The following is a 144,179-nucleotide window of genomic DNA, read 5'->3' as shown; positions in this document are numbered from 1 at the left end:
TCATCTAAACTATATTTTTTTTAATAAAAGCTATGATTGAGAAAAATATTTTGGTTTTATTTCCTTCTATTTTCGAACCTGCCCCCCAGTTATGCACATCTGCCCCAGAAATGCCTTATACCCCCTATTTGCCACTGTGCCCCATGGTATGCCTTTTAACCCTCTAAATGCCACTGTGCCCCATGATATGGCTTTTAACCCTATATGCCACTGTGCCTCATGATATGCCTTTTGACCCCCTATGTGCCATTCTGCCTCCAGAAATGCCTTATACCCCTATATGCCACTCTGGCATTTAGAGGGTTAAAAGGCATATTATAGGGAAGAGTGTGATATAGGGAGGTTTAAGGCATTCAGGAGGCAGAGTGGCGTATAGAGGGTTAAAAAGGCATTTCTGGAGTGGCATTAAGGGGGTTAAATGGCATTTCACAGAGCACTCTGCCTCCAGAAATGCCTTATGTCCCCCATTTAACACTCCCCCGGCCCCCCCCAAACTTACCGGTGCTTCTGACTTCCCTATCATGTAGCCGGGGCAGCGTGTAGATCCCACGCACTTACGCTGCAGCCGGAAGGAGGCGTTGCTAGCAGCGGGGGTTGTCTACGTCCATCGCGCAGACCTTCCCCGACTGTCAGAGATCAGAGTTCCCCGCACCGGTGCGGGGAACTCTGATCTCTGACAGCCGGGGAGGTCTGCGCGATGGACGCAGACAACCCCCGCTGCTAGCCACTCCTCCTTCCTGCTGCAGCGGAAGTTGTCTACGCGAATCGCGTAGACATCTACACGCTGCCCCAGCTACACACCGGGGACTCAGAAGTACCGGTAAGTGGGGCGGGGGGGGGGGGACAGGAGGATCTGGATCTTAGTCGTCTCATAGTCAGACCTATTTGAGCATTTGCTCTGAAAAAAACCTCGTCTTATAATCGAGCAAATACGGTATATATATATATATTTTGCCGGTAGTAAGGGACATTAAATTTGTTTGGAGATGCCTGGACTTTTTGTGATACTCTTTATTATTGAAAGGCAGAAAGCTGCAAAATACACATCTACAGGTAGCAAGCATACAATGGCACAGGATTTTCTTTCTTTGGTATTTCTGCTTTGTAGCAATGCTGTCGTACATAAGTGTTTAACATGGATTGGCAACGGATCAGTGAGATATGTATCTCTGATTCCACTATACACATACTGTGTATGTAAGAACCCTCTTAGGCTTTAATATTGACCAAACCATACATAGTTCTATACAGTAAACAAACCTGTATAAAAAATAGTGTTTATAGATTAAAATAAAAAATATATATTTATTAGAAACTCATCCGATGTGTGTACCAATGAAGCAAGCATCTTAACATAATTTTATCTAAATATGCACGATTATTTCTATGCATTAAATTATCATTTACTGTTAAATTGTGGATTGTTCTTGATTGATTCAGGTAGCCTTTGTAAGGGTGGTGGGAGCAGAAAGCCAATTCTTCGTGACATGATTAAATATTTGAGTTTCCAGATATAAAATAATCCCTTTCCTTTAAAATAAATATCTTCAAAACAATTACACCAAATGAAAAAACAAAGCGCACAGGCTGAGAACCTGACACCATGGCAAACCATGGAGACAGGGAACTGAAGTTCCTCATGTAGGAAAACAAGGCTCTCAGTAACAATATTGAGGTAAAAGTATAACATATTATATATACTTATACAAGTAGATATCACAAAGGGTAACAAATACCCAGTGGCATGTTCTGGTTTAGAAAAGCAGGTCCAGGGGGCAGCAGCCCTTCTACCACAGATTTGGGTCTCTGTAGGTGCACTGTTGAAAGATCTGGTCTCCTCAGCCTTTTTACATATAAAAGGTTGTGCTTTGTCAGCACAGCCTCCATTGCTAATTTCCACCAGGCACCAAGAGCCCTAAAAAAGCCGTAGTATTTGAATATGAGATCATATGCTAGCGATCAGCGGAAAAGGACAACATCGCAAAATGGGTGGCTGATGGCGCTGCCCTGGCTTAGTCCTAGATCATTGCTGAAGGTAAATATTAGACTTCGTCTTCGGGCGAACATGAAAACGAACACGAAGAGTGCGTTTTCGTGTTCGTTCCGAAGACACGCCGAAGAGAAGACAGCGGCAGTAAAACGTAGGCAAAGATGAAGACACACACCACGAAGATCTTCGTGATCGTCTTCGTCTACCATTCCCCCCCCCCTTCTAACTTACCTTGTCATCGCGGCAGTTCCCGGAAGTGGAAATCCGCAGGTTCGCCGTCACGGGTTACAGGGCAGTGCAAATGAGCCTATTGGTCGCCTACAGGGACCTCCTCTGGCATCAACCAATTGGTTGATGCCAGAGGAAGACCCTGCAGGTGACCAATAGGCTCACTCCCACGGTCTTTGTAAGTTAACCCCTGACAGCGAACCTATGGATTTCCAGTGGCATCTGCAGGGTAAGTTGCAGTATTGGGGTTTTAAAACCCCAATGCTGCAACTTACCCGGCACATCCCACTGGTCTCCCTCCCTGTTCAATTAGTTAAATGTCCGTACGAGCGACTTTATTAGTCGCTCGTACGGACATTTAACCCGGCACAGACTAACTAATTGAACAGGGAGGGAGACCAGTGGGATGTGCCGGGTAAATTGCAGCATTGAGGTTTTAAAACCCCAATGCTGCAACTTACCCTGCAGATGCCACTGGTCTCCCTCCCTGTTCAATTAGTTAAATGTCTGTCGAGCAACTTTATTGGTCGCTCGTACGGACATTTAACTAATTGAACAGGGAAGGAGACCAGTGGGATGTGCCGGGTAAGTTACGGCACCAGGAGTTTAACAGTCTGTACGAGCGACCCTATTGGTCGCCAGCAGGGGGCTCCCTGCTGACGACCAATAGAGTTGCTCATACGTACATTTAAACTCCTGGCGCCAGAGCTGCATTAACCCCGTATTAACCCCTTAACCAGGAAAACGAAGAAAAACCGAACACGAAGAATGTCCACGAATATTCGCCCGAAAAGAAGACAGGAACAGGCGAATATTCGCGGAATACGAAGATTTTTTCCCCCCCAAAGACGAGCACGAAGACGAACACGAAGAGCCCCCTGGTGCCCAAGTCTAGTAAATATATCACTGCAAACACCTTCAAACAAGCAAACCAGCATTCATGGTAACTTCCCAGTTGTGCTACCCAGTATGCCCAGTATGAGTGGACCTGAACCATACAAGGTTGCACTAGCCACACAGAGGGATTTGGCTACTCACTTATGGGAATCATAAAGGTATCGAGTGAGCTGAAAAAAGTAGAAAATTAATAGAGTTAGATAGCAGATCTCATAAGTTCTGTAATAAGCCATGTCCTGTAGAAACAAACAATGCATGGCCTTGATTTCTGCAAGCACATACAAGCTGACAAACTTTATGGGTTTGCAGCAGCACAATTTCACAAGTTAGATTTAAGTTCAGTTTGTATATTGACTACTGACAATTTGCAGGCTTCCCAACAGCCCCAGAGGACAGTACTGATGTTTGGTAGTTGTCCCAGTGCCCGCTTTTGCCAGCAGTAGGGAGCATGGACTGGTAGGGGGATGCCTGGACATTTTGTGTTACTCTTATTATTGAAAGGCAGAAGGTTGTAAAATAAATGTTTAGAGGTAGCGAGCATGCAAGGCCACAGGACTTTCTTTCCTTGATATTTCTCCACTGCGGCAATGATGTCATACATAAGTGCTTAACATGGATTGGCAAGGGATCAGAGAGATATAAGATGCCTTTCTGCTTCCACTAGAACTGCAGGATATGGAAGAGAGGGGTTGTTGAGCAGCTGGATACCAAAAGATTCTGGTCTCATTCGCAGCTGCACCTCTGGAAACTTTATTGGTATTTAACTGATCTCAAATTAAGAAATGTTTTGCAAAAGCTGGAGACATTTGACTTTGTCATAGTCTGAATTATTGCACGGCTCCCTGAAGCCTTATATGAACCTTTACTCTTTTAATAACCATGAAAAAACAGCAGAAAATTTAAATTCACAAATTTCACATGTACCCTTTATCCTTATATTAAGATGACACAATTTGCTATAGTTATCAAAATTAAATCAGACACTCAACACACCCTAAAAGTCTGGTTTTTATTCTTATGAGTCATTTCAGTACCATATTTGAATTTAAAAAAATTTAACTTTAAACAGTTATAATGCTTTCTTTTGTTCTTTATTCTGTAAGCATAATCTTTCCAAAGATTTCTCATTTTCAGTTACCTGTTCTATGGATGCCCTAAAGCAGTTTGAATGCAGAACGCAGACAATGAATTGTGTGCTTTGTTCCTGCACAAAGTAGCTCTATTTTTGAATAAATATTTTATCCTGCTATAAGAGATAGGTTTGAGTAGCACAGTTCACAGAAGTTATATATATATTTCATAGGAATCCAACAATATTGAACAATACAAACCTTTTTTACTTGCTTTTGGTATTTCCATTGGCAAAATGCAGGCAATATTTCTGTTCCCGGTCACTTTAGTTCATTGTACATAACTTTATCATATGTTATTATACAGAATTAATATTACAAGTGCTTTGTTTGGCCACTTTGTAGAATACAAAGAGATATTGTGTTATCTCAGCAAATAGTATACCACCTAAAGCTAAATATTAACCACTAAGCCAATTAAGCTATACTGTTATAATTGTGTTTGAATTCTTGTCCATTCTGAACTCAGCTGTTGAAGAATTCACCTAAATAAAATCAACTTCAATCCTTATGGGACGGTAAGCTGACCCTGAACTCCAATATCAAACTTAATAGGACTGCATTATTTAGTGACCAACATGGACAGACTCACAAGACAAGACTCAACAGACAGACTCACACATGATGACTGACTGGCACGGACAACAAACTTAACCCTCATAAACCAACTCAACAATCAACTTGACAGCGATTGAGTGTAACTTGATAGTAGTTGAGTTGAAGTCAACATCAGTTCAACCCATGTTGACAGGGGATTCAAAATCCCCAACTCAAAAGCACTTAACTCTCCCAGTTTGCATAGTCAAGTGCACTTGGATGCTTTTGATCTACCAGCACAGCCGACAGCAGAGACATAAGTCTAACTATCATAACTATGAAGGTAAAAAAAGAATTGTATATTGTTTGACATAGCTGATGTTAAATGATAATAAGGTAATAAGCATAGTAAAACAGATTCATCAAGATAGAATGTTCTTGTTTTGTTTGACACACCCTGCCAAACTTTTATTAAAAGCTACATGTCCACTTTATTCCAAGCAACCTCATGTATTCTAGATTTTTGAGTTAACACATTATATTAATTTTTTTGTATTTATTCATTGATTCATGTATTTCTGCTTTCCATCCATTGCCATGTAGGTCCACTTTTGTTACACTTCTCTTCATATTCACTTGAAAATTTCACCAAATGTAGCTGTTGGACCAAATATCTCAAATGCTAAATTAGATTATATTTTCACACAATAGCCCCTTGCTTTAATACATTCTATATATAAAATGGGGTTATACATTACTGTATTGAGGGAAGGAAATGATTGGTGACCTTGTTAAATGTGAAATGGCAGAACTATAGTTTATTTTATGTAGTTTCTATATTTAAAGTATTGCCCTTTACGTGAACTCATATGAAATACCTCTGCAGTTTTGTATTGTTTAAATGGTAGGAAATTATAAAATAGGATACGAAATTAGGAATAAGACCCGTCAGTCCTATATTTTGTACATATCCAAGGACCCAATATTCAGTATGTAAAAGTGAGCCTATACAGAGATACCAGGTAAAATACTTGATGCTATTGCAGTAAAATATGTTAATATTTTTTTTAAATATGTAAATGATTAAAAACTAAGTTCACCCTATGTAGTAAAGTCTCATTAGGCTACCAGGCTGCTATTCAAAATATGTGTACCTGGTTTTACACAACTTGTGTGCTGGTGCTATGATCTAACTAGCAGAGAGTGCTTTCTTTTTTACTGCCTGGCAAGGTTGATTTTGTTGCTCAGCTATTAAAAGGCAGCCATACCCAGAATATAATTTCAGAGATAACATCAACCCCTTCTCTCTTTTTAAGAACCACTGCTTAATTGTTTTCCTGAAGACTACTTTCTCTCTTCTTTCAGGCTGTACCACAAGTGCACACAAGTGCAGAGACACTGTGGAGTGCATTCACAAAGCACCAAAACATTCTTACCTAGCAGCTGAGGTCGGGATGGATCTCAGCCATAAGCTGCCCATGCAGCTACTATAAAGACTACAATGTCCTTTTATTAAAAGGGTCCATGCTTAGGTTACGTGCAGAGTGTTTCACTTAGAAATACTCTTCAAGTCTAAATGGCCCTATTCTTTAGGGAAATGCAAACTATTCAAATTAAAACAGAGACTCAACTTACCTATTCCACATAAAATACCACGGAACACATGAAGCTTTGGATGCCTAGGATGAGCCTAGCATAAATGTGATCAACAAAAAACAAAAACTGCAATTTACTGTTATTACTAACTTCTGGCAGTGGCAGCACTAACAAATCAGGTTATTTTTTTTGTCATAGATATTGAGTAACAGTACTAATTTGCTCCTTTAACCGAGAGTTCCACAGAAATGTGTCAATGGTGTTCCACACAATGCTAAGGCCCTCGAGCAAGCTGTCTTGAGACCTCTCCTCCATGTATGTATACTGTTTTGGATTTACATGGCTGTATCTTGGAAAATGTCATTGAATATCTGTGAAAGTGGTGTTTAGTTATGCACAATTTTGTCAGTTTGTTTTAAATAAGCAACTGCTATGATAACATCTTCTTCATGCTTAGTCTTAAGAAATTGCAGATGTCATTAGCTTTAAGTTCAGTTACCATGGCAATTAACCAAACAACACTATGTCATAGATGTAGTTACCTCATATAATAGGTTGCGGTTATTTATCTATAGGCACAGGTGTTTGTAAGCAATAAACCCCCCTTTATTTACTCAAAGAACACCATACAGTTACAAAACTATGAAGGTTAGTTGTAGGTGCATAAAAATTTTAAACTAAGTAATTCAAACATACAAGTGCTAACTAGATAGTTTAACACCGCTGTATTATAGCTGAAAAAATGTATCTCTGTTATTCAATTCTATTTCAACATCAACTCAACTGTTTTTAGATCCAAGTGAAAATTACAGAATTGAAGAAAGCAGTACTTTTCTTTTTTAAGGCAAGCAAGGGAGAGGGGAACATGTTACATAACTTCCTCCACATTTCAATTTGTGCTTGCACTGTTCAAAAAGGTATTTATGTGGTTTGCCTCTTCCTAGGTTGGGCTCTAATGAATCTAACCAGAGTGCAATGCGCAAGCTGCGTACCACTGCACTGGAAATTATGCCATGAAAAGCTGAATGTCTAGCCAGTTAGAAGTTCCTTCAAATTCCTGCTGACAGAGACTTGGTAGAAAATGAATCTGAAAACCTTTTTCCTAATAGATGAGACATATTCATTGAAAAAAGCCATATATTGTTCTATTAGGAAAAAAAATCCCTGGTTTCAATTACATATTAGTCCACAGTGATGAATTCCTGTGGATATATTCATGAAGAAATTGGCATATCTTGCTCTAGGTAAATAATACATATTTCTGTAAATACTAATTGTAAAGTTATAAAATAGAAGAGTATAAAGGTATATCTGTTCAAAATTGAACGATTATTGCCTTTGAGGCTTATTTGAGGCTCTATTACAATGAAGTATATGAATTTATAAAATGTTAAAATTACCAATAGACAAACATTAGCAATATGAACAAACTCAACACACAGGTACATAGGGAGAAGAGGCTTCTCCTCTTGCAATCTTACAATATATTAGGCGGATGAAATGAAATAGAAGATAAGGCACTTCTTGGGAAACCATGTTTTGATTGTAGCAAAGGCCATTTGCAGAAGTCAGTGGCCTGTAGGTCTCCAAGGTTTTAGCAACAGATGTTCTTTTCCAAAAAAGCATGTTGTGGAGTACTTAAAGGATAGATTGTATGCTTTTCTGGACAGTTGTGTTTTAGTGAACTATTAATTTGCAATATGTAGTATAGAGTATGGCAGACCAATGTAAGCATGTGCAATATGGGTATGGACATGTGCATGGGAAGTAGAAATAACTGTTTATGATTATAACCAAGCCTGGGGCAGAGAGAAAAAAGCAGCTAGGAGCTAGGAGCAGCCGGATTGGAAGCCGCCTCTGGCGCCAGGAGCGGGCTGGGCAGGGGGACAATTGCCCCCCAGGCCAGCCGAAATCTAATCTAAACAGCCACTGCGTGCTGATGCGGCAGGCACTACTTTAATTCTTTTTTTTATTATTTAATAATTTAAATTAAAAAAAAAAAGTATTAAAGTAGCGCCAGCCGGCTGCCGTGTGCGATGGCCGCCTAGTGATGGGAGCAGCGTGAGGGGTGAAAGCTCCGCCCCCTCACACGGACCTTTCACCCCTCACGCTGCTCCCATCACTATGCGGCCATCAGATTGCTGGAAATTTAATCTAAACGGCCGCTGCGTGCTGATGCCGCTGGCCGGAGCTACTTTAATACTTTATTTATTTATTTTTAATATGGCAAGCCGATCCGGCATATTAAATAAATAAAAAAAGGATTAAAGTGGTCTGGCTGGCGGGATCAGCACGCACCGGCCGTTTAGATTAAATTTCCAGCAATCTGATGGCCGCCTAGGGATGATGAGACTGAGAGCAGGGTGAGGGGTGAAAGCTCCTCCCCCTCGCACTCAGACTGCTGGAGCACCATAGAAAATGGCAGTCTGCAGCTACCAGAGGACGGAGGACAAGATGAAAAAGCCCCAAAGTGGAAGGTCAGTAAACAAATTTTTTTCCCCTACAAACTGTATAGAAATGAGCCCCTCCCAGTGTCACCCCTGTCCCCATTCAGCTCCCCAGTGTCACCTCTGTCCCCATTCAGGAGGCAGAGTGCCCCATGATATGCCTTTTAACCCCCTTTATGCCACTCTGCCTCTATAAATGCCTTTTAACCCCTATATACCACTCTGTCTCTATAAATGCCTTTTAACCTCCTATATGCCACTCTGCCTCCAGAAATGCCTTATACCCCCTTATATGCCAATCTGTCCCATGATATGCATTTTAACCCCTATATGTCAGAGTGGCGTATAGGGGTATAAGGCATTTCTGGAGGCAGAGAGGCATATTGGGGCTAAAAAAGCATATCAGGGGACAGAGTTGCAAGCCTGGGGCAGATGTGCATAACTGGGGGGGGCAGGTTGGCGAATAAAAGGAAATAAAAACAAAAAAACAAAAATGTAGATAGAAGGGGGGGGTAGGGAGAGGGTAGATAGCCTGAGAAGGGGGGGAGAGGGGGTAGATGGTGTGAGAGGAGGGTAGATTGGGTTGGGGGGGCCCTTAACAGATTCTCGCACCGGGGCCCTGAGGTTTCTAGTTGCGCCCATGGAGTCAGGTGTTTAAATTTTAATTGTGAGGGTAGTAGGAGCCAGGGGGTGGACTGCTACAGTGGAGCAGCATGCAAAGAACAATGGCATAAAATATTAGTCTGACAGTATTCGGAAGGGATTGGATTGACTAATGGCAGGAGGCGTAGTAGGGATAAATCACAAGGGTATTAATTAGTATTTGAGTTGTATCTTTTTTATGAAATGGATATACTTGAGTACCCAAACTTGGGCTTTTGGGTAGATTGTGAAATACTATAATACAGATATGAAGGGAAGATTACCAATAGCTCAGTCTTTCATAGTATGCCATCCAGGATGGAATTCAGAGAGGAAGTTTATGAGATGAGTTAGTAGAATGGGTTGGAGGTCAGGAGTGTAAAGGTATATTGGTGTGTAGCAGGGGGAGATAGGAGGGTAGAGTGATGTAAGATTTAGGGTTGGTTTCTGTCAGATGAGAGGAATAGCATCAGGTTTCAGGTGGGATGGGGCTTTTTCAGAGAGATGTAATATAAGGATTTGGGTAGATCTCAAAAAGATATCAACAAGAAAGTAGGGTAAAGAAAAAAGTAGGGCAGGCAGTGAGTTTTTACCATGATCCATGTAAAACATACAGGCCTCAATTATTTAAATTTTTTGTATATGACATTTACATTAGAATGGGTAAACTTTAGAAAAATTCTAGTGTTTACCATTGTATTTAAGAGTATATACATTAGGAAAAGGCTGTGGTAATGCAATGCATGGGAACATTCAAACTAAACTAAAGAAACAAAGAATCAAAGCCAGAACTGCAATCTCTGGATATGTTTATATGAGGAGGGGGTATTGGCACTTGCAGTAGTATGATACACTTCTGTTTAGTTTAAAGTAGCTAGTAAGGATTAGAAAAGAATACTTTAACTTTCCTTTATGTTCTGCGTACATACTTTAAAAAAAAAAAAAAACCCTATGTTTCAGTGTTCTTAATTTATTAAGCCCATGCAGGGCCGGCCCGACAATGGAGCCGAGTGGGGCAACCACTCCAGGCGGCACTTTTGAAGGGGCGGCACTTTGCCACCCGAAGCCCTTTTTTTTTTTAAAGCGAAAGAGAGAGAAAGGCGCCCCTCTCTCTCTCCTCTGCGGCGAGTCTTCCTGTTCGGTTTCCGAGACCGAACAGGGAGACTCGCCGCAGGACTGCTGAAAGGTAAGTACAAGGGGGGGGGGGGCGGCAGGGATGGAGGGAGAGGAAGGGTAGATAAGGGGGGGGGGCAGCATTTTAAAATTCGCCCCAGGTGGCATTTTGCCCATGCTTGTTTAAAACCAAAGAAGAAAAAAAATCAATCATTAAATTATCCTGAACATAGAAACAATCTTTAAGTATATGTATAACAATTGTACATAGTGGGTGATTAATGGCATTCATGGCAGAAATTAGACATATTAATCAGCAGGATACAAGTGAATTAGGCAAAGGCGACGGAGCTGTCTAAACAGTTTCATTAACCTTTCACCAAAATGTAAGATTATGTTGCCTCTAGCAGCCTACAGATAAATGGATAATGTTATACTTATTCCTGTATGACGTGTGCACAAGTTAATTTTTTTTTTCTTTTAAATTGGTCTTAGCCCATCCGACAGACTGTACAGTACAGTAATTTACTGTATAGCTGCAAGACAGGTTTGACTGAACAGAAGTTCAGCTTAGGATAAAGAAAGAGGCAGAACTGGAACATGTAGCTTTCCACACAGGGAGATATATCCTCAAGTGCACTCGGGCAGACTGACTTCATTAGTCAGCTATGTTGGAAAATATAGTAATTTACATGCCTGTTTGACAGAATTCTGAATAGGATCATGTCCTTAGATGCACCCCTCTTTCTATAGATGTTATCACTTATAGGAGAGGTTAGTGTTAACAGGAGGGGCTTTCTAAATACATTTTTGTCAGAAACATTATTCAATGTCAGATGTGGACTGCTGTTTTTTTTTAACATTACTATAATCATTGTGTACACTTCTGCTTAATAATGACCAACATATCCTTTCCTATTACTACGTTATTTGTATCTTATGTATTTTCATTCTGCATTACCATGTAACTTCTAACTCTATATAGTGTCTTGCTTATATTGAATATTACATTGTGAATCATCTGCCACAAATCCCATATATCTGGAAAATCATTTTATGTAGTTCTCTTGGAAAACATTGCATTTTTAGGAAATGTAATAGTTGAAAGAAAATCTTACTATTGGTCTAATGTTATTACTTTTTAGCTTTTTAGGATTGGCATTTCCTTTCTTTATGATATGCCATGTTTCCACCTACTGTCATGTGTCATGATATCTGGCAGTTGTGATTTTTTAAGAAACATACAAATGTTTATTTTAACCAATGTTTCCATTAAAATGTGATGCACATTTATTTTTGCATAGTGTAACATTCATTTTACTTTTCCTCATGGTTTCATGTGGTATGTGTCATTTGCATAGGTACACAGTACATTAGAATTATCTGGTCATGTGTCATTCAAATGTATATCTGGAATGTAATTTTCGTTAAGGACAGTCTTATCAAATGTCAGCCTGCGCAGATTCCCAAATATCTTCCTCTCCTATGTCAGTTTCTCAAACTTCCCTCTCTAGGTCAACTCTGACAGTTCAGACCATTCCATCCTTGAGTTTGTTAATTTACACAGTATTTCTGTCTGCAGACAGTTCCAAGCAATACTACAACTGAGCCAACCATTGAGCATTATTCTTTTTATTATTATTAGTATTATTATCTTTTATTTATTTAGTGCCAACAGTTTACGCAGCGCTTAATACAATACATATATTAAAGGGGTATGACAAGACAAGAATTGACAGACTAAGACAAACTGATACATTAGGTGGAGAGAGCCCTGCTCACAAGATTACAATCTTGAGAAGAATTTGCATGTTGGGGACCATTATAAAAGTATAGAACACAATGTTCTATACTTCAGAACATTCCATAGGGCAATAGATAAACAGCAAAATGTACTGAACAAGGCAGACATAGATTTAAACAGATAATCCCTGAATGGTTTGCAAATCTATGCATGACCTGAAAGAAGGTAATGACGTAGAGAGGGTCAAAACATAAAAATGGCTTAAAGCATAAGAATTTGTAACTGTGGACTTGTCATCGTCTCTCCATTGCCAAACCCATATTAGTGAGTGAATGTAACTTGGTAGACACAAAAGCACAATAATGACTAATGTATGTGTATTTGATTGACAGTTTTACAGCTTTACGAATATTAGCTAATGATAGCATATGGTATTGTTCATTATCAAAAGATTTACTGCATTAGACAAACTTTATAAGGTCAACTGCTGGTTAGATTTTTTTTCCGTCACCTTAAACAAGCACCTTTTTATCTTCTTTAAAAATTGACATTATCTTTAAATAGATCTATAAACATATAGGCATTTAAACGGCACCAGATATTTAATTTCTCTTTTGTGTTTTACTTGGTGACTAAGAGGATGTTGAAGAGTGTGCGGAGATTAGCAACAACATTTTCCAACAATTTATATAAAGATGACGGATATGCAGACTCTGTTAATAAAAAATGGTTTGATAAAGGTAAACATAAGGACAATGATTCACTCAGGATCTCTAAAACAGATTGGATAGACCAGTACACTACATAAGAAACACTGTCTTTTCTGAAAAGTGACATTTTCCCAATATAATATATAAAAATGATATTGCCTTTGTCTATAATAAGGTTACATGTTTTATTAAACTATACAAAGTTATGTTTAAAAGCGGCCAATGTAATATTTCCCAAATCGCTTTTATGTAATGAGAAAATAATTGCTGAACATATAAAATAACATTATGTGTGTAAGTAAACTCTTATTTCTTGATGAATTTGTTAAACTGCTTATCTGCCAGAAAAACTTTTGTTTTGGAATTCCGGACACCCCTTGTGCATTCAGTGTGTTAACCCTTTAAGGACAATGGGCGGTCCCTAAACCCATTGAAAACATTGAAATACATGTACGGGCTTTGTCATTAAGGGGTTAATATAAGTGGTATCCATTATGATAAGAAGCTAGGCAACTGCAATTATGTCCCTGGATTTTTGTCACCTATAAAAAACTTGACCAGGAAAGCAAAAAAATATTATTTTTGTTATTAAACATTTCAGATAATTTTTAATTACATATTCATTCTTACATTACTCGCCTCACCTGGCCCTTTAGTTCATGAGTGAAAACAGGTTGAATTTGAAATTTTGTTTCCAAGTTTTATTGGGTATTGCTGTAAAGTCATGGTCCAGTGAGCTACCAGGCCCTGTTACCTCTGCTTATCAAACAAGTTAAAGCAATGGGATACTGAAACTCCATGCATGCAAGCAAGCAACCAAGAAAGGAGACGAAGACCATTTTCCTTGGACTTGAAGCCCCACAGGCATATCCAACTCTGCACCTCTTTGTCTCTGCACCTTCTCAAAAATTAATTCTCCATCATACGGTTGTATAGAATCCTTTATAAACCTAAGTGGGGAAAAAATAATGTAGGTTATAAAAGACATTGGGGTCCTAGCAGCTGGTGTGATCTTAAACTAGTCTGATAAACAATGTAAATAATCAATCATTATTCCCAGGTCCTTTTTTTTTTTTTTTTTTTAATTATACCACATATGCCTTGAATAATCCTGTAATATAAAAGTTCAGACTGACTTCTACTTTCAGAATAATATCACATTATTTTAATTTATTTTCTATTCACATATTGAAGATAATGTTCTGTTTTTATTTGTTTGTATTTCTCTAAAACTGGATTATGTCATGTACAGAATTCACACCTATGCCTAATTTTTCCATGTAACTATTAAATGCCTTAATGCTTTTTTTTTTTTTTTTTACATTTTCCTAAAAACAATGATTTCATCCATTACTGGACAATATAAAGAAAAGAATCCTGTGTAACCGAGCACACAATTCAACAGTAATGTTCTGCACAGTAGAAAAGCTGCTTGCACTAATTATCAAACCGATATATTAAATCATTATGGAAACTGGTTACTGTATTAAACCTTATCTACCACATAAAGCCACATCACTTTAGGTTATGTGACAAACCCTGTAACATGAGGGCCATACATGTCACATTTAGGGGTCCTAAGCACAGTCCTCTAGGGCAATCAGAGTCGGGAACACCAGCTTGTTGCAAAACAGCGCTTTATTTTAACGCAAACCCCAAAACCAAATCATAAAAAGAAACACCTACCTCTCAATTGGAGACCTCTCTAACTGTACGACGCTGGCCCAGACTGACCAGCCTAATCACCCACTAACTCAACCTCCCAGCCAGACCCAGCTACGCCAGGCTCTGGAAAACCTCCCCCAGACAGCACACAAAATGTCCAGGCAGGTATTGCCTCACTTGGCTCAGGGATGGTCTTCTTCGGGGCCTCTCCTTGCCCTGGGAGCTCAGGGAAACCTCCTCTTCCCCCAACAGTCTCTCTGAGTATCAGGCTTCAGGGGTTTTTAATGCCCAGCACCTGTGCCTGACACCGGCCCCATAGGAATCCCGGACCGGATCCTGCAGACTTCTAGCCTCCTGGAAAAGCCGGCATTAAATTTCCACAGAAAGGGGGAACGGAGCATTGGCCCACCCTGCTCTCCAATTTCTCCACCCCAGGGACCCATATGTATAATCTGCATAGCAGCTGTACCCAGGTGCCATGCCAATCAACTCCCTAGGGTTCACAGTCTCACACTAAGAAAAACAGAATTGTTGTGTATATACACATTGTGGGGTTTTTTTTAACAAGGGGGGCCAGACTTAAATTACCTGACTGAAATAGTAGCTTTTAGTCATAGATTGAATACCATTGTATATTTTTGAAGTAAAACATTTTTCGGGAGCCTTCATTAATTGTTCACATTGATATTGGGTATCATGCCAGCTGAGATTGAGGGACAACTCACAGAAAGTTGAGGAGGTGGCAGTCAAGTCCAACTAAACTAAGCAGGTGAGTTGTCAAAGATCTTTATTAAACTCGATAGGCCTTTCAAACTTGACATCCAATTTAACCACCAGACTCCAACAATTACTATACTGGCAGTCCTTCAAGACTGTTCACAGACTTGAGCATCAGCACAACAGCAGTCAACTTTAACTTAGTGACTGAGAGAGAGAGACATTGCAAATATATATAAATATATACAGCATGATTTCGGATTTTCCAAATACACTGTTCCATAACTAACAAAAAACATATGTTCTGTTGCAAAGAAACAACTAGAAATGAAGTAATAACCTCAACTGAACTGGTGACTAGAGTAGCAAAAACAATTTAAACTATGTTCAAGCAAATTTAATTTCACAAGCTTATGAAACCAAAATGTTCCAAACATTACAGGAAGATGGATTACTTGGCTTAATAAATGAATAGTAAGTGATACACTCTGCAAATTCTATGTGATGAGGTCTTATCTCATACACTGAATATATCAGGCTGTAGACCTTCTTAAACTATTGTTTAACTACATATCAAATAGAAGAATAAAAAGTATTCCCATCTTCAGTGTGCTGTGCTATCCTTGCACATGTAACCTACATTAGAGTTGCATCGTAAGCCATTTGATAAACTGAGTATAACCACCACGACCAAATTAAAATGCAGGTCAAATTAAATATACATGTTGTTCTTTGTTTTTTTCCATTTTGTGTATAAAAACTTAATTAATCATAGTTAATCCTATCCAGCAATTGTATCCAAGGATATTTTAATCTTTGTTGTGGTTACAATGCAAAACAGTAATGAGGCATGGTGAGTTTGGCAGGGACTTGATTAAGTTTGAGTCAGCACAAATCCAGAGGATTCCCGCATTAGCAGTATATTTGGTCTTTTGCCTTGTTCACAAGTAACATACTCGGGATCAGAAGTGACCTTTTTCAACAATTTATTGAAATTTTAAATGTTACCAAAATATTAAGCATAAACTACATTTTCAGATGTGTTTAGTCAAAGAACATTACTGCATAGCCCCAAAGTGGTCTAGCACTCTCAAATCACCCAGTAACCACGCAACAACAACCAAACAACCAGGCACTCCAACATATCACTGCCAGCTGCTAAAATTGCTTTCAGCAGGCAGGTGCTCACATAAAACTCCATAAGCTCTTGTCATAAGTCGCCATCAGCCTCCTCCTAGGACTTGACTCCCATTGATCTTGACAGTCTTTACTGTTCTCACCTCCTCAGAGAGCTGGCCACCGAAAACCCCACAACCACGGCCCCTCCTTACATCTCCCACCGTGGGGCTATACCCCTCATCCTGGGCAGTGCTTGCTCAAAACCTGCCTCTAACCCCAAATTAAAAATGTCTTTTTTTTAGCAGCCAACACCCAAGCTGGCCTAGGAATTATCTCTGAACAAACGTAAACAACATCCTTAAATTAATAACACCTAGCTATATCTTGCCTTATGGTATATGAACCCTATTTATTGTTACCCCCTCATGCATAACCAAAATCATGAAAAGTTAACCACCCCACACAGATAACAGCATTCTGGATACATCTGGACAAACCATAACCCTCTTGTAACAACAGCAGATAGCACCTATTGCTGTAAACCTTAAGCCATGGCAACATCCTTGTTAAACTCATCTGTCACAGCCCTAACCTTCTTGAAGCACTTAACTGCAAAATATGCTCTCCCCACATTTGGAGCATTCATACTGGAATCGGCAAAAAACATACCATCAACATTAGAGAGCCAACCATACCCCTTCTTGACACCAGTCGCTGTTCTAGAGCTCAAAGCAGTGGCAACTCCTGAAATGGCTGGTGTACTAGGGATCATCAGCAAGAGCCACGAACCCCCATGGTGCATATCAAACCTCATGCCTGGATGCACCGCCATTTCCTGCCTAAACTGCAGATTATATGTGAACAAGCACTGACCTTTTTTAAAAAAAATCTGCTCACCTCTACTAAAATCATATGCATCACGATTTATTATAAGGGCTTTTTTTACAGCAGGCATTAGACAACCACTAATATTTGCCAGGGGGAGCAGGAAAGGAAGGGTAGGATCAACCGTATAAAGGGTTCATGATTAAAGAATGCTTGGTCACTAGAACAAGAGTGCCAGGACAACTGAGCAACGGTAATTGGTTAGCATAGGCATATTGTTATTCGCATTGTGTTTGATGTTGATTGTTGGATTCCCACATGACTCCACGATGGGATGTGAAATCCTGTGACCAGGATTGGCTGGCAGCCGATGGCAGTGCATCAGTCACATAAAGGGTTGGCAGAGGACTGGGAACTGCAGGCCTGACAGTGTGATAGTTTGGGCTCTGCTAATTATGTGTTCATTAAATACATGCGCATTAAAAAACCGAACAATGAAAAAAGCACATGAACTTTGTTTATCACCTTAAATCACCCTGTCTTTACATTTTCCATGCCGCTATCTGGTTTGTAAGTGCTTTGGCATCAACACCTTTCACAATGATTAAATATATGTCTGCAGCGTGTAATGTATTGAGTGGATTGTGGCATTTGCTGCTTTTGTTACATGTTCCATGCAGGTACAAAGCTATACAAATAAAGATATGCATACTTCAAAGGAATGGCCACTTAATTGAATCAGAGCTTGGGTGAAATGGTGCCTTAAAGTCTGGATTGTTCACAGAAACAAAGGTGTTTTTTTGAGGAATTCATTACAGATATTTAGCATGAGTCCAAAGCATGTGTCTAGGCATGGTTAACCTTTTTGATAATGTACTGCAGTTTGTTACAGTTAGCTATTATCATGCTATATAAAGTTTTAAACTTGAATAAAAAGGGGACCAGACAAAAGATGGACGTAAGAAAAAAAATTAAATGTAATCCTTATTAATAATAATAACATATATATGAGCTATCTCTTATTTCTTAGCAAGTTGTATATCCTGTTCCATAACGTTACTAGAAATAATAGGACGTAACTGGACACTTGTAGTAAAAATGAACCAGCTGTATCTTTCGTACTTTAGTTGGTGGGCTTGAAGTATCAAGAAAAGTGTAAGGCTATTTATTATTTTTCTGTATTCTAACCTAAGGAGCTTGTAGTAATTTTTTGTACTACAATCCACAATTTCCTCTTATATTTATCAAAATACAGATTACTTATATGTGTTCAGGAACCCAGAGAAATGCACTTTTAATTATGCATCACACTTGATTTACAAAATTTAATGAGGCTTCTACTTGTATTTAATTTTTTTCTTTTGTTCTTTTAGACAGTCCTTTAGCAAATGTTTCCCCCTTAACAATTATTAAGTGATATTGCAAGCCATATGTGACCTATGTATGGTTAAATCTAAAATATAGTTTTGGAATCCAAAACAAAATATCAAACTGATTTTTCTAGGATTAATTAGGTACCACTTTATATTTTTTTCTGTTCTATAATTGCTTTAAGAGGCACATATCCCAGTTTCATAAATGCCTATGTTGTGGCTTTTTAGAGACAGGAGTTCCTTAATACCATTCTACAAGAAATGGAATTGTATGGACCAATCCAGTAGATCCACAAAATATTTATGCATCCAAAATCTAATTTGGAAGCTGCATAAGGATTCATTGAAGACTTTAATATGGAATTAGATTTTTATTACAATCATAAATAGACTTTTCTCTCCGTTGATGGACTTGGGTTTCTTAAACACAATTTGGGGATGCATGTATCTTTAAGAAAGAATACATTTAATAGAAACACAGAATTTGATGTCAGATAAGAATCATTCAGCCCATTTAGTCTCCCTGATGAAAGATTCAGTCCTTGGTTTTGTCTAAGATTCAGTGTAGCTTTATGCTTATCCCATGCATGTTTAAATTCTGTAGCCTCTACAACTTCTGATGAAATATTTATGTCCATGAACACTTTCAAAATTCTTTGTATCACTGTGAGTGATCTGAAAGGAGTGGGCTTGCATTTTAGTTTTTGTGGCAGTGGCTTGATATGCTTTTTTAACCCTACATTTCTTCAAACCCTACACAATGATTTGATGTATTAAGAACTTGTCTTAATACATCAAAATACATCTATTCTTAGAAATCGAATAGACTAAAATGCTAACCAAGCATAGTCTGTCCATTTAGGTTTTAGGATGTGTATCTAGTTATGAAATCATTTAACCAACTCAGTGGCAGCATAACTTCTGCTAATAAGTGACAAAATCACCAATTCCTTTCAACCTATACCCTGGTTTACAAGAAGTCGCAATCTCTCTTACCTCTCATTTACAATCAATACGTTGGGGAATCTGCCAGTGGCATCCTCTGTCGCCCGTGATTCACCTCCACAAAGTTTCTTGATGGCAATCCACAAGTGAAACAAGCGTGATTAGTTAGCGACCTCTGAAGACGCCGTCACCCTTATTGTCACTGGACAATAATATTGTCATTATCATCTACTGTATTATTTTACCAATACGTGTATTTGATGATGTTTATATCATGGTGTTTATATATATATATATATATATGTATTAAGTATGCATTACATTATTATGATCTGTAAGGGATGTTTTTTAATTCATTTAGGTCATTTTAGCTTTTTCATATAAGATTTTTGTTTTGTTTTAAGTATTTTCTTGAGCGTTAGTTCTCAGTTACAAATTATATATATATATATATATATATATATATATATATATATATATACACTGCTCTAAATAATAAAGGGAACTCTTAAACAACACAATGTAACTCGAAGTCAATCACACTCAGGAAGCAACACTGATGGACAATCAATTTCACATGCTGTTGTGCAAATGGAACAGACAACAGGTGGAAATTATAGGCAATTAGCAAGACACCCCCAATAAAGGAGTGGTTCTGCAGGTGGTGACCACAGACCACTTCTCAGTTCCTATTCTTCCTGGCTGATTTTTTGGTCACTTTTGAATGCTGGCGGTGCTTTCACTCTAGTGGTAGCATGAGACGGAGTCTACAACCCACACAAGTGGCTCAGGTAGTGCAGCTCATCCAGGATGGCACATCAATGCGAGCTGTGGCAAGAAGGTTTGCTGTGTCTGTCAGCGTAGTGTCCAGAGCATGGAGGCGCTACCAGGAGACAGGCCAGTACATCAGGAGACGTGGAGGAGGCTGTAGGAAGGCAACAACCCAGCAACAGGACCGCTACCTCCGCCTTTGTGCAAGGAGGAGCAGGAGGAGCACTGCCAGAGCCCTGCACAATGACCTCCAGCAGGCCACAAATGTGCATGTGTCCACACAAACGGTCAGAAACAGACTCCATGAGGGTGGTATGAGGGTCCGACGTCCACAGCCCAACACCGTGCAGGACGTTTGGCATTTGCCAGAGAACACCAGGATTGGCATATTCGCCACTGGCGCCCTGTGCTCTTCACAGATGAAAGCAGGTTCACACTGAGCACATGTGACAGACGTGACAGAGTCTGGAGACGCCGTGGAGCTGCCTGCAACATCCTCCAGCATGACCGGTTTGGCAGTGGGTCAGTAATGGTGTGGGGTGGCATTTCTTTGGGGGGCTGCACAGCCCTCGATGTGCTTGCCAGAGGTAGCCTGACTGCCATTAGGTACCGAGATGAGATCCTCAGACCCCTTGTGAGACCATATGCTGGTGTGGTTGGCCCTGGGTTCCTCCTAATGCAAGACAATGCTAGACCTCATGTGGCTGGAGTGTGTCAGCAGTTCAGGCATTGATGCTATGGACTGGCCCGCCCGTTCCCCAGACCTGAATCCGATTGAGAACATCTGGGACATCATGTCTCGCTCCATCCACCAACGCCACGTTGCACCACAGACTGTCCAGGAGTTGCTTTAGTCCAGGTCTGGGAGGACATCCCCCAGGAGACCATCCGCAACCTCATCAGGAGCATGCCCCAGGGAGGTCATACGGGGACGTGGAAGCCCCACACACACTACTGAGCCTCATTGTGACTTGTTTTAAGGACATTACATCAAAGTTGGATCAGCCTGTAGTGTTGTTTTCCATTTTGATTTTGAGTGTGACTCCATATCCAGACCTCCATGGGTTGATAAATTTGATTTCCATTGGGAATTTTTTTTTTTTTAAAACAATTTATTCAAAAGAGGATGTTGCACACGGAAAGTACAAAACACAAATGGAGATAAGGGCAAACCAAATCAGAGCATACAGAAACAATAAGTATGCGAAATTAACATATGAGTCCTGAGATGTACATACCGATAATCAGGATGACAGAAGAAACATAAATAATAAGAAAAACCATGTGAGAGGAGTCAAAATAAAAGGCACGGAATATCAGTAGCCCTTATGACTAGCAAGTGAGCAGAAGTTAGAATCGCAGCACGCCACCACAGACTCTCACACAACCGACACGCGAATACAAGGAAACCCTTGAATCGGAGAGGACCCCTTTAGCGTTTGAAGGCAGAACCAACTGGTGGAGCGAAATGTGTTATGCAGGGGCATTTTAATAGAGTCATCCATAACAGCAATAAAGGAAGACCATTTCTGGAAGAAAGACCTAGCCTTGACTTCTCTATGCAGAGCGGCTTCCAGCCAGTCTAATCGGAAAATGCAATGGAGGCGGCCTACAGCCATGTCAAGAAGTGGCGGGGAAGGTAATATCCATTGGGCCAGTATGGCTTTCTTACTAACAGCTGACATAGTGATAAGAATGGTCCTGTCCCTAGCCGAAAAAGGCCTAGCGTCGGAAGGCGGCAAGATACCAAAAAGGGCCCATTCCGCTGTCAAATGAAAAGTAATTTTTAAAATGGTAACTATATATTTATGAATGTCATTCCAGAAAGTCACAATGTGAGGGCAGGTCCAAAGGTTATGATAAAGATCAGCATCAGGTGCCGCACATTTAAAACAGTTAGAGCTATCACCCAACCGGGCCATTACATAAAGCTTCGGGGTCATATATGCTCGGTGGAGAAGTTTCAGAAACATTTCACTATAGGAACGTGAAACGAGGAGCCTAGAATTTAGCACCGTAACGTCAACCAGGGCATCTAGTTCTATGTCCGGAAGATCTTGTTTCCAAGTGGGTAAGCCCTGCCTAATGGATCCCCAGGTAATAAGAGGACGGAGTTGCCCATAGAGAATAGACATAGAGAGGGATCTGGAGGAGGTACATAGGGTTATATTGTCGAGCGGATTGTTGTGATCCCTGTGCGACAGTGTAGCTAAGATACTGACAACAAAGCTGCGAAGCTGCAAGTAATGTAACGGGTGAACAGAAACTGAGGAGAACTTCTCACAAAACTGTTGCCATGTAAGTACACTAGATGTAGCGGGGGAAACTAAGTCAACAACAAGACGACCACCCATACACTCCAGTCGTTTAAAAATAGGAGCGGATTTGCCCTGGTGGAACCCGAGGATCCAGTGAGAAATTTTGTGTGATTTTGTTGTCAGCACATTCAACTATGTAAAGACGAAAGTATGTCATACGATTAGTTAATTCATTCAGATCTAGGATGTGTAATCTTAGTGTTCCCTTTATTATTTTGAGCGGTGTATATATGCACATATTTCCCTCCACTAATATTGGCACCCTTGGTAAAAATGCCCCTGAAACAGGTATTCACAGGTGAACAATTTCCCCTTTCCTAGTCACCCAGGTGTAGTAAAAAATGTAAAATATCAATGGGAATAGATTTCAAATATTTAATTTTCAGTATATTTAACTTTCTAAACCTATTAACATTTGCAATAGTTTGCAATGCTTTTTCACAGTCTTGTTTTCTCATATTTACCAAGGGTGCCAATATTAGTGGAGGGCACTATATATATATATATATATATATATATATGTATATATATATATATACATACACATACAGGACCGGATTAACATAGGGGCTGATGGTGCTGCAGCTCCAGGCCCCTACATTAAAATAGGCCCAGTCAGGACCGGACTGCGGAAGTCTGCGAGCGGCACATACATCTTCAGTTCAGGTAAGGGGGTGGGGGAGGCTGTATGAGTGAGTGAGTGAGTGAATTAATGAGTATCTGTGAAGGAGTGAATTAATGTTTGTAAATGAGTATATGAGTATCTGAATGAGGGAATTAGTAAGTATCAATGTATGAATGAATATCTGAATGAGTGAATGAGTATCTGTGAATTAGTGAATGAATATTTGTGAACAAGTGAATGAATATGTGTGTGTGATAGCATGGATGTGTAAGTAGGGGGGCATGCAACAGGCAGGCTGTTTTTGTGGCAAAGATGCCACAGGCAGGCGGTTTTGGTGGTAAAGATGCCACAGGCAGGCTGTTTTGGGGGCAAGTCCTATTCTTCCAATCTGGGTCCTAGGCAAGTCTGGTTGCCAGATCTGATTTGATACTAAAGGTGGGGTTGGCTGGCATAAATACACAATGTGGGACTGGCTGGGGGCAATACGCAAGTGTGTGGGGGCATTAATTCACAAGCGGTTGCTGGCTGGGGCATCACATAAATCATTACTAAAGTGGGGCTGTCTGGTGGGATGAATATACAATGTGGGGCTGGCTGGGGGCATATATACACAATGGGGGCTCTCTGGAGTGCACAAATACACGTGGGGGCTGGCGGCATCAATACACAAGAGGGCCAGCTGCGGCCATCACATAAATCAATACCAAAGGGAGGTGCAGCCTGGGGCATACATACACATAGAGCTGGCTGGGGCAATACACAAGGGGCAAGAACACAAACGACATAAGCAGCATGGAAACCGTCCAGATGTGGGTGTCAGTGTGGTAGAGCTTGTTCTGGTCTGTGTGTTTTTGTGTCGGTGTGGCAGAGCCTGTCCTGGTGTGTGTGTGTGTGTGTGTGTGTGTGTGTGTGTTTGGGTGTCGGTGTGGCAGGGCCTGTCCTGGTGTGTGTGTGTTTGGTTGTCTCTGTGGCAAAGCCTGTCCTGGTGTGTGTGTTTGGGTGTCAGAGCCTGTTTTTTAGTGTACTGATGTACTCCCACTCCCATCACATAAGATTCTATCTTATACTATCTGCCGAGCACTGATGTTCTCTTTATCCAGTACACATGGATGTCGAGGAGTTAAGATTCTGTCCATTCTGTCTATTTTATTTATTTCCAAAAAAGGCCCACCAAAGTCCTCAGCACCAGGCCCATGATGCTCTTAATCCGACCATATATATATATATATATATATATATATATATATATATATATATATATATATATATATATATATATATAAGCTTTTGTAGCAGCAGTTTGATATCCATTTTCAATAATACCCTAAGTTATTTCAAACCCATACCCAGCTACATGATTTTGAGTTAAGAACATGCATTAGTAAATAAGGGCTTAAAGTTTGCCACAGAAAACAGGGTTAACATGTTATTTCTTCATAAGTTATTTACAAGGAAAACTTTGTGTAGCACACGTCTCATGAAAGCTTGCTTTCAATGCAAAATTCACACTATAGTCTGTGGATTCTGACGGTGTTTACAGAAATCACCACATTACAGAAAATCAAATCAATCAACACAGAAAGCAACAAGCACTAGAACATTCTGGAAAAGATTAATGCATGCTTTATGTACAATAGTAACGTATTCCCAATAGCTTTCTGCTGAAATTCATAAATAGCAATCACAAAGCCCTCAAGCCATGTCATGTAGGTAAAATGCCATCCTGTAATGACAAGAATAGAAATTATTGATTGGTTGCATTTAAGTGCATACAAATATACCCAACTATCAGCCGTGAATAGTTTTATGTCTAAAGCATTGCATTTTCTTTCTCAGTTTTGCAAGGAAAGTGTAGCATCACTTTGCACAATCAAGCTGTAGATAATGAAAGGAAATAAAACCAGGCGAATCAATATGAGAAGTGAGTCATAAATGTCAATGTTCTTTCTACATAATGAGTCCAAATAAATAAAAATTTATAAATAATGCACCAACAAATGTACTTCGGAAACAACAAATAATACACAATAAAATATATAAATTTTTACCAATCCATAGAACATCATAAGTAACGTTATTACAATCCATAAAACTGTTTAACATTTTAGTGAACTATGCTGCAATAAAACAAAAGACATTATATTCATTAACAAAACTGTACTTTGTAAACTCTTAAAAAAATGTGTATACTTTAGAACTTCACAATTGTAGAAGCATGGAGTATTTGACAATACAAGCCAACTGTGTGATCCTCAATATATATATCTTGGCCGATTAAAAAACAACATGATTTGTAACACTACATTTTATAAGTTAGGGTGGGTAAAGGCGATGGAAAACCCTTCCACTAAAATTTAGGGGTATGTAGAAGCATTATTAAACACTCATCTACAGACACCAGACAAGCTAGAAGGCTTGTTGTTCCCTCAGAAATCTCATGGTGCTGCCACAACCACAAGGGATTCTGGGTAGACATCCCAGGGCTCCCTGCCGCCATAGTCAGGGCTGTTTGGGCTAATGTGGCAATGAACAGGGTAACCAACAGGCATAAAGACATTGCATGGATGGCCATTCAGTGAGGCCTCCCCCTAAGGACATGTATGCATGCCAGGGGGCTGTGCAGATATAGACACTGCCCACAGTGCATTGTGGAGGAGGAGACTTCCCTTCACTTGTTCTGGCAGTGCTCGTTTGCACAGGCTTTGTTCAGAGCCCTAGAGCTGGATCTCAAGGACTCTATCGAGAGAAAGTACCTGTCCTACCACTCTGTACTTTACAGACTTTTTCCAGGAACACACACAGAGAGCGCCATTGAAGATGCTTGGCGTCTCATGTGCTAAAAGACGCTCTATGGTTTGCCAGGAACCGCCTAGTGTTGAGGAGAGAGCAGGTCACAGTTCGTGACTGCCGCAGGCTGATCCACAGCCTGCTGAGAGACTACTCTCTCAAGGACAGTCTATATAAGTCGACATCTGGAGAATAATCCAGTTTTGACATGTTATACAACCTGGCAGGGAGGCATCAGCCAAGAAATTTACTTAATTTTGGTGTTTCAGCCACAGCTATTGTTAACAGGTGTACAAAAACAAGCATATAGTCATGCCATCTCCATGGATAAACAGTGGCAGTAGAATGAGTTGTACCGAAGAGCTCAGGAACTTATAGTAGCTGTAGACCCAGTGTTGGGATTCAGCCGGTTCTTTCATTTAGCCCTGCTGCTGGCAAACAGCAGGGTGAGGATTCAGATCCCCCGCAGCGCTGCAGGGAATCTGGATCCCTCTCTGGCAGCCGGTGGGCGTCTGTGCGATGCAAACAACCCCGCACTGCCGGCACTTCCGCCGAGGCTTCTATTAGGTATAGAAGACCCGGCGGAAGTCCCGGATAGCAGTGGAGGTTGTGTGCACACGTAGTGCAAACGTTCACCGGCTGCCCCCACTTGACACCAAGGAGTCTGGAGTACAGGGGGCAAGTCTAGGGATGCATCGGTAAGTTGAGAGGTGACATATAGTGGGAGGGCTATAAGGCATATCAAGGGGGAAGACTGGCAAAAGGGGGGGTATAAGGCATATCTGGGGGGCAGAGTGGCAAGCCGTGGGACAGATCTGCATAATTGGGGGGCAGGTTGGCAAGTAACATAGTAACATAGTAACATAGTAACATAGTTCATAAGGTTGAAAAAAAGACCAAAGTCCATCAAGTTCAACCTATATACATATTGTGTCCCTACTGTGTTGATCCAGAGGAAGGCAAAAAACCCTTATGAAGCAGATGCCAATTGCCCCATACCAGGGGGAAAATTTCTTCCCGACTCCAAATATGGCAATCAGAATAAATCCCTGGATCAACGTTCTGTCCCTATTAATCTAATATCCATAACTTGTAATATTATTGCTTTCAAGAAACACGTCCAGGCTCCTTTTGAACTCTTTTATTGAGTTTACCATCACCACTTCCTCTGGCAGAGAGTTCCATAATCTCACCGCTCTTACTGTAAAGAACCCCCGTCTGTGCTGGTGTAGAAACCTTCTTTCCTCCAGCCGTAGAGGATGTCCCCTTGTTATAGATACAGTCCTGGGTATAAATAGGTCCTGGGAGTGATCTCTGTACTGTCCCCTTATATATTTATACATAGTTATTAAGTCCCCCCTAAGCCGTCTTTTTTCCAAACTAAATAACCCCAATTCTGATAATCTTTCTGGGTACTGTAGTCCTCCCATTCCCCTTATTACTCTGGTTGCCCGTCTTTGAACCCTCTCCAGCTCCACTATATCTTTCTTGTACACTGGTGCCCAGTACTGTACACAGTATTCCATGTGTGGTCTGACTAGTGACTTGTACAGGGGTAGAATTATTTCCTTGTCGTGGGCATCTATGCCCCTTTTGATGCACCCCATGATTTTATTTGCCTTAGCAGCAGCTGCCTGACACTGGTCGCTACAGGTAAATTTACTGTTAACTAAAACTCCTAAGTCCTTTTCCATGTCAGTCGTCCCCAGTGTTTTCCCATTTAATACATATTCCCAGCCTGGATTTTTCTTCCCCATGTGCATAACCTTACATTTATCTGTGTTGAACCTCATCTGCCACATCCCAGCCCAAGCCTCCAACCTATGCAGATCCATTTGTAATCGTGCGCTGTCCTCTATTGTGTTAACCACGTTACAGAGCTTAGTATCGTCTGCAAAGATTGATACTTTACTATGCAATCCCTCTACAAGGTCATTAATAAATATATTAAAAAGAATAGGACCCAAAACTGACCCCTGTGGTACCCCACTAGCAACAGTCACCCACTCAGAGTATGTACCATTAATAACCACCCTCTGTTTCCTATCACTGAGCCAGTTACTTACCCACATACACACATTCTCCCCCAGCCCAAGCATTCTCATTTTATGTACGAGCCTTTTATGTGGCACCGTATCAAATGCTTTGGAAAAATCAAGATATACGACATCCAGCGATTCACCCTGATCCAGTCTTGAGCTCACCTCCTCATAAAAGCTGATCAGGTTAGTTTGACAGGACCGATCCCTTGTAAACCCATGCTGATATGGAGTCATACACTTATTTTCATTGAGATACTCCAAAATAGCATCTCTTAGGAAACCCTCAAACAGTTTACACACAACAGAAGTTAAACTAACAGGCCTATAATTCCCCGGGTCACTTTTTGTCCCCTTTTTGAATATTGGCACAACATTTGCTATGCGCCAGTCCTGGGGAACAGACCCTGTCACTATAGAGTCCTTGAATATTAGAAATAGGGGTCTGTCTATTACATTACTTAACTCCCTTAGAACGCGGGGTGAATGCCATCTGGACCTGGTGATTTGTCTATTTTGATTTTTTTTTAGGCGGCACTGCACTTCTTCCTGGGTTAGACAGGCGACATGTACTGGGGCATTTATCTCATCCTGCTGTATATTACCTGGCATTTCATTTTCCTCTGTGAATACAGCAGAGAAGAATATATTTAATAGATTAGCTTTTTCCTGATCCCCGTCTATAACTTCTCCCTCATTACTTTTTAAGGGGCCAACGCTTTCATTGTTAACCTTTTTACTATTTATATAGTTAAAGAACATTTTGGGGTTTGTTTTACTCTCTTTGGCAATGAGTCTTTCTGTCTCCAATTTTGCTGCTTTTATCTGATTTTTACATATTTTATTTTTTTCCCGATAGCTTTTTAGTGCTTCCTCACTGCCTTCCTGTTTTAGTAGCTTAAATGCCTTTTTTTTGCCATTTATTGCCCCCTTTACATTTTTATTTATCCACATTGGTTTTCTCTTGTTCCTGACTCTTTTATTCCCATACGGTATGTACCTTTCACAGTGAGAATTTAAGATATTCTTAAAAATCTCCCATTGAGCGTCTGTACTCTTGTTTTTGAGGACATTTTCCCAATTTACAGTGTTAAGGGCTTCTCTTAGTTGATCAAACTTTGCCCTCCTAAAGTGCATAGTTCTTGTGGCTCCTCTAAGAGTTCCCTTATTGAAGGACAAGTTATAATGCATCATATTGTGATCACTATTTCCTAGATGTCCCCTGACCTGCACATTAGTTACTCTGTCAGGTCTGTTGGTTAATATTAAGTCCAGTAGGGCGCCCCCTCTGGTCGGGTCCTGTACCATTTGGGACAGATAATTATCCTTACTTATAGTCAGAAACCGGTTTCCTTTATGAGATTCACAGGTCTCGGTTTCCCAGTTTATGTCGGGATAGTTAAAGTCCCCCATAATAACCACCTCATTGTGATTAGCTGCCTTGTTTATTTGCTTTAATAATTGATCTTCTGCTGCTTCCATTATATTTGGTGGCTTATAGCAAACCCCGATCAGTATTTTATTATTTTTCTTTCCATATATTTCTACCCATAATGACTCCACATTATCATTTCCCTCACATATATTCTCCCGCAGTGTGGCCTTTAGGCTGGACTTTACATAAAGGCAAACTCCTCCCCCTTTTCGTTTTTTCCGATCCTTCCTGAATAGACTATACCCCTGTATGTTAACCGCCCAGTCATAGCTATCATCCAACCATGTCTCTGTTATACCCACTATGTCATAATTTTCTTCAGACATTATTAACTCCAGTTCGTCAGTTTTATTGGTCAGACTTCTGGCATTAGTAAGCATACAATTTAGAGGTGTATGGTTTTTTTCCCTATGAAGCCTATCCCTATTAACTATTCTAACCCCTCCCTCTGCTCCACCCCCAGGTACATTTATAAGCCCCAGCTCTCTATCTACACTATCTTACCCTTCTATATTGTAGTTTCCCTCCCCCCCTTTCCCTAGTTTAAACACTCCTCCACCCTTCTGACCATCTTCTCCCCAAGCACAGCTGCACCCTCCCCATTGAGGTGCAGCCCGTCCCTACCGTAGAGCCTGTATCCGACAGAGAAGTCGGCCCAGTTCTCCATGAACCCAAACCCCTCCTTCCTACACCAGCTTCTGAGCCACTTGTTTAGCTCCCTAATCTCCCGCTGCCTCTCTGGTGTGGCACGTGGTACAGGTAATATTTCAGAAAATACTACCTTGGAGGTCCTTGCCTTAAGCTTGCTACCTAAGTCCCTGAAATCATTTTTAAGGACACTCCGCCTCCCTCTCACTTTGTCATTGGTGCCAATGTGCACCATGACTGCTGGGTCTTCTCCAGCCCCTCCCAGTAATCTGTCAACCCGATCCGCGATGTGCCGAACTCGAGCGCCAGGCAGACAACACACTGTTCGGCGATCCCGGTCTTTGTGACAGATCGCCCTGTCTGTCCCCCTAATAATTGAGTCCCCCACTACCAGCACCTGTCTGGCCTGCCCTGCGCTCCTCCTTCCCTCCTTACTGGAGCAGACACCCCTCTGGTGGTCAGAGGCAGTGACTTGCTGCAGTACTGCTAACTCTGAACTAACATCCCCCTCATCTGCCAACCGGGCAAACTTGTTGGGGTGTGCTAGATCAGGACTAGCCTCCCTGGCGCTTTTCCCCCTACCCCGCCTTCTAACTGTAACCCAGCTAGCTGCCTGACTGTCCTGTACCTCCATCCAACTATCCTCCCCCACCTCTACCTGCGAGAGAGCTTGCTCAGTGAGCAGCAGACTCCTCTCCAAGTTGTCAATAGATCTCAGTGTTGCCAGTTGCTCCTCTAGACTCAGGATTTGTGCTTCCAAATGAGCAACCCGCACACATCTCGCACAGCAATATGCACCCTCGAAGCGCTGCTCAAGGATTGCATACATTGAGCAAGATGTACACCTGACCGCATTGTCAAACATGGAGGACATCTTGGCAATGGGGATAGCTCCAATAACTGGCAAAAACAGACAGTAAGGCGCAAAATATATATAAATATATTATATGCAATCACAAGGATTTATACTTTACCCTCCTTCTTGCTTTTTAACTCCTTCTTTGCTTGTAACTCCTCACTTAGAGATGTCACTTAGGAGATTCGCCCCAGCTCAGGATTCGCTTGTGTGTCCAAGCTAAATGCAACTGCAAAAGCCAAGCAGAACTCACAGAGCAGGTTACTTAATTAGCAACACACCTGAAATAGCCCTTACCCTTTTTTTTTTTGCTTTTTTCAACAAAACTTTACACTGAACACAACACAAACAAACACAGTGCTCCCCCTTGCAATAGTAATGAATATACTCTCCTTCTTTGCTTGTAACTCCTCACTTAGAGATGTCACTTAGGAGATTCGCCCCAGCTCAGGATTCGCTTGTGTGTCCAAGCTAAATGCAACTGCAAAAGCCAAGCAGAACTCATAGAGCAGGTTACTTAATTAGCAACACACCTGAAATAGCCCTTACCCTTTTTTTTTTTTGCTTTTTTCAACAAAACTTTACACTGAACACAACACAAACAAACACAGTGCTCCCCCTTGCAATAGTAATGAATATACTCTCCTTCTTTGCTTGTAACTCCTCACTTAGAGATGTCACTTAGGAGATTCGCCCCAGCTCAGGATTCGCTTGTGTGTCCAAGCTAAATGCAACTGCAAAAGCCAAGCAGAACTCACAGACACAAGTAAAAGGAAATAAAAACAAAAAGTGCATTTTTCCCAATTAAATCTGAAAAAATAGTTTACATGTGAATTAATATCTACTAGTAAAACTTTTTTCTTATAGGATAGCCTTATATTCAGGCTTTTTCTTTTTTTCTATATTAATATTTAAATTTTGGGGGGTCGCCTTATAAGCATATCGAGCAAACACGGTATGTTCATATATACAAAATATAAGAATTTGTGGGGGAAGGGGTTCATTTCTATTTAATAGTTAGAGAAAATTTGATTCAGTCTGTGACTCCTTGAGCACAGTTTAAATTATTTAAGGTGTTGCTGTGCTATTTTCTAACACTTTTCTTTACTAGACATGTTAAGTTTATATTAGTATTTACTTCATTAGATTTTTTCCCTAGAGTGTCTTTCAGATTCACTATAATGTGACATTTGTTTATATGTTAGTCTATTGATATCGTCTATTGTGCTTACAGTGCACTAATTGGTACTTAACATAGTTTATAATTTTTGTTTTAATGATTCATGTTTTAGTACTTTTCTTATTTTGATCTTGCTGTTTTCCTTTTTTAAACTGGTTTAGGGTTCAGTGAGGGAAAATTATAGGCTTTGGGATGTATTATAACCTCAGGTAATTTTATAAAACAGACTATTGCTGAGTAGTCAGAATTATTAAGTGTTCCTGGGGTATTTCTTTGGCACAAGGAAGGTTGTATGCATAATTTACCATTTCCCCTATGTAGTTTCTTCAATACAAGTGAAATAACTTTTGTGACCAACTGTTATGTATCAAGTTCTTTCCAGGAATACAAGTGGACATTCTAGATGGGACATTTTGTGTTATGCTCACTCCATTTCCTGTCTTGGTCAGTAATTAAGGCATTCATTGACAGTAGGTTTACCTGCCTTCACAAGATACTACAAAGATGCTTTCAGAATAGAAACTTGTAAAGGGCATTATAGTATCAAAGCCCAGTTGGCTCATTTGCTCCTGCAGAAGTTAACACTTATGATAGTTGCCAATGATTTGATCTGGAAAGTCCTGACACATATTCTGAGCTATGCCTTGAGTCCATGAACTGCTTCCCCTTGCACTGTCATAATTGGGCATTAAGCATGCACAAAATGTGCTGAAATAATGCAATACATGGGCAAAATATGACATGGCATCACAACACCTCCATGTTATATGGCAAAAGACATGGCTAGTCAGGGGAAATTATGTATTTACTTTTGGGGCTGTCACAGAGCCGTGTTTAATGCAGGCTATGGCAGCTGTGCTGAGCCGGCACAAACTCTATAGCATAAATAGATTTCCTTTGTAACCGGTCCATTATTCAGCAGGACACTGGGAGGTTTGATCACCCAAGAGGGCAATCTACCCCTTGATTTTGTAGCAAGGGCACTACCTAGTCCTGCCTAGGTCATAATTCATCACTGGTCAGGGCAATTACCAACTGGTCTTTACACAGGGCTAGGCACCCAGTTCAAGTTCTCAAGATTGATGGTGTACACACAATTGTGTCCTGGCAAGAACTATGGAGCTATAGTGGTTTGAGCTTCTGTTTATGGCCTGCTAAGTAATTGGTCATTCTGGTACCTTTTATGATGTCATAGAGAATATTAAGTTGTGGATGCATCTACATTTTCCACTGATTACAAAACCAGCTTTTGCTGCATTTAAGAGAAAGACATTAATGTCAAGAGTTTCTTCACATTTTTTATTAGTTCACAACAGTAATAACAACTTGCCTTTTTAATATGTGACTTTGTTAAAAGAAACCTTTCTGAGAGCAAAATACATTTTATGAAACCGTCAGCACTGTTGCTATCAACATATTATAGTAGGCACATTTACTCACTTAACCTTACATGTTTCTAAGTAAGAAGTAAATTGCAGATTTTTAAACTGAATTTCAAGTATATAAATACTAGGAATGCAGACAGAAATGTCAAAAAAATCCATTACTGGAACCCCTACTGATAAACATGAAAGTTAATATACATCCACAGAGTTTCTGCTTTCGTCAAAAATTCAGACTAACTGTGAAGCTGCCTGTCATGTCTCATTACTTTTCTAACAGTTGTTCTCATAAAATACATATTGCATTACTAGTTTATCATTAAAGTGTCAGTAAATCCGGCATACATTACAATAGTATAGTTGGAACTCATGGTAAACAAAACTTTCTGTCCTAATTGAAAGAGAAGTGTAAAATGTGCTATGACATGGGAAAGATGATTTTGAAACATTCTTTTATAACCCATTTTCCCATGTTTTCCCTGTATTCTGAGTAGATAATTCATCTAATTACAGCCACCCATCTTCTGGCCCTTCATGCACTTAATGCCACAATCAACCTTCAAGGATTTCAAATACTAAGTTATGACAACAATCTAGAACCACAAATATTTAGGTGTAGAGTAAAATCTCTGACAGCATGATTTCAATAAATGTATTACAGCAATGAATACAATCAGGATCACTGGTGTATATTGTTGTCAGCCATACAAATCAGCTTCCCATGGTGTTCTTGTTTGCGGTGGCAGACATAGAAATGCTACTAGGCATCATCCTAAATGAGGAATTACGCATGAAGCTCCATATCACAGCACTGACATGTATCCAAGAAATGTTTTGTTATAAACCATCAGGGTTACATGAACATGAATCATACCTCTGGTGCACACTAGTTAGGAGCAGGATTTATAACCAAAAAGCTGCTTCATTCCTGTTACTGATCAAAGAGTCTTCAGGAGGTCTCATACCACCAGAAAGAAAAAAATGAATATTGCATCCAGATCTGCAATCCATGGAATGTGACTAATATGGAGCTCTGTCTATTACATACCACATTAATCAGGGGCGTGCCTAGAGTTTTGGCACCTGGGGCGGATCCTGTATATGGCACCCCCTCAACACACACACACACTTTAAAACCGCATCGCTTCAAAAATTGACAGGGGTACAGCATAACTGTTATCATTATATACTGAGGCAGACATTGACGGGGGTACAGCATAACTGTTATCATTATATACTGAGGCAGACATTGACGGGGATACAGCCTAACTGTTATAGTTATATACTGAGGCAGACATTGACGGGGATACAGCATAACTGTTATCGTTATATATTGAGGCAAACATTGACGGTGGTATAGGATAACTGTTATCATTATATACTGAGGCAAACATTGACGGTGGTACAGGACAACTGTTATCATTATATACTGAGGCACGCACTGATGATGGTGCAGCATAACACCTATCACTATATACTGAGGCACACATTGACGGTGGTACAGCGTAATCCCTATCACTACACATTGAGCCCGACATTGACAATAATGCAGCATAACCCCTATCACTAAGCCAAACATTGATGTGGTGTAGGCCTACCACTTCAGTGTCTGGCTTAGTATATAGTAGGGTTGCACCGAAATTAAAAATCTGTACTGAAACCCAAAATTCAGCATTCAGCTAAAACTGAAAATGACCCCCCCACACACCTTAAAAAAAACAACACACTTTTATTAAAAGTAACACACCAAAATTGGACAAAAAAATTCAATAACGATATGATTGTTACCAGCAATCACAATCCTATCATGCCCAGGCATACCCAGATTCAAGCATGTACTGGCTGACTTAGCTAACAGCAATCACATTCCTATCATGCCCAGGTCCCAGCATGGAGACCAGGAACACTCCACAAGAGCTGCAGTTTTGGAGATGCTCTGACCCAGTCGCCATCACTATTTTTCCTGCTTCTAACACATCAAATTTGAAGATGGACTGTTCACTTGTTGTCTAATATATTCCACCCAGTGATGGGTGCCATGATAACAAAATTATCAGTGTTATTCACTTCATCTGTCAGTGGTCATAATGTTATGGCTGATCGTTGTATATATATATAGAGAGAGAAACATGAGATGTCAAATAAATATTTTATTAGGTGACACTGCAGCATACAATTATTTAATTAATTATTTATCACCTAAAGGTTAAATTTAGTGTTGGCTTTTATACGTTTAAATGATTTCCTGGCTCAATTAGTATTGGGCACAGTTTGGCTAACCAACTTTCCTAACTGAACCCCATAAATCACTTATTAGTATAGTATAGTTATTATTAGTATAGTTTTGGTAGACTTCTATTTTGTCTCTCATACTTTCATATTTAGTATCACAAATTATACTCCTTTAATGCCAATCTTAAAAGACTATAATTACTAGCTCTCATTCCCTTTTTAGATAATGACATTTTACTGGGTTTCCTCAATGTGCCTGGCACTGAAACATTTCCTTAAAAATAGAAAATGTATTATGTATTCCAACCAAACCCTTGACTACATGCAATGCAGATTCAGTACATTGTTCACCTTATTATTTTTTAAGATGTCGGTCCTATCATCTTGTACTGGCTGGATGTTTATACAGATTACATTTGTTTATAATTTCTGATATTGTTCTACTATTGGGCTCCTGCTATACATAGTAGAAAATGAATAACACCTCTGTGAATTTGTATGTCAAAACAATCACATATTGGCCAAAAAATAAGTACAACATTTACAAAACCCGTACCCTAAAATACTATAAAGAGGAACTGCCACCATCACAGACGTTAACATAACTAAATTTGTTAAAACTGCATATCGCTTTTGTGCTTTTGTCAATCAGAGCAATTGCTCTGACGATACTTAATTTAAAGTACACTTTGTTAAGGCTGACATGAGTGCCAGTATGTGGCAGAATCAGTTAAATCTAATCACAAACAGTAGTGGATTCAATTTGGATTAATTTAAAAAATCTGGATTTTTATAGACAAAATTGTAATACTTACTGCCCTTCTGTGTCAAATCATACAAATCCTACATGAATACTATACGTATGTGTGTGTAAATAGGAAATGAGAATCACGGAAATCCACACAGTTGGTTCTGGTGCGCTCATATCTGTTTTAATGAATATTGTTTCTGTAACTCCAGATTGCTATGTTATGCACTACTTGTTATGTCCTGTTTACCAATTTTATAGCAGAATATGATGGCACAATATAAGTTGATTTGACAATCTTAGTTGAGTTATTTGATAATATACCAAATTCAATGTGTTTTAGGCACTCAGAATAACACTATATAAGGCATATGTGCCTTATTGTTCCTTCTTTCACTCTTATCTCTCTCTAGCCACCAGCACCCCCACACTATGTCTGCATTGCTCCCTCATTACTTTCTTCTCCCCTTCTCTTATTCCAAGCACTTTTCAACTTCACCTCTTCCCCCATCTCCCCTCATGCTGGTCCTCTCTTCCCCATCCTCTACCATTCAACATTCCAGAAACTTCAATAATCTTGTCCACATACTCTGCTGCTCCTTTACCTTTGCACTCAGGAACGCACGTTCTATCTGTAACAAACTAACAGCCTTACATGACCACTTTACCTCTAGTTCCCTGTGCCTTCTAACTGGCTAACCTCTTGTAACACCGCTTCTCCTGCTTTTCTCTTATGGTGGCCTCCACCTCACTCACACTCCCAGATCTGATGACAGGAAGGGTGGTGGGGTAGGCTTCCTACTCTCCCCAGCTTCTACTTTTCAACCCATTCCCTCGGCTCCATCACTCTCCTTCTCCTCATTTAAAGTCCATGCTCCCCGACTATTTAATCCCATCTCCTTATGCATTGCAGTTATATGCCTTCCCCCTGGCCCGGCTAACATCTTTCTTGACCAATTCTCCTCATGGCTCCCTCTCTTGCTCTCCTTTGAAGTTCCTTCTGTTGTTCTTGGGGACTTCAACATCCCAGTTGACACCCCATTGAGTCCCATGGCATTTCTATTACCTCCTCTTTTGATCTCAAACATATTAAGTCCCCTACTCATGTTGGTCACACCCTGGACCTTATTTTTTCTAGCATGTGCTTTCTCGCTAACTTCTCTAATCCACCCCCTCTGACCATCACTTCCTATCCTGCTCTCTAGCCTTGCATCCTACTCACACCCTTGCACCCAACATCGCCTAACCAGAGATCTCAGCTCTATTAACCTTCAGAAATTATCAACCAATTTACCCCCTTTCCTCTCTCCTATCTCAAACATGTCATGCCCTAACAACACTACCTCTCTCTATAACTCCATTCTCACATCTGCCCTTGAGGATGTAGCCCCAGTTACTACTCGCTCTTCACGGCGTTCACATTTCCAACCCTGGCACACTACTGTAACCTGACATTGTTCCTGCACTGCTGAACATAGTTGGCGGAAGTCTCATTCCATATCTGACTTTCTACGTTCCTACTACTCTGCTCTCAACCTTGCTAAAGAAACCTACTTCACCTCCCTCATCTCCTGTCTGTCTCATAACCCTAAACGACTCTTTAGCACTTTCAACTCCCTTCTTCGACCTATCCCTACTACACCTTCAACTAACCTTAATGCCTCTGACTTTGCCACATACATCAATAATAAAACCGAAACTATCAGATATGACATATCTGCACAGTCACCACCCTTCCCTCCCCCGCTCTTTCTGACCTTGCACCCCCTCCTACCCACTGACCTCTTCTGCTTTCACTACATCAATTCAATTATCTGCTGTCACTGAAGGGGACGTACATGCTCTTCTTTTTTTCCTCTTGTCCAACCACATGCCCCTTGACCCTATCCCTTCCCATCTTACCCAGCCTGAGACCACCCTTACTAAGTTACTAATGACCTACTTACTGCTAAATTCAAGGGCCACTACTCCATGCTAATCCTACTGGACATTTCTGCTGCTTTTGACACTGTGGACCACCCTCTTCTCCTTCAAACTCTTCATGGTCTTGATCTCTGTGACACTGTTCTCTTCTGGTTCATTTCCTACCTCTCTGATCGTACCTTCAGCATCTCTGTCTCCAATAACACTTTCCCTTCCCCCTCTCAATCGGGGTAACCCAAGGTTTAGCTCTTTACACTTCCTCAATTGGCTAATCTAATCTAATTTGCCAAACTAATCTCATCCTTTGGCTTTCAATACCACCTGTATGCTGATGACACCCAGATCTATCTATTCTCTACTGATCTCTCTCCCTCTGTCTTAGATCATGTAACTATGTCTCACCTCTGTCTCTACCTGGATATCTGCACGTTTCTTGAAAATCAATCTCTCCAAAATCAAACTTCTCATCTCCCCTCCCTCCAATGCTAAGACTCCCCCATCAGTTTCCCTCATTGTCAATGGTGCTTTCATCTCCCCGTCCCCTCATTCTTGCAGTCTTGGTCTCACCCTTGACTCCGACCTTTCGTTCACCCCCCACATTCACTCTCTCTCTAAAAACTGCAGTCTTCATCTTGAAAACATTGCCCACATCTGTCTCTTCCTAACACAGGATGCCACTAAGGCTCTTGTTCATGCCCTTATCATCTCCTGCTTAGATTATTGTAACTCTGTCTTAGCTGGTCTTCCTCTCAACTGTCTCGCCCCTCTACAATCCACCATGAATGCTGCTGCCAGACTTATCTTCCTCTCCTATTGCTTTCCTAACACCCCTCCCCTCTGTCAGTCTCTTCACTGGCTGCCTGTGCGCTTCAGGATTCATTTCATAATCCTGACTCTTACTTTTAAATCCCTTCACAGTGGTTCCCCTACATCTCCTCACTCATATCTAAATATACTCCTTACCAGTCTCTCCGTTCAACCAATGATCTCCTTCTATCCTCTCCTCTGATTCCTAGCTCTCATTCATCCTAACAAGATTTCTCAAGGGCTGCCACTATCCTCTGGAATGCCCTCCTCAGGCCTATCCATCTTTTCCCTGCCTTCGGTTGTTCAAAAATCCCTCAAGACCCACTTCTTTAAGGACACTTACAGCATTGCACATTAACGCCCTCCCCTATTCCTTTAGCTCACCTTTCCTAGTCCCTGTGGCTGGTCCATCCTTAACATTGGCACATTTACCTTTTACCTATTCTGTAATACACCCTAGCTCCCTCTAGATTGTAAGCTCCTCCTCACCTGTTGCAATATACCATAGTTAGCTCTGTTTTAAGACATCATATGGTATGGGAGGCCATATTGTTATTACTATATTTTTATAATGAAAACGTATGAGACAAATAAAATTATGTTCCATTCTAGAAGTCATCTGTTATATCTTGCTAATTTAGGTGTTGGCTTTCATAATATTGAAGTTGATTAACGCTTTTGGGGTTTGTTAACTATTTACACCAACAGCTGTGTGTCATTTTGGACACACGTGCAAAACGCTCATTAAATTGTTTTGATGTTCTGCTTTCTTGATCCTGTAAAAAGATTAAGTATATTGGTTTATAAATTTCAACTGAAATAAAGTAGTTATTGTGATACAGTGCATATACATATATGATTCATTTATATAGTGGCTAGAAAAAGTAAGTGAACTCCAAGGCCAGACTGGGAAAATTCTGCAATCACTAGCAGATGTGACCCCACGGCAAAAGCTGCGGAAAAACTGTGAATGAGGTAAGGGGGTGCAAGGGGGAGTAAAGGAGGGTGTATGTATGAATGTATGTTAGGAGAGAATGTTTACATAAGTATATGTGTAAATGTGAATGTGCAAGTGAGCATGAATGTGTATGTGCACTTGTGTAAGTTTTTGTATGTATGAGCACGGATGTGTGTTAGCATGGATGTGTAAGTATTTGGTGGACAAAGATGGCAGAGGCAGGCTATTCAAGGGGACTCACAGTCTGTTTAACAAATATGGAACAGGAAGGCTGTTTGGAGGCACTGCCAACCTGTCTGGGGGAACATACCAACTGTTTTGGGCAAATATCGCACATGCAAGCTGTTTTGGGGCAAAGATAACACAGACACGCTGTTTGTGTGGCACTAGCAAACTGTTTGGGGGCAAAGATGGCACAGGCATGTCTGGTTGCAAAGATAGCACTGGCAAGCTGTCTGGGGGAACATACTAACTGTTTGTGGCACAGGTAGCACAACCAAGCTGTTTGGGGCAAAGATCACACAGTCAAGCTGTTTTGGGGCAATGATTGCACAGACAAACTATTTGGGCCAAAGATGACACAGAGAAGCTGTTAGGGTATCCATATTGCCAATACCAACTGTTTGGGGACAAATATGGCACAGACAAGCTGTTTGGGGGTGAAGGTAGCACATGCTGTTCTAGGGCAAAAATGAAACAGGCAAGCTGTTTGGGGCAAGGATGACACAGATAAGCAGTTTAGGCAAAAAATGACACAAGCAAGAAGTTTGGGGCACATATGACACAGGAAAGCTGTTCAGGGCAAAGACAAAAGGGCAAAACCTCTCATTTATATTATGTTTATATATTTGTTGCCAACTTTATTAGGGTGAGAAGCGCAGACAGTATTTTGTTTTTTGTATACATTGTACAGCCAACACACTGTATTTGCAGCATGCTCACACTGTTTGGTAGGCCTCATATTATACATTTGTATTATTTGAGCCTGAGACTAGCTTAGCGCACCGACATTTTTTCTTTTCCCAGGGCAAAGACGACACAGGCAAGCTGTTTGGGGTCAAAAATGGCACAGACAAGCTGTTTGGGGCATACCTAAATCATGATGCTCCCTCAACCAAACTTCACCATTGGGATGATGGTTTAATGTGGGTGTGTGGTGCCCTTTTAATGCCATACATAGTGCTGTGTTTTCTTCCCAAATAATTACACTTTAGTGCTCACTCCACAAAATATTTTCCTAGTTGCATTATAGAGTGTCAAAGTGTGCTTCATTCAGGTGAACAGCAATGTTAAATTAGAGAGCAATGGCTTCCTTTGTGGTGTCCTACCATGGACTCAATGCCCATTCAATGTTTTGATTTGATAGACTCAGTTCTAATTGTTCCTTCGAGCTTTTAACTATTACTCTGATTCTTTTTTACATCATTCAGCATTCTGTGTTGTGCCCTTGGAGTCATCTCGGCAGGACTTTCTTTTCCATGGAGAGCAGCCACAGTATTAAATTGTCTCCATTTCTAAAACAATTTGTCTAACTCTCGACTGATGAATATATAAACTCTATGAGATGTAACTCTTTCCAGCTTTATGCAAATCAACAATTCTCGATTGTAGGTCTTCTTATATTTACTTTTTGTGAGGCAAGGATGGCATCAGCTGATATTTCCTGAGAATAGCAAGCTCAAAATGTTTGAGTGTGTTTTGTCAAAGTAGCTCTAAAATACACCTTAATTTCCATTTCATTGATTGGACTTCAGGTTTGCTAACTCCCGATTAGTCATTAACCTAAAGAGTCACATGCTTTTTTCAATGTTTCAATGATGTGTTCAATACGGACAACAGCAATACAATAATTTGTGTGTTATAAGTTAAAACAGATTGTGTTTGTTCATTATTGTAACTTAGATGAAGATCATATTTTAAGACAAGTTTATACATAATTGCAGGTAATTCCAAAGGGTTCTTGTCACTGTAAATATTATTTAGAATATGTTCTTTAGGTAGGAAAACTTTTTTCTAAAATCACCATACTAAACCAAGCCAAAGGGGGTAATCATGCATGTAGTAGTAAGTGACACCAGCATATTGGTCCTTCAAACGCAGTATCCCAATATAAACATTTTCATCTTGAGGAATTTGCAGACCAATTTGCCCCATAGAAAAGAATAGCATAAATGAAGCCTAAACCAGGACTAAAAAGGACAAATTAAAATAACCATAGTATAATTGTAGTACAAGAAAAGTTATATTGTCAAAACCATTTGAGAGATAACAGGTTATATACTGTCTTAAAGGAGTGCTCCATTTTATTCTTTGTAATAAAAATGTTCCCTCTTTATAGTTATAGTTAACAAAAAACTGATCACTGTTCAGTTTTTAATGAGACCCAGTGAATATGTATAGCAGTTTACTATAAGCATAGTCATATGCATAACAACAATAATAATATTATATGTTTAGGTAATATTTATTCCCAGTATGGCAATTCTCACATTATTAATGCTGTGTGGCGCTAAAGTACTTTCAAATTAGCTGGAACCTTCAAATTGCACACATTTGGTCTTTCAATGGTGTGACTTTACTTTTCTTTCATTTATCCTGATTTTTTTTGACCCACTATAACCTTACTTGAAAGCAGAAAGAGACTGTTTTATAGAAATTACGGTCACAAAGCCGGCTTTCAGTGATTCCTAACCGACCAGCATTATAAGCTTTGATCTATTTTTTTTTTTGGCTAATCTTTACTGTAACTGTAACATTTTAATTTGTCATGAGCTTAATATAATACCCTCCACAGAAAATTACAAAACAATAGTTGTTTCAGTAATTTAGCTCAATGCAACATTATAATTGACATCTTCATTTGCTCGTTAAATCAAAAACATTGTGAAAATGTTACTCTGCTGAAACATTAAAACCATCTCTACCGATATAACGGTTTAGCATATAATGGCTGAAAAAAAAAATAAAGTAATGATATACAAATACATTTATCAGTTCCTAGATTAATCTCCCATGCATGTGAAACTCTTATTCTGCATTATAACAATGTGCACATGTATTTGTTACTTTCATCTTGTTTTTCACATCGCTCTTTGCACATAAAAGTGGAGGGTGAAACCCAGGTCAGGCTGACAGTTTGTGCCTAATATAAATGACTTACTGGGTTGCTTGCTCTTGGTTATTTCATAATGGTGATGTATACAATGTAATGTTCCACTGACATTCTGGAGTCATGGTCAAAATTATTGTGTGGGAGTCTGAGTGATTTTCTATTTCTCTCTTCTATTAGTCTCTGCACCTTAAACTGCTAGAATTCTTTTGAGATAAAGATTTACTCAAGCTGTATACTTATCTAACTGTATGCGTCTGAACATACATTGCTTGGTTTAATTATCCTTCTAAGGAATATACATGTGGAATTGCTGGAATAAAAAGAGAGGAAAAAGGAAAAAAAAATAGTAGCTTAAGACAAAAATAAAATGATAATAATTATATCATTAGAATTCATATTTGGTTATGACTTCATAGATAGAAAAGGGGTAGAAGCGTGGCTATTCAGTGTTGGTGCCTAAAACTTGGAGGTTGTCAGAAGTAATAATTTTGTTAAATGTTTATGCTATATTTATTTGCATAAATATGTATTAATAATATTAATGTGGCTTGTGGTCTTTTGTAAGTGTAGCCCGGATACAAGTGAAACATATGTCATTATGAGGCATACGTACCCTCTTAATAGAGGAATAAGGGATATATTAAAAGTGTTTGATCAGGATGATCGATGTGCTAGTCCTGAATCTAACCCACCCAAAGAGATTTAGTATTAGAAAATGCAGTCAGTTCTCCACGAGAAGACAAATCAAAATGAAAACTGCATTTTCAAGCATGGAACATTTGTATATGCTTTAGCATATATATGACATCGTGACTTTGTATGTGTCCCTGTTATAATCATGTGAGTGTTTATGTGTCTCTGATGTAAGGCAAAATAAGAAAAGAAAAAACATTCAAGTTTATATTCAATCATAAAGACCATAAAGAGATATATTTAGTGCACATGAGCTGGTAAAAATCCAAGCACAAAAAAACTATGGAAGACATGAACCCTGTCCTATGCCTCTCCTGCCCTGATGGGATGGGGGGCTAATAATAAAATGTAAAAAACTCCTTGTCCATTGAGGTGGAAGGGGGGGAGAAGTGATAAAACCCTTATAGAGACCCCATCATGTACTGTATACTCCCATTCACCACATTCTAGTTCTACTTAAATGGAAAATGCATTATATCCTTCATCAACCTGAATGTGCCCAATTTAGTTAAATGCAATGCATTCTCCAGCCAAGCAGGGCCAATGGTACACAGTCCAATGCAAACAACTTTTTTTTGCATTTTACATTTCATTTTAGATTACATTATATTTCCACAGGGTGTCAGCTGATCAAGCAATTACATCAGACGTGAGTGGAAATTAACAATAACAACTAATACAAAAACAAAAAAATAGACAATATATAAAATTGCCAATGTCATTAGCGTGTTAAGATGGTCCTGATTACAATCTATTAGGCAAGGTTACAACCTTTTAAATGTTTACAAATGGATTGTATGTTTTTTTTTAATTATTTTGGTTTTAGAGGGACATCTTTCTTTGAGGGAAAAACAGGAATTGGAGACTTTGCTGATCTTGGCTGGATGGCCTATAAAAGTTGTGATGATCTTTCTTTCTGCGAGTGCCAAGTGTTAAGTGATTTTTTTCTCTGTACCCTCCTGGCACCCAAAGGGTGAACTTTATCCCCCCTATATGAGTAACTTAGAGGTGAGGGGTAAGTAGGGTTTTTATTTATCTTATTACTTTTACATTGCAAAAATGGAGAGGAGGAAAGGCATGGGAAAGGGTCTGGGCTTCTCTGTCAGATACCTACCTGCAGTTCCTACTTCTCATACTGCTGGTAACAGTAGGGGATGCTCGGAATGTATTAAACATGTTCAAGTGCTCCAACTCTGCCCATACAATATCAAATCATTTGCAATTCATCAATTCTGTCTTATTATGGAAGTCTGTTTCCCTGAATGGCAATTGGAACAAGATAGAGTGGGAAGATCTGGGACATGTTGTCTCATACTCTACTCAGACTGTGCCCCCATCCCTTTCAGTTTCATCAGCTTAGCCTACTTTTGGGAAATACTATAAATTAGCATCTGGTGCAATGCAGCATTTAACTGGCAAAACATTTGAATCTATGTATTACCGATTACCATTGACTAGCTAATTACATGCCATTTAGGGAAACCACCAGTTAGAGTTCCACCTTGGTAGCTGGTTTGTATTCTGAGTGAGTCTGTGAGCCTTGTTCTGACACCAACTACTCCATTAATCAGAATGTATTTCTATGATATCAATAACAATGGTGAAATCATCCTCAAAAAAACTTTACTAAACATTTTCTTGAGATCAAAACTAGAGTAATATTTTATGCTTTTGAATAATGTAACTCACAGAGCTTCTTATAATTCAATTAAATATATTTAAGCAAATAGACCTGAAAACTATTTCCTCTGTCCTATAAAACACAAAGATATCTATGCAATATATATATATATATATATATATATATATATATACATACACTCACTGGCCACTTTATTAGCCTTCAAAACTGCCTTAATTCTTTGTGGGATACTTTCTACAAGTCTACAAAGTGCAGGAAACATTCCACAGAGATTTTTGTCCATATGGACATGGTGGCATCACACAGTTGCTGCAGATTTGACGGCTGCACGTCCCGTTCCAGTATATCACAAAGGTGCTCTATTGGATTGAGATCTGGTGACCGTGGAGGCCATTGGAGTACAGTGAACTCATTGTCATATTCAAGAAGCCAGTTTGAGATGATGTGAGCTTTGTGACATGGTGCATTATCCTGCTGGAAGTAGCCATCAGAAGATGGGTACACTGTGGTCATAAAGAGATGGACATGGTCAGCAACAATACTCAGGTAGGCTGTTGTGTTTAAACGATGCACAATTGGTACTAAGGAACCCAAAGTGTGCCAAGAAAATGTCCCCCACACCATTACACCACCATCACCAGCCTGAACCGTTTATACAAGACAGGATGGATCCATGCTTTCATGTTGTTTACGCCAAAATCTGACCCTGCCATCTGAATGTTGCAGCCGGAATCGAGACTCATCAGACCAGGCAACGTTCTTCCAGTCTTCCGTTTTTAGTGAGCCTATGCGAATTGTAGCCTCAGTTTACTGTTCTTAGCTGACAGGAGTGGCACCCGGTGTGGCCTTCTGCTTCAAGGTTCGACATGTTGTGCATTGGATTATGTATCACCTTTAAATTACGCCTTGTTCTAACATATCAAGTGTAATCCCCCATGTGTATAAGGAACCTCTGTTTTTTTGTATCACACTCGGAGAATGTATGGTATCACTATTATCATTATGAATAAAGGTGATTTGAACTGTCTTGACCACGTCTACATGCCTAAATGCATTGCTGTGATTGGCTGGTAAGCTATTTGTGTTAACAAGCAATTGAACGGGTGTACCTAATAAAGTGGCCAGTGAGTATAAAAAAAAAACACTATTCATTCTATTGAAATGCAAATATGATTCTAAAATATGATGACAGATATTCTTTAATTAGACAGTCAAAATGGATCCGTTGCTTGAATGAACATGAAAATAACGATGTGTTGATAGCTCTCAACTCAAAAACTCAAGTAATGAATGCACAAAAAATAACAATAAAAAACATAATAACAATAAATCTCCTCTTTCCAAATAATCACTAATACATTTAAGTCTTTGACATGGCAGAAAGATCACTAAAATTATTAGTGTTTAAAAAGATCAGGAACAAGCAGGACATTGTAGCCCGAGGCATTGGTTAAGCTTATGATCTACTGATTACGATGAGTGCATAAAAACGTCTTAAAGATGGTTTAAACGGGGCAAATATCAACAGGCCTTGTTATTTTAACAAAAAAATGGTTTAATGCAACCTGCCTTTTTCTTCAAGTTAAAATTGACTAACCTTTAGTAATAGCTATTAATATGTGCAAATATTGTATTAAATCTACTCATACTTCATATGGAGAGTCAAATATATATATATATATATATATATATATCCTGGCTAAACAGTATTGTTTTCACTGTCCCATGCAACAGTCTTGTACTAAATTACATCACTTGCGTTCTGTTTGCACATAGTGAAAAACATATGTAATCTTGAAATGAATATAAAATTGTTAAAATGTTAGGTCCTGCTGTTCCATTTTACTCTGTATATGTGCATAGATTATATAGCTATTCACTTTTCTTTCCTGAGGATAATGCAAATGGCACCACATGTGGTATTTAAAAAAAAAAGAAAATATAAGCCTTCTTAACATTTATACATAAATGTTCAAGGATAGACATAGTTGATTAGCTATCCTTTACTCATGTAGATAAGAAAGTTGTCTTATGCAGTATGTCTTAATGTCTCAATAGACCACTTGTGATTTTTTTCCCAGAATTTGTAAAGTGTCATCAGTTAAGGCATAAAAATATGTTTTATACGGAAGGTATTAAATGCTTAGTTTTTGGCTAGGTCGTACCTTTATTAGCATTATAAATGACCCACTTGAATTAGGTATGCTAGTTTTGCCACTTTTGCCACAAACCTGCAACTTTGAGATGTAGTAGCCCCACAAATTCCATAAGATGTAATAAACAATTGGCTAAAAAAAACCCAGTAAAAGTACTTTTACGGATAAATTTAGCTATACCTTTGATGGTAACAGTTCCCTTTAAAAAAAAACCATCTTCCATGACACTTGGTTCATTTCTGCCATCTTCCTTGTTACCACTGTGGGGTTTTATTTATAGTATTAATCTTATGCATTAATCATTGGTTTCAATAAACAGGATTATAAACTGTGACACTGCAAAACCATAAGAGACAGTATGAAGTAACACATATATCAATATATAATATATGAATACAAAACCATAGATTAAATACTGATCTAGACAGAAATCATCAAAGCTTTTTCAAATAATTTCTATGGGTTGTAACTTCTGTTAGTGTTAGTGTGTTCTTATTTAATTTTTTTGCTTTTTTGTCATGTTCTTCCCCTTTTTTGGATTAAAGCACCATTGACTGTTGCTGATACTCAATAACAAATATAAGATATAAATGGCGTTCACTTCATTAAAATGTACTATATTTACAAAACCCAATGTTTTGCATTACATTGTTAGATTTGTTTATCCAACAACAATAAAAGAAACAATCTTAAAATATCTGTCACTAGAGCTTTCACTCTGTCTCTGGAAGAAAAATTAGCCTTTGCTTGTTCTTGATTAATATAGGCCAGAGTAATCCTCGAAAACCTGTTATAGTTTCCACTAGATGACACTAGAAGCATTACATAATATGTGAATAGGAAAGAAAATTCCTAGCTGAAAAAGGACACTATATTCCCTGATTTCTATTAAGTAAAGGAAGTAATATGTAGACTTTATTTGTTTGCTTCATTTTTTTTTATTGAAACTGCCAGTTCATGTTCTAGATACCCATTTGGCCCAGTGAAAAGTTGATAAATTAAATCAAATGTAGATAATTTAAAGAGTTTTATGTCTTATTATTATTTAATATTCTTACAAGTAGGCACAAAACTACAGTGCGTTATGTATGCATAAAAAGAGAGATGAAAAGAGCATGAGAGATGGGTCATTCATGCTGCAACTAATGGGAGTTCTCCAACTCACAATCATTATGAATAAATCCCAGGGTGCATGCATAATTAATGTGTAAACATTGCTTTCAAGGAGTTATTTTGCTGTAGATTTAAATATATATTTCAAAAGCAAACATCAATGTCTGCCAGAGCATGAAATGACAGGTTTGCAAATGACAAGCTCATGCTGTCAGAAAAATTCCCTCAGAACTTAGTTAAGCCCCGACTTTGAGCTGTATCACCTTCAATGCCCACAACTGCCTACCGGGTTAGCTTCTTATCCAACATCCATCCCAGCAGGTGAGTTATGGGCAAGGAGTCGAGTCTCAGACTTTATGAGCACACCCTAAGGGCATCTGTCACTTCAAAGAAGAGGTACTAAAAAAACAAAGCTACTACACAGGCTTATACACCAGAAGCATGGTGCCTTATCCACTTGGAAGATTAGTATGGAGATAGTTCTTACTCTCAGGGCTGTATTCACAAAACACAGTAGGTCATTCTCTGAAAGGTAACACTGTTACCCGACCACGTATCTGCTCTTGTAATATTTGATGCTAAATTGGTTAATCTGTATTTGCGTTCGCAGGGCCAGTACTAGAGCTGGTATTCAATATGTCGCGTGCATGGAGATATGCTCGACTAAAACACATCTCGTGCAACGAAAATAGCTGAGCGGCAGGCAAAAGGACAAATACATATAGAGGGGATTCTGCAGAATCCACCCATGCATTTGCAAGCAGTACCCCACATACATTTGAAGGGACCTCTCAGGTAGCATATGCCTTACCTGCATTATTTTTTGTATTTAATTATGTACTGAACAGTGTTTCTTTACCTAAGTATGTTTAGGCATTACCCATGATGCATAAGCATTCAGTATAACACCTAGGCAAAGGTCTTATAATATATACATATATATATATATATATATATATATATATATATATATTGTGACAGAAAGCAGGGGATGATAATGGAGGGAGTGTACTTATCCCCTTATATTTTGCAGGGTGGTTACCCACAATAGTTTCTACTAGCCCCAGGGAGATGTATTGTTAAGAATGTAATTGCTGATGTCTGTTATTTGTGTATTTTGGGTCCCTGGGGTGGAGCATTTGGAGAGTAGGGCGGGCCAGTGCTCCACTCCACATTTTGTGAGCAGCCAAAGACCAGCAGGTGAGATTCCAGTCCGGAGATTCACAGAAACTCTCCTACTACTCACCTGGTTCCACTAATTAATGGGAAAGGCAGTTAAGTAGCCTCCTGATCTGAAAGCAAGGGAGATCATTTGGCTCCCTGAGTGAGAGGGAGAGAGCTGCTAAGCTACTGAGTGCTGCCAATATTATATACAATTTGTTATTTTGTTTGTTGGGAACGGATAAGCCGTCCAACGGCAGCTAGGCTGGAGAACTGTGTATTAGTTAGTGCTCACGAGAGCAAGGCTTTTTGTTTTGATTTATTTATTTTCTGTAATGCCTGTGATGACAAAATAAAAACAGGCCCAGCCTTTTATTTTACCCTCCTCGTGTCTGAGCCGTCTCTGCAGCCTGGAAGACTGTATGTAAGTAAAGATTCCCGGACAGAGTACCAAGTGAAGGGGTATTGTGCCACAATATATAAATGCACTATATGGGCAAAAGTATTGGGACGTCTGACCACTACGCTATCAGAGACTTTTATGACATTGCATTCTTAATACATAGACATTGGTATGTAGTTAGTCCCCCGTTTGTAGCTATAACAGATTCCACTCTTCTGTGAAGGCTTTCAACAAGATTGTGGTGTGTTTCTGTGGGAATTTTTGCCCATTCATTCAGTATAGCATTTGTAAAGTCAGGCACAAATGTTGGACGAGAAGGCCTGGCTCACAATCTCCATTCCAGTTCATCCCCAAGGTGTTCAGTGGTGTTGGGCCAGGTCTCTGTCCGGGTCAGTCAAGTTCTTTCACATGAAACTCATCCATTTAGACCTTGTTTTGTGCACCGGGGCAGGCATGCTGGAATAGAAAGAAGCCTTTCCCAAACTGTTCCCACAAAGGGTATGTCCCCTTCAGTATACCAAGACATTTTGGACAAATACTCTATTGGATGAATAGGCAACAATTGCCAGAGAAACACTCTGTGAGAAGCCTTCTCAGAAGAGTGGAAGCTGTTATAGCTGCAAAAAGAGAACCAACCACTCTGTCCATGAAATGGTTTACATGGTCTGCAACAATGCTTAAGTAGGTGCTATGTGTCAAAGTAACATCCACAGGAATGGTAGGACCCAAGGTTTCCCAGCAGAACATTGCCCAAAGCATCACACTGCCTCAGTTGTCTTGCCTTCTTCTCATCCTGGTGCCATGTGTTCTTCAGGTACAGTGTATATGTGTATATATATATATATATATATATATTAGAATTTTTTATACTTATAAAATATATCAGTCATGCAGTATTTGAATATATAATCTGCATGAAACCAAACAATATTTTCCTGGGAAAGTATTATATCATGCTCCAACGATTCGGTTAATGCCTAGGCAAGTGGGCAGTTCATAGATAGCTCATGACCTCAGAAGCCTTTATGATCTAACTAATTGGAAGAGGCCAGCAGGAAGATCTGATAAAAACAGAACCATTGCCAGGCTGAGCAAATAAATACATGGGCTGCCAAAGATTCCACAGGAAACAAGATCACTGAGCACAAATTTGCTTGCTGTAACATTCTGCAAAAGTCATTAGTAAAAGGAAAAACCATTACATTTAACAATATTTGCTTATCTCTGTTAAACAATGGTGTGTGCCCGCACTCATTTGTCATAATTAATTCACATGGATCTATGATGGAATAGCAGCAAAACCTGAAAGCCAGTTGCAGATGTACATGTATTAGGTGCATTGAAGCCAGTATACATGTATGCAGACACATTATGTAGCATATTGAATTCATGTATGCTTTTGACTAGTTTTTTTTGCAGCATATATCAGAGAAACCATGTGTTCTTGGCCTACGGTGGAAATCCAAGGTTGGCTGTAGTCCTCCTTCATCAAAACTGGGGGCAGGTAGTCCTCTTGCCACTCTTCAGTGAACCAGTTACAAGGGAGATCTCTGATCTCCCCAACCGGCCCATTTATATCATGGAGGACTGTGCTGAGATGACACAACCTCTATAGACTGTACACCTTTTAGACACAGAACAACGGGATATGACACCATATCCCAATGCTCCACAGTAAAGACAGTGGCCGCGGACAGGGGGGTTGAAATTGGGCTGTGCCCAAGGTAAATAGACCTTGGCCATAAAAGCATATTATTACAAGAGTGCCTTATCGTGGCCACTACATGTCCTCTTTAAATTGCACTCTCCAGACCATGGGACAGATTCCTTATCTGTACCTAGTGACAGTGTGACACTTGTGTACACATTAAAGGTGTTAGTAGACTGTTTAGATGGTTGAATAGAAAAAAAACAGGACACTGGATAAAGGAAATATTATTTCCAAAAAAACATATACAGAAAATATATATCAAGTAACATAAAAGTACCAATAGTTTTTTTTTGTATTCACCACAAAATGGATAGACAGATACTCAGAAACTATATGCAACCTTTAACTCCTTCTGAAAGCATGATAGAATCATATGTTGCACAAACAGATAGTATGCACAGATACCAGATGTTACTTTTTACACTCATTGCCCAGAGAACATGAATAATAACCCAGTATATTTTAACAAAGATTCTTCCATATTTAAGATTATGGATACACCTCTCAAATCAAATTATTTATTTGGCTAGCTAGCCATTTCTTATTGTATTACTGGACTTTTTAAAAACATTTTTTCATAATTTATACCGGCAGTTATATTTACATAATAATTATAACAATCCATTGTCTATTCAGTGTTTTGCATATACTTATTCTTAGTTTTCTTTATACCGTGTACTTTTGCAGAAACAAAGGGAAGATCAGATTGGCTGTCCAAGTCTATATTTTTGTGTTTTACTGAAACATGTCAAGTTACATTTTTTGAATGTAAGGTCTGATGTCCTGTAGTGAGTGCCAATAGAACCTTGTTTTATTGTATACAAGTAAAGAGGGTGAGGATTCACTCTTTTGCGTATATCACCAATTACAATATAAGATAACTGCCTTTGTATTGAAACACTACTATGATAGTGGGTGAATTCAAATCAATAGTTGTACAGTCAGGCGTTCATAAGACAGTTTTCTAATGAGGTTTAGGAACATTACACAAAGTGTAAAATTTTAATATGCGGATGAACATTATCGAGGGCCTTTTCAGCTTTTGAACTAAGTAAGACATTTCCAACCAAGGAGGCAGATCCACATTGCATAGTGAATGCTGTTGCCAAAGGTGCACCCCATATGTGAAAATACAACCTGGCTTCCAGGACATCATCCTTCGTAATGCCATTATATAAACCATCATAATATCACAAAACATGGGAGCTTACCATGGATGGCTGCCCATAGCTCACTCACTCCTTAGAGTATGACTACAATAGGTGGTTGGACTAGTCATATAGAGGGGTGGGTTAGCCTCAGTTAGACTTTAAATGTTCAAGGAGTAAAGAGAGTGAATGGAACCTGGGTAGAGAGTAGACACGACCAAACACAGCTTCCCTGCTGGGGTCATCATCTGAATATAACTGCTAAATTAGTAATTCAGACAACATATCCAAAAAGTATTTTTCAAGACTCTACTTCACCGTGAATGCCTAGACTGCAAATCATATTGCTTTTGGACACAATTAGGTATCTTGAGTACACAGCTGTTTAAAAGAATAGGTTTAGTGATTAAATTAGCCTCAGATATAGGTTAATTTTGGATACCAGTATCAGTTTTACTAAATATGCTTCTCGTTCATTGATTGAAATATTTCAAGCATGTGAAAATTTGTAGGCTTGCATTACTTTTAAGGAAAATATGCACTCTGCATTCCATAATTAATGTTATTGAACTACAAAAGTGAAATTGGTATTCAAAGTAGAATTGGACAGTTATCTTTAATGAGAAATTGCTAGACTCTGCAGGATTAATATGTTATTAGGTGCTGCATGTCATTGCAGTGACTAAGTTTCCTTTTCATTCTGCTGCTTACACCAAATTCATCATATCCAGGCCAACATAAAGTGCCTACCTAAAGGAACAGAAAAAGAATTGTTCACAATTAGAACTCAAGCCGTGGGCTCCAATTTACTAAAATGGATTAAATATACTATTTATTCAGCACCTCTTTGATCCTAGAATATCTCACTTCAATCAGTTGTGCCTTTGAACTCTGAACAGTAATTTTAAAAATAAGTAATTGTTCATATGTGGTATAGTGTTAGGGAAAGAATACATATGAGGTCAGTACAATTCTGTAATAGAAAAAGTAATATTTAACGGTAAATAAGTAAGATGTTAGCAATCAGTAAGAAAAGGGGTATTTGAAGCAAACAAAAGCCTTGCAACAGGAAACAATTAAGGCATAGTAAATTAACAATTGGATAACAATTTTTACAATTTGTCAATTTTCATAATAAACTTCTTGACATTTTAGGGTTGTTTTTTAGATACTTTTTAGAGTGATTCTATTATTTCCTCTGTTGCTTTCATTGTATAAGATTTGGTGGGATGATTGAAATAGGTCAGTGGTGACCACTCTTTCCTAGCGTGGTTTATGATTGGACATGACTTGGGATGAGCTTAAGGTTTTTGCTTTCCTTCATTAGTACTAATGTGATTAGAAATATCTTGAAAACTTTCAACTTGATGGACTTCTGTAGTTCTGGAATTCCTTCCAGCACCACTGCTGCCACCACTACCTTACTTTTTGGTAGTATAGTCTTCATTGTGCCTCCTCTTAATGGCTTCACCATTGTGTGAAAAATGAGTTAGAATATGACAAATATGTTGTAGCTAAAACAATAGTAAATTTTACCTATAGAACACATGTTAATAAATAACAGACAAAATAAGTGTGGCTTTATCTTAGTGAACTTTATTCTGAAATTCAACTTCAAAATATTTTAGTCTGGGAATGCATATAGTACATACATATGGGATATATAAAAATGTTAATATCAGTTAGGGCTTCTATGGTCTTAATTTAGATTTTCTTTTATTTGTATTATGTCAATACTCTGTACGTTTGACACATTCTCAGAGTACCTAAAAAATTATATCCTTATAAAATGATGTGGTACAGGCATGCCAAAACATTTTATAAAGTAGATCTTTGAACATTTTTTTTACAAAAGATTGAATGTAAGTAAAAACCCTAAAGGAGAATTCATAATTGCAGACCACTGTGGCAAATACCTGAAACCCTGCCAGAATTTTATTCGCCACAGCTGTAAAATACTGTTGGATAAGATTTGTCATCTGCATCCTTATATGATTTGGATCTTATTACAAGGCACGTTAACAGTGAAGGTTGTATATCAAATATAATGCAATAAAGCTATTAATTACTAGTGTATGAAACTGTCATAGGGTATGAGCACAAACACTGGAAAACAGATGGAGGAAAGAACACTGCTCTTTGTCCAACTGCTGTGGATGTATCTCTGTGTCTGTTGCAGGGTCCTACAGTAAATCACTTGCTCAGGCTTTGATACATTTTTGCACTCTTCCCTTTTTCTTACTGTCTTATGATTATGTCTAAGCCCAAGATCCCTCTCACACAAGTACATAGGTTCTAGACATGCAAATTGAGCTACAATGATTTGGATTAATTTTTCCTTTTTGTTTTCAGACAACAAATTCAGTTCCTGCTCTTCCGGATGAAAATCGGAGGGCTTTTTCAATTCAGAAACAATTTGTAGCCACTCACCCTCATTCACTCCCTCACACTCTCAATCATTCTCCCTCACTCTTTCAATCGGAGGGGAGGGTGTGTGTGCAGAGGCTCTGGCCTTTTGCAGTAGCGCTGGATAATGTGGCAGATAGTAGGGAGAAGCAGACCAAGAAATTAGAATACGGAAGACAGAAGAAGTGAAGAACAAGAAGAACAAGAAGAGGCAAGGCAAGGATGAATGACAACAAATTCTGTTACCGAATGAAAAAGCCCTCCAAATCTCACACAAATGAAAAGAGCAGGAAATAAAATGTATGGACCAAAAATGAAACTAAAATTTTGGTCCATTTGCACAAGTCTAGTGGTGGAGCATAGTCTTTACACTGGCTCAGTTAATTAAAATCCCTTTAACAGAAAGCAGATATCTACAGTAAACATCATTAGTACATCAGAATGATCTATACAGTGTACTTTGCAACCCAATTGCATCTGACATAAGGCAGTGATTCATTGTGGAAATTAAATTTACTGTGGCCAGTTTGTATCATTTTTCTCTATCTTTAATTCCAGACAGGGAGTATACATGAAATCCTAGTAAAAAGTGATGCTGTGCCAGGGTGCTACTTTGGGAAATTTTTGCAACAGAATATTGCAATATAAAATGTGTTATTGCTATAATTGATTGAAATACATTGAGGAATTATAACAAGAGTGAATGTTAGATGGAACAAGGCTGTTCTGGAAAACTGCAAGCATCTGCATTTCTTAAATCTGCAAACGTACTGTAGACTCATAAAAACAGCTCCATGCTTGTGGTTTGGCATCTCGGGGATGAATATTCTGCAATTATGCTCAGAATATAAGCAAACTTCTATATTTAGTCGTTAACAGGGAAGGTAAACTCGTTCCATGCCTTATAAGTACTCAATTATAAACTAAATATACACAGTTAAGCCCATTTTTGGTATTTATACAAATGTTGCTGGAAAGACAGGATGCAGTTTATAATAGCTATATTTAATGTTTAATGGTTTTCTTTCACAAAATGTAGATTGCTTGTTCAGAGAATGCCTGTGTGAGGGAAAACACCATATCTACCACAGCTTAGCAAAATATAATATATATATTTATTAAGGTAAGCTGTACTGTGGTCTCCCACCTACTTCCTTGTTTCTTAGTCCATCCTCGTTGCTCTTGGGCGTTCATCCTTGCCTCTTTTGCTTGAAGTAGGTATGAACACCAATCTTTAACCAACTGAGTTCTAAGTTTTTAAACACTGGCTAGTTCCTTGCCTACTGAACATAAACCAAAGAAGAAGCATGGTGTTGTAGGTGTTATTGAATGAGGAGGTAAACTCCTAATCATAATGATATTGATGGGTTCATTTGTGCTCAGCCATGTTTTGTACTCAGGGAACACTTCCATGCAATTTCATCGTAAAATAATTAAGACTGCCAAACAAGCAACTGTTACAGATATGATGTAGGTACACTTGGGCACTGTCGGAGTTTGACAAAAAGTAAGACGGCATCTATAAGCTGTACATTAAACCCTTGCTTCTAATGAATACTTATATAGATAATCTTGCCATATTTGGGAATGGATAATCTTGCCATACTGATCAATGCTGATTTTGCCCACTTGTCAATGGGCTGGTTAAAAAGGAGATCACTGATCACCCCAACCTCCCCATTAACACTACAGCACCGTCTTCCATATTTGCCTTCTGCACTGTGCTTCTTTTAAAACTGTAGAGCCGGCATATGATGCCATATCCCGACGTCCACTAGAAAGGACATCGGCGCAGGGGGGGCAGCGGGTGACAAAGGTAAATACGCCAATGGCCATGGGTGCATACGCACAAAAGTTCCAAGGGATAACATGAGACACTTCAGAAGCGGCCATTCTTCTGCAGCAAGAAACAAAGAATGTATATTAAAGCATTTTAATATGCATTCCTCCTTTGCTAATCTGAGTTGCCTCTATCAGAGGACTACCACTTGGCAGCCTCAAAAACGTACCTCTTGGATGTATTCATGACAGGGTCATTTTAAACAGACATTTCTATCTTTTTTTATTTTTTCTTAAATCTTATAAACACCCTCAGGCCACTCCAAAACTGTTGAGCCCATATGCTAATCCCATATAGCACTGAATGGGCTCTTCATTCCTGGTGGTCTAGTGATGGGAGCTGTGGTCAGTGCTTCACTCAATGCAAACCTCCATAATTTTTTTAATTACCACCCTTTTTAATAAGTTATGAATAATTTGATTGTCATATGCCTAATGTTTTTTTGTTTTTTTTTAATGTTGTTGTATAGCGAAAGAAAGTGAAAGTTCTCCCCATCCTAATATGATAAGCTTTATTATTGCACCTACGTCTCAGGCCTTTCTGTAGCTATTGGTAGAAATTACCATCATTGCCCCAGAATTTGCAAATCTGTTGTGATTATAAACTTCTTGATTACCATTTTTCCCTTCAGTGCCCTGCTCTTCAGTAGCATTGATTGGATTAAACCTGAACTTTATTGTTTTTTACACTGTTATCTATTTTTCATGATACTGTAATGCGCCAGAGAGTCGTTCTTTCTTGCATTTGAGCAAATGTGATGCAGGGTCGCAACTAAAGGAAAAATGAGGAAGCAGTGCTATTCTTTTTTGTACTAGACATTGGGCTTTCTTTAAATAGAACATAAAGTTACATTTATTTAACACGATAATGCTATAGACATACTACACCATAAAATGCCAGACTATTTCCTCTGGATACCAACATATAGTAGATCATAGGGCAAATTAAATATTAATTTATTTTGGCCATAAAGAAAAGTGTTATGTCAATTAGTCTTTGTAGTTTGAAATACCCAACAAAGTAATTTTTTACATATAACTTTTAACCATCAACACTACGGAATTAGTTTAGTTAAAGGGAACTGATGAGTTTGAAGAGAACATTTGAAATAGTGTGCTGTCTTTTTTAAACTTACACCTGCTGGCCATGTTGATGACGTGGTGGCTGTTTGTAATGTATTAGTCTGTCAGGAAACACCTTTTAAAACAAGTGAAACTATGGAAAATGTCTCTTGTTATAAGGAAAATGGAAAGCAACATTTACAAACTAAAAACCTACCACCAACTGAAAAAATCGCCCATAATTTCCATTGCCATTAGAAAATTTATGTTGGCATAGGGTATGGAAATCAGACTTGACTACAATACTGTCGTTTTTTAGCTATCCATATATTTCAAAGTAATCTACAAAGGAAATGTCTTACATCACACAGTCCAGATCGTGTTTGAAATATCATATATGAAGTATGATGCAATTTGCTTATCATTACTATTTCCTGGTCACATCACTTGTCCAGTGACAATTACCGTATTTGCTCGATTATAAGACGACCCTGATTAAAATCTGAATATTAACTTATGAAAAAAAGCCTGAATATAAGACGACCCTATAGGAAAAAAGTTTTACCAGTAAATGTTAGTTCATGTAACCTATGTGAACAATTGTTTGTTAAGAAAAGCTATGATTGAGAAAAATATTTTGTTTTTATTTCCTTTTTTTCAACCTGCCCCCCCAGTTATACACATCTGCCCCCAGGCTTGCCACTCTGCCCCAGAAATGCCTTATACCCCATATATGCCACTGTGCCCCATGATATGCCTTTTAACCCTCTAAATGCCACTGTGCCCCATGATACGCCTTTTAACCCTCTATATGCCACTGTGCCCCATGATATGCTTTTTGACCCCCTATGTGCCACTCTGCCTCCAGAATTGCCTTATACCCCCTATCTGCCACTCTGGCATTTAGGGGGTTAAAAGGCATATTATGGGGCAGAGTGGCATATAGGGAGGTATAAGGCATTTTAGGAGACAGAGTGGCATATAGAGGGTTAAAAGGCATTTCTGGATTGCAGAGTGGCATTAAAGGGGTTAAAAAGGCATTTCACAGAGCACTCTGCCTCCAGAAATGCCTTATACCCCCCATTTAACACTCCCTCCCCCTCCTTCCTCCAAACTTACCGGTGCTTCTGAGTCCCCGGTGCTTAGTCCGGGCAGCGTGTAGAGCTGAGTGGAAGTTGTCTACGCGAATCGCGTAGAGCTCTACCTGCTGCCCGGACTAAGCACCGGGGACTCAGAAGCACCGGTAAGTTGGGGGGGGCATAACACAGGAGGATCCAGGTCCCCTGCATCTGAGTCCCCAGTGCTTAATCCGGGAAGCGTGTAGAGCTCTACGCGATTGTATCGCGTAGAGCTCTACACGCAGCCCGGACTAAGCACCGGGGACTCAGAAGCACCGGTAAGTTGGGGGGGCATAACACAGGAGGATCCAGGTCCCCTGCATCGCTGCGGGGGATCTGGATCTTAGTCTCATAATCAGACCTATTTGAGGTCTGATTATAAGACGACCCTGATTATAAGACGAGGGATATTTTTCAGAGCATTTGCTCTGAAAAAAACCTCGTCTTATAATCGAGCAAATACGGTATTCCTAAATGGCTATCGAACCCTAGGAGGATTATCAAGTGGTTTGTTGTCCTTTTTTCCTCTTCTGTTGCCCTAGGATTGTTGTATAAAATAGAAAGGGTTATCTGGTATTAAGTGATGGGTAAGCTTGCAGAGGGGAAAAAACATGTTTATTTGATATACCTATTTGTTAAAAGTCTAGGTAAAAGAGAAACATTTTATCAACATTTTTAAATACATTTTATAAAACACCCCTGTGATAAAAAAAAAAAAGACTTATTACATTTAAGTAATGAGGTATGGAAGTATATAAAGGGTTATCACATGAGTCCAGACCTTAGTAGGCAGATATTTGCTTATTTTTCTCCACGCAGGAGTTACAGCAAGATCAAGTGAAACTTTACCAAGCTCTACCAGGGAATGTTCTTATTATCAATGAGATGCTTCCCTCTGTGGCTTTAGAAGGCTAACACTGGACAAGGTGAAGCATGCAGGGCTTGTTAGGTGTAGTGTTTAGAAGCCAAAATATATCTACTATAACACTTCCATGCCTGTCTGATGGCCCTGATAGTAAGGCAGTCAGTTGGAGATTCAGCCTTTTTTTCTCTTGGCGCTGTTAATGAAAAGGAAAAAATGTATATTTTATATTTACTGTTGTTTATATATGTTCCTGTTCTCAAAAAACATGAAGACCATTTGCATGAGAATAATTGGATAGTGTCAAGTTACTTGGCCATCAAAATAGCTCAAAATATGTGAGTATCTAGTCCAAGAAATATTTTTCTATTGTTCTTCAATCAGTTACAGAATATTTCTGGGTTTACTTTAAGATGTTTGGTTTTATTAAAAAATGGGGAAATGGCTGTGATGAATTACCAATTTGAAACTAAATTGGCTCTGTATACATATGCTATCTGATCATTTGCTCTTCATGTGGTATTTCATAGCTAATCCCACACTACATTAGGGAAAAATTCACTAAATTGGAAGAATATAGCAATGGGGAAATCTGCCTAAATTAGTTATTTGTTGCAGCACAAGGTCATTGTCATTGCCCTTTATGATGTTCAATTCCCCTCTAAACTCCCAGTTTAGTGAACATAACTTGATACTTGATGATCAATATTATATAATACTTAAATATATGAATGGGAGCTAAAGGGGTTGAAGCCCTAAGAGACTCTGGAATTGAGGAATACAAAGTTCTTCAGAATGAAACTGCAATTAGTTACAGGATCCATGTACATACCCTAATATATAAATACAATTGCATATTTTCTTATGATTATATAATTTCTGTTATTCCTTAAACCCAGATGTAAGTAAATTGAGGATATAAAGTTTCAGAAGTTTGGGCATTACTGTTTAAGTCACAATTCAAACAATGCAATTAAATGAAAGTAATAGAGAAATGCAGTGTTCAAATGGTTAAAAGCTGTGTAGCACATAAGGCACAAATATTGGTTAGTCGTAGATTATATATATTCGCATGATGTTTATTTAAGTCTATATCCATTAGTTTAAGTTTTATATGATCTCTAAAGAATGTCTTTAGTGTCACTAATGTCTTAAAAGTACAGTTGTATTTAGTGTTAAGTACAAAAAAAGTCACTGGTGGATATCCTTTGGCTTGTACTTAACTACAGATCATGTTTAGCCAGCCAACAACAGCAGAAATCCCAAATGTGGCTTCCTTACCTAATCTTGAGATATTATTTCAAACTGTTATACAAATATATAATATGTAAAATACAATTATAATACACTAAACTAATTGATAGCTATCCAAAATGACAACAAAACTGTAGTTTATATATGTGTTTATTAAAAAGGTTTATTTTGTTGTTACCCTGTTAGTGGCTAGATTACTTCCAACCATTCACATATTTGTCAGGATATGCTCAAACAGCACCTGCTTAAATTGAACAAAATAACATACAAGTCACTAATGGCCTTTCACATTATCAAACAATGTTAACAAAGGGAGGAAATGGGATACGACAGAGGACAGAATCCTTGCACACAACCACAATTGCAGACAGGATATACAGTAATATTAGTTTAGGTCACTGACCTGTCTGGGTCACCGTTAAAAAAAAAAAAAAAAAAAAAAAAAAAAAAAAAATGTCTGAAACTCCAAACTAATTTAACCTTAGTCTTGTTTCTAACATATACGTGATAAAATGATTCTTCAGAGGATCATCAGGTCAACAACATATCTACAAACTGTAAACAGTAACAGTAGCATTTCTCAAATAACACTGCAATGGTCATGGATAAGTAATAAGTGTGGGAGATTCTTAATGTTGACTTCTAGAAAACCCCTGAAAACATGGCTTCCTAGACATATGTCTAGGGGACATCTAGCCACAATAATAAGGGTCAGGCCTCGTTGCCAATTACTATGTATTGGGTATATCCAACTCCAATATTAATATTGCAGAGTGCAGAGCAACGTATTAGAAATCATCCTGAACACCTGCATTGTTTATAGGATGGGGTCAGACAACTAGGTTATCGGCAATATATCTACAGATATCTACAGATACAGTGCTATAATATATCTATATCTATACATATTGTGTCATATATAAACAAAAATATAATAATAAACAAAAAATAATAAATAAACCACCCACCAATAGTGTAAAATACCAACCAGTCTGGAAAAGAATTAACCAGAATCCCAGCTAAAAAAAACAGGGAATTAAGCTGCTTGTCCTGGAAAAAGAACCCCTCTAAAAATAGAGACCTATAAAAAAAAAAATAACTCAACAGTCAGTGTTTTAATTAAAAAATATATATTTAATAATAATTAACAAATATGTGAATCCATAAATGAGACAAAAGTAAATATATAAGAATACAAATTAAATATAGAGAAAAAATAAAATTACTAACAAAATATAAAGAAAAACAATGCAATGTAGGGTAGATAAAGATAAAGAAATATCTATAAAATTGCTATATAGAAATCCAAATAAATAAATAAATAAATAGATATAGCACTTTGGCACAGTTAAATTCAGTTTAAATATGCTAATCAGGGCTAGTAAATGCAGTAGGGCCCAGAGCAAGTCTCCCTCAGTGCCCCTGGTGGTCTAATAAGGTGAAGCAGGGGGTCTGTGCAACTGCTGGCAGAAACCACCCTCTGCAGGGCACTGGAACGATCTAGGGAGGCAGTAGTAGCCTCGGCCCAATTTGGGGGGCGTCGAATAAAAATAAGTGGGTGGTGGAAGCATAAAGAAAAAAGAGAAGATTAAGACATTTTGAAAAAAACGTTTGCACATATTTCATCTGTTGTGTAACAGAGTTAAAGTTGTAGTGATTACTTTATTTTTCAAATAAACACACAAAATGCAAGTTATAACTATAACCCAATGTGGGCGATACCGTCCCATGAGGGGTGCAGGAAAGTTCCAGGTATATTTCCGGGGGGGGGGTACTGAGTAATTGTTTTTCTGAAAAGGGGGTCGGTAAGCCAAAAAGGTTTGTGAACCTCTGCTCTAGACTCTTGATTTCTCCACAGAACGCAGAGAAGGAATTATTTTTGAAGAGGTTTGTTTCAATGCCTGTACAGACCTCGAGACCCTGGCAGCAGTTGAGGAGGTATCCCGTAATAAGGCCTATTCCAGTAACCACTAGACTGGCCGGTAACTGCTACTGATTTCATCATGTATATCAAGGTTAACTTAAGAGTTTGATTGTATTTAACCGTGGTACATTTTCAGTGTGACAAAAAACTTGTGTAAGATCCTGTGGATTTACTTTTGTTTACATTTCTGGGAATTGTATTCATGGGAATTTCTCATCATATTTACTTCTTAAAACAGGCATGCATTGAGCAGTGTAAATTTTAGTTTTGCAAGATGATCGTTTGGATTAAATGTTATGCTTTTTAAGTGTTGTTCTTTCTTGGTATCTACAAAGAACGTGACAGCTCATACCAAAACATAATATGTAAAATAAGCGAGAGAATGTAAAACAGTTGGAAAATATCACTTGTATGTAAAACATCAGGTTTTGCGAGCAGTTTTCTTACCAGCAGTCAACCATTTTCATGTTGTGATTTAAAATAACGGAGGAAGCAGATTAAGGAATCCATGTTCTGTCAGTCAGCAATGCCAGGTCTCTACTGCATTCTTCCCACAGCGACTGGACAAGACTGTCCAGTCCACTGGCATGCTGTAGCCTGCAAAACAAGGGGGATCTGTGAATAGAAAGGACTTAGGAAGCCAGGGCTTAAAATTGTATTTAAAAAGAGGAATCAAGCACAACAAATGCAAGAATGTTCATTTAAGTTTACAAAAAAGTCCCATCATCTCACTTGCCAAACTGTTGAATAAAATATCTGAAGAGATTTCCATTTGGTGTCAGGGCACTCATAGACTTTTAATACCTGCTTTAAATTTTAGTTAAAACTAAATGTAAAACACCTATTGCCTGATCTGAAAGCGGATCTGTCTTATTGGCTTTATTGAAATGCCTATACTATGCAATTTCAGTGATGAATGGTGTTGAAAACGGTTTGTTATTCATTTAACAAAAAAAATGTGTAAAAAATGTTATATGTATCTATCTACCCCAATGTTAGGATGCAGGGATTCTTTGTAAAGCCATCATATACTGCATACCTACATCCATTGAGTCAGTGTACCTATTCCTTTTGAAAGGGATGCTGGGAATGAAATACTCTCCTATACACCTATAAATTAGACATGCAATAACAGGTAAGCAAATTATACCAAGATGAGACTAAAATAATTGTAAAATGGGGAATAGTGTTGATCACTAATCATGCTAATACAGTGCTCTATTGCAAAGTAACTGCTGTAAAATCCCAAATTTGATTCTAACAGTATAGCCCTCTGTTAGGACACTTGAATGATATATTTTTCCAAATTTGGTTACTAAATTATACCAACCAAGGCGCATTTCTTACTCAAGATTCCTTGTAATATATAATATAAAATAGTATTCGGACAGCTGTAGAATATGGATCTTGGCATTCTCTTTCTCAAACTCTACCTAGCAACCCCACTGATACTTTATCTTTTTTATGGGCATAGTGTGCTCAGTATAAGCAGCAGCAGAATTTTCTGCTGTCTGTTTGGTGAGCAAGATCTTATGTTTCAGACACTTTAAAATCTAAAATTGTGTTCTTCAGTGAACATTTCAGTGGCTTTTGTTTCGCTAACTGATATTATAGCCCGATGCAGCTCCTGTCTTTTTAGGTTAACAGTTCTTGTATTTGATATGAATGATCACATATCTTATCTAACACGTTAAAATGCCTCAACAAAAGATAACCCATGGGAGGTGTGTTACAGATTTCATAAGATACCTAATATATTATACATTTGCTCAGATAGCAGTAATACCCCTTGCTTATATTATTTTGTAACAACTTCATTTATTTTTAAGTAAACCAAATTACTCAAGTGGGAACAACAATAGAATTTTATAGTAAATATCCAAAAAGGAGCCTGAAAGTTAACTACCTTTGGGAGATCTACATAAAGCTTATTAAGAGAATACCCACAGGATGACTATATTAGCATTGGGAATAAATGTGATTTTTCTAAACTATTAGGTTAATTTGCCTGCCGTGAAAGCAAGTGCTTAGTAAAAAATTGGTCGTCATAGTTGAAGTCAGTGGCATATTCTAGGCTGACTAGGCCCAGGAAGGAACTAGGCTCAGAGTTGAATATGAAGGAGTCAGTGCCAGAAAAGATACTATATAATAAAGCCAAAACTGAGGCACACAAATACCTGAGAAGAGTTTTTAACATGGGTAGTTCTATATATTCCACAAAAATCAGCCCTGGTGCCAGGATGATTAAATTAGTCTTTTGGAGGACATTTAAATATAAGAAATTATACATTGCACGTTAAATCAAGCTGTGCTTTCCTTTCCCACTGACTTTTAAATAAAGATCCTGTTTCGACACTGACAAAGACATAGCCTCGCTCTTCTTCCTCTCAGTACGTTTTCTGACAAATCCTAAAACAATAAGGGGAAGGCGGGGGAGAATAGTTGGAACTGAACCACTCCATTTCCTACAAACATGTACATAACACAGAGATGAAGAATATCTCTCTTCCATAGTTTAGGTAATGACAGCAGGCAAACCTCAACCGACTGCAAAGCGATTTAAGGACTGCTTAGATCATTTGAGGACAAGTTAAAGCAAAGTATAACAAAAAAAAATTACAAAGACGGCAAGTTCTTCATCAGTCCAAGTAAAACACTCTTTGTTTTCCTTCAATCTTGTATCTGTTTTCACTGCCGAACACACATTAAGTTCCTAAGGCAGATGAAGAGAGGGCGGCAATAAGGTATATTGTTGGCACCGTCTTACTTAATCCCAGCCAGGTGTCCTTCAGCAGTTTTCTGAAAGCCACAAGTTTGTGGCTACTTATTTGAATTGCTCTTGGTAATATTGCCTTGCAGCTGAGTTTACATAGTGACAGCTAAGGTTAAACGTTTTTTTCAGTTTGTTTCTAACGCTCTTTTTTTTAAAGAGGATTTAAGACAGAACACTCCCATACAAAAAAAGTTCACAACATATGTAACATATATATTACGAGTTATATAGTAACACAAATATATGATCTTTTTTCAAGAGAACAAACGTTTCTATTTAGGATTGCTTCAAAAATTTTAACGACCCATTCATTCTCCCTCTCCTTTCCCACCACTGCCCTCAGGGAACACTGTCAAAAAACACATTTTCCTTTCTCAGCTATGCAACCATACTAGTAATAACACACTGTATCGCAGAACTAAATTATCAACATACAGTAGAGAAGCTAGCCAGCAGTAAGACAGAGTTTGACACCTTGGCTACATGCCAGTCTAACAGATTTCAAATGAATGTTCCATTCCCACACAGCACTCATAAACTTTGCAAGTCATATAACATTTTGGCTATAAAAAACGATAAAATTGTTTGTTTTTTTTAAATACGTTTCATAGCTGCAAAACTAGACTTGTGATGGACAAATTTTGCATGAATTCCTGGTTTTACTGTGTCTTTCTTGTAATTAGATTGATATAAAATGAGCTGGCAAAAATCATTTGATATTTTCAGCACAGAGGTAATTATTTAAAAGTCAAGATGTATGGGGTAAAACTGAGTACATTGCAAGCAGAGACAGCTCATTATGTCTATACTTCAGTATACCGGACCTTTGTCTGGCATTTTGCTTGCTACATATCATATCGGATTTCTTATGTGAAGACATCGGTCAACTAGTTAACACTAGATCTTGATATTCCATGGATATGCAATGTGATTTATGAAGTAGTGCACATAAAGCCTGGATGTTAATGGTGACATTGACATCGGAGAGTAGCCATTGAGTTCATATAAGTACACAATCCAAAAAGTTACAGGGCTGTTGATTTAGATAAATCACAACAATTGTAGAAGCACTGTTTCATTATTGTATTGGTGTTCTTTTGTAAATTCAGAACATAACATTCAAATGAGTTGAATTACAATTATTAAAAGACTAAAGTATCTTAACATGTATAGTTGGGAGTTAGGAAGAGAGAGGGGGATATGATAGAAACATTTAAATATGTATGGTGCAAGATTAAATTATATAGGTCGAGAAGGTCAAGTCACAGTCCAGAATCCCAGGGTAGAGGTGACTAGAGTGTCAGAGTACCCCCCTCACTTTTTCCATGCTAGGAGCCCTTTAAGTCAAGTTGTGGTCCTAGGGCCATGCTTTGTATAGGGAAAAAATGAGGAGGTTCACACCCCCACACCTCCTGCATATATATATATAAATATATATATATATATATATGTAACATGAGGCCAGAGTATAACTGCAACAGCGCACACACACACAGTAAAGTTTTTACTGAAGATAAAAGCCTTGCGTGATGTAAGGGGGAAGGAGAGCTGTGAGAGGGGGAGATTAAGAGCTGTGAGAGGGGGAGAGGGAGAGATGGAAATCTGTGAAGATTTAAAATTAAGTGTATGATGTTTGAGTGTGAGTTTGTGTATGGTGTTAGCACACGCATTACTGTATGGCACCAACGTATATTAATGTATGGTGTTAGCATGTGTGAATGAGCATATCTTGTTATTTGCATGTGGATGTTACCATATGATGTTAGAGTGCATGAATGTTAGCGCATGATGTCAGCATGAGCGTGTCTTAGAATTTGTTGTTAGCATGTCTATGTGTGGGTGAGTGTTAGAGTGTATGATTTTATCATGCCTGTGTGTGCCAGCCTATGGTGTTAGAGTGTAGGGATAGTGGAACCTGGGAGAGAGAGAGAGGGAAGTGTGGAAAATAAGGACATTTCTAGCTGTGCTAACTTAATCGCAAAATATTTTTCTAATGATCAATTAGCTTTTTAAAGTTAAACTTGGATTAGTGTAACACAACATGAGACAGGAATGATGGCTGCTGATAAAGGGTCTCTGTATGTATATGATTAAAATTCATTGTATATTGTAAAATCGATGTATACACTATATACAGAAAGGAATCACAGAAAAGTTAAGTGAAAATGTGTTCCACACATCTCACAATTATCGGGCCCTCATGTTGTCAATATTTTTTTTCGCACCAGTTATGAGAAGCGCAGACAGTATTTTGTTTTTTGTATACGTTGTACAGCCAACACACTGTATTTGCAGCATGCTCACACTGTTTGGTAGGCCTCATATTATACATTTGTATTATTTGAGCCTGAGACTAGCTTAGCGCAGCGACATTTTTTCTTTTCCCTGTTTGCACATATTTGAGGTTGTTGGCTCCTCATCAGTCTGGTTGCAGCTTGCTGTCCAGGGGTTAAATGGGAGGAGGTTTAATTGCACCTCCCCCAACACATTAATCTGGTTTTGGTAGCAGTATAAACTGCTTTGTGTGCCCACTATGTAGGAGGTGAGAGTAGGATCTCACCCTATTGAGAGTGTGCCTTGACGTGGCGGGTGAGCTTAATTATGCTTTGGCCAATTCATATAACCAAAACCTCTCGTTTATATTATGTTTATATATTTGTTGCCAACTTTATTAGGGTGAGAAGCGCAGACAGTATTTTGTTTTTTGTATACATTGTACAGCCAACACACTGTATTTGCAGCATGCTCACACTGTTTGGTAGGCCTCATATGATACATTTGTATTATTTGAGCCTGAGACTAGCTTAGCGCACCGACATTTTTTCTTTTCCCTATCGCCAATGAGGAGGTCCCACAAAAGTCAAGACCCCACTTGGGACGGCCCTGTGTGGTCACACATGAAAAACAGAATGCGATAAAAAGGTCTACATATCAAAATCTCCAAATATGTTTAAAAAAAAAAAAAAAAAAAAAAAGGGTATGGACTAGTTTCACACTAGTTTTGAAGCACAACTGCCATCATTCTTGGGCCATTCTGCAACTACTGTAGTTAAATGCCAGTTTTATGATAAACAAAATTGACATGACAGTTGATAATGTGTAGCAGTATGTTAACTAAATCAGGGTACAAAAATATTACCTGTATAAAAATTGGTCTAATAATTGGTTTCTTTAAGACCTGATATCTGTGTTAATGGACAAAAAATTAAAGTAAGTAAAAACAAATGACAGAAAACCAGTGGCGACTCTAGAAATAGTATATAGGGGGGGCACACAAGATACCACACTCAAACTGGGGGGGCATTAATAATTCCCACCATTAAATCATACCACTGAAAAAACATATATATATATATATATATATATATATATATATAGTCAAAAGTAATGTGCTATGGAATGATACTTTTGTTATTGGACAATACAATACTTAATCATTCAACATGGGAAGCCTGAAGCCACAATTTAGTACGACTAATCCTTGAAATCCTTTAAACAACACAATACCTTACCTTTTGCACTAAATGATTTCAGGGCCTAATATTAGCCCCTGCTGCCCATATATATTAATATTAGCCCCAGTTGCCGATATATATTAATATTAGTCCCTGCTGCCGATATATATATATCGCCGGGGTAGGTGGTGATGGGGGTCCACAGACCTCCATCAAGGTAAGATACTGCTAGCGACGGCACCATGCCGTCGTTAGCAGTCAAGGGGACTGTCCTGGGTGGCTCCAAAATCGGCGGGGGGGCAACAGGGGGGGCAAGGAATATCCTAGGGGGGGCAATTGCCCCCCCTTGCCCCCCTGTAGCGACGCCACTGCAGAAAACCAAAATCATAAAGACAACTGAATAAAGAAATCTTATCATATGTAGCTACAAATGGGATATGAATGAATAACGTAAGCAACATGTCATTAATGTAAATTAATGTTTGTTTTCACCTTATCCTGCACCCAGTTATGTATTTTATATTCCACCTTTAAATATAGAGTACATGTAAAATGTAAGCATATAATTTATATAAAGAAATTGTATGTGTGTCATTATTTAGAGGAAGATTGGAATTGAAGAAAATTCAGCGTTTGGCAAGTTTGCCACGCTTCCCTAGTCTTCATGAGATGGGTTGACATTGAAGGGTTAATTTCCTAGAGAGTGGATTTCAATTCACTGACTTCACTATGCATTGTGGAGGGGCCAATCCTGCTGGGGTTCTCCTGCAAAAAAAAGGCTGAATAGTTCAATGACTGTAGCAACATTAAGAAATTTCACTGATTTAAGTATGCCTTATGCAGTGCTAGTTTTTCTTGCAGAAATGGCTCACTGTAGTTGACCCTTGAAATTGTGAATTGATTGGCTGAAACTCCAACCTCACACTTTTTCAGTATTTGAGTTGAGTTTTTGAAGAGATTCATTTTGACTGCTACCTGATACCCCTGCTTGGCTATTGTCTGTTTTGAATCCTGATTTAGTGTCTCTGATTGGCCTGAGTTTGACCCTTATGATTCGTTTTCTTTAGACTGGTGGCTTCAGGTACAATGCATAGATCGGTTGGCTTCACCCTGTTTCTGAGTCTCACTTACCAAACAAGTGGCTTACAGATTAATTTGTTTTACGGGGCAGGAGTTCCCATAAGGCACTTTTCACTTGATTAGAGTACATTTATCCAGAGGATGCCACAAATTGCAAGTAAGCATTATCAAGCAATAGGAGATGTGCTGCCTTGTATGCATTATGCCTGCATTTGCATATGCTGCCTGCAGTAGATGTCACTTGTAGGTCATGGCTTCAGTACATAAATATGTTTTCATCTTAGGCTCTATATATTTTATTACTAGATTATATAAACCAAGCTCAACAAATCTGGTGAAATCTGGTGTTTGTAGAAAATAAAAATAAAAATGTTAATGTATATCTTAATTTTAGAAAATTTAAGAAAAATATATCTTAACAAAGAGAAAACTGTTTTTTCAAGGAAGTAACCCATGTATGTGGAATTAATTAATGAGATTTCTTTTAGTAGGAAGACATGAGAAAACAGAAATTATGATATCAGTGAGGTTTGAGATCTGCAGGGGATGTGGTAACTTCATAGAATTAACCCATCCAAGAAGTGAGATCAAGAAGCCTGTAAAATTCTTTTTTTTTTCTTTGAAGTAACAGAGTTGATCAGATGGTGTGTGGGCTACAGATTCAAAGCTTTTTCAGATTTGGACTGGTTTGATTACACAAAGGAAGCAGGAAACTTTCCAGATGATTGTTAAAAGTAATAACATAACTTAAATAATGTGTGACTGTAATGAACGTTGCTTAGAAAACTGAACATAATAAAAATGAAATAATGAAATTAATTTATATAGAAATCATTATCATTCATTAAAATAGTTTCCTTTAAATTATGTCAGGATCCTAAACCAAACATGTTTTTAGACATCTTAACAACTAAATCCTGATTGGAAAGTATACATACATACAGGTAAAAGTATACCAGTATAATTCATATATTTTGTAAGCGTTTTCCATTGTTGTTAGATTAAGACCCTTAGGGCATTTATGTACATTTATTTGGGATTCATTTCGACCATGTCAATACATACCCTCTGCTTGCCTGGTCGGGTGTGGGAAGAAGGTTATTTGTAGTTACATTAAGTGCCCGTTTTCGCACAGATAGTTAGGGATGGTCCAATGATTTGTGTCCTGCTGGAATTCTCACAAAACCATTTTTTAAATACGTAGACTGAAAAATGCACAAACACAAATAAACACCCATCGATCTTAATCTCCAGAAGATAACCTCAATTACATTGTTCCAGACTAAGGCAAAAAACTCATGACACTTTTTCTTAAAGGAGAAATGATCCATAACAATAATTTGGATTCACAAATTTTCCATTTTACCACTAACCTGGTAATTAGAGGATCCGGGGGATCGTGAGCTCAACTGCAACTTGCAGATTGCAAAAACTGAAATTAACTGTGATTTAATATTAACCCTTTGACCAGGGACCTTGGTGTAAAAATGTCCCTGCCCCCCCAACTTCACCAAGCAACATGTCCCACAGTGCTACATTTGCCCTAAACAGCTTGTGAATGCCACTTTTGTCCCAAACAACTTGAGATTGCCTTTGCCCAAAGCAGCTTATCAGTGCCATCCTAACCCCTAAACAGTCTCCCTGTGCCATCTTTGCCCCCAAACAGCTGATCTGTGCCATCTTTGCCCCTTACCCCCCTCCAACATACACTCTGGCACACATATGTAAACACACTTACACAAATTACACATGCTAACACATACACTTACTCCTACTCACTAACACACATACACATTCATTTATTTACACACTCCATCTCACACCACTTACACATCCATGCGTAACGTGATCCTGATACATTCCTGTCGCCCAGTGCTCGTACAAAATAGTTTTGAAAGGGTCCTTCCAACCTGGAAACTTCCAGCCTAAAACACATTTATAAGAAGTGTCTGCTTTCAATACTTTTATGAGATTAAAGTATAAACCCTACTGTTCCATGCATATATTGTGGAGATAAAAATGGAGGCAAATGTGCTTGATTCCTGCAGCATATTTTCCTTTTAAGATAAAAAAAGGCACTTATTTTAAAAAAATATATATATATAAGACCGTATGCTCATCTCTAATAACAATTAATGTTAGAAACTAATTCATCAGAAGTGCCTGCTTTCATTACTTGTATGAAATTGGAGTAAGAAAGTGATGCAATTCTAACTAATATCAATCTTCATTGAAGCCTTACATGCACCGTTCATGACCTGTATGTGTCATCTTCAAACTCATAGAGATCAAAAGGCAACACACCAAGATCAATGCATTTAGCTGGGGGCATGATATGGATTATCTTAAATGTTGTATGGAGAGGCCAAACTGGGTTAGCGTAGCAGCATTAAAATAGCTGCTTGAATTTTATTAATTGCACTAGAAAAACACAAGCAAGATCTTTATGTGAAATGAGTCTAGGAGCTACAATCTCTACCTCAGAATGTTCTTACAGCTAATTTCCTTTTACAAACGTTAATTACTGTTAGTGGAAAAAACATGATTCCAGGAATATTTCAAAACATATCTTGCAAGATCAAGGTTTGAAAAGTCTATTAACAATATTTTGCGTTATATAGATAACATTTATAATGATAGACAAATAGTATACAGATGATTAATTCTTAACATTTATCATTACTTCCTGTTATTAACCATCTGGATTATTATCTCACATCTCCTATCAACATGTTGCAACTTGGAGGATCTTCTGAAGGCCACTGTATTATTAAAGGAAATAAAAATATTTTTTTTTATTTCAAAACATTTCCAATTGCTTTCATATTAAACAAGGAAAACAAGTAAACTGATTTAATATAAATCCTCACATTTAATAGCATCACATTTCCTCACAGGGTTACATGACTGGCTGGCTCACTGACTGTAGCAAAAAAGTTACTGAAACGTGTTTACTATATTTATTTATTATATTTCTATTTCATATATTATATGTTTACAAATCACACATCTCTGTTTTAAAGGGCCTCTTTACATAGTAAGCTAATTCTTATTTTTTTACCTTTTGGCTTTTGGTTCTTTTTTTTATTTGTGGTTTCAAAGTGTTTGGGCACCTGATTTTATATTTTTTAAAACATTATTATTGTGATTATTATTTTTTTACAAGACATGCCTTATAATCAGACAGTACACCTTATGATATCATTGGGTTTTGTGTTATAAATGTGTAATTGATTTTTTCCTTTTTTTTTTTTTAAGTGATCAGCAAGCAGGGCTCTGTTGCCCTGCATTGCTGATTACAGTTCCTAAACAGACGCAGTATGAGTTCTTTTATGAATTTCAGTGCTCCCATATGCGTATTCATGCTTATTGAAGTGTACCTGCCAGTCGTGCTGAGCACTTAATCAGTAAGTCCAGAGCCAGTGATCCTGGCTGTTGTTGAAAGCTGTGGCTTCAGACTGCCTTATCAAAACCTGATCTCTTATCTACCAGTGGGGAATGTGTCCCCACCGTGGAAATATTTCCTTTAGGACATATTAGTACATATTAGGTGAAGGAGTGTTAAGGGATTAATAATGTTTATTAAAGAACAAAATACAGTTCTCCTATATGCGTTTTTATTTTATTGGGTCATGCCACAGATTTTACATGTTTTCCCAAAAAGTATACTAAAATGTCATGTAAGCGTATAGCCACATAGGAAAGTTCCCTACATTTGATCTTCATGTGGAATTATCCACATTCTTGTAAACCAGCCAAATTTCAGGTTATTTCTCTCCTAGCAGCCCTAGGATCTCATCAAGCAGTAGGCAAAATTGTATTCAGAATTCTGTTTAGTGCTTCTCCCATACCCACAGTGAAACATGCCTCATTGTAATAAATGTCATAATTTATTAGTGTTTAAACATTTATTCACTAGTCAATGTGTTTTAAGTGGATATTCCATTGTTATACATTCAAACACTGTTCTATCATGCATTGATATGTCAGTAATACCTTTCCCAGTATCATTTACTTACACTTCGCACTTGCCTACGTGCACAGACATTACCAGTAATGTAGCCATGAAGCATTATTGCCAGTTCATCCACAGTATCAAGTAACCTGCTACAGCATCTCCCACTTGTGTATTTGTGGCTCAGTTTTTGCTTTTTGACTTTCCAGACATTGCTTATAATTTTAAATAATTTAAAAGGAGCAGATGGCTGATAGTAGTGGGTTAGATGTTTCTCAGATCTTACTAGAGAGACATAGATTTTTAATGATACACTTAAGTACACTTTCTCATATCATGTCAACAACCCCCTCCTTCACACCAATAAAATATGAAGCCATTTATTACAGGAAAATATCAAAACTTTTTTTTAAACGGGATTGTTCTCGGCATTCATCCTCAAAGACCCGCACATATTTGCAATATGGTGACCTTATATAATTGATTTTCTGTTACTTTAACCAAATTAGTATGCATAGACTTTACCTATTTACTTGGATAAGCTCAGTTGTAAGAATATGAAGGTTGTGAGAATACATATTTAACTTATTTCCTGCTTAGTAAAAGTGGAGATTGTCTCAACACAGGAAATGTGTAGTTCAAAGCTTAATTCATGTTATAATGGTTATAATGTACTGTACAATGTCCTGTGAATATTATTTATATAGATTAATGTAAACAACAAGTAAGAATGCCATTGTACTTAGTTAGCATGAAACATTCCACAAAATATTTAATTTTCCATAATTAGGGGTATTTCCCTTAAATATTTCCAACCCTGACTCCTTGTTCTCCATTTTTTTTCATGTCTGGCAGACTCTTCCCATCCATAAATCAAGCTATTGTGAATATGGTTCTCAAAAACAACAACATTGACTCCTGTTCAGTTTCCCTCATACCTTTCTGAAATGAATTGCCTTCTTCTGTATGATTAACTATCTTAACTTCCACAACCTTTTGGACCCTTTACTATCTGGCTTTTGTTCTACATATCTTAGACACACCAGCTGAATGTAATTAATTACCTCCAAATTTCTAAACCTAAATGCTGCATAGTATCAATACTCGACATAATGTTTGAGCTTCTGGACTATTGGCCATGCACTGCTTATTCGGATTCCTTGGTTTTCTGCTAGCATCCATAATTTATCTCTTTTATGCACCTTTTTTTCTTTTGTTTCATTCTGTGTTCCTCTGTATTTTGTTTGGCTATGATTAATATCCTGGGTCTAAATGCTTTAATTAGAAAGCATTCTAAGCATGTATGTTTTAAATGACTATTTATTTGGAGAAAATACTAAAATGTACTTAATCCACCAGTAGTTTACTTCATGCAATACAGTTCTACTTCCTCCATTGTGTACAAGTTGAATGAGTCTAAATAGCCTGGCCTAGCTGTCAATCTAAATGAAAAAAGTGCTCCCGGAGGCCAGGCTAACAGAGCGGATAGTGGGGATAATCAGACCAAGAAGGAGGACAGAAGAAAAAAGACAGAAGAACAAGAAGAGGCAAGACAAGAAGCGGAGCTGCGGAGAAGGGAACAGGGACACAGAAGTGGTTGGAGGAGAAGGTAGGGAGACACTGAGAGTGAGTGAGGGTGAGTAACAACTAATTTCTATTTGAATGGAAAAAGCCCTCTGAATTTCATCCGTATTGAAAGTGCAGAAAACTAAATTTGTTGTCCGAAAACAAATTAACCAAAAACTAAACAAAACATTTGCCCAAATCATTTTTGGTCCATGTACACAAGTTTAACAATTATGCATTCACAGATACTGCGTCCAAATGCGTTCTTTCCATTAGCCTGTAGCTGGTATGGAGTGACGTGAACGAAATGCTAAACAAAATTGTATGCAAAATAAGCACAATTTTATTGTTTGTCATAGTACCACATTCCAAGAGAGCTTCCAACTGCGTAACAGGTCTTTTTTACTCTCAGAACAGGGCGGTGATGGCGCATCCTTGAATGGACTGTGGTCTAAGACCCAACAAGTGCTGACATCATCAAAATATTATGCCTGTCAAACTATGCCACGTGCCAGGAAAGTAAAGCAAGGAGAAGGATAAGAAAGAACAGAACAGCAAGGAGAAAGAAAAGCTGCATGAGCACTAAGAAGCCATAGCAAAACAACTCCCATCACACTATATTATTCCTAATAAATATTGCATTATATTTATATTAATGTAGGTTTAATAGGATAAATATATATATATATATATGATTTGTGTGGGTAGTCTAAATGTGAGAGAGGAATGTTATGGTCCAACAAAGACATAGCTAAAAATAGTGTAAGTGTAGTTTAAGTGTAAAACGGTTTAAACTAGCCTTCATTGTTAAGTTCTATTTTTCAGTTTCAATTAGAAGAATACAAATTTGTAACATTTTTAGCACTGCAAATTCTTCTTGGCAGATTTAAAGAAGCAATGATATGTCTTTGCTAATTATATCTGTGATTACTAAATGGTTGTTGGAATTTATGCTCATTAAACCAATGTACGGATGATGAATAAATCTTGGTTCTGATATACAATGGTTATTATCTGAACAAAAAATAATACAAAAATGTACTAGGTCACCTTAACCTAGGACTGTCAATCAGTCCAGTGTTTTCAATTTACTGTGTACTTAGGGATGCCACTTCGATATTCCTGGAAAAAGAGATTTAAGTCCACGGTCGTGAAAAGCTTTACCACCATAAAAATAGAAATGCAGCAAAGTCCTACAGTTTAAGTTTATTGAAGTTTAGTATTAGCTGTGTCATGTTTATGGTTTCCAAAATAAAACTTCCATAAACATTTAGTCTGAATGTTTTGCGTCCAGATTAAAGTGATTTGGCTCAGATGTAAAAATAGGCCGCTGTGTGTAGTTCAATAGGTCATTTTTTCAAACCCTCTATTTTTCCTTCTCCCACTCCCATGGCCATATCCAGAAATAGTCTACTACTACTATTACTACAACAAGGTAATTTACTTTATTGTCCAAAGGAAGCTAAGATAGCACACAACTTTTTAATCCTCAGATCAAATGTTTAGAATTTGCAAAAATATAAAATGCCTTTCAAATACAATAACAGTCCAGTCACGAGGGTATTAAAGAACATTTGGGTTTTGGGTTTTGACATCTTGCATTAGGCAGGAGAAGATTATGAGTATACAGGCAATACTTTGTCATATATGGTCCTCATCTGTCCAGAGAGGTTGTGTATTTGTAACCTATATCGCCTCTCTCTTTTCCATTGATATTATGACAGATAGCACAACTTCTTAAAGATAAAATGATATTTTATTTTATTAAGGCTGATGCATTTGGGTAATCATTATTATTTTTCTTCTTCAAGTCTTTGCTAAAATGGGCTGTTTGCAAAGAATCTGTCAATTTTGAAAATGTTACAATTTTATAAATCAACAATCTTCAACAGACTTTCTCTATAATGTTTAAAACCAGATATTTTATGAAAACCTTTCCAAGGTTTCTATTATGTTTATACAAAAAAAAAATTCAGAATTTAACTTTGTGTGTCCAACTTTGTTTCAGTTTTAATACTCAGACCCCAAACATTATTTGGACAATAAGCATGAGGAAAAAAAGAATGAAAAAAGATTAGTATCAACATGTTATGGGCCGATTCTAGGATTTCTAGTACCCCAGGTGACCTATAGCTCCTTCACACACTTGGCAGTATGCAAGAGAAAATCTCGAGCTAGCACCCCCACCAGCTCAGTGTCCAGGTCAGCCTCCAAGATGAACTATTTGGTAGAACCAGTATCCATGCTATATGTTAAGTGCTTTTTCCAGAAACGTAATTTATTATGGGTTCTAATTGTTTGGCATCAGGAGACTCAATATCTCAATCATTCTGTTTAGCACCCAAAGTCATTTTCTACCAAAGTTACAACTTTTTTCACTTTATTTTCACTGTGGAAAGACCCAACACTACAAAGAGTAAAAGAAACACTGTTTATCTAGGATCTGAGTTGGAAAGTTGAGTGTCTGGGATCTTTCACTGTTGTCTATGGTCTCAAAAAGCAATTACTACAAAACCACTGTAAGTTGACTGCAAGAGACAGATGTGCTATAATCAATTATTCCAGTAGGTAATTACTGTAAAACTTGAAAAAACTATGTTGTAACTGCTCTTTTATGGGAGCTGTTTGTACAGCGTTAAGTTGTATATAAAATCCACAACGCTTGGTTTACCATATTTGTTTTCGCATTTAGTTTCCATTGTTTGCTTTTTACACCAAAAAGCTTCTTTCTACAGTGTTGACATATAAACCCTTCACCTTAGTATAGGGAGTCGAAAAGTTAATGGAAGGCTACAGTCAGGAGGTTTCAAACACATCCCAACATTCCTGACTATTTATGCATCAGCAGGAACCATAGAAGTCCCATAGTTTAAGGTTTTATGTTATTTTTTTCCTTCAACAAATTAAATTAATGAGGAGCTTTCTAAAAAGAGCACATTTTCTTTGAGGCAATGTTATTCTGTGGTTAATAGCTCTGACAATAAGCCAGACCAAACAATCATAAACGGCTATAATTCAAAGGTCTGTATCCTCAACCCTGAAGCAGCTTTACAGTTTTCAGATTTGTCATCTATTTTTTCCTTTCATTTGTGATATAATGGAAGTAAAAAAAAAGCATCCAGATGACCACAACAACATCCTTGGATCAGAGTACAAGGCTTATACTGTGTATATATTGTTTCATTAATTGTAACTCGTAAAGATGTTGGACATGGGTTAATGATGTTAAAAACAAACAGATGAACAGACAGTACATTGCAAACTATGTATATTTAGTTTTTACCCTCTAAGCGTGGAACCTGATTGATGGGCCACATCCAAAACCTGGCTATCAACACTTTACAGTACAGGTTTGGATAGAGCAAACTCTGAGCCCATACTGCACACCCTATCACAGGCTCCACATCCACAGATAGCAATATTTCCCATTACATAATATATTCTATCATGGATAAAGTCAACATTTACACTCAAAGACCACTTTATTAGGTACACCTTGCTAGTATCGGTTTGGCCCTCCTTTTGCCTTCAGAACTGCCTTCATTTTTCATGGCATACTTTCTACCAGGTGCTGGAAACATTCCTCAGAGATTTTGGTCCATATGGACATGATGGCAGATTTGTCGGCTGCACATCCATGATACGAATCTCCCGTTCCACCACATCTCAAAGGTGCTCTATTGGATTGAGATCTGGTGATTGTCGAGGCCACTGGAGTACAGTGAATGTTCTGTTCAAGAAACCAGTTTGAGATGATGTGAGATTTGTGGCATTATCCTGCTGGAAGTAGCCATCAGAAGATGGGTACACTGTGGTCATACAGGGGTGAACATGGTCAGCAACAATACTCAGGTAGGCGGTCGCGTTTAAACAATGCTCAATTAGTACTAAGGGGCCCAAAGTGTGCCAAGAAAATGTCCTCCACACCATTACACCACTACCACCAGCCTGAACCATTGATACAAGGCAGGATGGATCCATGCTTTTCAAAGTCTGACCCTGCCATCTGAATTTCCAAGCTGGAATCGAGACTCATCAGACCAGGCAACGTTCTTCCAGTCAATCTTGGTGAGCCTGTGCTCATAGCCCATCTGCTTCAAGGTTCAACATGTTGTACGTTCAGAGATGGTATTTTGCATACCTTGATTGTAACTAGTGGTTATTTTTTAGCTACAGTTGCCTTTCTGTCATCTCAAACCAGTCTGCCCATTCTCCTCTGACTTCTGATATCAACAAGGCATTTCTGTCCACACAACTACCACTCACTGGATATTTTCTCTTTTTTGGACCATTCTCTGTAAACCCTAGAGGTGGTTGTGCGTGAAAATCCCAGTAAATCAGCAGTTTCTGAAATACTCAGACCAGCCCATCTGGCACCAACAACCATACTACGTTTAAAGTCACCCTGATCCCCTTTCTTCTCCATTCTGATGCTAGGTTTGAACTTCAGAAAGTTGTCTTGACCACGTCTACATGCCTAAATGCATTGAGTTGCTGCCATGTGATTGGCTGATTAGCTATTGGTGTTAACAATCAATTGAACAGGTGTACCTAAGAAAGTGGCCAGTGAGTGTATATTGTTATGCATTTATTCCTTCAGCGGAATGTTAAGAGATCATCTTATTGTACCAACAGTGTAGCTAAAGGATGGAGCAAAAACCTCACACAATCTACCTATTTGTTATGGAAGAGATGTATTAGCATAGGTATTTGTTACTGTTGTGAACTAAAAAGCTTTAAGGTTTTCAGTCTCAAAAAATAGATTTAAAATACTATGGATAGGTTAAAAACCAACAGTTTCAATATGCTTTGCATTAAATATGTTTCATAATACATCGATTAATGTACTTCATCCTTTACACAGAGCCTTTTTGAAAATTATATTGTAATGTCTTTGAACAGTGGTAGAATTTGATAATTGGATTCAAAGACTCAGGTGTTTAGTAAAGTAGACTTTTTTGACAATGCTAGAATCCTGATTTAAACCCTTTTAATGTTTTATTTTTTATTACATGATAGTGAAAAATTTTAAATAACATTACAATTGACAAGATACAATTTGACATTAAGATAAACACTTGTTATGATATATGGGTCCAACAGGAGAAAAGGACTCTTCTCTTGTGAGCTTACAGTCTATTAGGTTATTAGGTTATTTATGGTCGATTATGCAACGGTGTGAAGAATCAGACAAGTCATCACAGATTTTGGTGCAATTTGAAGCTATAAAATGTTTTCCGGGGACTAATGTAGCAAATGCAACAATGGGTTAACTTGTAGCAATATGATATAAGGAAGAAACCAAAAGCCTTGGTGTCTTTTAGTGTACTACTTACTGTACCATCAAATATCATAAAAGTTTAAAAAGATGACTGCATTCACATTTCTTTATGGCAACAATGCCTTTTCGATGGGTAAAATCATGTGACCAGATTATGGATGATCAGCAAAATCAATAAAGCAGAGACGGAGAAAATGTTGTCTCTTCTGTTTAATGTGCATTTCTTCTCTTGTGTACAGTTCCAATGCCAGAAATGATAATAAATTACTATTATCAAATGTATATTATTGATTTAAATATGGTTATGGCATGATGAGTTGCCCTTGCATGTCAATAACAGCCTACACGGCATATGACCTTATTGCATTGTTAGATCTAATGAATGCCATAATGTGATTAATACACAATGTCCACTGATATTTGCTTTTAAGGTTAAAGGATATGATGTCATCAACATCCCATGGAAGAATGTATTGCCAAAGTCTAAACTATGAAGTTTATGCCCTGTTTTTGGGACCCTTGCAGGAAACGGCGGTGAAATACATTATAACTTTTTTGATTGCCACGCTCTCTTACAATCATATCTACTCTCATTCACGTTTTCTCACATTCTCATTCACTCTAGAATGTCTTGTTCACCAATTACTTCAATGTCCTTGTCTCTTGCCACACAGCTCTGCATTCTTCTCTTGTCTCTTCTTGTTCTTCTGTCTGCTTTCTTTGGACATGGACATGGCCTCCCAGTGAGCTTCCATAAAAGGGCAGTTCTGATTGGTGGAACAGCAGAGAGGCTGTCCCATTGCTCTACTTGTTTGTGGACGTGCACAGAAAAGCCTGAATAATGCAGATAGATTCTCGGAGAAAGAGAGTTGCAGAAACACTTCTCTTTCTCAGCAAATCTGTTTCCTTATTCTGGCCTCCCAGTGAATTTCGCAAAATGGTGGAGTTTCCAAGCACACCCTCTCCACCGATTGGAGGAACAGGGAAGAGGGTGTTCCTTGGAGGCTCCACATTTTTTAGGAAATTCCCTAGGAGGTAATTTCCATTGGGAAGCAAATGAAGAAAGAAGACTCAAGGAGCAGCAGAGGAACAAAGAAGAACTAAAAGATGGAAGAAAAGAAGCAGAAAAAGGAGAAAGGGACATAGAAGCCTTCGGTGGAATAGGTAGGGAGACATTCTGAGAGAGATTGTGAGAGAGTGTGGCCTATCCACAGACAATCAATGACGCCTTTAAGTCCTTATCTTCAGCCTGTGGAGTCAGACCATCCAAACTGTTGTTATAAAAGAAAATTAAAAAGGCCCAAATGAACCCCTCCCCCACATCCAATGGCTCAACCACATCCAGTGGCAGCGGCTTAAAAATGGCTGGATTATAGCACCCATGACTGGAATGATACCCATTGTTTGGAATGGGAAAGCCATACATCCTATAACCACTTGCAGCCTCTGGTGCACTATATTATATATATACATGTTCTCGCATATCCAGTAGCCATTGTAGAAGCTGCTGCCATATGGATTTTATTGTAACTATATTGGATGGTCCCTTTCAACATTTTTCCCCATAGGTGAGATTCTTTTAGTACCAAGGGGCTGGATGTACAGATGCATACGGATGAGGTTGAATCTGGTCAGTTCAGTTAACCCTTACATTACCTTTTCCTTCAAAATAATAACTCCCATAGTTGCGGGTTGGCGAGGGCAGAGCCATAAAAGGGGCGGAGCCACTCAGTGTTACATGGGGTAAGCTTCAGGCTCCTTGGTACAGGTTTTGGTTATATAAATTGGCCAAAGCATAATTAAGCTCACCTGCCACATCAAGGCACACTCTCAATAGGGTGAGAACCTACTCTCACCTCCAACATAGTGGGCACACAAAGCAGTTTATACTGCTACCAAAATGGTATTAATGTGTTGGGGGAGATGCAATTAAAGCTCCTCCCCTGGAGAGCAAGCTGCAACCAGACAAATGAGCCAACAACCTCAAATATGTGCAAACAGGGAAAAGAAAAAATGTCGGTGCGCTAAGCTAGTCTCCCTCCTTGGTACAGGTACCAAATGCCTGGAGCTCAGTTCGCATAAAGCACTGTGGATATCACAGTAGTAGTAGTAGCTCATACATAGGTTTCAATCATACTTATTTATTACTTGGTCTAAAAAACCACATACACTCATAGGTGGATATGCCCCCCAAAACTGTTTGGCTTAGTTCATTGGTAATAATAAATATGTTTTAATAGAGGAAATTGTTGATGTGTTGACATGGTTATCCCACCATATCCCTCTTTTTTTCCACTCCATAGAAATCATTTTGGTTTGGATTTTGTTGCTTTTTCACTTTCACTCACACTCTCTCATACTCTCGCTTCCACTTTCAAGCTCTCTCCGACTCTAAGTTACTCTTTCTCACACTCTCATATTCTTACTCACTTCTCTTTCACACCCTCTAACTCAACAGAGCTAATACTGAGGAGAAGCGGACAAAGAAAGAAGAACAATAAGAGGCAAAAGAAGAAGCAGAGCTGTTGTAAAGGAGACAGGGACATGAAGCGGTCAGTAGAGAAGGAGGGAGGGTAGCACAGACTTTACCCCTCATGTCCCTGCTATTCTGATATTACATTTACTTTGCATTGAGGGTATTTTACTTATGCCCGCAGTAGCGTACGTAGCGGGGGGCGGGGGGGCGTGCGGTCCGCCCCGGGTGCCGCTCGTCAGGGGGGTGCCACGGGCAAGGGTGACCACATGTCCCGGATCCCCAGCACTTTTTTTTTTTTACACGGAGGAGAGAGAGGGGCGCCTAGCAACCGCTCGGAGCCCCTCAGTCTCCTTCGCGAGGCCTCTAACTCCGTTGCGGTGCCGGCATGTCATGCTGAGCACCGAAATATGATGTCATATTTTGGCGCTCAGCAGTAAACCAGCGCAGCAGCAGAGCAGGAAGCAGCGGCAGAGCAGGAAAACGGAGGCGTTGTGCTCCCACCGCAGAACTTCTGGATGGTAAGTCCAAAACCTTTAACTACAAAGGGAGAGAGGGTAGATAGTGAGAAGGGAGGAAGCGAAGGAGGGAGGCGGTAGATAGAGGAGAGGGGGTAGATAGTGAGAAGGGAGGTGGAGGGGGTAGATAGTAAGAAGGGAGGGGGGTATATAGTTAGAGGTGGGTAGATAGTGTGAAGGGAGGGATGGGGTAGATAGAGGAGAGGGAGAGGGGGTAGATAGTGAGAAGGGAGGGGTAGATAGTGAGAAGGGAGGGGGTAGATAGTGAGAAGGGAGGGGAGTAGATAGTGAGAAGGGAGGGAGAGGGGGTAGATAGTGAGAAGGGGTAGAAAAGGGGGAAAGGTAGATAGTGAGAATGAGTGAGAGAATGAATGAATGTGTGAATGAATTGTGTGAATGAGGGAGATAATTAATGAGTTTGTGAGAATGCATTAATGAACGTGTACATTTGTGTGAATGAGAGAAAATAAATGATTGTGTGAATTAATTATGTGAATGAAAGTGTGAATTAGTGAGTGACTGTTAAAGTGTTTGTGTGTATGATAGATGTATAATTGACTTGTGGAAAGGCAAAGATGGCACAAGCAGGATGTTTGTTCCTTGGGGACCAAGATGACACAGGCAGGGTGTTTATGGGACAAAGATTGCACAGGCCGGGCTGTTTGGGGACAAAGTTGACTCATGCTGGGCTGTTTGGGGACAAAGATGGTGAATCCTATGTGTGTAATCTGGGTGCTGGTCAGGTTCTATGTGGGCAGTGTGGATGCCAGAGCTGGCTTTGGGTTGTGCAACCTACCATCTATGCCCGTGGTTTTATATCTTGCTATGTTTCCATACATTATTATTGTATACCTGTAAATACGGGATTTGCATGTCTGATTCTATGCCTCCAGTGCTGAGTTCACATGTGAACAATAATAATAACAATATGTAATATATATATGATTGCTAACAGCAATCAGACTCCTGTCATGCCAAGTCAGCTAGTACATGCTGGAATCTGGGTATGCCTGGGCATGATAGGAGTGTGATTGCTGTTAACAATCATATATATATATATATAATATATTAATATTGTTATTGAATTTTTTGTCCTATTTTGCTGTGTTACTTACTTTAAATAAAAGTGTGAGATTTTTTTTTTATGGTGGGGGGGTCATATTTGGTTTCGGACAGGTAAATGCTGGATTTTCGGTTTCAGTCCAGAATTTTCATTTCCCTGCATCCCTAAGCCAGACAATGAAGTGGTAGGCCTACACCATATCAATGTTTGGCTTAGTATATAGTAGTAGTGATAGGAGTTATGCTGCACTATTATCAGTGTCTGGCTCAATGTATAGTGATAGGGATTACGCTGTACCACCGTCAATGTCTGCCTCAGTATATAGTGTTAGGTGTTATGCTGTACCCCGTCAATGTCGGCCTCAGTATATATTGATAGGTGTTATGCTGTACCCCCATCAATGTCTGCCTCAGTATATAGTGATAGGTGTAATGCTGTTCCACCGTCAATGTCTGCCTCAGTATATAGTGGTAGGTGTTATGCTGTACCACCGTCAATGTCTGCCTCAGTATATAATGATAACAGTAATGCTGTACCACCTTCAATGTCTGCGCCAGTATATAACGATAGAAGCTATGCAGTTTTAAAGTGTTTCTTGGGGGGGGGTGCCACATACAGGATCAACCCCAGGTGCCAAATACTCTAGGTACGTCCCTGTATGCCCACACTGGCTCCAAAGGGTTGATTACCGGCTGTGTGAGTAAAATATCGTCTGGGTTGCAACCCTTCCTTACATTGACTGATCACTCAATTTCTTAGTGAATAGAGCCAAATAGTCACACAACATGAAAGATAAGAGGCCATGGTTTCCATGGTAAAATACATTTCTAGCTCAACCAAGTATATATTTGGAAGTTAGTAAGAACATTCTTTAAGGCATGAGTAAATCATAATTAAAATCATTAATTAATAACGGTAATTAACTGTCTCTCAGTCCTATAAACAATTCAAATTCTCTATAGCAAGGTGCAAATAGCCTGATGCATTTTTTTATTAAAAAAATCAAGAATGTTTTGTTAATGCCTCTACAAAGCCAAATTTTAGGTTAGTATGTTTGCACTTTATGCACATGCCTGGCCTTTTAACAGACAAGGTTTACTGGTTCCAACCTCCAACCCCTTATCAGTGTTTATCTATCAGTCACTAAAGGCCATGGCTGAATTTGGTTAAATTTAAGTGTTTGCATTCTACTGGTGCGTGACACATGCATTCTTCCCGTTCTTGTACAAAGTTTATATCAATGGTTAAGAGTAATGTATTTGTGAGAAGATCACTCGCTGATGCTGCAACGTATTCTTTCTTTTAGCACTAGTCCCTATATAAATAACAAATACCAATAATTTATATATCATATCTACACAGTGATATACACAGTCCAGGAAGAGAGTTGCACTGCCACAAGATAGCATCCATAATCTGGGACCATACTTGTGGTCTCCTTAGCTGTCCCTCATACAGAAATACTCACATTGATGCTAATACAGACACACACACAAACTAACACTCCTACAGACACATACGCACACATTGATACTTAAACAGATATACAGTGCACATTTATTCTTGTTCATTCAGTCATACTGACATATACAGTGCATACTCACACAGTCACTTTCTCATACAGATGTTGAGGGTCAGGTTTGGATTGATTTTATGTGGCTCTGCACCAAGATGTCATACTGTGACAGCATGCTCAAAGTTTGGAGGTATGGATTACCCTATATTTCCTCTTTGAGTGCTGGCATGTGACGGAGGAGGGAGTACTTAGTTAGGACAGGGCTGGCAATATTCCGCTTGCAGCCCGGTTATAAAAACATAGTTATGGTGTAAATGCAGCCTGACACCCTTGCCACCTTTGTCGTTTCAGTGGTCCTAAGTTTTTAAATCAGAGCAGGCAAGGACACAATTGCGCTAGATTTCCATTACCAGCCCTCCATTGGCAGTGGATGGGCATAGGCTAGAAAGGCTGGTAGTCCTGGTTAGTTAAATAGCAGCGGCTCAGGCAGTCAACTAGGAATAATTAAAGCAGACAAATTGTCACGTACTGTGTTTTAAATTACACATGAAGAAAAAGAGATAATTTAACCTCTTAACAGCCATAGGATATACTATTATGTCCTAATGATCATGTGCTAGGTGACTGAACACCTTGTACCTTTCCCACTAGAAATAAAAATAAAATTAAAAACTTATCTGCCTCTCAACTAAAGTTAAAAAGATAACAAAATATCTAGTATGTAAGAAACATTTGTGGAAGAAAAATTACATTTGGATTAATCTGCCAATATAGGAATGTTCATATATACCAAATGTAAAAAGGGGAGTTGTGATGGGAAGACCCCTGGTCACAGCGGGGCTTATAACCACTGCTTTTTGTCTGATCTAGATAGAGATTATGCTAAGTACTGTGAAGAAATTTAAATTTACTATACCTTTTAGGCCTTCAATCTGGCATTGTAGTTTTTACTTTAGGGCTAGAGCATACAAAAGGGAAAAATAATCCATCACCATGTAGAAGCTGCAGTTTTTTATTTCCCATAAACAACTTAGTTTAGTTTAATTCCCACAAAACAGCACAATATCACTCAACACCTTGTCGAGTATTTACGTGGGAGCTCTATTTTTGGTATGGGTTTTTTATAACAAAACATAAAATTTGCAGGAGGGGGTGGATATCTAATCATGTAGCTTTTCAGAGGTTATGTTTTGTTATCATATGTTTATTTTACTGTAACGACCGTCCCTCCAATGAGGAGGAGTTGGTAAAAATGCTTCTCTAACAACCATTTATTTTGTACACATTCTTAAACAAGGAGCAGCACAAAAGCTCATATAGATTTTAACACATTATTGTATACTTCAGTGCCACAATTCTACAGTAGCAGATACAGGAGAGAGTAGCATCCTCTGAGATGATTCACAAGGGGCCTATCACCCTATTGACAAATGGCCTTCCTAGTGGACCAAAGCGCTCAGTGGGCTGACTAAGAAGATTAAAGGCCTACCTTGAAACGGGTCCAGTTGTACTACAGAGGCTTGTGCAGGTAATTCATGGGAGCTAGTGTGACGTACTATGAGTATGAAGTAAACTCATCAGAGAAGGAGGTCCCCCTTGGCTCACTAGGTCTGACAGGGTGGCTAGGGGTGCCATCATAGGTTAGGCTTAGGGCAGATTCCCTAATAAATAAGGCACATGGTATACTACATTTTTATAATCGGTTTGTTATCACCGAGTTTAAACTGTGTGTAGAATGTGATACTAAGAGTTTAAGGCAAGATTTGAAACTTTGTGAGTCCTAGCAGGAAAGATAGTATTTACCAAATAAGTCCCTGAGCGGGGCCTAAACAAATCCATAAGCTGTTTATATGGTGGCACCGCCCTGAGTGGAACTCAGAACTACTCCCTACCAATGGTTGGAGCTCATAGAAGCATTCATGAATTATTTTTATATAGATATAACATATATATATATATATATATATATTAGTATACAGTATATCCAGGACATAACAAGCAATACTTGGAATATTTTCAGCATATCTCTGGAGCTCAGCATTATATTTAGTGATGGTGGCGCACTTATAGTTGTAGGTCATTTCGATATACGAATTATCACTAATTGGCAATCAAACGGGCAGAAACTCTCAGGCACAGTATAAAGAAAAAAATGTTTATAGTAGGAAAGGTCAGTCCATTTTTTAAACTCTTGTTATTAGCTAATTTTAAATAACCATTTAAATATGTAATAAGATAACCTAAAGTAACACCTGTCGATTCATAAATATCTTCATTTTTAATTTTGATCTATATGCGTACCAGATATATCGGTTGAGACTGTATTTTTTTGTATGATGAATATTAAGCAGCCACAGTCACTCTTGAACTTCAACAGCAGATCTTAAAGTACTAAAACATGTTTTCTTCCCTATTCTGTAAAGGAACTTGTTGCCAACATTGCTCACATAATGTTTATTAATTCAAATCAGAGACACTAGTCTTATACATTTAGAAAAGATATCATTATGCATCATATATGCCGCTTTATGTTTCAAATTTGTGTTTAATAGCAGATGATTCATATAATCTATGCTGCATTGTAACTATCTGTAACTATCTGTGCCAATTACTCATCAATAATACTTTACATACATACAGATATGTATTATATATCTGGCACATATATCTGGCACAAGCAATAACAAAGGATTATAATATGGCTATTTTAAAATCAACCATCTAATTTACATTTGAAAATGTATAGAAAGTACTTTGAAAAGTACTCCTATAATTCTAACTAACACATAGTCCAACCACCTCTGCCCCTTCTCACTGCCTTCCCTCCCTCAGCCCCATCTCACTGGCCCCCCTCTGCCCCATCTCACTGTCTCCCCCCTCTCTCTACTTCTCATTATCCTTACTTACCTTGTTGAGTCCTGCGGTGGGAGCAAGAGGCGTCCGTCTTCCCGTTCTGCTGCGGTGCACGCTTCACAGCTGAGCGCCGGAATAAGACATCATATTTCGGTGCTCAGCATGAAACGCCGGCACCGCAACGGAGTCACGGAGAGTGAGGTGCGCCGAGCAGTTGCTGAAAACTTCACGAGCGACCGCTCAGCGCCCCTGCCCGGGACTTAAATTAAAAAAAAACTTTATTTAAGTATAACCGATGTTTTAATTTAAGTCCCGGGCAGGCGCCCCTGTTGCCATGGCGCCCTGTGCGGCCTCACACCCCTAAGGCCGGCCCAGGTTGGCTGTTCCATTTGTCTACCACCCTTTCAGTAAAGTAAAACTTTATATGAGTTTATATGGAATAATATGGATTATATGAGTTGTATCGCTTATTGTCAAATGGTTTGTAACTGTGAGACATGGGGAAAAGGGTGTTTCTTAATAAGAATAAGTTGTCCTTGGAAATATATTTTAATGATATAACCAATGAAATCTAAAATACATGGTTGCATTTGGCTAATGCGAAATATTGGTGTACAACAATGTATATAATCTATGCAACAGTTCAGCTATGCAAGATTGATGAGACTGGGCTAATCACACATCAGCATTATATTTTCCAAACATACATATATATACGTGTAACAAATTCACAAATAAACACGTTTCCCCCTCATTTTATGTAAATGTAAATATGACTGAACAGGAATTAGCAATCTTACTTATGTTTGAAGAGATAATAGGGGTTATTGATAAAAAGTAACTCTGGTGCAAGGTTTCAAAAGTGGTCTTATCACCATGGAAACCAACAAAAGCTACTGCAATTATACCTACCACCAAAGGAGACAGGCAGGAACAGTGAGGGGTGTAGAGAATGGAGATCCAGTGATGTGAAAAAGAGAAAAAGAGGAAAAGAGGAAAATTAAGATTCACCGAGATTATTACTGCTCTGAAAACTGTGGGATAGAGGAGTCCCACAATTACTATGTAAGATTAACCCGCTGTTGACAGCGCTATTAATTTTCTTCTATTAACTCAGGTCTATATAAATTTTTATATTGTTTTAATCAAACCGCAGTGTTTACAGATACAATACTTCTGCACTCCAAGAGTGTATTATTAACGATAAAGCAGCAACCACTTTTTTTCTTAATTCACTATAATTTATACCTGGTGTTCATAAAAACTAGCTTGTGTTTGTCTGCTTAGTGAAAGCCAGAAGAACCCCATGTCCAAATGTATTTGTTTAAATTGAATGATCTAAATTATTTATATAAACCAAATCTAAATTTATTAAGTTAAAATGGTTTGGTTTAAATTAAACCAGCTGCTGTTTATCTTTCTGCAAATATTTATAAGTGGTATTTTTTCATACATGTACAAGCAATGTTGCATTAATGTTACTTATTATATTTGCCTCTTTATGGTAACTAGACTGTATCCATAAGTATTAATATTAAATTGCATTCTAGACCCTTCAATATTCTTCAATATGATTCAGAGTTTAGAAACATGTTCTGCAGTTGAAGAAATATCAGAATGGAAATCAGCTAGACACTTTATCCTCTTTAAACACTTTTAGCAATGTAAACATTCCAAAAATGCCTGTAAGGTTTATTGCAGGTCTGGGGAAGTGGTTCAAACATTCCACTAGTTCTGCACAACTGAAAATCCATAGGCATGGCTAAAATTAAAGGGCCAGTAACACATCATAAAAATCCTTTATAGTAAATATATACATTAAATCTAATCTATATTTCAATATACTGTACATGTTATAAAAAAGCATATATATATATATATATATATATATATATATATATATATATTGTGACAGAAAGCAGGGGATGATAATGGAGGGAGTGTATATATCCCCTTATATTTTGCAGGGTGGTTACCCACAATAGGTTTTCTAGCCCCAGGGAGATGTACTGTTAATATTGGACTTATTAACGTCTGTTGTTATTTGTGTGTTTTTGGGTCCCTGGGGTGGAGCATTTGGAGAGTAGGGCGGGCCAGTGCTCCACTCCACAGTTTATGAGCAGCCGAAGACCAGCAGGTGGGAATCCAGTCCGGAGATTATCGGATACTCTCCTAGTACTCACCTGGTTCCACTAATTAATGGGAGAGGCAGTTAAGTAGCCTCCTGGTCTCAGGGCAAAAGAGAGATCATTTGGCTCCCTGAGAGAGAGCTGCCAAAAACACTGACTGCTGCAATTATTGCATATATTGTGTTATTTTGTTTTGTTGGAACGGATAAGCCGTCCAACTGCAGTTAGGTTGGAGTAACTTGTATTAGTTAGTGCTCACAAGAGCGAGGCTTTTTGTTTTGATTTATTTATTTTCTGTTATGCCTGTGACGAAAAATAAAAACAGGCCCAGCCTTTTATTTTACCCTCCTTGTGTCTGAGCCGTCTCTGCAGCCTTGAAGACTGTGTGTAAGTAAAGATTCCCGGACAGAGTACCAAAGTGAAGGGGTATTCTGTCACAATATATATATAGTGTATACGTCGCCTTTTTAAACATAGAGGATCTGTGCTGGACCTCCAGCTCAGTTCTGTATGCCCTTTTGTTGTGTTTCGCTGTGCAGAGTACTGGGATATTACATCATAGCCGTCACTCTTTACTGTACACTTTTCAAAGGTATACAGGTCAATTTTAGAGGAACCCACATGGCTTCTCCATCTACTAGACCCCCACAACTTTGCTGCCCTCAACAAGTTAATGCAGGATAGGGTCACAAATGGTGGTGCAAGCAGGGCTAGAGGAAGTATTTGCCCATGCTTATGGTGTACCTGTTTGTCCAATGTCAGCACCCTGTATAAACGAACAAAATGTTTCGATAGGATCTCTGATAATTTTTCAAGTGCCTGCAGAAAAACCCAGACATGGAATTTTACTAGGATCAGGTTTTTAAACAGATTTGGGCATGATTATATAACCTGTAATTTCTGATATACATTTTTCCTGCAGATCAAAGTTGTTCAGTTATACTGCTTGGGATATTTGTAAAATCCACATGGAAATTCACACTTCTAAGATTACATTTCCAGTCCTTAGAAATCTTGAAAGGAAGGTATCACTAATGAATCTCTTATGAAAAAATATACTTTTACATAGGTTTTCCTGCTGAGTGCAAGACTGAGATACATCTCCTGAAAATATTATTACAATAAAAAAAATGGATTTTTGATATATTCAGTGTCCAGCTTGCCTTTCATAAGGCAGGGGCTCAGTTTGATCATCATTTCTTCAAATGAATTCTGTCAGTGAGTTTTATTACTTTGGAACCTCGCATTAGAGAAAAATACATGTAAGAATGGTATCTAGGAACAGTACTTTGATTCCAGCAGATAAATTGTGGTTACAATTTAAAAGCTGGGAGAAGAAAGTTTTTTTCATTCTTATGTATTATTGTCTCTGTACCGAGCCTCTACAGAAATATAGTATTACGTTACATTTTACTTATATAGTAGCAGCTTTCTAGAAATAGTGGAAATAGATTTCTTGATGGTGTCACCAATGTTGACTTAAAAAGTTACAGATTTAAGTCACTGAAATATAACACATTAAGTCACAGTAGGTACCCATAAAGAATACCCACATATACCACACTACACCTCACTGACATTGGAACTGTAAATTAAATGGAGCTGTTTTTAGTTAGTAGTTACTATTTCTTAACAGAAAACACCTCAAAAGGACACCTGTGTATGCAAAGTATCACTTGTCTCAAGCAAATATTTGCTTATAGGAGATTGTGATAAGAAGTAGCTGGAAGTCACAAGGTGGTGAAAGAAGGTATTTGGCTACCATTACCTTGCTTTCCATAACTGTTAATAGACTACACATTCAGTAAGTCACAATAGGGAAAACAAATGGTGCTTAACTGCCTTTAAAATGTGTACTTTTGTTTTTTCTACCATCAGCCTTATATAAACTGGTACATGGCAGCAGAATAACAAAATAATGCTAAAGGGATCAGCTATTTCAGGTTTCAATGCATTGTCTAGAACAGTCAACGTTGGTCCTAAAAGTCCAACAGTTGCATAACTTTGGCCAAATAGCGACGGCATTCCTTTATTGCCATGAGAAGACGCCTTTTAAAATGTGCACCGATACTGTTTTATAAATTACTAATCACTAAATGTGGAGTAGCCTGATTATTTGTAAGGATGACCTTAAAAACTTGAACGAATGAGCTTGTGTTCTATAGTTGATCATAAACATATATCTTTACTGCCTAGTTACACAAATTTGCATTCAATGAAATGTCCAAAAGAAAAAAAGACAATCCCCATTGTCAGTAGACCCAATGCACAGTTAACCTGCCTAATAGTCCTAATATGCTACAGGAGGTATTCGTAACATATTAATATTAGAACCTTAAAGTCTGGAGTATATGACTACTTAAAGAGTGCAATTACAATAATTATTAAAAAAACTGCAGGTAACCCTCAAGATTTATGTTTTTTTTCTATTTTTGAAAAAAATTACTACTTAGCTATGAACTAAGATGGGAAATTCTACTTGATTAGGAGAAATATAGCTATTTCTCAAATTGTTATCAACATGTAAAAAATAATAAATAACTCAAGGAAACCCAAATGCCCACTTTTTAAGTGGAGACATTTTTAGATTAAATATGTCAGTCACCGGTGTATATTTTATAATTCCTGGATAACAGAGAATTCTGAGTTGCCTGCATTGCTGACAAATAGTCTAATACTTCTTATACGGTAGTGTAGGGAGGTTTTTTAATCTAGGAATACTACCGCTAGATGGTTACTGCCTGGAACATAAATTTTATAGCTAGTGTGTCATCATGCAGGGATGGGCATAGTAAACCACGACTAATATACCACATGCAGGCAACCATAGCAAGATTTTTCTGTGCCTGCCATTTCAGTTTGGGCTTAAATAGATTTTCCCCTTAAATAGCCATATTAAAGGCAAGCACTCTTTGAAGTAAATAAATATATCAGAGTAGCAGCTGCTTTTAATGCACAAACCCACTGGGTCTGCTGAAAATGTATTTTACTGTTTCAAAAGTAAATTTAAAATAGTGATAACAAAGCGTTGGCTTTCAGTTTTACGTTTCCTCTGTGCTGCAATATAAATAAAGGGACTGTATCTTTAAACAAACATTACAGCTTCCAGATGTATACCGTGCGCTGATATATATAGCTGATTATTCTAAATTGATCATCTGTATGGTTTGCTTTGCATTGCAAAGTGTCTCTACTAACAAACATAAAAAACAATATTCTACCATGAACCCACTTCAACTTATCTAAAATCTGGAGTCCCACAAAACAATGGTGCCTGACTAGGAAATATTTGCCCCAAAATGAACCTAGCTGGTAGCTTTCACAAATAGAATGGGATAGGCTTAGAGACAAGTTCTCATATTTCTTCAGAACAAAATCAACACTGTCTAGACCAACTGCTTGAGCTAGCCTATTCCTAAATCCCCTCATAAAATGCAGGGGAACAGCTGCAGGGAATTGAAGAATATCACAGCAGCCTTAAAGTTTAATACACCAATAAAAATCAGCCCCTTTCAAGAAAAGAGTATGTTTAACACCTTCCCCTCTGGAAGTGCCAGTTCACTGGTGCTTTGCAAGTACGCCATGGATATGTCCAAGGACACAAAAGGGTAAATTTTCATTAAAACACGCAATCTGAGATATTTTAAAGACAATAATACCACCATGCAAAGCCTCCCAAGATCCCCTTTCAATGCACACACAGATAGAACTATTCTTCTGCTCCAACATAATGCAAAATGTCACTGTTATTTGCATGGAAATGAGGAGCTAATGAAAGAACAGCATTAATATTATATAGTGATTTATTTATTATCACTTTATGTGGCCGACATGTATTATATGTCCATATTTGCCCATCTGAATGTTGCATTGCAATTTATTCAAACATAGTCTGACCTTTACATTTGTTTTAATGTATTATTAATTATATCTTTAGCCTCTCATACTTGACCTATGTTGCATGTTTGCAATAAATTCATTGACATTGTCTTTAGGGTAATATGACTACACATTTACGTTTTTTTTTAAAATAACTTAATAACCTGGCCAGAATATGTTTTTAACCATATGTTACCTATCACAGGGCTCAACAAATCCCAGGCGCCAGGTCTACGTCAGGGGCGTCCAACATGCGGCCCGCGGGCCAAATTCGGCCCACCGGACTTTAATGTGCGGGCCGCGTGAACAGGTCTGAAATTAAAGCGGCAGACCAACATTCATGTAGTAAGGCCACAAGGTGAGGTTGTAAGACCGCCGTGTGTCCACGCCGGCCTCTTTAATTTTTTTAAGGGGTTAGACGGACGGCTTGCACGCACCATGCTGCTGAGTGGCGGTCCCTAAGTGAGGCTCTTCGTCCCGCCCATTTCAAGATGTGATGCTCAAGGGGGCGGGGCTCACAGAAGAGTTCCTCGTGACAGGGAGAGGATCGTCACGTCGGAGGAGAGCAGGGGAAAAAAAGAAAAGCGAAAATGTAAGTATTTAAAAAAAATAGGGATTCAAGGAAAGTGGACCTATATTTTAGGGAGAAGGGGGGGGAATTCCCTTGGGACATCATTATTTTTTTTACCCATTTGTGCCTGAATGTAAGTTTATTGTACAAAAAACAGTAATTGAAGTGAGATCATTAGTAAATATTAATCAATAAAGGAGTGGTACACAAAACATAATTCTATATCACTGTGTATTCAGTACTAACTCATGGTTTCTTGGTCATACCTATGAAACTGACCAGTTTCCCCAGACTCTCTAGATAAAACACTTCTTCAATGGCACACCAGGCTTGTATCTGCAATCTCCAGGCAGCGAAGTAGCATTTGCCCATGGCCGCTCCCTTCTCAGATTATGCCCAATCCCAACTACTCTTCATCCACTCTTATCTACCCTTAGCTCCTTTAGTCTAACTGGGGCAAGCATCACCCTTAGGTTTCCAGGTATGGTTCTTTGCATAACCACCCTCATTAGAATGCCTTGTATTTGGCCAATCCCCACACCATATCCTGGAAAGCTTGTGTGTGATGATTTTATCTAGTCCACCTGTAAGGACATGCTAAGCTTGCTTCTATTCATAGCCATTAGAGGTCAGGCTATCCGATTTTTGTATAGAAATACATAAACTTAGCTACCCCCCTTTCTCACTGATGACCGATGTCCAGTAAGGTCTGATGCATGTTGGGGATCACAAATGAATCTCTAACTGGGATGAATGGAAATATGCTGATGCCCTTCAGCTGATTCCCTTGCCAAGTTGTTCCTATGAGGGCTGTTAACCTAGCATGATCTTCCTGAAATGTAGCCACGATTTATCCCTCTGTCCTTATTATTATCTCTAGTCCTTTCTACAGTTATTCTTTTACAATATTTTAAACCTAAGCAATAGTTTTTAAAAAAATGGAAAAACTAAATATTTTGTTTGTACTGGCCATACTTTGATATACTGAATTTTTTGAGTAAATAACACTTAATCCTACGGCCAAGAAAAGGCAATAGTTGTATTCCCCCACAAAATGGAGCCACCTTATCTTTTTCTGTGTAAGTCCCTGAGACTTAAAAGGAATGGGATTTTGGAGACCTGAATTTCCTGTTTTTGAAGGTAAGTGTTTGTTTATTAAGTATTTTTAATCTGATTGGAGGCTTCCTCTGTCCCTTCTATGAGTTTAATATGCTCTCGTTTTGGTAAATGTTTTGATTAAAAACCTGGTCCACAGTGCTGTAATAATGAGTCACTTGGATGAGTTTGCAAGCCTCTCTGTGTATTGTAGCAGCACATAAAAATTAAGGCAGTATCAGAAATGAGTCAGGCAGAGAGACAACTGCAGTATATTGAAGTTGGGAGATAAACAGTTATATTAATAAAATGGAAATGTGATTCACTAAGTATTGGGCAGATACATATATTCATTGCCAAATAACCAAGCCACAATCTAAATCTTTGAACAAGTATATCCACAAAGCCATAACCAGCAAAATATAACAAATAAATCAATGTGAAAATGCATTAAAATTTGCAAAGTCCCTAATGCACTTTAAGAATTCTAGCATGCAGATAAGGACACAAGATATATAACTTTTTATTTCATGCCAACTGTTATGTGGGCTCCTTTGAGTCTGAGAGTTCCACCTACATACAGCTATTTGATCTTCCTATATAGCAATGGTAAGATCTATCAAGGTTGAACAGCTGTATGTAGGTGGAACTCTTAGACTCATGTAATTCTAACCCTGTGTTATCATCAAAGCTACACTATATGACCACCTGACCATCAAATATACTGTATATAACCTTGTTGGATATCCCATTCCAAAGCCATGGGTATCAATGTGGACTTGCCATCCCCTCCTCTTGCAGCTATAACAGCTTTCCAAAAAGTTCTGGGATGTATCTGTTACATTTTGTGCCCATTCCGCCAAAAGATCATTCGCGAGGTCAGTCACTGGTGTTGGACAAGAAGACCTGCCTCACAATCAGTGTTCCAATAAATCCCAAAGGTGTTAATTGAGCAGGGGCAGGCTTGGCAGGGGAAAAGTGTCCTTGTCCATGGTTTCACAGTCACTTGATACGTCTCTAGTGTTGTGAGCTCTCTATCTTTTTCACTGGGTGCTGTGGGCGGTTCTTTGAAGCTCCACCTATATAAGCCTACAGCCTGCATGAGTCCTTTGGCCTTGTGTTTAGCTTCCTGCTACCAAGTGTATTAGCGAAGAGGATGACAATATGGGTAAGGAGCATGTAGTTGTAAGGGATAATGTAACCAAATGATGTAACCTTCATATTTATTTGAAATAAAGACCAACACTCTCAATGTGGAATAAACAGGCCGTGTACTTTTATTTAGCTTTACCAAACACTTAAATACTTTAAAGAAACTCTTGGCCCAAACCCAGAGTCTCACCTCCAAATAAATTAACCCAATAAATATAAATACAAAGCCATCCGCCCCTAAAAGCCAGAAGGCCGACACCATTTCACCAGTCCATCCCTATAAGGGATAACTTTAACCCCAACAAAAGCACACGACAAATAATTTTTTTTTTTATTATTTTTTTGGGGGGAGGGTGGGTGGGATTTTCTCAAGAAGCAGTTCCATCTTCTTCGCCCGCGGCTCTCCTGCACAGCCGAGTATACTAGCCTTGACAGGTAAGTAACAACAGCTTAGCAGTTCGCCTTGTGGCATGAACGCTAGCACTACAGACACCTCTATTTATAGTGCCAATTTGCACCTTTTACGCGGCGCGAGGCACCTCAAGATGCTTCTAGAGCGTCCTCGAGGCAAAGGCGGTAAACCACTAAGCGGCGCGCGCAACTCCAAAGCTTCTAGGTTATATAACTCATCTATTTATTTATTTATTTATTTTAAAGCAGCTGACTGAACTTTTGACCCCACCCTATACCTGATAGCTAACCTCTGCACTTAATAGCTGACCTCTGTGTGAACCCAAAACCTATCCCCACAACTACATGTCGCCCAGCGCTATTTAGGCGGCAGGGCTCTTCATATTGCTCTCAGTTATTATTCTGATTTATTGGAATTGCTTGAACATTTATTATAAACGTCAACAAGTGCTTTATATATTTATTAACTCCATAGTGAGTATTTTGAACCATGCAAATTTTTTATGGTTATAGAATGGATAGGTGCCCTCTATATAGAGTAAGATACAATTATACTTGAATGATTCAGCACTTTATAATTCTTATGATGGTTTACATGCACTCAAGACACTTTATATATATATAGCCATATTGCCTCCATATGCTCTGATTATTTTCCTATAAAAACCTCTGTTGTCTATATAATGAAATGTTTTTTATGAATTAAATTTTTGTATAATAAAATATAAGGGCTTGTGTGGAACTCCCCTTTTTTCTGTTAGGTGTACAAGTTTACAGGAGTTCCCCTGTTTTGAGGATGAGATCCTTTATACATGCCACAATATTTATAACATTATGTTATTTGTGAAAAATGTGGTTGGATTCTTTTGTGTTACAAGTGTATTACTTTGTTTGTGAGTATGACCTGACCTGACCTGGCCTGGCCTGGCCTAGCCTGACTTGACTTCTCTCCTGTGCCCGGTCTGACTTCTCTCCTGGCCCGGTCTGACTTCTCTCCTGGCCCGGTCTGACTTCCCTCCTGGCCCAGTCTGACTACCCTCCTGGCTCGGTCTGACTGCCCTCCTGATTCCTGGCATTTGTACCCTGACTTTGGCTAATCTGACTACCCGGTTTGGTTCCTGCCCCGGTTTGTCTTCTGATATATGCTCCTGGATTACAATTTGACTTTGTTTGCTTGCTTTTTACAATAAAGGGTGTTTTGCACTAAAAGTTTGGTGTCTGTCTGGTTCCTGGTGCCTTATGCTTCTGGACGGTCCAGAATTCTAGACCTGCCGAGGGTGGTGGGAACACGAAGGGATCATGTAACACAAGGTTACATGACCCTGTGGCAAAAGTGAGGCTGCACTCTTTGGGGCCTTTGCCACTTTTCTGCTTATCATAAGCACACTCAATCTGTGGCTCAAAAACGCATATAAAAATGATTTCTAGTTTGTAAACTTGTTTGAGCAGGGTCCTCCTTAACTCTTGTTTCTGTAAATCATATTGTAATGTGTTAAATTACTTGTTATCTCCTGATTACCTATTGTACAGAACTGCAGAATGAATAATCTTAACAGGAAGGTAAAGCATTCATGCTTTAACCATTATTGGTTGCCTCTGAAATAATGGTTAACATACACTGCAGACTACTTCCGTTCAATTGCCTGCATAAAAATTAAATTAAATTAATTAAATAAATTAAGTAAAGAATACAAACACAAAATTATCTTATAAAAAAGGGTTTTTTTTGTCAGATTTTCCTGCAGTCTTCCAATTTACTCTTTAACTTGAACATCAGGTGCATCCACAAAAAATACTGTGAAAAATGTAATGTTGCTTCGCGTCAACCATTTCACATGTATGATATGCTTTTGTTATTTCTAAAGTAAAGCTTAAAACATGCTAGTGTTTCTTTTATATCGGCCGCAAAATGTCATTTGATTTATTGATTAAGGAAACTGTGAATCAATTTAGGATTGACACAAAAAGTCTGTTAATGGAAGGTATGAAATTGTATAAATATAATAAAGATTTACTGTGTAAACAATTAATGGTTGTAATGCATTCATGGCGATAGCCAGAAAAAACCAGACCAGAGAGGCATAAAAGGTTGTCTGTTCAGGTTGGGAATGTGAAAGCAATAATACATCTTCAGGGCTCAGAGGTAACATGGATTACATCTTATCTTTGTCTGACTAGTTAATTAGGGATCAACATTCCTCTGTCCACAAAACCCAAGGAAATATGAAATGGGAGGACGTGAGCGTATCTCCTCTCTGACAACTGGACTAAACAAGATCAAAGTCAAAAGCTTCGGTAAATGAAGGATGTTAATACTAGCAAAAAAAAAGGCCTTTTCTAAATCATTTAGACCTTGTAAATGCAATATATTCTGTGTATTTTCCAGGCAAACAGAAAAATGCAACCTTTTTTAAAAGCACTACTGTTTTGTTAAACAAGCTGTGGCCTTGAGTTATCTTTTAACAAGAAACAAACCAGGCATTACAAGTGGGGCCACATATTGCTCTGATTCTGATATTGTTAAAGTGCAACTATATATATATTAAGCAATAGTCTTATCAATTATGTGGAGGAATAAGGTAACCAGACCTCACCATTAAAGCAACACTATCATTAAAATGAAATCATATGCAGTAGTGATGCGGACTCACCCTCCTAGCCTTTTTATACACGTTATACAATTGTGCCGTACTTTTTTAACGACCGTTATATCTGCAACATAGAAAAGTCATACATTTTTGATAGAGTTGGGTTTTTTTCTGGGGAATTTGTATACCATGTTTCTGAAAACATAAGAGACTTTCTGTTTACAATAAAGTTAGAAAAGTTTAAACTAGATAGTTTGAAAGAATGAATACAATCGATTTATACATACTGCAGCAAATAATTCGAATTTTGCGTAAACTGACATCTATTTAGATCTGAAAAATATGTCATAATCTTTAAGTATCTGTTTACAGATAAGTAGTGCTATACAAACAATAATAGTATCATTTCAACTGTGAGCCCTGTCAATTTATTGCTTACTAATCAGAGGCAAATATATACCTTGGGCAATTATCTAGGCTTGACCCAGCTGCCCCACCACAGCTGCCATGCTCACTCAGAAATGCAAGGATATGACATCGCATCCCAGCACTCTGTGACTTTAAAGCAGTCCGTGGTTGTAACGGCTTGTTAAATGGGCTTGGTGGGGAGATCAGAGATCTTCCTTGTAAGTTCTCCATTGAGTAGCGGCACAACCAAGAGGGTAATAGTCGGCATAGGCCAGAATACGTTTCTGATCCTAAGTTCTACAAGCAGATTGTACAGTGTGATAGGTGTTGGAAATTGCCTAAAGCAGCTATAACTGGCTGAATGACCCCCAAAAATAAAGGATGCTAGAACCAACTGGAAGGTCTACCCTGATGCAGACCTTTATATCATCTGCAAAAAGATATACCTTACCATTAAGACCTTTTATAATATCACTAATAAAAATATTATAAGGTATGGGTCTTAATACTGATCCCTGGGGTACCCCACTAGTAACAATGTGAGTTGGTAGTCAAAGTTTACAGCAGGAGACGTGTGAATTGAGTATTGCAAACTCGCTGTTAACACTCACCTAGCAGTGAACCCAACTTACATTAAATGCAGCACATTCAAGTTCATGGGAAAACAAACAACTAAGGGATCACTCTTGGTAAAGTTGGGCTATGAGGGCTTGATCCTAAAGCTTAATTTGGGAAGCAGTGCGGGTCAGAGCTCATCTGAAATGCAGAAGGTACCAAATTTTAAAACGGACTATCGCTTGTGCACTGGATTGTCAAGCCTGGTCACAATCTGTCTCCTTTAGGATGAATTGTACCTTCCATTGTGTGAAAACATTCTTCCAGCTCTGAAATTTGTCGCATCTGAAAAGTACCGTATTTGCTCGATTATAAGACGACCCTGATTATAAGACGACCCCACAAAATCTGAATATTAATTTAGGAAAAAAAGAAAAAGCCTGACTATAAGACGACCCTATAGGAAAAAAGTTTTACCAGTAAATGTTAATTCATGTAAACTATGTAAACTATTTTTTTTTAATAAAATCTATGATTGTGAAAAATATTTTGTTTTTAATTCCTTTTATTTTCCAACCTGGCCCCCAGTTATGCACATTTGCCCCCAGGCTTGTCACTCTGTCCCATAAATGCCTTAAACTCCCTATATGCCACTGTACCCCATGATATGCCTTTTAACCCTCTAAATGTCACTGTGCCCCATGATATGCCTTTTAACCCTTTATATGCCACTGTGCCCCATTATATGCCTTTTGACCCCCAATGTGCCACTCTGCCTTCAGAAATGCCTTATACCCCTATATGCCACTCATATAGAGGGTTAAAGGCATTTCTGGAGGTAGAGTGGCATTAAAGGGGTTAAAAGGCATATCATAGAGCACTCTGCCCCCCATTTAACACCCCCCCCCAAAAAAAACTTACCGGTGCTTCTGACTCCCGGTGCGTTGTCCGGGCAGCGTGTAGATGTCTACGCGATTCGCGTAGACAACTTATGCTGCAGCCGAAAGGAGGTGTGGTTAGCAGCGGGGGTTGTCTGCGTCCATCGCGCAGACCTTCCCCGGCTGTCAGAGAGAATTCCCCAGTGAGGGGAATTATAATCGAGCAAATACGGTACTACTTTCACCCCAGTGGAATTGATCATATTTGTATTGCTGCACTGTTGTTTGCCTCATGAGTGTTCAGCCACCCAACAGATAGGCCTGCACTTTAGCCCTGGAAGTTCCGTATGTTTTTCAATTTTTAAGCTCCAAAAGGTATTGTAGACTAGACTTCTTTGAACTATTGTAATTTATTATTGGTGGAAGGTGTCTCCATTACAATGTGGAATTTCCTACCTTGTTATGCTCAAATAAGACATTTCCTAACAAACTGAATGCTTCAGCATCTCATATTTTGCACACTGCAACGGTTTCAACATGTATAGACTTACCCTGTTACACAAAAGTGAGAATTCTAAGCATTTCAAAAGGGTGTTATTGGTTATAAGAAACATTTTCGCTAACTAAATAGCATATTATTTTTCATTTGTTGCACAAAATAGCATAAGCCATAAATGTCTACACAGATCATGTTATAGCACACAAACATGAATATTCATGTCTATAGAAAGTCTGTGAATTACTTCAGGTTTATGTCTCCAGTACGCTTCTATAAAAAAGTGACTACTTTCTTTCTCCAAAATGCTAGACTTCCTGCATCTCAAAAGGGCAGAATGGCTCAGGGTCTTTATATACTCATTTAAACTTTTTTTAAGTGACCCATTTTGCAGCAGGGATTGAAATTCTTGTATGTGGAGATACGTTTCTGATTTAAAGGCCACGTTTCTGCCACCCACCCCTCTCAACAAAACACAATGTGCCTTTGTCGAATAACCTTTAACACCAGAATGTCTCTGTGTGGTATTTCCTGCCACAACAAAGGTTCAATCATATTATATGTGGTCTGCAAAAGGAAATTACTTATAACTGAAACATTATTGGTTATCATCCGATGTCTCGTGTTATTTTAAGTGCTGAGATCTGTTCTGTTATCTATTTATCACTTTGCTACTCTGGGTGAAAAATACTTGTTACTTATTTTGAGTCAATTTCTAATGCATTTACAGTGCTAAGGTTGTTTGGTGAAACCATTATTTGTATTTCCAACTTTGATAGAAAATTACAAGATGTGTGATAACCTTACCATGCATTTCTCCTATACATCAATATATATATATATATATATATATATATATATATATATATATATATAATGTAAAAGGGTGAAGCCGTATTAGTCCAGTAGACACGATGTCAAAAAATAGAGTATTGCAGAGTATGCGGTGATACCTTTTTTATTGGACTAACATAATATTAAAAAGACAAGCTTTCGAGAGTTATAAAATGTGTAACCTAATAAAACTAACCCTGCGATGTACAAATTTACAATAGGTGCCTGCTGATTATGAGCGAATAATAACTCAAAGCTTATGTGTCGCGTAATGTAAAAGTTTCAGTACAGTTAGCATATCTTGTATTACTATTACAATAGGGGAGAATACAAAATTAGCAATAACACTTAATTTGAGAAAATTCACAATAACATGAACACATGTTAAGACATATTGGTAGAAACTGAGACATGAGTCCTTCTGTTGCAACATTACAGTCCATTAGGAAGTTGAAGGGGATTAGAGAGAAGGTGAAGGATTGCTTGGGTGAGGATGATTCAATTTTAGCAAAGGCCATGTGCAAAAGTCAGTTTCCTGCAGATAAAAACTATTCACCCATCTAGTCTGCCCAGTTGGAGTAAGATTCTGTGTGAAGAACTGAGAACAGTTCAGGAAAGATACAAGTCATCTGCAGTTTATTTGGAGATAAAATAAGAGATATGAGAGACTCTGTAGGTATAGGGTAGAAGTTTCATAATGGAGGGTTTGGGGAGCCAGTAGAGAAATGGATGAATGGGACAGAATAAAGAGTCTATTGGATAAGAACCTCCTGCAGTGGTGTTAATAATGCATTGGAGTGCTTAAAGTTTTGGCCAGTGGTAGGCCAGTTAGTCAAGTGTTGCAATAATCCACACAGATTATTTTAAAAATGTATCGTTTTTTTTCTTTAAATTCAGGAGTCCATGTACACTTGTATTATTTGTATGATTTTACTTAATTGTAGAGAACTAACTGTTTTTAAACCAGAGAAAGTTATTTATGTTTTAGATCATTATTGAACTAAAAATGTAATATTAATGATGTTTTTCCTGCTGTTAGAGCTTTCGTTTAATTTGTTATGATTAAAGGCTTTTTAGATACAGTAGACATGGCATTCAAACAGGAAGAGGATTTTACTTTTTTGAAACATCCCATCCATACATGGTCTAAATACACTATGATGTATGTTTGTATTAAAATTACTTTACATGGAACATAAAGTGCTTAACATGAAGAACCACTGGTCATTACTCATATTCAAAACATGCCTAATGTTGTTTTTGCTTCCTGATGCTTCGGAGTTGAATATGGGGCTTTGACTTGTGGTCTGTATACAGGGCCGGCCGAACGCAAAATGCCGCCTGGGGCGAATTTTAAAATGCCCCCCCCCTTATCTACCCTTCCTCTCCCTCCGTCCCTGAAGCCCCCCCCCATTATCTACCCTTCCTCTCCCTCCGTCCCTGAAGCCCCCCCCCATTATCTACCCTTCCTCTCCCTCCGTCCCTGCCGTGGAGAGTCTCCCTGTTCGGTCTCGGTGCTGGCTTGTAATGCTGAGCGCCGGAAATCTTCCGGCATTCAGCATTACAAGCCGGCACCGAGACCGAACAGGGAGACTCGCCGCAGAGGAGAGAGAGAGGGGCGCTGAGCGGGTACTGACAGCTTGGTAAACGAAAACCACTCGGCGCCCCTTTCTCTCTCGCTTTTAAAAAAAAAAAAAAAAAAAGGCTTGGGGCGGCAAAGTGCCGCCCCTTCAAAAGTGCCGCCTGGACCGGTTGCCCCACTCGGCTCCATTGTCGGGCCGGCCCTGTCTGTATATCTGTAGATTTAGAAGTGTGCCCTCACAACACACACAGATATACCTTACATAATGCTGCAGCATTGATACTTGTGCTTAGTTATGTATCTGTCTTCACCCCAGAACTAATATTAAAGTGCAGCAAAATGAGCACTCCATTCTTATCTTAGGGCTCACTTGACAGTCATAGTCAGCAATGGTCTATTCACCTCCTGGCACAGATGTTCTCTGGACGTCCTGCAGTTGGAGAGTGCCGTTATATGACATCATATCCAGGCATCTAGCAGCAGGCTGTGCTCAGACCACAGATGAAACATGAGTGAGAGGTGTGTGTTGCTAGTTGCTCGTTGCTCATCCATCCACACACATATTTGATACTTGTTATTTGAGGAGAATGTACCATGCACCTCAGCAATACCTTCCATGCAAGCTAAGTACTGCAAGATAGCAGCATTATTAGCAGGGCTGCCATTAATGGGTATGCCAAGTTTTGTTAAATAGAAAAAAAAACGATTAACATGTCTATTTTTAATGCATTCTTATTACTACGTACACACTACTCTAGCTGTATGTTTGGGGACGTTGTCATACTTTAGAATAAATTTGGGGCCAATCAGATGCCTCCCCGATGCTATTGGATGATGGATAAAATATCTGCCTTTACTTCTCAGCATTGAGGAGACCATTAATTCTAACCAAACCCCTACTCCATCTGTAGAAATGCACCCCAACTTGCAAGGAACCTCCATGCTTCACTGTTGCCTGCAAACACTCATTCTTGTACCGTTCTCTAGACCTTCACCGAACAAATTGCCTTCTGAGTTTTGACTCATCAGTCCAGAGGACTTGCTGCCATTTTCTACACTCCGGTTCCTGTGTTTTCATTAATAGCTTTGTCGCTTGGCCCTGCTCACACATCAGAGGTAAGGCTTTTGGAAAACCCATTCTGACCAGACTTCTAAACAGTTGATGGGTGTACCAAGGTTTCACTGCTTTCTGTAAATTCTGAGCTGATGGCGCTGCTGGACATCTTCGGATAACGAAGGTAAACAAGCATGATGTGTCTGTCATTTGCTTCAATAAGTTTCATTGGCCGACTATGGCATCTATGATCTTCAACATTGCTTTGCTGCTGTGGTCAGTCATAGCAAATGACTTTTGACATTTAACTATCTTCAGCAACCTCACCCAGTGAGTTTGGCTGTTCCTCATTCAGTTTTATTCCTCCCACAGAGCTGTTTCGGTTTCAGTTAATGGTTGTGTTCTAACCTACAAATTAAATTGATGATCATTGGCATCATACACTCAACTTTATGCCTGTAAAATCCCTGACAAGGTACAAGTGTACCTAGAACAATACATGCTGTTTTGAAGGTTACGGGTGGGCACACCAAATATTCATTTTTTAAAATCTTTTTTCAGTTTAACCACAGAAGAATTCTTACTTTACAGCATTTTTTCACATCCGCCTAAAACTTTTGCACAGTACTGTATATACACACTACTTCATGGGGTGACTTAGAAATGCCCTTGTTTTTGAAATAAAAAAAAAATGTCCATTAAAATGACACAACACGGATCAGAAAGACAGTGCAGATTATATAAATGTTGTAGCTAGAAACAGCTAATTTTTAATGAAATATCTTCATAGGTATATAGAGGTCCTTTATCAGTAACCCCTTTCACTGCTTTAGGCACAAAATCCTTTCCTCCAGTCTCAATGGATGACCTCTTGTTACTTGCACAGTCATGTTAATGAACAGATAATCAGAGAGAGGTTTGTAGAGAGAGGCTGAATGTAATGGCAAAATAATACCTCTTTTTCTAGCTTAAACAAATTAAACAAACAACTTTTCTAGCTTTTATAAAAATGTAATGTTTTGTTGAATTGACAACCCTGGCTCTGAAGGGTTAAATGTGATCATCTTTTTCCAACCATTATGGCCTTTTCATTACACTTGGAAACATAGGACTCTACATTTCATGCTGCATCCTGCAGTATATCTTTTTTGGTGTGATGACATTGCCTGCTGAGCAGGAAACTTCTGTTGTCCATTGATGTATCAGTAGATCTATTTATAGGTAGATCTGTGAATGTAGCTCAATACAATACACAAGCCAGAGGGAATTCACAGTGATGTACACTTGAAAATTAATTTTTATTAAAGGGTGTCCTGCTTTTTTTAAGAAACAAAGCTATTCCTTATAGCTTGGATATCATCTGGTTATCCAACAGGTAATATGCACGTGTACACGTAAATATAAACAAATCATACATAGAATAAGTGCTTTGTAATATTTTTTAAAACCATATTAGTTTGGCTAAAGAAAGAATTCTTCAGTTTATTTTGACTGGTGACAGATCAGTGCATGTAGATATTTTAAGAAACCAAATCCCTTAATGATTTCACTCAAAGGAAAGGGCATAGCTGGGAAAAAGACAGCTTGAAAGCGACCTATTCTGAGTCATATCTACACCTCCTGAAAAGTTAGCTGTGCCACCAGCGTAGCTGCAATTGACTGTAATCTGTTTGCCCTAGGGTGGTCCATCCGGAGAGATTATATTGCGTATCCTATCTCACACTGAAATTCCTTGTGCTTGCTGATAGATCTGTCATATGAAAGTATTAGCCCCTGTTACTTTTCATGAACAGAGACGAAAAAACTGGCATGTTCATCAGACCATGAATATGTAGAGGCCAGAAACAGACTGCATGAGAAACGCTCTCTGTTTTATTACCAAGCTGGTGTCTGCAACTTTGGAAGCCGCACACAATATCAGTCCTATTATGTTTTAACATCAACTATCCGTTATGATTTAGAAATTAGTTTCTGTTTCGGCAAAAAAAAGAGAAGTATTTGCATTTCTGATGCACAACTAAAAACCTGCATCTCATGTTCCCAGATGAGTTGGCATTGTCCTCTCATAGTTAAGCATAAATGCAGGGCTGTCTTTAATACTGCTTGGACCCTGGGCTAGCCTTTTCTTTTACCCATACCCCCCAGTCCCTGGCATACAATCACACCCTCAACACCAATAACCCCCCACCAAAAAACTAAAGTACTTGCCACACTGACTCTACAGATTAGGAGGAGACTGTCATTCATCCCTCCTTCTGACCCTAATGTGACTCTACGAGAGATGTCCTCACACCATATGCTCAGGGCAGGGGTTGAGCACAATACTATGCCAGCAAAGGAATGATGCGGGTAAGGCGAGTGACCTGAAATGAATTGTGAGTCATGATCAGGGATGGCTTTAGGCGTTCAGGCACCCTGTGCAGGCCACCCCCATAGAGCGCCCCCCCATCACCCCAGAGTCCCTTTGTCCCCACATTCACTGGAGCACACTTTTTACCTTTCATGTAGTTCAGGTTTAGCTCAAATAAACAACACAAGGAAACACAGCGTTGCAGGTATAGATCAACTAAATAAGACATAGAAACCCTGTATAAGGTATTAATAAATAACACATGAAACATGCACAAAGCAAGTAAATAACCCACAAACCCAGTCTTGCAGGTATAGATCAACAGAAAAATCACAAGCAAACATAGTGTTGAAGGTATAGATAAATAAATAAATAATGCATGGAAACTAAATTGCAGACATAGATCACAGGTTACAAACCCCAAAGGCCAGCCCTTGCACACATAGGACTTGTCCCAGCACTCAGATTACATCCACAGGACCTGCCTCGTGCCGAAATTGTACACATAGGACTTGCCATATTTGCAACCTTCTTGTGCCATCTTTGACCCCAAACAGCCTGTCTGTGTCATATTCATAGGCGTTGTTACAGGGGGGCAATTGCCCTCCCTAGATTATTCCTTGCCCCCCCCACCAAATTTGGAACCTCCCCCAGCTGCAAGACCAAATGGCATAGTGCTAAGGTGACCACATTTTATTTCTACCATTCAGGGGCACACTATGAAGTGCATGATATATATATATAAGCTCCAGGATAAATTGCTGCTGGAGATCATCCCTGGCTCATGAAACAGATGGGACCTACTGGAAACTCTTCTTCTCTCTCCCTGGGGCACCCAGGCCTTGACAGATGCCTGAGATAGAGTAGCAGACTCACCACACAGTGCTAGGGAAGACGGCACCACTTCCACATCTGGGCTCAAGTAGGATGGAGGCCTCCTGGGCTTGGTCCTTGCCTTGGTTCTTTCTTCCACTGGTCCTTCCTCTGAGTCAACTAGGTCCTGTAAGCGTTATCGAACCCATGAAAAACCCCTGGATCGAGCATCCACTCTAACGATGGAAAGCAGCATCTCTATATCACCTTCCATTATTCTTAGCTGAACACCAATCTCCTAATGTTCTTTTTTTCAGGTAATAAACACCCCAGTGTATAGTGCAAAACCACTATCTATATATGCGTGCCCTTTTTTCCTGCCAAATAGGGTCTCCCACCCTACTGCTGTCATAGCAATTGACCCTGGTTGACCCCAACCTCCAGGAATCCTTCCTAGGTGCATGTAAGTGTCTCCAGGGGTCTTTTTTAATTAAAATAACACATGTATTAAAATTAATGAATTTACAGTAAAAAGTAAAGAACCGTCTTTGTCACTCACTTTCTGTGTGCTAACAATCCAAATAGGTATATACTGTCAGTGCCTGCACTGTTGGTGACCAGGTCGACCCACCACAACAGAGACAAGGCACATTACAGGAAGTGGACAGCAGAAGTAATCTTAAAATTGGAAGCTTTTCGCTAATAACTAAAGTCGGTTTGGTATTGTCTACACTCCACCACAAGAATGGCCCTGTTGATTTTAGCAGTTCACACATTAGAACGGTAATGTTAAAAGGAAGGAATCAAAAGTGTTTGTGCGTAATGCCTGCCTACTTCAGACAAACTTGGTGTTCAAGAGAAACAACGCTAGTGTCAGGCAGCACTCAATATTCAGGTGCTGGAGGACTCTACCCAATCCAAGAGCAAGTATGAATAAAAAACAATATTACTCAGCACTCTGTAATAGTGATGTTTATTCACCACTCGAGTGATCAAATAAAAGTCACTATTTACAGAGTGCTGAGTTATATCTTTTTTTAATTCTAGGTTGGTGTTTATTCATTTAAAAGGAAGCAGGCCAAACACCATGCAGGATAATCGTAGTTTCAACTCATTATGAATTTGAAGGGTTTAATGCTGTCAAGCTTCCACCAATCCCAGTGAAGCTTCTGTTCCAAGGATAGCTTGTATGGCCTGTATAAAACAAGTTTAAAGCAGTGAAAATCATCTCATTTATAGAACTATGCATTATGCTTGGCAATTTCTGCCAGCAAAGTAAGCATAGATGTAATAAACAATGCATCAGAGGCATTACACAAAATTCCAGGGACCACCTGCAAGCTCTTCAAATGGCCCGTCCTACCGCACCACCCGCACTACCCCTCCAGCAGGCCCCACCATACCATAAACCAGTGGTGTCCTTTTTTTTTTTTTTTTTTTTTTTTTTAACTGTAGGTACTTTTTTTAAAAGCTTTTTTTTTTTTAAGAAAAAACACAATTTCCCCCCAAAAAATATTTCGATGCCATTACGCCTGTAGGAATTCTGTTTAGGAATTCTCAGTTTCCACATTTCATTTGATATTTTCTTATATCTCAAACACCAATGTTCCTGAAATGAAAAGGAAACAAAGTAAGTCTTTATAGCTTCAATTATCACATTAAAATGTTAATTTTAAATTTAAAAAATCCCGGGAAACAAATGTAAAAATAATAAATGGCAGAGCTTTAAGATTCCAGCAACAGATCTGAAGGCTGCAGATCGACATATATGAAAGCTGTAATGTTTTTGTTGACATGACATCTTAAAATCCAGACCTTTAACAATAATGATTTCAATTAATTATTTTGTTTTAATCTTTTGTTTTTCCAATTTAGTTCCAAAAATCTCCTCCAATAGATGAGGGTTTCACTCTTCTGGATGCTGAAGGATGACTCTCTGTCTACTCCGCTCCTGTCCATACAAAGTTTTACCGTATTTGCTTGATTATAAGAAGACCCTAATTATAAGACAACCCCCCAAAATTTGAATATAGGACTACCCTATAAGAAAAAAGTTTTTACTAGTAAATATTAATTCACATGTAAACAGTTTTTCATATTTAATAAAAACAATGATTGAGTAAAATGCATTTCATCTTTTTATTAACCTGCCCCCAGTTATGCACATCTGCCCCAGATATGCCTTATACCCACATATATGCCACTCTACCCCCAGATATGCCACATACCCCCTATATGCCACTCTACCCCCCAGATATGTCTTATACCCCCTTATGTGCCACTCTGCCCCAAGGTATGCCTTACACCCCCTATTTGCCAATCTGCCTCCCTGATATGCCTTATACCCCCCTTTATGCCACTCACCCTCCCTTACATGCCACTCTGCCCCCCCCCGACTTACCAATGCATCCCAGACTTGTCCCCAGTCCTTCAGACTCCTCGGATGCTACCTGGCAGCTCTGCCAGGGCTTCTATGACTGAGCACTGGAAGCTCATGTCACACCGGTGCTCCATCACAGAAGCCCCAGCGGAAGTGCAGGTTAGCAGCGGAGGTTGTCTGCTCACATCGCGCAGACATCCAGCGGCTGCCAGAGAAGAGGATCCAGGTCCCCTGTAGGCCAGCATGAGTGTGCAAGTGTGTGTTAATGTGAGGGTATGTATAAGTGTGTGTAGCATGTATGTGTGTTCTAGCATGAGTATGTAAGTTTGCATAAGTGTGTGTTAGTGCGAGAGTGTGTGGTCAAAAATGTGTACAAGTGTGTATTTTAGTAAACTGAGGTGACCAGGGGAGGGGGCCATGGGGCCCCTTGGCTTTACCTGCCCCAGGGCCAGAAAGTGCCTGCCCTTCCCTGGTTACAGAGGAAATACAAGTGATCTCTATTTTATTCTCTTTGTATGTAATCACAAACGATTGACATATTATTCAGTATTCAAGTTGTTTTGCAAGTGTTAGTAGGCAAGTGCATGAATATTGAGTTAACTCTTAAGAACGATAACAGTATAATGGGAGTTGAAGATCTAAGAGGTTAGAGAAGCAGAGAACCTTTGCCTGGTAAGGACAATCACATTGTAACATACAGAAAATATGTGTCTATTGACTACAAAGTGAGTCTACCAACAAGCTCAGACAGGAGCTGAAAAGTAATCTAATAATAGTTATTTTACCTGTCTAACGATAGCAAATCACTTGTCCTGGGTATTAATTAGAGAGATTTGTGACTGAATTGGTACTTATTTCCTGTTTTGCAAAAGACAAACGTTTTATTTTTATCAGTAGTCCACGCGCTATATGTGCAGGTGTGAGAGCACACATGCCTTGTCTTTTGTTATATGTACCAGACTTAGCCTGCAACCCTTTAAAAGGTATACAATAGGGTATATACACTATATATACCCATGTCACCTTGGAAACTGTCAATCACCAGGGTCATCACTGGGGGGGCTACTGGGGCTGAAGCCCTAAATCCCAGACAAGAACAGAGCAGGGTCAAATAATGTGAGGTCCTGTGACCCCTCCACTAAATGTGAGGCTGCTTCAGCTGCAAAGAAAATCTGCAGTTGAGCTAAGGGGGGTGCGTGAGTGAGGGAAGGAGGGAGAGGGTAAAGGGGGAAGGAGGGACAGGGTAAGGGGAAAGCAGGGAAAGTGTGTGTGTTTGTGAGCATGCATGCATATATATATGTATGTGTAAGCATGTGTGTGTGAGAATGTATGTGTATGCATGTGGGAGTATGTGTGTATGTATGAGGTTGTATGTGTGTGTGAGCCCAACTGTGTACATCTGTGTGAGCATTGACGTATATATGTCTGTTTGTTAGCTTGGATGTGTGTTTTTGAGCATTGATGTGTATGTGTGTGGAAAAGGATGAATATGTGTGAGCATAGATGTGTATGTTTGTGTAAGTATGGATGTGTAAATGTTTCTGTGTGAGTATATGTGTATTTTGATAGACTATTTTGATAGACTATCCATTACTATTTCGGGCCCAAAGGGAATAGAATTAATAAAAGGTATGCATTAGCCAGACTGAGAGGAGCCCTGACTGATAGGAGACCTGAGACTTTGAGAAGAGACCACTGTGGGTGCAATCTAGGTGCAGGGCAAATCCTGTGGATGTAATCTGGCAAATCCTGTGAGTGCAATCTAGGTGCTGGGACAAGTCCTTATGGACATATTATGGGATAAAACGGGATATCTCAAGCATATAGATTTGGTTGTATATTTCACAGAGGTTGTTAGAAATAGGGAAACATTTTTTAATTTATAAATGTTTTGCAAATATGTGTATGTGGGTGTACGTATACAGTATACCATATATGTGCAATTTGTACAGCAACCACTGCCAAATCAGATTTCACTGCTATCAAATCTGCTATGAGCCATGCATCTTTTGGAGACAAGCAATGACCCTGTCAGTCGCACAGGGTAGTATGGTCCTAGGGATCTCAGTTGGCAAAAGGAAACCAGTTAAAGAGCAAAGGATACATTGTTGTTTGAATTTCTTGATTTAATTATATGATAAACCAAACTAACATAAAATCCCTGTGCCTCAAGTTGATGCAACTGGAAAATTTGCCCATTGAACATTTTTGGCAGAGATTCTTGACAAAATGCGTTTGTTAGGCTGAAGAATGAAAATTGCTATCTCAAGTGGCATATGCGGTGTTCGTTGGAATGTCTATGCAAATATTATGTAAATCCAATTCGATTAAAATGATTTACATTTCACTTCCAAGACAAAGTTTTGCCAACACAAATAATGTTTAAATTGTTGCTTTTTAGAGCTTTTCAGAACAACTTATTCTGTGTGGGAAGTCTTATTTTTTGTGATTCAAAACAAATGGCTTTAAATCACACAGGTTAAGCCTTATGTCTAGTGGCCATAATACACATTTGTATACTATGATGTGCTTTTTTGTTTCATGTATGTGTTCTTATTTCATTATTATCCATATAAAGTTTTAAGTGTGATGTATATCCCCAAATAGATAGATAGATAGATAGATAGATAGAGAGAGAGAGAGAGAGAGAGAGAGAGAGAGATCCTTTAGTGTGTGGATTTGATTTATCTTGAGGTGTGTTTTGAACAGCCTTTGCTTTGAAGCCTACCAGGCCTCTTAAATAAACCTCCATTCAGCTTTGAATTTAAATCCCAAAACATATGCTTTCATTTATTTCCTGTTATATTCACCTAAGAATTACTTTACTGACACGTTAGCTTTCAGAAATTCTGTCAGGGCTCTATGCAGGTGTCTCAGAATTGTTGTTGTCATAATGCAACTTACATGGGTGGTCATCTTATGGCTCTGCCCATGTAGCACTCAACGCAAAGCGTGAGCAATGGGCATTTCACATTGACATTTTAAGTTTGCGAGAAGAATCTAGAAATCAAGACACTGTTCATAAAACCAGCACCGTCCCTACAAGAAAATTTGGCAAGAGTAAAAAAATATATACATTAGGCTAACCTAAATTGGAACCAAATGTACAATGTACCAGCCATTGATCTGATGTGTTTGGGATTCCAGCAAACTCAAGATTCTGTTTTTTTAGATGAGATCATTACTAGAAAATGGAGAGAGGGAAATACATAGCAAACAGTCCTTGCAGGACTTGAAAATCCTGAATATTATCTATTAACTCCCAACTATAGCTGCAGTGTTATAACAGGAAGATTGATCAATACTTGCTGGCACTGCAAGGCTAGAAGGAAAAGGGATTCCTGTTATTAAAATCTTATAGTGATATACTATGATTTTTATTTCAACCTCCAGAATATGTTTTTTGTCTGTCTGCCTATCTATCTATCTATCTATCTATCTATCTATCTATCTATCTATCTATCTATCTATCTATCTATCTATCTATACAACACTTCTGAATTTTAGGCAATGTATTTCTAAACTTTAGATTTTCTTTAGCCTACCCCCAGGTAATGATTTGTTGCCACATTAAATGTTTCATATAGGCTTTTCCCTGGGGTGAATGAACTATAAACCTCCATTCATCTCCATGGACTGAAACACTGGTGCACAATGAATGTCTTTGGAGTATTCAAAGTTAAAATGAATGTCTGTATCAGACTACTTTTTCCAACACCTAATAAAGCACATTTGGAAAAACCCAGTTCAAATCCCTGGACCTATACCTTGTGACATTATGAGGTCATTTTTTCCCCAGCCTCAGGCATTTCAACATGTCAAGCTTTGCAGGACAAGCAAAATTATATGTTCTGCTTAGGTCAGCGCTGTATATAAAGGGAAATAATCATTAGTGCAACTGAATTCCTTTTTTAAAACGTAAAAATTTAAAAATCTATATTTCTTAAAGACAAAAATCGAGAATGCTCATTGCACAGGTTCTAGAATGAAAGGTTGCTGAGAGTGTCAGGCTGAAGGTTAAGTATCAGTATTGTCTTAATACATGTGGGAATCACTTTTTGCTGTTCCTCTGCCAAAGCCAACCAGCAGGCTGTACAGAGTTAAATATGTACTGAAATATTAGCCACTTTATGTTGGTGTCAGAAATTTCAATGGGATACCAATTGCTGATATTAATATCTGATTTTCCCTTCGAGGGTTATTAATAGTACAGACTAGGAAATAGAACAAATTTCAGCACTCAGCTCACTCCCTCTACTATGTTATTAATAAGTCAAGAACAGGCCTCTGCTGTGCCTCCTGTCAGTCTGTGCAGGCATTTAAACTTCTAGACTGCTAGGAACCTGTTTAGAAAGCCGTTGTTGGCTTTGCCCTGATTTGATTTTAGTTTGGGTTTTGATATTTGTGTTGAGTTCCTCTGTAGTATTAATGGTAACTACGGAATACAATTTCTAGTTGTTTTTTTTTTATATTAACTTATTTGGGTGATGATGTTTTCCCCAGGAAAACAGCCAATCCTGGCCACAATCGCTTCTTAAGAGCCAACATCACCTATAAATAGCAACAAGGTCTACTATTCAGTGCATGGGATACTTTTACTGTAATGGATAAGAAGGAAACAATCTTGAGGATATACAACATAGATCTACAATGACATAAGGAAGGCAGGTCTGGACAAATCAGAAAAATTAGTCTAAGCACAAGGTCGATAGTAAAGAAAACAACAAATTATGTTGGGTTTAATTCCAAGGGTGAAATGACATAAGCATTTATTAAGGAATCTGCAGGCAGGGCTATTTATTTTTTTTTTACCATACATTACGGTCTCTTATTTACAGATGTCCAGTGTGCATTAAAGTCTAATACATTACACAGAGCACTTATGAAAGTTTAGCTTAGTTGGAGGGAAAATAATGGTGTTATTCAACAGCAATGCAAGGTGTGAACCTGGCATGACCCACTGAAAATGAGCCCCACAGCTAAGCACTACGGCTAGAGCCCCCTCCCATATACATACACACTCTGAAATAATATAATTTAAAAAACCTCTGTAAACACAGTGTTTCAACTAAATGGATAGGCAGCGATCAAACATAAGTAGAGCAAATACTATCAAACATAGTATATGTGAAAGATACCGTGCAGCCACTCCTATTTTACATCACAAAGGTATGCACGTACATAAAGAATAAAATGTTCCCTTATATATATATATTTTTTTTTTTATATTTATGTTACACTGATACACTTCAGAGTCTGGCCAAATTTTTTGGATGCACAGAAAATATTCTTTTACACTGACCTGAAACAGAGGCGCTTCAGAGTAGCATTTACTTACTGTCTTTCCAAAATACACGCGCTCTAGATACTTACCCAGGCTCTGATTCAATTTGATCTACTAGTTGTGTACATAGTTTTTTCTAAAACATGAATCTTTAGGGCTCAAAAAAAAAAATTATGACGATAATGATGATAGAAATAAGCATTTTATGTAGTCTGTAATAACAAGGCCCCTATTCCAGTATACCATTTTATTATTTATTAACAAAACCCCATTTATTACACACAAACAGATATGACGCAGCAGGCTTGCAACTCTCGCTCACGTAAAGGAAGGTGTTATTCATATTGATCTACTAGTTCTAGTTCTAAAATATTAACCCTTAGGGCTAAAAAAAAATTCTCAAATAAACTATAAAGATGATAAAAAATAACCAGCCTTGCAGCTATATGTGTTATATGTGACTCTGGGGGCACACAGTCCACATATGTCTTTTCCTGTGTTATGGTTTTCTTTTATAGTTCTTCAGTCACCAATATGTCTCATTTGTTAGTGACCAGCTGCAACTGCCTTCTAGTCACCTTGTTTCTTCTTTGTCTTACAAAGGTCATTAGTGCATCAGAAAAGTCATTCCAAGCTCTAAACAACAGATGGAGATTTTCATATCCTCCTTTGCTCCGAGACTGGAAATATTTAAGCTTGTATTGGTTACAAAAAGGTGCACAACCTGGATGTATTTCCCTTTTTAAATTACTTTTGAATTATTCTAATGTACCTGATTTTTCTTTCATATATTAGAATTGCACAATACACAATATGTTATTGTATTATGTGAGGCCTGCAAAAAAACGTATGATTGATAACACAACAAAAACCATCGTAGAGCATCGAAACAGACTGAAACATTTGGAAAAGTATTCACAACAAAGTAAAACAAAACAGATAAGGTTACAGAAGGATAGCTGTAAAAGAAAAAGTTGACAGCCCTCAGAAAGTCAGAATGATGTATGCAGATATTTACATGTCCAGTCTGGCAAGTAAGAATAGAGATTAATACTTCCAGAATGAAATGCCCATGAACTATCCCCATGTAACAAATTGCTTTCTAGAGGTACATTCCTTTCTATTTGATCATGAACGTACATGGAATCTCCAGAAGAAACTTCCTCTTTTTCCCGGCAGGGTAGCATTTTTTTGCTTATGCCCACTCCCCCTCACTTTCTTCCCATTCACCACACACTATAGGATGTCTAGGACTCACCTTGCTCGTTCAGGAAATCACTCCTTCAAATGAGGAACAGCTCTGGGCCTACCCTGGGAAGTCTAACTTAAATTAGGCTACCTTCTTGTGTCAGCATTGTATATAAAAAGTTGTGCAACATATTTTACCTTTCTGGTAGATATGAATATGAACAGGGACAAATTAACAAAGGAACACAGTAGATGGGAGGGTGAGCCCACTTGGTGCATGGGTCCCTTTCTTGCAGCAAAGTCATTTGCCGAAATACAACCAACGTTTCAGATGCCACCTTAGTTTGGTTGTGAGGTGAGACTGGAGCATGATTAGAGTCATAGTTGTGGGCTGGGCCATTATAACATTATAAACTTCACTACCTGTGCAACCACTAAAGCAGATCATTGTGAGATCATCTGCTGGCCACCTGGGGCTTTGATCAATTCTAAAGCTCCATAAATCTCCTGACCATGGTCACGGCTGCCATCAAAATTATGATAGTGGGGCAACAGGGTGGAAATGTTGCGCTTATAATGGGACTGGTTAGAAGTTTGAATGCTAAGGGGCGGAGCTAGCGCTCGTTGAAGATGGCCGCTTAAGATCTTAGCTCTGCTCGCCGTTCGCCTTTATAACCGTTTCGTTCCGCTTTTTCCCGACGATGGGGAAGACTAACCGCGTTGGGGGAACCCCCAGATCGGGGGGGACCCGGGATAAGCCTCCGAATCCTTCTGTGCGGTCCTACTTTCATGGCACGCCCGATCAGGAGCCGCGGGACTTGGATGCCAAGATGGCGCCCTCGCCTGCTAGTCAGGCCAGTGACTGTTCGGAGATGGGTCTCTCGGATCCAGAACCTGGCTTACCTTCAATGCCCTTCTCTGATTCTTCGTGGCGGGAGGCCCTCAAGTCACTTCCGACGAAGGCAGACCTTGCGGCTGTTATTGACTCCTCGTTAGAACACGCTCTACATGGTGTTAAGGCCGACCTCGTGGATATCAAGCGTGACCTGAAACAGATAGGAGACCGCGTGGTGACGCTGGAGGAAGGCCACTCGACTGCATGTGAGAGAATCAACCTAATCTCCTCCACCATGCACACACACACAGACTCATTGCAGCAGTTGAGACGGCAACTTGAGGACCTCGATAATCGGGGCAGGAGAAACAACCTCAGGGTGCGAGGCTTGGCAGAATCGATTCCTCCGGAGAATCTCCGTTCAACATTGCAGACCATTTTCAACTCGCTGCTTAATCTACCGGGCGACTCTCCCATTCATTTCGACCGTGCTCTCCGCTCACGAGGCTCCCCGTCTTCCCCACCACGAGACGTGGTTTGCTGCCTGCACGAATACACGGTCAAGGAGTCAATTCTCAGGGCTTGCCGTGCGGCAGGAACCGTGGAATTTGAAGGGGAGAAGATCTCGGTTTTCCAAGATCTGTCTCCACTTACCCTCCAGAAGCGTAGGATTCTGCGACCCGTCACTCTAGCCCTCCGTGAAGCTGGGATCCCCTACCAGTGGGGTTTTCCTTTTGTGCTCATCGTGAGACGGAACGGGGACACCTCCACTCTACGGCACCCCGGAGAATTGAAGTCCTTCTTAGAGGACCTGGACTTGCCTCCCATTGATGTCCAGGATTGGGACGCTGTTCCGCCGACTCTACAGCCTCTACCCGATCCGGAGGGTTCCTGGATCCCGCACACCAACCGCAGGAAGAGGTCACGCCGCGCTCCTTCTACTGTGCCGACCATCGGCTGATTCCACCTTTTCCGATGTCCAGTTGTTCCACCTCCCGAAGTGGCTGCCAGCGCTTCTGACCTGGCTTTGGCCTCCTACCTGCTGGACTTGACTGACCCACCTTTGCGAGGGCCCGAGCCCCGCGCTTCTGCATTTTCATGGTCCAGGACTTATGCACCTTAGATCGGGTACACTGTTCTGTTTGTTTTTATTTCAGGTTTTTATTATGTTTCCCATACTGATCTACTCACACCCGCTCACTCACGCCCCATCTTGCATCCATTAGCCACACAATCGAGCACTGAGGGCCCTGGTTCCTAGATCTTTTCCCCGGTGGGTCTACCCATGTATGTACATTTCATTAGCCTGGGTCCCTGTCCTGTGCTTAGGGCCTATGTACTTACTGACATGCCTCTTCTAGGTAGTCAGTCTCTGACTTTGCCTATGCACCGCACACACTCTACACACACCTGGGGCCGTGTTTCCGTACATATGTTTATTTTTATTTTTTCTGCGCCGGTTATGTTTTTGTTTAGATTATGATTACTGTTGAGTTTATCACGAAGACTGCTGGTGGGGCGAGCTTTTTCCCTCCCTACCGGGAGTGGCTGTCAGCCTCAGCCCCTTTCGGGGTTATGCCCCCGAGGTCTCCCTCTGGGTATACACTACCTCTTTGTTCGGTCTCCCCATCTTCCCGGGAATGTGGACAGCCTTCTGCTCTCTCAGGCGGACGGCGATGTAGTTGCTTTCCTGTCTATTCCTTGCTTTCCCTTCTATTCTATTTGTTCTCTCTCCCCTTTTCATTCTCCCCCCCCTTACCTTCTTTCAAGAGCCTACCCCCCCGAGCTCTCCTGTCCTCTTGGGACAGTGATCTAGGGACTCTCCTAGTCTCACAGCTCACACGTTCTTGACATTCTGTGTCATTGCATTGGACTGTTTTCAGTCTGATTCAGACTCACGCACCACACTCTACACACATATTTGTTTTATTAGTTTATTTGTTTTTCTGTTTTTGGACTGATTGATTCGTTGTGACTCTGTCCCTCGCTCCAACTATCCACCAGGCACCATTATGTCTTCTAATAATTTACGCTTTGTTACTCTAAACATGAGGGGCTTGAATAAACCAGAACAACGTTCCAAACTCTGCTCCTTCCTCCGCTCCTCTAAAACCCATATCGCTTTTATTCAGGAGACTCATTTTAGACGAGGTGCTGAGCGTCGACTCTTGGAGCGTAATTTCGTTCATTCCTATTTTTCCAGCTCAACCACCTCTAAAACGAAAGGAGTAGCCCTCCTAATCCATAAGATAGCCCGGTTTCAACCCACAGATGAGTGGTCTGACAATGAGGGGCGCTGCGTGTTTGTGAAGGGATTCATAGGGTCTCAGAAAATAACATTGGCAAATATTTACGCTCCTAACAGGTCCCAGGGTAGATTTCTCATCTCTATACTTACCAAGCTGGCGGATTTCCAGGAGGGTGTTACTGTCCTGGGTGGGGACTTCAGTATGGTCTTTGACCCTCTGTCTGACACGTCCTCTGGCAGGTCTCGCATCCCGTATTCTCTGATCCGTAAAGTCCTCAAACATTTTAAATTGAACCAACTTATTGATGCTTGGAGGGTGTTGCACCCGACAGACAAGGACTATACCCATTTTTCGCCACCTCATACCACCTACTCCAGGATTGATACCTTTTTTGTCTCCCATTTCCATCTTTCTTTCCTGCGCTCTGCTGAGATTGGCCCGACCACCATTAGTGACCACGCTCCGGTGTCTCTGTCTCTCTCTTTGTCCTCGCTCCCTAGGCCGCAATGGAGTTGGAGGCTCAATGAGACTCTTCTAGACGACCCTCATGATGTGTCCTCTCTGTCCTCCCATATTTCTTCCTACTTTGCGGAGAATTCCGCTCCAGACGTACCTGAGGCAACTATTTGGGAGGCTCATAAGGCAGTTGTGCGGGGCTACTTGATCGGGATGGGGGCGGCAGCAAAGCGTAAACGTTTGGACTCCATTTTGTCCCTCACCAGGCAAATCGCGCAGCTAGAAACTAGGCATAAACTGACGCTCCTGCCGTCCCTCCAACTTCAACTTACTTCCCTTCGGACTAGACTAGCGTCCCTGGTGGATGCGCGTATTAGTCGTAACTTTTTGCTGACGCGCCATAAATTCTACGAATTCGGGGACAAGCCCGGGAAATTGCTAGCTAGGGCACTGAGGGCGAAGAGAGCCCAGAGTTATTTGCTCCGGATCCGTGATGGCCACAATCAGCTACACTTCCATTCCCATAAAATCGCTGAAAGTTTCCGGCAGTATTACTCCTCTCTTTACAATCTCCCTCCTAGCCCGGGCCCCCCTTCGGAGGTTCAGCGGGCCACCGCTGAATTCCTGGCTGTGCACCTTCAAAGGGTTTTGTCCGCGGACGACAGTAAGCTTCTTGAGGACCCGATCACGTTGTCCGAGGTCGAATCCGCTGTCAAGAGCTCTCCCTCGGGCAAGAGCCCGGGCCCGGACGGCTTCTCAGCCGCTTATTATAAGAAATTTCTACCTCTCCTGGGCCCCCGCCTGGTCACCCACTTTAATGCTATAGCTAGAGGCGAACCCTTTGACCCCCGCGCGCTCGATGCCAGTATTGTGGTTATTCCGAAGCCGGACAAAAATCTGGACCTCTGCAGCAGCTATAGACCGATCTCACTGATCAATGTAGATGTCAAGCTGTTTGCAAAAATCCTCGCTAACCGCCTTCGCCCCCTCTTACCAGGTCTGATTCACCCGGATCAGGTTGGCTTTGTGCCGGGGAGGGAGGCAAGGGACAACACGATCAGGGTCATAGATATTGTTGCGCATGCACAGCATTTCCGGACCCCAATGATTCTTGCCTCAATGGATGCCGAAAAGGCCTTCGACCGGGTTTCCTGGTCCTTTTTATTTAAGGTCCTGGAGGGTATCGGTCTGGGCGCGCGGTTCCTGACCTGTATACGTGCGTTGTACGCCTCTCCCATGGCCCGACTTACGGTCAATGGTCTCCAGTCAGAGGGGGTGACCCTTTCCAATGGGACACGTCAGGGCTGCCCTCTCTCCCCCCTCTTGTTCCTTCTGGCGGTCGAGCCGCTTGCAACGGCAGTCCGATCTGACCCGGCGATCAAAGGCATTGAGATAACGGGTCGCTCCCATGCGATCTCTCTGTTTGCTGACGATGTCCTTGTGACACTCTCGGACCCGAGCCGCTCTCTCCCTGCTTTGTTGTCCCTGCTTGAGCATTTCCATTATTTATCCAATTATAAAATTAACCTGTCCAAGTCTGAGGTGATGGGGTTTCATCTTCCATCGGACCTTTCCCATCATATCCGTTCCACGATGCCATTTCGATGGAAGGATGACTATATCAAATACCTGGGCGTCCTCATTCCCTCGGACTTGTCTCAGATTAAGGCCCTGAACTTTGACCCCCTTTTGACTACCCTTCACGCCGACTTGACTAAGTGGGCCTTCCCCCATGTGTCCTGGTTTGGCAGGGTTAGTGTCCTGAAAATGAATGTTTTACCCCGTTTTCTTTATCTTTTCCAGACACTACCCGTCTTCCTACCCCGTTCCTACTTTCGTAAGTGTCACAGTGCCTTTCTTCGGTATATCTGGAAGGGCAAGCCCCCTAGGCTTTCCTTTTCTTACTTGACCAGGCCAAAGATGTCGGGGGGAATGGGTCTCCCTAATTTGGAGTTGTATTGGCGGGCCGCCCACCTCCGACGCGTAGTGGAGTGGTCTGTTGGCTCCAACAGGCCTTGGCTTCAGGTTGAGTTCGCGGCCGTTTCCTGCCCCCTCGGTGTCCTTCCCTGGATCTCTGAATCGCAGAGGGGAGTTGTTCATACACCTCATCCCCTGATTACGTCCACACTAAGGGCGTTCAGGGGGGCGGTGCGTGCTGGAGGTGTCGTGCTGGAACCCTCTCCCCTATTTCCTATCTCGGGGCATCCTGACTTTTCTCCTGGGGGAGATGCCGCTCGGATGGCGTCTCTTACGCCTCCTAACGTTTCCGTACTTCGGGTTTATCATGTCTCTAATGGCCCTACGTGTAAACCGCTGACGGAACTGACCGGTGAACCGAACAACCCCTTCCCGATTGTCTTCCTCTACCACCAGGTTAGACATTTCCTCAAATCCTCCGGAGCCCTCGCTGGTGGGACTCGTGCCCTTACCGAGTTTGAAAAGCTTTGTTTGGCTGACAGAGTGCCTCCCCATCTCCTCTCTGCCTTGTACGCTATTCAGCTCGCCCCGGTGGTACTTACTAAACCGTATTACTTTAGCCTCTGGGAGGGAGACCTGGGGATCTCTTTTTCCCTGGAGGAGTGGGAGAGGATGCTTAGGATTGTGCACAAGGGGACTGTGTCCAGCAGAGTGCAGGAAACGCTCTTTAAACTTACCACCCGATGGTACAAGGTTCCCCTGGACCTGCATAGGTTTTTGCCCCAGATCCCTCCTACCTGCTGGCGCTGCAATTCTCTCCCTGGTTCCCTCTTCCATATATGGTGGTCGTGCCCGGCAATCCAACCATTTTGGGACGCGGTGTCTGCGGTTATCCGGGAGGTGGCTGACCAGTCTTTCATAGCTTCCCCGGCGTCCGTCCTTCTGCACCATACCGCTATCCCTTACAAGTCCTATAAAGGCTCCGTCAAATTCCATTTAATAAATGCTGCCCTCACCACAATTCCCAGGTCCTGGAAGTCCGCCAGTGCTCCCTCTATGTCGGCCTGGTTCCGACGTGTTGAATTTCTCTATCAAATGGAGGTCCTCACAGGGGCCGCTAGGGGCCAAGAGCACTCGGTCGAACTCCAGTGGTTCCACTGGCGCACCTACGTTGCCTCCCTTGCTGATCGCCTGCCCTCCTTGGTGCCTTGAGCCCTTCACTCCGCTTCGGATCTCTGATTTCAGTCCATTTGATTACTTTTTTTGTTTTTGATTTTCCTTTTGAGCACCACTAATGTTGTGTATGTTTTTCCACGCAATGTTCTGTACCTACCTTACCTGCGGGGTGGGATTGCCGGTATTCCGGCCATGACTTCCTCCCCTACTTACGGTGTCCTTTTCCTCCAGGTACTTTTGTTGTTGTTGTCTCTAATGACGTTTTGCCTACAGTCACTGTTTGTCGCATACGGTTGATATGACGCACAGATCTCTTTGCCTTTTATGGACGATGTACCCCTATGTCCGTGCTGACAATTTATTGGCCTGTACCATGTGGGAGGCGCACTCTCCTGACTATGTACTATGTGTATCTTGTTTTTACGATGCTGCTGTTGTGATTTGTGTTCTGACATAATTCTTTTGCAATAAACGGTGAATTGAAAAAAAAATAAAAAAGAAGTTTGAATGCTATTGACTGAGTGTGTGTGTATATTCATGTGTATTCAGGTATTGTAGAGATGACTTCTTATTCTACTGAGAAGTCAAGTTAAAATATGGTTACAGCTTGTAGGTTCAGGTGATTCCTGGCTACCAGTAAAATATTTAAATAAAAGTTAAGCATTTAAGTAAATTGTTTCCATTCTTTGTTTAGGACATTAAAATCTGAAACCTAAACTTCTCAAAACTTAATTTTATTTGTGTTGGCCCAGCAGTTAGTTTACCAAATAGTTATCCTTAAATTAATATAATTGCACACTTAAAAATACAGTGACTCATACAAATAATGGGATGTTAGATTGATTTAAATTGCTATATGAGGATTGCTTCAAAGACTTGAAAGTATCTATAAATATTTTCCCTAAAACCAGGGTTTCTCAGAGCAGAAACACGAATGTTAACCCCAAGTTAAGGAAACTCACACATTGCTGCCAAAGATATATTTTTGTTTGCTGATGTTTTGTGTGAGACAGTGAACATTTCTACAGTCAAAACAATATGATCTGGTATTTTAGGAAACTTCTTTGGAGTCTATATGCTAAGGATCAATATGGAAAGAGATTTACACTGACTGCAAAACGGAATGGTCTAAAGGTAGCCCTGCCCACCCTTGCGTTTGCCCAACCAACCTCCACCTTCTACTTATGTCCTTCTAACTTTAAACCATACCCATCCCATGTTTTGCTCTTGCAATACACATTATCCATCTGCGCCACACAGACAAAGCCTAAAAATAGGGGTGCTACTAGTCTGCATGACTAGGGAGCTTGGATTGTAACTCTGACCATGTGCTAATCGTTTGCAGGGCCAAGTCAGGCTTTGAGCAACCAGTGTTGTCCACTACAAATGTGTTTTGTTCACAGAATTTACTTTTTTTGTTGTTTTACTGTTTTTGTATACACCCTATGAAACAGCAAAGCTGTATGAGTCTCCGTAGTCATGGAAACATCCACCCTTGTATTTAAACTAAATATTTTTTTTATCTGAAGCACAAATATTTTGTGAAGCCAAGTAATTAAAACATTTATTATATTACAGCATATTTATAAAATTGTTTAAACAATACACTTCTACAGATACCCCCTGTTCATAACTCCTAAAAGTATGACTCAAGACGTTGGTTAGTCCAGCCCAGTCATTGTTGGTTCTCTGGCTGCATTCCTGACATTGATTTCTTCTAGAGCGAACACTATTTTATTTCTTCCATATATGGTTGGAATAATTACAAAAAAAAAAACCACTTATGCTTCATCATCTTCATTTCCTTAAAAACTAAATTTAAAATGTCAATAGTCTTATGACAATTATATTAAGTATTATTATGTTCTACCAGAAAACATTATGATCCTGTTTCCAGTATCTGCATTCCCCCCCAAGGTCTACCGTGAACTTATTTACTAAATTATAGTATCTGACTTTTATAGGGAAAATCAGTTTTTTGCATTATAGGGAAAAATACAGAAAAGCAAAAGGGGGAGGGGACCAGAACAGACAAATCAGAAAAGCAGAATACAAAATCAGAGCGCACGGCATATCGAGGGTTTCTAGTGGTAATGGCATGTTTAAAATGTGAGCGTACTATGTATGATATTGACCACTGCCATGCCTTTTTTGGTATCTGACTTTTATAACGCTTATAATTGGCGTAATGTCATATGATGTTCTGTAACAATCTTAGAATGCTCTTATATCATTTTATTTCCTAGATAAAACCATCATGCTGTAGGTTATTCAACGTTTTCTGATCATTTCACTCTATGGACACTTTATGATACATTGATATGAGTAAGCGAAGGAATATCATTGCTGACAAAAGCATCTCAAGGAAATGTATGTGTTTTTATGTGCATCGATTTAATGTGCTAATTCCATTCCTTTCAATACCTCCCAGACACTACAAGTGAATTATCTGTAATCCAGCCTTTTGCTTGTACCTCTGCTGTCTGGTCACAGCACGTTACTTATATGTCAGCACATAATTAAGCTGGTATGTGAGATTTATAGATTTGGTATCTGGTTCATTGTATACATTGCGTTCATTAATTTATTTTAACAATCTACACTTTTGAACTGGTCATTAAAACACACTTACATCACTTGTAAAAATGACCGTTAATTTGAGGAGAAAAAAAAAAAAGAATAATGCTTTGAAGATAGCCTGACATTTCCAAGATATTTGCCATCTGGCCTTTAATATCACTAAATAGAAGAAGAGTTAGGAATACTGAATATTGAACTATCCCCAGGACACAGCTCTGTTATACACAACAGTAAGATTCATGATGATCTAACTGTATTATCATATTGAGAAAATTGAATTAATTAACGTATCCATGTATCTGGCGCCAGTATTTTCCAAATTTGTATCCTATCCAAAATATTTTCCCCAATCTACAATATCTGGAAACTTGCCTTTACCGTTATCATTATTTGGCTTCGAATTCTGAAACAGTCTGCATTTTCATAACAATTTCCATTTATTTGTACAAATTGAAATATGTGTTTTATTGAATATGTGGCAGGAAAAGATAAAGTGTTACTTGCCATGAATACCATACCCAAATGTATACAGGACCAGTGGTGTCTCTGTTTCATCGTGTACACACTTAAGTTTTGCTTGGTATTAATATATATTCCTCCTGTTGAAAAGAAATGTCATATGTCTTGCTCTCAGGTGCAAAGGATTTGTTGGTGGCGGCTTTCTGGACATTCCAGTGATAGAGATGTCATAGTACATTTCTTTTTGTTAAGACTGCAAATTCCAGGACTGCTAAGCTGAAAACGTATTGGGTTTGGTGAATGATGGTGAGTCACAGAACAATGCAGATTTCAAAGTAATGCATTATTTAATTCACCAACTACATGCCAAATTAGTAAGTCAGTTTAGAAAAAAGGACAAGACAAGGAAGTCTGGAAGCCATAAAAACACATCCACAGACAGGCCTTTTGTGGTCTCAGACTGTCTTACTTTGGAAGAAGGCATTTTTTTTTTTACCTAGGTAGATTTTAAGTGCGGTTTTATTCAAACGGATGTTTTAAACTCTGCCCGATATGGAATAAAGGTTTAACCAGTCTATGGTTGGTGTTTAGACATAGCTAACATTATGACATTGACCCAAACTTGTATGTTTCTTGTCGGAACAGGCACCTCTTTCTTGAGCATCTGTGTATCTTTCCCAGCATATTCCGCTGCCGATACAGATGTACTCAGCTTTATGTGGAGTTAGATTCAGGGTATCTGCGTGTCATCTAAAAAACATTAATCAATATAGCATAAAACATTTAACATGCCATGTGTTAGTAAGTTAGAGTTTGTAACACAAACATTTTTAAATTGTGTCATTTGGCGTGTTGAAATGTCAAAACAGCAACAAGCTGTATGCTTCACTGTTATCATGTGAAGCACACATGGGGCCCCTCTGCATGGTCCAAAATTTTACAAACCGGGCCAGCCCAACTTTGATCGGCCCACTCAGAGAGGTGGGGGCTTAGTGAGGTCATGTAACATGACATTACTTGACCCAGCTGCGAGCAGCTTTAATAAAAGGCTCCAGGCAAAGTAAGGGTGTGAGGTGTGATTGATGGTGACATTAAGTGAACAATTTATTTAAATATAATAGTCATCTAGGAATATCCATGCTTTTTGATTCTAGGGACATTAGGGATGGATTTCTCGCTAGGCATGTGCCTTGGGGCCCTGTTGTTAGGGGTATCAGTCGGACATGATGGTATCCCTGGCCACTGCCACCTACGCTTTGTAACTTCTGGCTGATGCCCATCAATGTCATGCCAGTGACCATCTCACTTTTTGGCTATGCCCCTTCCACAAAGACAAAACTCAAATAAAGGTATGAGCGCTACATTTATTAAACTAATAAAAACTAGTTTACAATGTTTTATTGTAAATCCCTTCTCCCAAACTAGTAAAAATAAAAGACTTGATTGAAGTGACTTTTACTTCTCTGCTTTTGTATCATGTACTGTTTAGAGTTTACCATAAAAATCAAACTGCAACTATAAAGCAAATATTTCCCAATAGATTTGTTCATTTTTTTCACTGAAATAAGCTAAAGGATATCAACAAAGACAAGATAAATAAACCTGTTTTGTGTTGTTATCCCTGATGATTGGACTTGTTTCTGTTCAGCAGTCACTGTGCAGAGCAGAATGTAGATATGATTTATGTCACAGAGAAGATGCTTGTAATCTCTGATATATTGGTTTGAACTTACAGAATGTCCTCACACTCCTAAAAATGCAAAATCGCACAGTTGCAGTGAGAGAGATACTGTGTCCTCTAATACCAGTGGCCATATTTAACACCGCTAGCTGCAGGATCTGCTCAGGAGATTCACTATGTAGTGCATTGTTCTAATTTGCTTTCCTGGAAACAAAAAAACCTACTTAGCATTGTGTAAGCATATAAAAGTACTTGTGGTATATTTTAACGCACTAAACCGGGGAGCAATTTATTTAACAGACATTATATAATAGTGCAGATGCTATAACTTCTATTACCACATTTTCTTCAGAAGGTTCCACTACACGCCTAAACAAATAATAAAAGTAATGAAATATTAATACTTGTTCTAAAAGCCTTCACACCCCTTTATCAAAATGTATTGAGTGCATGTATCAAATATATGCAGTTACATACAAAGCCCATAAAGGTAACAGTATTGCAAGGTAGAGAAGCATAAGACGCAGGTTATGTACAATAATTATATGCATGAAATATATTTTATGCTTATGAAAGCCTTCTTGGGCCTCTGCTAGCATTTATTTTTTCTATTACCAAGGAAACCAGGGGTTAGCAAGATGTCTGTACAAGAACAAAGATGTCTTTCACCACAAATCTGCAGGTCCCCTCAAGGGTTGGACTAAACTGTCCATCACTGGAGGAGGAGGGCTGGTTGGGAGATCGTTGAAATGCTTCTAACCACTCCATAATAAAGAAAGCATGAGGTGTGTTCTTACAGACCTTCACTTTAGTGATCCCTAATGCTATGTTTTTATATCATGGCACTCAGCACTGAAGTAGCATAAGTGCTAGTATATGTAGGAATAGAACTTGTGCTTCTGCCGCACGATCACCAGAGATCAAAACAAATGGTAGGGAGAAAAAGAAAGGATAGAGGAGAATGGGAAAGAGGAGAGAGAGAATAGCATGATAGAGAGGGAGAAAGTTAAGAGAAAGAAAGAAAGGGAAGATAGAGGTGAGGGAGAAAAGGAAGACAAAGTGGAAGAAGGGAGAGAGAGATTGGAGAGCGAGAATGTGTGTCTGTTTTGAAAGAGTGTAAAGGAAAGTTAGAATGTTAGGGCAAGTGTGTCTGTGTAAGGACAAATAAGTTTATGTCTGTTACAGCAAGAGTATGGTATGATGTTTGTGTGTAAGGGCAAGTATGAATACGTGCATGAGCAGACATGTATAAGGGCTAATGTATATGTGTGTGTATGTCAACAGTCTATCCATTACTACTCCTGCTTTGGGTCTTTGCCAAGAGAATAGTATGCTTCATGCTAACACACTTTTAACCTAACGTGTCCAGTAACTTTAAAAATGTCTGCCATGAACCATGTCTTCCCATAGGAGCCTACCACATGCAGAAAGGTATGATTTTTTTTTCTTTTAGCTAGTGTGCAGACAGGGTGCTAGTGGTGTACTACTATATATGACATATGTGGCTTTCCTTCATTGGTCTACTACTATAACATGCATTTTATACACAGTTTACACTTAAACTGAAAGAAAACAATTGATTTGACCAAAAAGTTAAGTGGCTTAGCTTATATGCAGGGGTGGGCTGAATTCCTCATGCAGGACTGAAGCCGTAAGCTGATTATGGTGCAATACAGTACAGTAACAAAGTGAGCTTGTTACATGAATAAGATAAAAATTGTGTTCATGAGAGTATCAGTGCAGAGTTTTGAAGCATTGCCTGTCATCCAGTATATGTGGTTGACCGAAAAGAACCAGATTCAGAGCATTACATACGTAATGTGTTAGTTGTCAGATGATTAGCTCATCATATAACCAGCTTTTCACTCAATCTTCACATCCTTTGACTTAAAAATGAATGCAGAATACACAAGTGCTTTGTTGCATACTTTAATTGGTTTTATCAATACAGTGTACAGATAATGAATGAATCACAGGTAAGGATTCTCCTACAGTTTATCTTAGTATATAACGACTAGCTGAGTCGTCTTAATATATTACATTTGTCATGATGTCAAATTCTGTTATATGGATATTTACAAATTACGTCCAAAATTGCAAGAAAATAAGCACCTCTACTTGGCTCTGCCTCGACTAAACCTGGGCGAAACACTGAAAATCGCAGGAAGACACTAACACTTGTGGAAGTGAGGAGTAACCACCAGTTTACACTGACGCCACATTCAATACATCCTAAACCACTACATGCATCATGACATGATCAGTCCTTTGACAGATTCACAAGATTATTTAAGTGAAATATGAAATTGCCTCACTGCCAAGTAGTTTAAAAGCAGTATAAAGGGATCGTATAAAAAAAATATGTATATATATATATATATATATATATATATACTAAATATATATATACCCGCACAAATACATACATACACAGAGAAAGATAGAGAGAGAAATAGAGGCTATTTTATATTTCTCCAAACCCTGAATTTTCTGAAGCACAACCTCATTTGACTGATAATAGAAGAATAATTTCACAGTATTAAATATCATACTTAAATGTAGGCTTCAATCCAAAATGTTGTTCTTTTTACAGTACCACTTCATTTGTCTATGTTAAAATCTAATTTGTAAATGATTTCCTTATCTGAGGACTTGAACATCATACATTTTATAAGACAAAGCTTATTTGCCAAACCAGGCTCTAAAACTTTCCAGTGCCAGCAGTCCTGAGTAAGACAAGTTGGACCCGGAAGAATTGTAAAAAAAATGCACAAAAGGAGCTTCTTGTTAAAGCAGTACACTGCCTGTCAAGCACTACTTTAACTTTGTTACCAGTATGTGCCTGCTGGTTGGACCATGACTGAGGCAGAGACAATGTTGGGACCCCTTTCCACCTGCCACCTTAAATGAGGAGACAACACAATAACTCAAAGTTTAACATTTGTTTTTACTGTAGTACACTTTGCATAATTTTGTTGATGGTGCACCATGACACTCAATATGTCACTTAAACTTAATATAAGTAAACTGCAAACAAATTATATGCAAATCAGTATAAACATATTAAAATATTATTACACCATTAATACACCATTACCGTGAGTTGACAACCGAGCCAACCCATTGCACCCATTCCAACAATACCAACAATAAGAAAATAATTAAACTGTACCACCACCACAGACTGGCATAGGCTTACAGACTATATCCCTGTTGTGACTACGGGCATCTAATGCATGGCAGCCCATATATGCCAACCACAATCATGGAGGCTCCAGCCTCAGGGGTGTCCTGCATTTAAGCCACAGGCTTGTGCACCACAAAACTCCCTCTATCTGTGGTTAACCCTTGTACCATGCCAGCATAACCAACAGCCAATGCCAGAGGATGCAACCAACTTGCATCTCACTGGCCCCCACCACCTCAACCACTCCAAACCAGTCTGGAGATTAAGCAACAAAATATCCAGCCCCTCTTCTGAAAGGTGAACCCTGTTGTGGCTCAAACCCACAGTATCCCCATCCAGCTCCCCATGCTTAACTATCAAAGCCCCCTTAAAAGCCAAAAACTGGGATGTGGTCTTATTAACCTGCTTCCTAGCAGGCTCAATCCCAGCTTGTGATTTGGCCCTATGCCACCTCAATCGGGAAACAATCTCATACCAAACAAAAAGCATGGTTATGCCCCCCAAAATTGCTGCAAATTAGCCTTCATGTTTGCAGTCAGGATCCGGATGGGAATATGCCCCAAATCATTGCTTCCAATGTGAAGTAGCAGGACCTGGGATGCCGAGGTACTTGGGCATGGCGAGACAGCTCCCTAGCCATCATATCCCATCTCATGCCTCGAAACCCAAGCCACGTTACCACTCCTCAATCTGGATCAAATTCGAGCTGTCTACCAGTGGGTCAGACAGCTGCCGGTCTCACTGACCAATACACAAGAGAGCGCCCCAGGATCCACACAAGTATATTGCTCAAACCTGCAGAATCAAACAAAGGTAGGCCACTCAATAATAACAATCACACCCAACCCCAAACAAACGCAATAAAGAAGACGGAAAACCTGTTCGACTCCCAATGAGCATGATTTTGACTTCCTGCAGCCCCCACCTGGCTGCCTCTGTGGCCATGCCAATCCTGAAAGAATTGGTACCGAAATCCGTAACCGGCAAAACCAAACCAGCACCAAACCAGCACCGGAATATTGGCATAAACTGGTACCTGGATAAGTGAGTACAGTCCCCATGAACCAATAGAGATTCCCCTATCTGCTATTAGTCAGATCGGGCCCTCTGGCAGATCCTGTAAGACCATGAAAGGACCCCTACCAGCCTGATCTGTCTTTAATTGCCAAACCTTCACATGCACCAGATCCATGTCCAACACTAGGTCCATGAACTGCAGGCCCTCCTGAATTTTTCTGTTGTGCCTGGCCAGCTCACATACCCTGAAGGCCCAGAAAAACGCCATGATAGCCTAAATAAACAAAATTCTGCCAGGGACATACACACCTCCCTAAGCAAAGTCCACCAAAACTCATACAATACCAACCTGCAGGAATCCTGCAACCGGTATTCCTGCTCAATCTTAAATCCCTTTGTCAAATCTAGCTCGCCCCTGGCCTTGAAAAAAAATACAAGATCCATCATCCTCAAACTCTAAACCAATGCCCTTGAACTAAACAGGTATCTAATAAACTACAGCCGTACTTACTGCTCTTACAGGCTCTCCTGTTTGTCTTAAAAACAGACCTGCTTGTTTGGCAAAAGACCACCCCAAATCTCTACCGCTACCAGAATGGGGAACAAATCCAAAAAAAGGTAATGTTCTTGGTGAGGCCCTCATCCCTCCACCAAGATGACCACTTTTCCACACACACTAACTCCACCAAAAGTAGGCCCCAAAGCCCACAGAGCATAATGCATCGCTCCCCAGCTCAATGCCACCATGTCACAGAGTTCCCATTATAGTTCCAAAGGAACAGGTCCCACACCAGTAATTCTTCCTTCATGCTCTTGATCAGTTTCACCTTGATAAAGGTGTTTGTCTACGCCGAAACTGGTTGGTGTTTCCATTAATGAAGAGGAGAACTGTTTTTTGACCATTATCCTGGCTGAGTCTTCCATTTTTTTTTTATATTCATTTTTGATGGTGATACACTTGTATCCAGTGAGTACCTACTCCTCTGTTTCCCCTGTCTCTCTCATTGAGAGCTTTTTGAACATTTATTGTTGCTACTTACAGAGTGGAGTTCATATTTAAATAAAATAATGTGGGGCCATCCAACCGGCTGTGGCCAATAACAGCCTGCACAAAAAACACAACCCATAGGGAGAACTCTGCATGCAAAATTCAACTTCCCTAACAACGACTGAAGCTCCCTAAGGGTAATCTTTAACAACCTAAGAAAACAATGCACCAAAAAAAGCCGACACATCATCTTAGCGATCTTTATCCACCAAAAAAATGATGAGTACTGTACACGTCCCCTCTGTCTTTTGGGGGCAAAATGGGTCCCCTGAAATTCCTGGCCACCTGCTGGACAGGAGCCAACAACACTCACCACACTGCATAGACCCCGCGTCCCCCGCATACAGGAAGGTGCTGAACAACTCGAAATATCCGCAAGAGATTGAGCAGTCTATGGACATGCAACAATCAATATATACACCCCTTGCCACTTGCATCAGTAAATGCACACAATCTTGATGCACAGGCAATAACTGAAAGGCCGATTCTATATCAGTCTTATCCATTAACGCACCCTCCCAAAGACCACCCTCAAAGTAGAGATGTGCAAGCCGGAATTGGGAATACCTCCAAAAGACCAGCCATATGCCGCAACTGAACTTCCTTTGGTTCATAAGTGATAAGGCCACATTTAAAACTCTTTCACTGGAGCTGTTTTCCAACTTCCCTTTTGATTTACTTAGTATAGCTATCTTGGGAATTTGTCCCAGACTCTTGAGTATATAAAGCACCCTGTTTTTCAGACTGGATGTGATTACACTTATTTTTACATTATTCTTTCCTTTCAACACCTTTTTCCTTAAGTTCTCTCACTTAAATATGGTTATATGTCAAAACAATTTCAACACAAAACTGACACAAGTATATCCCTTTTTATATCTCAAAGGGCTTCAAAGTTCAACATCTTTTAACTGTCTGAGAATGTATTTTATGTTTTGTATATCAAACATGTATATAAAATATTTATCAAAGTTTACAAGCGTAATGCTCAATGATAAATAAACAATAGTTTACATATTAAACTCAGTAAACACTAATTCCGGTAAGCAGTTTGTCTAGAAGTTGATTTTTTTTAGTTTTACATCAGAGAAGCCGTTCACATTAAAGGATTCAAACATGATAAGAACAACTCTTTTTAGGAATTTTTTATTTGTCAGTGAGCCTCTAAAAAAAACACAACAGCATGCAATGGAAAGATAATAATGCCATAATAATATAATGTTGTTTTTTAAAAACATACAAAAACATTATAGGCAGCTTATTTTTTTTCTAAATAAATTTATCTTGAACATACAAGTTATGATTTGGCATACTAATTAGGAACAAATACACAAATTGCTGGGTCGTGTAAAAAGCTACTGTAAGCAAGTAGTAAAACTCGAAAGTTACATAGTTTATATAGCTAAGGTTTGTAATGACCATTACATATATTGCTATTTAGCACCTAATGAAGATAAGGAACTCATTGGCTTTGCCTGATTTTAACTCAGATGTGTGCAGCAAGTGAAAGATCTTTACTGGTTTGTTGGTATAGTTCCACTACAGTGCTAATTTGGCGCCTTGGGTTCCTCATTCTAGAAAGTTGCAAATGTTTACTAAATCAAGCAGTTTAAATTGTAACTACAAAATTGAGCGTTGAAAACAAGTATGATAAGACTTTCTGAAAATTCTAACTTAAAACGTACAATTACCAATTAACTAAACAAAAATAAAAAAACTACTAGTCAACATGTTGTGAATGAATCTCTCTTTTTCTATCACTTTCTCAATTCACAACATAATTTAAATATTTTTAAATAACCTTGTCCTGTACAAAGTTAAGACTACCCGTTGTTTATTTAACTGCATTATATCACATTGTCATCCGCAGCACAGAGTTTAAGGGATTTAAACACCACGAAGTGCAAGATATACTGATGATCATATCTTGACCAGCCTTTCAAAAGCTGCATACAGGTCCATTTGAACTTGTGGCAGGGTGAGACAAATGCCCAGATCCATGGATCCTAAAATGAAATATAAATTTAGTTAAACTTCAATAAATAGTTGATGATTACAACTTGTCAGTCATGATATGTAATAGGTTAACAATGAAAACATAAACTAAAATAATTATGGGGAAATGGTATAGAGAAACCCTTTCAAGTTCCAATTGAAATAACTAATGTTCACACACTCATTCGATATCCCCCCAAAAATTACAGGAAACATTTCACATAAAGACATAAAGTAGGCAAAAGATATAACGTGATTGTTAATTTATTTATCTTGGGCCTATTTACTCAGAAGCTGAGTTAGGGGTCGACCCAATTGACCAGACACAGGAAAGACCCTTGCAGACTAACATGTGCAACTACCATAATCATTAAAACTAGAGCGTTTATGCTAAGACATGGGAATGCCTATAACTCTAAATTCTGCAAGTTTCAGGTGAGGGCTTTCCATACACTGGAAGCACGCTACATGAGCACAAACATGTAGCATGCCACAGCTGCCTCGTGATCGCCAGTCAGGCCCTGTTGTCCTTTTGGCAGCCAAACGTTGTTTAGATGAACTTTACCCCTCAGACATACCTTGGGGACATAGAGGTAGAAGGAATTTAAACTGACTATGTTATTATACAACATAACTACCAAATTTTAATATATAAAGTACATAAAAAGATTAAATCATTTATTTGATAAATTTCATTATATAGCAGAGGTTAAAATAAAAATGCCTGGGAGCTATGCATGCACACAGTTCTTCCTGCCTGCCTCACAGAAAAAATGAGAGTCCCAAAAAATAGTCTACTACTTATAATGAATATAATATCCGTTTTCTATCCAGAACTTTGTTCGCATAATGGAGAGGGCTATTTTGTGGCTACCTGTTTTGTCACTTACCCAGTGGAGTAGAGCAACATCATTATTTCCATTTACCTTCTATATGAGGGTAGTAGAAGTATTATTAAACATTCATCTACAGACACCAGACAAGCCAGAAGGCTTGCTTTTGCCTCAGAAATCTCATGGTGCTGCCACAACCACAAGGAATTCTGGGTAGGCACATGCAAATAAGGTCAACAATTATCACCTTTTGCCTCTATATCCACTTTATAGATGGATCTCTTGAAAGTAATTGCCCGCTGTACAGGACAGCCTTTAGACAAAACTCCTTCTGTATGATGAAATTACCAGAAAACCATCCATGCTGCTGATTATGATTATGGTATGGTCCACTGACCTCACAACTGCCCACTACACCATGTCCATAATTGCTATGGACTGCTATTTCACAGTTTATTGATCTAGGATGTTAGAATTAGAGACTACTGACTACACATCTGAAAACCTTTCAACCTACTTAATTATTTGCTTGTAGTGTCATCTAAGACGCTTGTAAACAGGACTAAGACACAACTCTGTCTCCTCGGACCTTGGAATTTCCCAAGAAGCACAAAATATAACTATAGCTAAAGCGTATTTGTTGCTTAGCACTCCCTTTCCCATTCATGAAAGATTAGATACATTAGTGACTTTTATCCATCCCTTAGTACAGCTTAATGAAATGTTACAATGATTACATAAGCTTCTGTAGTAGTTACACAAAAAAATAATGCTCCATTTGCACAGTTCAGTAAATATTCCAGTTTTAGCTCTTGACAGTTCAAGGTTTAGCACTACTTATCTAAACTGCCAAACTCCCATTTCAAGGATAACACCCATTACCTAGTGCTAGACTTTCTTATTCAAAGAATGTCTGAGGATAGCATTCCTTTTTATAAAAGTAGAAAGGTTAAAGCGTTTAAACTAACATTCTCTGGCTATTTAGGGATATAATTAATATATAGTGACAGCAGAAAAGAACCAATTGGCCCATGTGGTCTGCCCTTTGAAATCACTTTTTTACTTTAATTCTTTAGGACAGCTTTACATACATTCTGAGCTTTCATGAATTCCTCTGTCATGTTTGACCTACCACTTCCAGTGGGAATCTGTTTAATGTATCTACAGTATATGATCAAACGTATGTGGACACCCCCCTAAATTACGTTTAGGTTTCAGCCACAATCATTGCTAACAGGTGTATAAACTCAAGCACTTAGGCAGCTATCTCCATAGACAAACATTGGCAGTAGAATGGGTTGTATTGGAAGGCTTGGTGACTTTAAACGTGGAGTTGACATAGGATGCCACAATTCAATGTGAAATTTCTGCCCTGGTCCACTGTTCTATTATTGATAATTAAAAGTATCTAGGAGTAACAATAGCTCAGCCAGGAAGCAGTAGGCCACACATACTTACAGAGCAGGGTTGCCGAGTGCTGAAGTACATTGAGTGCAACATCAGCACAAGCACTGTGTGTCAAGAGCTTAACGAAATGGGTTTCCATGACCAAGCAGCTGCACACAAGCCGAAGATAACTGCATACCCCCACTGGACTCTGGAGGAAACTTGTTCTCTGGAGTGATGAATCACACTTCACTATCTGGAAGTCTGATGGATGAACCTGGGTTTGGTGTATGCCAGGAGAACACAACTGATCATAATGCATAGTGTTCACATAGTGTTGTTTTTCAGGGTTTGGGCTAGGCCCATTAGTTCCAGGGAAGGGTAATATTAATGTTACAGCATACAGAGACATTTTAGACAATTGTATATTATCAACTGATATCAGTTAGGGGAAGGCCCTATGCACAAAGCAAGGTCGATAAAGACATGGTGTGATGAGTTTGGTGTCAAGGAACTCAAGTGGCCTGCACAGAGCCCTGTCCTGACCCTATTAAACACCTTTAGTATGAATTGAAAAGCTGTTTCCGAGACAGGCCTTCTTCTCCAACATCAGTGCCTGACCTCACAAATGCTCTTTTGGTTGAATTGGTACACATTGCCACAGACACACTCCAAAATGTATGGAATGATTACCCAGGAGAGTGGGTCCACCTACTTTTGGTCATATAGTGCATGTCATTTCCGACATCATCACACTTACGTTCACATACGTTCATTAATGTGAACAAATCAGACATTTATACTGGGCCTCATAAGAAATCCTTGATGAATATTCCCTAAAATTGCCACATCACACATACCATATACAAATTTTTTCAGCAAAGTCTCTTTGATTCTTCCAACCACCTTTATTTTAATAAGTGCCTTCTTTACAACTGTTAAATATCAAATACTATCAGTTTTCAGAATTTGGTTTAGATGTATCCTCTGGAACCATTGGAAGTACCCCAAGCGGTAAACATACCACAAGTCGGAAAACAACAACATAATCAGCATTTACTCACATAAACTGTTCTGTTTTACAAACAACACATTGTTTTGTTTGTAGGTTATCACATCTCACGTTCCCAGATCTTTTTTCAAGATGGAATGAGTACAATTCAATGAAGTGCCTCAGTAAAGAATTCAGTATTCAAAACTGTGTTTTTTTGTAATCTGAATTGATTTCTGATTCTATTGTCAAATTTTCCATTTCCTTTGTACACAACTGGTATCCTTCTTGTTGGTGAAAGTGTTCAATCTGTTTAAAAATAGTAGAACACTAGTGATTGCCGTGCCTGTGCACTTATTAACACTTTTATCCTTACAGTGAAACAATCATTTAGTAATTTCTGTGGTACAGTCATTTTACAAAATTGCTGTTAACCAACCACATATTTCATCCCTTTCATGATACTTAATCATACATAGTCTCATAGAAGGTAAAATACTAGTACAAGGGATCATGTAAGAAAATGTAAAAAAAAATCTGAGAAGTGGGTGGATAAGTGGAAAAAGGGAAAAACGGCATGTCGCACAATGTCAGTATAAACATGTAGAAACTGGCTACAGAGGAGGTCAGCCCACAGTGTCTGGACCACAATCAACATGCAAAGGACAGAGATACAGTACCTCAGTAGAAACAGTACCTCAGTAGAAACAGTACCTCACAAAGAAAGTAGATGGCAAACAAATCTTGTCAGTCAACACATTTTGCACTTAATCAATTTGCCTATTATTAGACGCTTACCACAAGCGTGAAACGCATAAGACACTTCAATCCACCAAGTGGTTTTTGGTATGCTGCTTCCCCACTGTCGCCTCAATGAAATTAATCTTTGAAGGAACATTTGTTTGCCATCTTCTTTCTTCAGGTGGTACGGTCTGCCTTATTCTTTCCTCTGTGTTTTGCAGGATAAGTGGAATGATGTTATACCATAAGTAGGAGGAAGAAAACTATTGCATTAAATAATATATGGAAAAGGCATAAGGATATTCTGAAATACGACAAGTGAGGTCTTCCAGAAGGTATTAACATGGTTAGAAAAGATGGGTAGAATATACCTGTTATATTCTATATTTCTAATCTATTATTATTATATAATATATATTAATCTTCAAATAAAGTTTGCTTTTGTTCCATATGTCTCTTGAAATGATTAATCAATATAGTTTAGATAAATAATGTTGCTTAAAAACATTTACAATGTAAAATAAAAACAGTTGTTATGATGTATTCAATGAGTTTGGATACAACACGTTAATAAAGCTTGGACCGCTGTCTATCTTACATGTTAACTGTGATCCTAAACCAAAAAATGCATAACCACAATAATAATAACTAATATGTATACACAGAAAAGTTAATTGTAAATAATCAGCAATAAAATCTTCATAGTTTAGGAACTGGATTAGTTGTGGTTATTGACATGATTTTTGTGACTGGCATATTTACATTTTTGTCACTTGTTTTATAGAGAATTGCCTTAGGGCATTATTCTAATGTTATCAGGTCAGACCCAGATGAATCACAATGTTCACATTTTATGAAAGATGACATGAATATGATATGCGTCACTTTGCAGAAATCTGCATATTCAACAGATACATAATAATTATCATCATGTAAGGACCAAAACAATATATAGACAGATATAGTGTCAGCCTTATGCCAATTCACATATTAGCATGTAGCCAGTAATACAAAGACAACTGTAGCCACACAAGGATACACATTCAGCAAACATAAGAGATTATACACACAGTGGCGCACCAACAGAAAAGGGAATAAAAGTAACAGACAAATGCCATCACTGTCCTCTTGGGATATGGGTCCATCAATAAACTTATATAGTGCCAGAGAGGCTCAACTGGGAATGACAAAACTAAAACTCTGTTTTCACTTAGTCATGTCATACATACATACATAAATATCCTGAAAACACACAATTCAGTCTAAACTAGCAAGTAATTGAGCACTATGGGAAAAACAAACCAGCATTAGGTCTTGTCAAGGTGAGTACTTGATGCATTCACACAAAGTTGAGAAGGAAGTTCAAATTTAGATTCTATGATTTGCACGATCTTGCAATGGGTGAGGAACACCCATTTTTGGCATGTCAGGTGTAATAATATCTGCATATTTCTGTA

The sequence above is a fragment of the Sceloporus occidentalis genome, unplaced genomic scaffold, assembly GCF_023333645.1.
Source record: "Sceloporus occidentalis isolate IW3139 unplaced genomic scaffold, rSceOcc1.0.p SCAF_44, whole genome shotgun sequence".
In the NCBI taxonomy this organism is placed as follows: domain Eukaryota; kingdom Metazoa; phylum Chordata; class Lepidosauria; order Squamata; family Phrynosomatidae; genus Sceloporus; species Sceloporus occidentalis.
The sequence above is the reverse complement of the archived record's forward strand: the minus strand, read 5'-3'. Positions refer to the sequence as shown.